Source organism: Aphidius gifuensis, linkage group LG4, assembly GCF_014905175.1.
Source record: "Aphidius gifuensis isolate YNYX2018 linkage group LG4, ASM1490517v1, whole genome shotgun sequence".
Lineage (NCBI taxonomy): Eukaryota > Metazoa > Arthropoda > Insecta > Hymenoptera > Braconidae > Aphidius > Aphidius gifuensis.
In genome coordinates, this window is record NC_057791.1 from 12,559,181 (window position 1) to 12,703,359 (window position 144,179).

The 144,179-nt window shown below is 28.0% G+C and overlaps 2 protein-coding genes across 2 annotated transcripts; one reads left to right on the forward strand and one right to left on the reverse strand.

Annotated features, from left to right (window-relative positions):
* The first annotated feature begins 423 nt into the window (after nt 1-423).
* Nucleotides 424-100,027, forward strand: LOC122855094 (protein trachealess). Its single transcript, XM_044156251.1, is given in 14 exon segments — nt 424-1,265; nt 12,030-12,062; nt 17,476-17,523; nt 22,278-22,307; nt 80,721-80,959; nt 89,692-89,768; nt 89,886-89,975; nt 94,407-94,602; nt 95,360-95,481; nt 95,754-95,947; nt 96,030-96,136; nt 96,698-96,845; nt 96,924-97,048; nt 97,673-100,027. Coding segments are annotated over 14 exon segments (3,003 nt in total). The 5' UTR covers nt 424-975; the 3' UTR covers nt 98,977-100,027.
* Nucleotides 100,028-137,904: 37,877 nt separating this feature from the next.
* LOC122853864 (venom serine protease 34-like) lies at nt 137,905-141,793 on the reverse strand. The gene is made up of 8 exons (XM_044154275.1): nt 141,787-141,793; nt 141,181-141,401; nt 140,897-141,109; nt 140,620-140,812; nt 140,348-140,527; nt 140,084-140,235; nt 139,548-139,710; nt 137,905-137,930 (listed from the first exon to the last, which is right to left on the reverse strand). Exons 1-8 carry the CDS (start codon nt 141,791-141,793, stop codon nt 137,905-137,907), a joined length of 1,155 nt encoding a protein of 384 aa, XP_044010210.1.
* Between the last annotated feature and the right edge of the window lie 2,386 nt (nt 141,794-144,179).

The following is a 144,179-nucleotide window of genomic DNA, read 5'->3' on the forward strand; positions in this document are numbered from 1 at the left end:
GGCTCTCGTCTCACCAACTAAGCCAAACCCAGACTCCGCCCTCCCAAAGCTTTCCCCTCATTTCCTCATTCCCTCAATTCCTTCATGCTTTTCATCTTTTTCTTTACTCATTACTGATCATCATCTAGCACCCTTAGTCCTCAGAATATCACCTGAATATGCCTTCGACATCTTTGGCACTTCTTTTCCATCATTTCGCTTCTTAACTTCCTTGATAAAAAAAATAAATAAAAATAAAGGTAAAAAATTATTCCTCATCATAATAATACCACTATCAAACTATCGTGACCATGTATATATAACCCAACCTCCTGATAAACTTCCCCACCCTTTGGTCACGTCTCACGTTACCCCACCATCACCATCACCATCATCACTACCACCACCAGCATCAACGCACTATTCTCTCAAGCAACTCTCAACTCTTTACATCTAACTTCCAGACATAACATTCGTGCATCGCACCCGTTACAGTTGACAGGTTGCTATTGCCCCAGTTTATCAATTTCATATCGTTCCAAATATTTAAAATAATTGAATCAAACAAAGCAAGAAAAAAAAAAAAAATGACTTAAATATTCATAACAGTTGATCGGATCTTAATCCAGTTCAACATAATAAGCAAGTGATGTGTATGAAAAAAGTGTGAGAGAACCTAGATTTTTTTGTTGTTTTCATTTTATATTATTGTGATGATAGTGTTGATAAATAGTGTGATAGTTTAGTAAATTAAATTCAATATCATTCCAGTGATTATTTCTTCAAGAAAGTGTTTAAAGTGTATATATTGTATATAGATTGCGAGAAATTAATTGAAATATAAAAGAAAAAAAAGGGGAAGGGTAGAAGTAAGGGTGGTTGATTTTCAATTAAAAAAAATAAGGTTTTATAAAAATAAAAGAATATTGATGATTTGTTTGTTGGTTTGATTTTTATTCAAATTGAGGAATAAATAGTACAAGTGTGGAGTGGTTGATGCACCGTGGCAGCGGGGTCACGGGCGGCGGTGGTGGTGGTGCCGCAGCGGCCGCCGCCGCCGGACGTGGCCTCGAGCTAGATCATCCACCAGCAATGACAACTGGACCTACAGGTTTTCACTGGGGTGCTATGATTGCTGGTCATCATGCTGCGGCTGCCGCTGCTGGTATGATGCAACCACCATTGTCATCTGGTAATGATTATGGTCTAACAAGTGCTCATCATGGTGCTGCTCATCCAACAATGCCAATGGATCTTCATGTACCACAAGGATTTCCGTGTTACAGGTTTTTACATTTTTCTTTTTCTTTTAATTTACATTTTAATTTGTTGAAATTTAAATCAAATGTTAAATGCAGATTGTTTCTTTTTCTTTAATTCTAAATAAATCTATAAACAATTTATGTATTCAATAAAAAATAAATAAAAAAATAGTAATAATAAGATTGACATGGAAAAGAAATGGAAAAAAAAATAAATGGAGATTAGTTTAGGACAAAGACATGGATCACATTTTTTTTTTTTTTCCACCAACAAAAAAATAAATAAATAAAAAAATCCCATTATAATTCTTAGCTCGTCCGAATTATTAGCATTCCACTATCAATTATCCACGAGTTGACACGTGTTCTAGTCTTTCAACGTGACCCAAACTTCACACATAATATTTTTCACTGTACATACATGCTCAAGCTATATAAAATATATCATTTGAAAAATACCAACATATTTTAATTAGTTCCTATAAATATTGATATATTCATTTTGCTTTTACTCAACAAATTGATGTTTTTTCTTCTTTTAACAATATTTTTAATTTTTAAATGTATATTATATACAAGTATAGAAATACTATACATTATTTTTATTAATTTGACTTTAAAGGTTTTCAAAAGTAGAAAATGACAATATTATTATTATTTTTTTTTTTATGAACCGATATAAAAATACCACTTGTTGCTGGTCAGATGTGCAATTTGAGCATATTGTACATAAGTAAGTTCATCACTCAATCCTCAACAATCTTCTTACAAATCCTAATAGAGAGACGACAATTGCTGCAAGCAATGAAATACTCTTCATGCCTGGAACAACGGTTTACCCGTCAAAATAATAAGTATATATTTTAAGAAAATTTATTTTTTTCATAATAACAATAATAAGGGCAAAAGTTTTCTATTTATTAATTTTTTTATCATTTTTATATTTTTAATTTGTATATTAAAAAAAAAATAAAATAAATATAGACTTTTATAATAGCATTGAAAATAAATTGCCCATAATTCGCCTTGAGGCGAATTTTTTTAAACTCAGGTTGATAAAAAATAAAAGAATATGATGCACCCGAAAGTACTTGGGCACACGGTAGTCGTAAAATTTTGATCGGTATTCGCGTAATCGTTACGAAGAAGCATCGGTTTCTTTTTTTTTTTTTTTTTTTATTACTTGAGCACACTTTTTCGAATAATCACTAAAAGATCTGTGCCCATCAAGAAACTGATTATAATATTAAATATATTTTATTTATGAAAAAAAGGGATGTTAATATTTGATGAATGAAAATAAGGTTGACAATAAGTGCAGACTGGTTGAACACCCGGTATAAGTATGTATCATGCGTTAAAATTTATACATGCAATGAATAAAAGAGAGAGATAGAGAGAAAAAGATACGAAGGGCTCGCGGAGAATCGAGAGGGTTATTGAATGATGGCCCAGCCGACTACTAATGGGGCCGGACGCGCGCTGTTGTAAGAGATCAGTAAGAAGCGTGCAAGAGACAGAGAACAAAAATAAACATATAAATGGAAAAAAAAAATTAAATAAATAAATAAATAAATAAATAAAAAAATAAGAAACATAACAAAAGAAAAAGATATAGTCTCTCGTCGACAGCGGCGGATCAAGGTCCTCGCTGGGGTGTACATCCCATCAGTTGGACAAAGTCGGACGACGCGCGACTGATGTGAGTTAAGGGACACAAGACGCATTCTTCCGTCGTTTTGTTGAACTTGCTTATTTGTTTTTTTTATTTTTGATAAACAACTCTTTATTTGATTCTGCACTTATATTCCTTTTAAAATCACTATAATAAAAGAAAAAAAATTTTAATTTTTTTTTTTTTTTACGTTTTTAGTTCATTGATTAAATGACATAAGTTAATTGTATATAATTTAATTCTACATTAATCATAGAAAATATCACAGTCAGTTTCGTTAGAAACTTGATTTCAATCAATGTACATATAAAATTGTTAAAATTTTAATAAAAATTTTGAAAATATTGTTTTTCTGTTAGAATGGATCAAAATATAAATTATTTTTTCATTTTTTCTTCGGTCTTTCAATTTTTTGTAATTAATTTTATTTATTTTTTGACTTTTAAATTAGAGCATTACTTATTAAAATTAAAAAAAAATATACATATATAATTAAAAGTTTGATAAGTCTAGATATTCTGTGTACATAAGAGTTCTTTAACCCACAATGAAGCTCTAATGAAAAGTTGATTTTTTTTATGTATAATATTATTAATAAGTAAAAAAGTAAAATTACTTTATATTTAAGAGAAAAAAATATTGAAAAAAGTCAGGGTATCTGTGGTCATCCGAAACACAAAAAAAATTGACTACCAAATCTGAAGGTTTTGATGAGGTCGAGTTGACGCGTCCCACCCCATATATATATATGTATATATATATATATATATATATATTTTTTTTTTTTTTCTTTTCATTTGGTTTGCTCTTGTATTTATCTGTGTTTGTGGATGTGTATTCGTCGATATAGTATTTCGACTGATAAATAACTCGCAAGCGTTTTTATCGAAGACACCGGGCTCCAGGTTAGTCCTTGCAGAACCCCCCTGACACGCCGACTCACAAAGTAACCTCGCACGGTTGTACTCTTTTCTCCTTAACTCTTTTTTTCTTTCGTTTCTCTCTCTCTCTCTCTCTCTCTCTCTCTCTCTCTCTCTCTCTCTCTCGTTCTCTATTTATTTTTATATTTTTTATTTCGTGTTCTTCTTCAGGATTATGTCGAAGGATTGAAGCGGGTGCACACGGTTTATGGTGGGGCCCCCGGTAGGCCGGTAGTTGGATTGCCTTCGGACTTTTTCTCGGCTATCGGAGAGTGGATCGCACCGCGATCCCCTGGACTGCAATCAGAATTGATTATAGCCTGCCGAAACTTTAGGCTGCCCGAAGTATTATATACATATAGCTTGCCCGAAATACACACTCATTTCTCCCTCTTATTTTCTCATAGCTAACTTTTTAACTTAAGATAACTTTTTTTTTTTTTTTCAATTTTATATTATTTCTTATTTTTTATTTAGTAAAAATTAATTTTTCAAATTTTGTTTTATCTTTACTTGTTTAAAAATTAAGCTTTAATTATTTGACACAATGAAAGTCAATTGATTGTTGTTAGTTATGCTTGAAAAAAAAATAAACAAGCTGAATGGATGAATACAGAATAATTAAAAAAAATTAATTTTCTTTTTGGTATTAATTTTTTTGTCTTGTTTTTTTTTTTTTTTTTATAATCGGTTATTGGAATTTTTGTGGATGAATTTTGTATTGTTTGTGTGAAAGTTTTCGAGGCTTGACGAATCTATTCTCACCCAGATGGAATACAAAGGGGAACACGATCAAGTAAAAGAGGTGAGCGCATCTCAATTGATTTTGCAAGGGATCCAACGATTCGTTTCGATATCCCGAATGAGTTTGGGGTATCTGTTTTGCTTTTTATTTATTCATTTTTTTTATTTATTTATATATATATATATTTTATATCATCTCTCCTTTCAATTCTGTCGGCACGCGCGATCTGATCGCGAAAACCTCAACTCTGGTTTTTTTGAACTCTTCGAGCTTCTACTTATATTCGTTGAATGAATTTCTATATGTTACAAAGAAAATACAAATTTAGTTTCTTTTAACTGATGATGAAACACACAAAATTCATTTTTATTTCTTTCTTTTTTTTTTTTTTTTATTTGCTTTAAATTATTTTATACTAGTATACAAGCTTGTACGAATTTGAACGAAAAAATATCTCACATTTTATTACATCATTGACTTTTTTCTTATATTGGAAATGACTAAAATTAAAATTTTATATGTATACATAAATTACTTATTTCGATATGAGTGTAACATTTTTTTTTTTTTTTATGTTTTCTAAATACGAATTGCTACCTGAAGTTTATACTATTATTTTTTTTGTGGCTACTTTTCATAAATCTATGTCTATACGACTTAACACCGACGTTCTGGTCAGTGGCTTCAAATAAAAACATAAGAAAAATATTCTATAAAATACACTAAAGGATATATAAGGAATCTATTAAATAAACGTGCCAATTTTTTTTATACGTGTATGTTGAATTTATTTGCTGCGTGAAATATAAATTATTTTTCACAAAAAAAAAATTTTTTTCAATAAAAGAGAAAATAAATTAACAATTAAAAATGGATAAAAACCAACAAATTGAAAGACATCAATGACAAAAAAAAACGAAAAATAATTCAAGAAAAAATTTATTCGAGATTTCATCAACTAAATGGATATTAATTGTCCACAAAAGTTTAAAAAAAAATCAGATACAGTCACTACCAAGGGACAAATCCATTTTAAAGACTCTCGACAGTCTCAAGTGTCGTGATTCTTTATTAAGATCGAGAGGATATATATAACAAAATAAAAAAAAAAATCCTTCATTCGACTATATAAAAGCCCTTTACAGCTTACGGTTTATAAGGTATCACAAGCTGCTTTCCTCCCAACATGTTTAAAACTCTCTAAAAAAAAAGAGAGAACATAGTAAAAAAAAGCTCAAGACTCCAAGGGGGTGAGTTACAAGAAGTAGAGTTTCATTTCTTCTTGGAACAAATGGCTCGCGAGTTATCGCCCCGCGACTGCTACCCTACCCATTTAAAAAATGTAAATTCGTTAATGCGAACAGTCGTATAGAAGTCGACATTGGCCAAGGGTGCGAGAAAAGGATGTATTTTAAGAAAAAAAAAAAAAAAAGTTCAGCGAGTGTGCTGTTGATGGGGAAATTGAGAAAATACGGGGGTGAAAATTTGTTCAAACTCGTACGTTTTTTTTTTTTCTCGACATCACCCTATTACCTGGAACTATTATCCAATACAAAAAAAAAATCAAATAAAATATGCAAAGTTACGCTTCACTGACAGAGGGTTCGAATGAGGATCTTAAAAAAAAAAAAAAAAAAAATTGATTTTATTTTTATTATTACATTTTTTAAAATATATATTTTTATAATGTCATATCTCTTGTCTGTATTTTATGTAATTTACTGTGACACACCTTCAGGCTCAATGAAAGAAAAAAAAATTATGTTTTAGATGAATCCGCAAAACATATGTTCATGTAATCATTCACACTTTGAATAAGTTGGTTTACTTTATACTTTATATTCGTCAATACGTTAAAGAGGTTTTTTGGGAGGGGTGGTTTTACGAATCTATACATATTTAATGAAGCTGCATGGCAGTTGTAAAGAGACAAGAACCCCTATCTTCATAAAACCATTGCCTATGGATACTTTTATTCAAATCTCATCCACCGAAGAATCTTACTTTTCGTCATTTTTTTTTCTCTTTCATTTTATCTTTTTTTTTTTTTTTTTTTGAGAACTATATGGGGAAAGAGACCTTATCAAAGAAAAATATACATCGAGTACTTCTGTGGCATGCATATTTATTTATTTTCTCATAAATAAATATATATCAATCTTGGATAAATAATATGGTAAATTTTTAAAATTTATAAAACACGAATTTAAAATTGGTGACTAAAAAAAAAATTAAATTGGAGACCAATAAAAATTTTAATTTATACGAGAGTTGAGGGGGCTGATAATTATAGTGGTTTGTCTTAGATGAGGTGGTGAAAGAAAGTGAAAAGTCTCAAGAGACACAGAGGTATAAAAAGTAAAATTGTTGTGACAAAAAAGAGATAGAAAAAGAAAAGACTTTTAGTGGCTTTGGCTTGTCGTTTGAATCGACTTTGATAAGGTTAACTGATGTTAGGAGGGTCGTTGTTAGGTCAAGTGGCAGTGTAGGCGTTTAACATTTCATTCTTGTCACTCTGTAAACTCATCGCGATTAAATTCTAGAATGGTACTTAATTTTTTCATTTCATTCAAAAAAATATGATATAAAATTTTTTTTTTTAATGTTTTACACTAAATTTTTAAGTGTTATTATATTTATATGTTTATATAGTTTAATTACGATGGACAATATATAATTGAAAAATATTCGGTTAATGATATCAAATCAATTCCTATAATTGACAAATATAGCTTTAAATTGTTTTGATATATATTTTTCTGAAGGATTCAAATATATTTAATACTATAACTATGTAAGTGATCAGATATCTTCAAAACTGAAAATGATTCCAAACGCTTTTTTATAATCAGTATAAACTATTGTTAAAAAAATTGATTCAATAATATTAATTACTTGATGATTAACTATATATACTTGTTATTGAATAGAAAAGACTTGTATATAGAAAAATGAGTTAAAAGTTTTTTCGAGTATACTATCTTTATAAGTTCAAGTTTGTCATCTAAAAAATTAAAATAAAACAAATAATATTTCAATTCTTGAAATTATCATATTATAATCTATGATTCTATTATTTAATAAATGTAAACACATATTTAGTTTTTATTTGATGAATTTTAATTGTTATTACATTAGTTTACAAAAAAAAAAAAATTAATTTCCATTTTTTTTTTTTATGAACAAGTGAATTCAAATAATTTTCGAATATAAAAACTAACAGCGTGTATTTATCTAAAAACCTTCAGGCTCTCGTCACATTTTAGACGTGTAAATTTCCATTTTTTTTTCCTTCATTTTTTGTATGTATCCTTATATATAAGGTATACCACTTTTGTTCCGCTGAAGTAAAGAAAAAAAACGAAAAAAAATCATAACTTTTTTACCCGCTATTGATTATCGATGTAATTTTCATGGTATTTTACAGAGATTGTACGACGTTGATTCGATAAAAATTACAAGATATAAGAGAAAGACGGTAAAGGGTGAAGAAGGGGATACTGAAGAGCCGCGTCGAACGCGGTAGCCCGAAGCTAATCGGTTCGAGGTTGGTCGATTCGTATCGTCAATGTTTTTTACTTCGTTCTACCTTCTGTCTCTTCAGCCAATTCTTGACTAAAAATGCTCCCAAAAAACTGTACAATACCTATATAAATAATTGATATATATATTATTAATTGAAAAAATATAAAATGTTATAAATAACTTTCTATTAATTTGATGTAAATATAAATAAATTACAATTATAACTGTTCAATTTTAGAATAATTTATTCGTACAAATTTTGTATATTTAAATACATCAATATATTCGTATTTTTTTTCACTGATATCAGAATATGTCAAGTGTTATTTCAAAGAAAAAAAATCTATAATGATAGTGTGACTTGGAATAAAAAAATTTGAAAAAAAAAATTCAAAGTAAGATAAATGCAGGTAAAGAATTTGAAAAAAAAACCAAGGGGGTGTTACTGACGTGATGTGTTTCGTAAAAACACGAGATTTCAATTAAAGAGACAAAGTTTAGTAATGAGGTGGATATGAGTGGGGGGATTTATTGAGCATGCGTCGTTGATACTTGTAAGTCTCTTGTGGCGTCGCTTTGTCTCTTTAAACACTATCTATGCGTGTTTAATTTTTGTATTCGTGTATTTTTTTTTATCATGGAAAAATGTCCTCATTTGCATCTGTTTGAAAATATACATGATAAATGTGTTTTAACAAATTCTTTCATTAACAAAATAATTTGAAAATTCTAATATATACATTTTTTTTTTCTTATTGAGTTACAAAATAAAATTTTGTTCTTTAAATATAATTTAACTGGATGATTTATATAGTTTCATATTGTACATTTCGAGAGAAATCAATAAAATAAAATAAATAAAAATAAAAATAAAAAAAAAAACAAACTTTTCTTTGATGAAAAATAAATTAAAACTCGTTTCAGTGTGTGTATGAAAGCAAGACAAGAATTGTTGAATGCCATTTAAGGAACTGTCTCACCTCGGATTTATGCGCGTTCACTGGTCGAATGACATTCTCATCATCGTTTTGTATCAACGTATTCTCAGGAATCATCTTTCTTCTCATCATCGTTTTTCAACACTTTTATCTCAACTCAACATATCGATATTTGCTCATCAATTTTAATTTTATTTGTTTCGGATACCTAATTAATTTTTTACTTATAAAAATAAATACTCGACATATAATAAATCGTCGATCCTTTTTTAACTTTTAATCATCAAGTTTGATATTTTTTTTGCAAATTATTATTTTATTTATTTTACAAACTTTTACAAATATTTCCGAGAAACAAAATATATTTTCTAAAATAGAAGTTTTGATGATGTAGTTTTTTTTTTGATGAAGATCAATGATCGTATGGCTTGAAGTTTTAAAAACTTGAAAAGTATCAAGCTGAGGACCCCTTGCTGAAGAAAAACAATCGAATAGACTTTTTGTGATCATCATTAAATTCATTAAACCAACAATAAAGATCTGAACAAAATTTTTTTTATTTTTTTGCTTTATTTTTATTCAGTATCTATAATGCTTTAGTATTTAACTTATAATAAGACAATATTCTGAAGAATTTATCAGTATTATCAAGAATATATTTTTTTTTCACTTCTTTCTTTCTTCTCTTTGAGTTGGTGACTTATATAGTTTGTTGTTCTTACAGTCGATGATGACGAACAATTGGCTATTAATGCACTCAAATCATCAACATCTCGATTATTTGGCCTTGACTGTGGTGTTGAATAATAAAGATAGAATTAAATTAATAATAAATATAAAGGTATAATCAATAAATATTTACCACCTTGTATTTTTTCATACTCTCAATACTTTTTTCGAACTTTTTCAGGCCTCAAGACTTTTTCCGTATACATTTTAAGTGCACTTAAAATTTTCATCCCGGGGAAGAAGGATCATTTTATTTTCGAACTTTGATTAGAATTTTTTAACTTTTATAAAAAACAAAAATAAAATATAATTATTTTGATTTGCAATTTGCTTCAATTCAAATATATAAATTTTTGAAAATCGGTATGAAATTGAGAATTGAGGTAGAGATATATAAAATATATTTATCTAGATAAAGGGACATAAGGCAAGCTTGGACATTTGGTACACCCGGTGTTCATATCCTACAAACTTTAACTTTACAGTATATAGATATCTTCATGGGTAACATGTGTGGTAAATTTTAGTATCTTGTATGTGGCTTTTGAAACGTGCTCAAACATATTTTTTTTAAATAATCACATCAACATGTACATTACAATATGCATACTAACTCATCGACCTTAATAAAAATAATAATAATTACAAATAAAAAAAAAAAAAAAATGATGTTGAATTAAAATAAAATTATTATAAGGCTGTATACAAATGAGTTGTAATATAACGTTCTAAGTATTGAGAATAATGGGCTATTTTGTAGGATCATTGTGCGTGCAATGAGCTATCAAAAAGATTATTTGTTTGGAATAAGGGGGGTGTAAATGTGGAGGGATAAAAAGCACCTTCAATTTTTATCCTTCAATTAAAGTAGTTAAAGTACAAAAAAAATGAAACACAAAAACAACTAGCAATAAACTGCTAACTTTTTTGCCTCTGACTCTAGGACCAATGTATCACGTGACTAGCTTGACTTAAAAAAATAACTAAAAGTTTTTTGATTGCAATATATAACATTTTATAGTCATACCGTAAACTTTTTCACGATGCACAAATGCATACCAGTATCGAAGATTATATGCACAATTCAAAATTTGGTGTTAAAAAATAGAAAAAAATTAGTGTTAATGAGTCTAGAATTAAATGAACGCAAAAATAAAATGTAAAGCATTTTTATGAGCATAAAAAAGACTTTCTCATACTTTCAGTAAATAACGTAGATTAATATAAATTGTTATAATTATTACTATTGTAACAGTTATTAGTATGACAATCAAACAAAACATTTTCCAATGATATCAAAAGTACGAAGAGTTTACCAAACAAATATACTAACAAAGTTAATATCTATATATGGATATAAAGATGTCCAAATATCACTCTAATTATAGTTGAGCATTAAATCAATGTTCTATACTTTGAGCAACCCTCTTTGAGCCATTTCAACGCATCCTCGCGGTAATAAACCTTCACCCACACATTTATAACTTCTATGAACGTGTTTCTTCAATATATATAAGTAGGTTTATAACCACTACGTATATATCACCCTCCAGTTAGTCTCTACTGGAACCACTGGAATGTGATCTTTCCAGTAATATTTGGCTTTAAATCATGTACTGATGACAGACCCTCTAAATTACTTGAGATTCACTCATTTTTACAATTGCATTCTGTCACGTTTTTTACATAATATATAATAAACAAGTTTTTCATTTTAATTTAAAAAATTATGTGTTGAAATTTATATATAAATTCAAATTTAATAGTTATTATTTTTTTTTAATTAATTAATAAATAGCATGAATGATTAGAACAATTTTCAACTAAGAAGCAAAAAATCTTGACATATAAATGCAGATACACAAAAAAAGAAAAAAAAGGTTGTATATATTATATGTATGAATAGAAAAAAATGTGGTGAAATATTCAAGTGCAAGATTAGCCATGGTCGGACAATTTACGATAGACGATTTTATTCATTGCCCAGTGCTTTCATGTAAAAGCTTTTTCCTGTAAGCCACTGTGACATGAGCTGCTTTTGAGAACAACCGCACTGCCATAAGAATATATTTTTGAGGTTATGCACCCTCCGCACCATGAAACATTATCCATATATATAATATTATATATATTTTTTTATTTTATATATAATAATATCGTTGTGCTATTAGTCATTTTTTTTTATCTTGACAAATTTATGTTATCATTGTTATATAAATTTTAATAAATTTATTAATAAATTTTTTGTTGTTGCAGATATCGAGAAGATGCCCTCTGCTGGACTGACAGGTAAATAAAATCATAGTTTTTTTTGAGACTAAGAAAAGTTTATTTCGTTAATATAGTTCATATAATAGAAATGATTTTCGCACGAGTATGGTGAAAATATTTTTTCGTATTACTAAAAATTTAAAATCATACGATTAATAAATGGAAAAATAACACAAGGGATCCCTGAAAACATTTTTTTTCAGAAATTTCTCTGACTGGACAATTACTGATAAATTGGACTAGCTCCGAAAAAATATTTCCACTAGGTGATGCTAACCATTATGCACTTATGACAAATTGTATTTTCTGATATAATTACCTGCATTTATAATGAAAAGTGTACACTTGTGAATTTAGTAATTATATATCGTGAAAATTTCAATGAATATAGTAAATTAACGACAAATAAATTTGAAAAAAATGATATTTTCTTGGAGTTTTTCGAGTAATAATTCGTTTAGTTTATATACATATACAAAATATATTTACAAAATAAATATGGGTATACAATTATCTCCCCCCCCCCCTCCCCGGACCCTCTTCTTTCATTCTATTTCTCTCAAAAGAATTCATATAATGGTGTCTCAAAGAAATGACAATGATTAAGAAATTCTTTGGATAATTTGCTTCTCGTTGGGTGCGAGTGCATTACTGCATGTCTGATGAGTCGACGTCCGCACCTATATACTTGCACTTCCCTTTTTTTTTAACCATTATTTATAAAATAACATCTTTGTATGAATGACAAAAAAAAACTACAAAAATCTAAAGTATAAAACAAAAGAAAAAAAAAACGATTCTAAAATAAATATTAAAATATTTTGAATAACACAAGAAAAAATTGAAAAATATATCAGGAATTTTTAAAAAATGAAACGATATTTTTGCTTTATACATCAATTTTTAATGAGTATAAAGTAAATGATAAATTTGCTTGTTTATCAATTTAAATCGCGTGATAGACGTACAATAGGCATATACATATATATATAGATAAATTCATAATATGAATGAATGAATGGAACAGCGAACGAAGAGTAGACGAATAAAGCTCAAGCCACCGGTTGAATGAGACAGTGTTGAATAACCGAATCAGCAAAATATAAAAAGCTATATCTATATATATCACACAGTGAATGTATAGTCAGTCATCTTCCTTTCCGCTATTTTCAAAAATTTCAATAACCATGATTATTGAAATTTTTTCAGTACACTGATATCAAATATAAAATCAAAAAGTTCAATAATTATAAATATATATATACATTATAGAAATTTTCATACAATCTATACAAGAAAAACTGATGGGAAAAAAATATATACACATATATATATACAGGATGAAGCGTAAATGGCGAACACTGAGTATACTACGAGATTGTACGTGAAATTTTAAATAGTAAATGTTTTTACAGTTTGGGTCTACGACGCTTTGTGACTGAGTTATTAACGTTTTAAGTTGACCAATGAGAATCGAGCGTCGATAATTATTATCATTATGGCGTCTGAACCCACGTGTGTGTTTACGCGCCATGGATTAAATTGTTTTTGTTTTTTTAATTAATTCAAAATTCGAACGCCAGATAGAGCTAAATCATAAATTCGCTGGATGAATGCGCAGCTGCATACTCACACACACAGCACTCACATTAATTATGACAAAATAATCACTTATAATTTAAAATCACATTTATATTTTTGATCACATTATGTGATTTATTTTTTGATCACATTTTAATTTAAAATACTTTTATATTTTTTTGATCACATTATGTGATTATTCTATCAATGTGATCAATAAATAAATCACATAATGTGATCAAAAAATATAAATGTGATTTTAAATTAGAAAAGATCATATTTTGATCATTATGTGATTTATTTATTGATCACATTGATAGAATAATCACAATAATGATCAAAAAATATAAAATATTGATTAAAATAATGATCAAAAATATAAATAATGATCAAAATATAAAGTGACAAATACAAATAAGTATGCGGTGTGCATTCAACAAAACCATTTATCTATCAACGGGCGGCCATTATTAAAAACAAAACAATTTATCCATGGCGTAAGCACACGTAATTCAGGCTGCCAACGAACATGGTCGTCGCTATTCGGGCACAAAAGCGTCGTAATTACTTAAAAGCTTCGTACTGCGTAGTATCAATAATTCACCATCCCCTTTCATCCCATATAAAAAAGTTATTGTTTAAAAAAAAACAAAAATAAGAGGATATGGTACGAAGAAACATAGTATTTGAGTCACGAAGTTGAGTGTTAAGAGGGGACTGATTTATGGGGCGTTATGAGGAGCCATAAACAGCATCAGTGCAGTGTTGGACGCAGAACGCGAGCCCCAGTTTAGCAAAGAGTCGGAAGTTGCGTTATTAACGTTGACTTTAGTCTTCATACAATATCCATTTTCCCTTATCTTAAAAATAACGAAAAACAACGTTTTTTTTTTCTTTCATTATCATGATAAACAAATATAAAAACAATTTTTTTTAATCATATGATTAAATATTGCAATAAAATATAAATAAACTATCAAAAAAAAGAAATCATTCAAATATAAAATAAAAACAATTATAAATAAAAAATAAGAAAGATAAAATATTTACAATCGGTTTGAACAAAGGGTTCCCTTTGGGTTTGTATATATATATATATATATATTTTTTTAATAAGATACATCCATGGATCAGCAGGTGATGTGACATGTCTTCTCCTGTCCAAGAATTATGTCATAAAAATATCCCCCATGACGATCGGCCTCCGCGGTATATACGGCGATAATGTCGGCTTTATAATTTTAATTGACAAATAATTTTTTATCTCCCAGGGTGATGAGCATCCCCACAAATAGCTTCAACATTTTCTCTTTCTTTTCACTATATATATATATATATATATTTGTTTATTTATTTATCTCTCTTGCTCTTGTCGCGTCACGTTTGATCAAGCCTTAGGCTTATACACCACATTGACCAGACATATCATATATACAATCCTTACTCACTGATACTTGCTCGATGTAAAATGCTGCTTTTCCGAAAATGGCAGTGGAATGAAGGACAAGTATTATATATACTTTGGTTTCAGTAACTTAAATGCCTTGCATCAAATGAATACGTGGTACCATTCAATTTTGTGTAAGATATTTTTACCCTCATAAACATGTACACCCATATCGCAAAAAATAAACAAACATTTTATTTTTTAACTAAAACTTTTTTTTTTTATTGCACAGTAGTTCAGAAATAAATTATTTATATTTTGAATTAAAATTGATGATGACTGGATTGACAGTTTCCCTACATCACGTTGCAACTCAAATTTTCTTGCAATTGGAAAATATATATAAATTATATTTAAATCATATTAAAAGTAAGTATAAATTACATTGATATTTTGGCTTACGTATTTTAAATATATTTTCTATTTTTTATTTAAATATTTGAAAAATGTCGTATACAGAAAAAAAAAATAAACAATATAAAAATTCCAAGTGTGTATATATAAATATATAAAATATATAAAATATATTTAAAATTTGTAAGCCAAAATTTTAATGTAATTTATATAATTTCATGAATTTATTATTTCTACTTGGGTTTGAAAAAATAAATATCCTGAGACGGTAAAATAATTAAATAAAAATTAAAATAATAGTAATTTTTCCTCTTTGTTTTTTTCTTTTTTTACCAAAAATTAAAATATAATTTTTTTGACAGTGAATATCAGATCGTCAAAACAAATAATAATAATAACAATAAAATCGTGACAAAATAATGACGATGATGATCGACAGTTCAACTGTCCTCATAGAGGGTGGTGAGGAGAAAAAGGGTGAGGATAAATGACCAAGTATATAATATGTGAGATGAGATGTTTATAAAAAATGGCTATGCTTCAAGTCTATACTTCGAAATGACTAAAAAAAACTAAAGAATTTATCTGGTATAGACGCGCGACGGACTCGATTAATCGGTACTGGAACTTTGATGAAGAATTGAGATCAGGAAAAAGTTTTTAAGAACAACTGACAAAAGGAATAAGAGTGAGAGAGAAATATTTACATGGAAAAAATATTTTATTTTATATTTATAGTTTTTTTTTTTTTTTTAAATTTTATTCTCTTTTAGTCATCCTTCATTCCACTCTCTTTTGCACGACTGCAATTAGTACCAACGGATTGATTATTAATCCATGTGTCTTTCACGTAATGCAATACTCTTATTTTTTAAAATTTTTTTTATCTATATAGATTTTTTTTACAGATGATTTTATTTATTCCTCCCTCGTGTATATTATCAACTAAATAACAGCAGATAACTTTTTTTTTTTTTGTATATTAAATTATTTTTTTTTAATTGAATTTATTTCACTTTTTATATAAGTATAAGTTTTTTTTCTATAACTTTTTTCCCGCGGAATTTAAAGTCTGATATGGTTACTTTGATTAAAACTGGTATTAACTCTCGAGTTATTAAAAAAATATTTAATAATAATTATATTATTTTTATTTTTCTAATAAATGTCATATATAAATGAAATATTTGATTATACAACAAGTAAAAATAAAATAAAACTTTAGCAGTTTATGAAAATCAGATAAGTGAAGTAATCTATATAGTATTGATATTACTATATGCGGAAAAGTTGTGTGGCGTGACAAGAGAGAGGACATTTTTATTGTCACCATGGGGTTAAGTCAAGAGGGGTAGGTTGGACGACATCTAAGCTAAATGAAGATGGAGCATCCCTTGTGGGCCTTGTGTTTCTTTCAAGAGGGAGAAGAATAAAAAAAAAAAACAAAAAAGATGAAAATATATAGAGTTTGAAACGCGCGCAGTTTGACGATCAAACAACCCCTCCACAATGCGTATATGGCAAGGTTTGCGGGTACTAAGAGGGGTTGAATCATGAGGGTTGGTTAGAGTCAGCGGTTGGGCCACGAGGCGACCACGCGACAACACTCAATGACATTTGTCTGGCAAACGCGATGAAAAAAACATCATGATAAAACTGAAAATTAAAAATATTTTCACAATAAAAAAATTTAATTTTTAAAAATTATTTTTATTTTCATAAATTTTTATTTATTTACTTATTTATTTTAAAAAATTGTTGATACATATTATAAGCTGAGTGACCTGAGTAAAATTGCTCTCTGTATATAAATATACATACATATTTTTTTTTGAATGATTATTTGTTTATTTATTTATTAAGTGAAATATCAAAGTGAAAAATTACAATCAAATAAAATTAGATATCTAAAATGAACATAGACGTGGAGAGTTACAGCAGAATGTGGCAAACTACCGCGAATTTATACAACTCATACAATCCACATCCCGCAATTATGCAGCTACATCAGGCGAGCAATAACGAATTTCATTCGTGGTATAATTCTAGGAAACCACCTATGGACGACGTGGGCAATCCAACATCCGTCAACGCTCGGTGAGTCATTTATCATAAAATAAAATGCAAAAAAAAAAAAACAAACTAATGTATCATTTATTGAAATACGTTGTAAGTATTGTCTATCTATAGTATATTTTTTAAATTTTATTTATCAAAAAGCATATATTATTGAGTATATTATTTATCGATAGAAAATTATCTCTATTAGTAAAATTTATGAGAAATAAAACAAAAAAAGTAATTTTACAAATTACCAAGCCATCAAAAAATTAATGAAAATAAATTATATTGAAAATAAAAATAAAAATTGTAATCGTTTTTGTATTCGATATAACGCATCGGTGAGATCGTAATCGACGTTTATGCGGCCAAGATGAGACTCGAACGAGAATCGGGGCAATAAGGATCACCAAGTAAAGCGGTTCATCGAAGTATATATATAGAAGCCACTACGATCCTATCTCTTATATTCAACAGCGATCGTCATCTTTCTTTTTTTATTTTTATTATATATACGTTTTTTTTTTCTTTTTATTTCGCAGCTTCTCTATTCTTCGCATTTTTCGACTCTTTTCGATGGTCAGGAACATCAGCTTCAGTAACTGATCTCAAAGTCGTAACAATTGAACCCGTAATAGAATCACATTTATTCTTATTACCCGAAGAGGTCAACCAATGAACAAAAAAAAAAAAAGACCCTTGGCCTTTTTCTCATCACCTTTTGTTTTTCGATAGGTCTTTTTTTTCTATTTTTTTTTTCAGACACTTATTTTATGATAGTCTTTACGTTTTGTATAAAAACCACCGTATTATCGAAATAATATTATTTTCGATTGCAAATAATTTTTTTTTTTTGATCCCATAACGATTTGTGTATTGATAAGGAATATTTTTTTTTACTTGTGTATAAAAATATTATGAAGTTCAATTTTTTTTCGTTTTTAAATATAAATAAAAAATATATTCGGTAGAGACTATATATGCTAATCAGTGCGAATTAAATCATTACATCGTCTTTCTCATTCAGACCGGTCTTGATGTATATATAAAAATTTTAATATCTAATACATCCAGACCTGAAAACAACACCCGTAATTTCAACCAAACCAAAAACTTTTATCGTACGATAAATTATTTTTTTTAATTTATTTTTTTTTAAATTGACCTACAATAATTTGACGAAATCAGTAATTGATCCCAATAATACTTAAAAAAATTTAAATGACCAAATGAATAATTTTTTTTTATTCTATAAAAAACGTAAAGAATATAGAAATTTCAACTGATTTTTATTTATGAATCATTTTTTTTTTTTTTTTTTTTTTTTTTTTATATACAAAATAATTGGATTTTTTTGTTTGTTGAAAATAAATCTGACTTTTACCGATTTAAAAATCAAATACTACTGCATGCAGCCCCCTGGTGATATTTTGGACGCTACAAATCATTATATTTGTAAAATAAAAATTTATATAAATATATATCATCAACAAATAAAAAGGATTAAAATAAACAATATTCTGAATAACTGTGTTATTTATTTATGATTAATAATTTATGATAAAATAATTTATACGTTGTCGTTGATATATTAACTAACTTTATCATACTTTTAGATGATTTAATATTAAACTAAATATATTATCATCATAATCATTTATGAAGTATGATATAAATTTTTTTTTTCAAATTATTTTACTCGGAAATAAGATTTTGTAAATAAAACATGCTTTTGGTTAAATAATTTTTTTTTTTAATTTTTAATAAATGATTTATCAGTTGTAAAAAAATTTATAAATAAAATGAAAGTTGTATCAAATGAATATGTATATATTGAGATAGTCAATACTCTGTATTTTTGGGACTGAAAATGATAAGACTTGTCTTCGCCTCAGGGAAAGAACACGTGCCACGTTTAAATTTATATCTGAGCTGTTGGTCAGAATTCCTAACGAGCATCAGGTATATATATAAGTAACATATATCCAGTATATATTACTACACCTCTAGGCTGTCTTAGGTCCAGTTAAGTGTAGAGTCGTCATCATGTCATCGTGACACGTGACTTCACATATCATTACTTATCATTTATACCCAAAAATATATATCCATAAAAATAATAATTCAAATATTCCAAGTAGAAAAAGTATATATAGAATAAAAAAACATAAAATTAATTTTTCCCACATAATCTTGAATACATATATATATATATGTTTATTTATAACTAGAATATATAGAATGATTTTATAGTTATTTTATTAAAACATGTATGAAGCGTTAACTTTGGACAATTTTAGGAAGACTTAATCAGAAACGTATTAGGTACGTATTTTAGATAATAGATATAAAACGTTTTCAAATTACAGAAACAATTTAGAGTCTATACTCATCTGAATCGTTTTTGAGACTTGGTTCTTCAAACACAATATCACTTTCCAAAAAAAGTTTATGAAAACATTTTTTTTTAGTTACCAATAAATCAAAAACTTTAAATGGGTTTTACAAACATTTTAAATACATTTCCATGAAACGTTATGACAAAAATGTATTATACATTAATTTCTTACCGCATCTTTGTTGATCCGATAACGGAGAATACTTTGATGTTATCAAATGTATTGCTTTGAATACTAATTATTAATTATTAAAAAAAATTGAAAAGTAAAATATCGTTGGTGTTTTTTTCACGGTAATTAATTAAAAATTTTTTATATTAATAAAATTTAAGAAAACAGGACTTAAAAATGTTAAGACTATATATTATTCACTAGATATGCGTATAAGCAGTAGGAAATAAAAAGTTTCTCCATATATATTTTGATTATACATGTATATAATGTATACTTTTTGATTTGGGAAAATAAAATGAATAAATGTAAAACAGATTAGAATAACAAAAATGATTTGCATAAATTACTTCAAATTGTTGAAACATAATCATTTTATTGTTAATAACGTGGCGAAAATGTTTAATTACATCAAGACAGTCTAGCCCAGTTGGGTTATTGTTTAAGAACGCCAAATCTAATACTTACATAAAGTGCTTTCAATTCAGAAGGCATACACAAATATTTTTCTTTTTTTTTATTGAATTAGAAATCATAAATCTTTCTAATTTAAACATTGAAATTTTCATTGCCCACTATTTGCTCTTTCAAATAAATAAAGATGTTGTTTATTTTAGATGAGTCTCAAAATGACAGTTATGTCTAATGAACACTGACGGACCTTCCACCACATATATTAACAACACTGATAAAACATTCAATTACGGCCGCGGGAAATTAAATTAACTTTATGTGTCACATAAATTCTTTGGTATATTATTTTTATTTTATTTATCTATTTAAAACGTACACGTAAGAGTGGTAGTAAACATTTTTTTTTTAATTTATAAATTTTTAATAAAAACTTCTACTGAACAATAATAAAAAAAAAAAGTTCAATTATTGCTTGTTATACTGAATATTGTTGTCCAATAATATGAAGTTTTTAACGGGAATAAAAAAATATTTCAATCGGAAATCGGAAAAAAGAGATGTTAAATTTATTTGTTATCTTTGTACGTACGTGCGTGTGATGGCAAAATATAATTTAGAGACATCAGAAGTTAACAACGAGATAAAAACTAAAAAAAAAAAAAAACGTTTTTATCTCTTTCTTCTTAATTAGTGTGAAAGATTCGTAAAAATATGTTTTTATTTATTTTTTCGATTTGTGTATTTTATATTCTATACTATATATAGGTATATATTATATAAACACTACAAACCTTCCATGAACGTCTGTTGCTGTGATGGAATTTAAAATTTTTTACAATACATTCTTTTCGATATGAAAAAAAAAAAAAAAAAATGATCTATTCTGTTACTACCATCATTCGATCACGATTCCAGACTAATGAAAATACCCATTTTATATATCGTACTAACTCGGCGTTTGTCACAAGGTGTTTTATCCCCATCAGTATTTCAACAAGAAAAATAAATATTTTTCATAAACACACGAACAAACTGGAATTTTATTTTCAAAATAATTTCAACATAATTTTATTTATTTATTTTTTAGTTTCAAATTTTTATAAAACTATATCATCTTGATGTATTGGTATATATATATATATATATTTAATTTTATTTTTTAAGAATTTTAAAAATTATTCCACTAGTGTGTACAAAAATGCGTTTGAAATTTAATTTTTTTTTTTTAAATATCAGCAAGCTCAATTTTCGAACCCATGTGAATTTTTTTTTATTTTTTTCTTAAACATAATATACGACGAGAGAGAAAATAATATTTATATTATATATTTTTTGTTTCTATCTTTCTCATACGCCAAATTGCTTATTAGACTTTGGAAAAGTTGATTCGCGAGAGGGCATTATGCCCCTTGGATGAAATTAGGCCTATCCCGACCTCAAGTCTTCCCCTCCTCCAACATTTTATAACTACCTTGATGCTATAGCAAAACAAAACTGCATGGTCGTTGTTCGCCAAATCCCATCAAATTATTCCCACAATTTTTTTATTATTATATAAAAATTTCTTATTTTTTTTTCATTCATTTTTTTATTATCTTTTATTATTATTATTAATGTTATTACTATTATTATTATTATTATTATTATTATTATTATTATTATTATCATGATTATTATTTTATTTTTTTAAAAGATGAAATTAAAAATAGTAGTAGTTATATAGATGTATATTTAGATGCTTTATGTTTCATTAATGGAATTATTTGTATATTAAATTTGACATACGTTAAATATTGTCTGTTGCAGATTTGAAGACAGACACCAGGTTTTTGAAAGGTAGGCCGATAAATATAATCTGCGTATGAATAAATAAAATGAAAAACGAAAAAATATTTTTAAAAAAGCACACGTGACGAAATTTAAACTTTTCAATACTTCGGTGGATTAAGAATAGTAAAAATAATAATATGAAGTGTCTAAATCTATTAGACAAAAAGATAGGTATATATCTGTACATGTTTTTCCATAGACAAATTCGTTCCCGTGGGTCCACCAACGTAATCTAATTTTTTTAAAATAAATATAAAATTTAATTTGAAAAAATAAAAATAAATATATAAATTCAATAATATTATTTGAAAGAAATTTTTTTAAAATGACAAGTAATTTTTTTTTTATTCATTCATATTTTTTCTCTTATTTTAATGAAAATTATTTTGATTAAAAAAAAATTGAATAAAAACAATTATAAATGTAAAGGTGACTTGATATAGGGAATCGAAGATGAGTATATAAAGAATCGTGGTTTAAAAAGAAAAAAAAAAAGAAAAAAGATAAAGTTTGGGTTGCATCCAAAAGTAATTATTGCGCCACACGTCGATTAACTTTTTGTCGGGGGTCCCACACGGTCTTGGGTCCTCACAATATATCCATGTGCAGCTACTCTATGATTTTGCTTGGTGGGAGGAGTGCGTATCGCAAAAATTATAGTAACATTTGGTATCTTAAGACCGAAGACCGAAGAGAGGATCAAATGCGTGTATATAAAATCAACCAGTATATTTTTGTTCTTATATATTATTCCGACTGTTTTTTTTTTATTTTTATTTTCGTTCATCGTATTTTTCTTTACATTGTACACAGTAAAAAAAAGTTGGTAATTCGTTTGTAATTTGTAGACTTTAGTCGTTTGTCAAATTTTTGTTTGTTAATTTAACAAAAAAAAATTTGTAAAATCTTTTGACAAGTTTTATTTGTTAATTTTACAAACAAAAAATTTGTAAAATATTTTTACACACTCCGTTTGTTAATTTTACAAACTCTGTTTGTTAATTTTACAAACTCTGTTTGTTAATTTTACAAACTCTGGTTGTTAATTTTACAAATTTTTTTGTGTTAAATTGGCTCGAAGCATATATAAATGAAGATTTAATGTAAAAATAAGTAGAATATTTGAAAAAATAATAAAATTTACGTATCAAAAAATATTATATAAATGAATAGACATTTATTTTTTTGCTTGCACAAAAAAAAAAAAATTTAACAAAAAGTATTTGTAAAATTAACAAACAGCTGTTTGTAAATTTCATTTTACAAACAAAAATTTGTAAAATTAACAAACAGTTATTTGTAGACCTAATTTAACAAATAAAATGTTTGTTAAATTAACAAACGTTTTGTTGGTGGACCTAAATTAACAAACTGAATTTGTTAATTTTACCAACTATTTTTTACTGTGTACACTGTATTATGAAAATATTTTATTTCTCGAATCTTTATTTTTAGGATCCATCAGATTTATCTAACAACCCAGGTAGGATCCCACAAGGGTGAACGGCCGTGCCAGGCTTGTTACAAGCTTGTGTTTCCTAGCCTTGGTGGACTAGAATGTGCCTAGCTTGGCACAGAGAATTTTTCCAGTCATTGCACAAGACTTGTTAATCTAGGCTTGTACCAAGCATGTGTCGATTGTTATTTCCAAGCCTCACACAAGGTTAAAAATTCCAAGCTCGTGTCAAGCTTGTATTTACAGTCATTGCACAAGGCTTGTTATTCCAGGCTTGTACCAAGCCTGTGACAATCGTTAATTCCAAGCCTCACACAAGGTTAAAAATTCCAAGCTCGTGTCAAGCTTGTATTTACAGTCATTGCACAAGACTTGTTAGTCCACGCTTGTACTAAGCCTGTGTCAATCGGTAATTCCAAGCCTTAAACAAGGTTGAAATTTCCAAGATTGTGTCGAGCCCGAGGCACAAGCCTATTGGCACAAGGCTGAAATACGAGTCTCGACATGAGGCTGGGACACGAGCCTTGGCACAAGGCTTGTCATCAAGCTTGTAACATAGGCACATTTCTAATCACTTAACAACCTTGGCACAAGCTTGCAGCACAAGCTAGACACAAGCATGTGAGCCTTGTGCACAAGCTTGTGCCAGGCCTGGCACAATCGTTTACTCTTACGTGGGAATTAAAAAATTATTCAGCCAAAATCTAATTGTAATTCATATATATTCACTTCTAATATATGGCTTATATGTTTTTTAATTGTGATCCCTTGGGACCCTCAAATAACAATTATTTACAATTAGATTTTTCAAAATAAATGTTATCACAATAAAAATTATTATAATTAAAGCCGAATGGTAAAATAATAACTTGGCGTAAAAAAAATTGCTGTCGAGTCAACCGAAAGGAAGAATTATATTTTTTTTTATATCAATAATATCGCAGCAGGACTTGTGTACATGCCATCGAAAGACTCACTCACATTCCTTTATAATGTACCATAATTACCTATAAATATTAATCAACCTGTAATTGTAATTCCAATTGCACATACTGCAATTTAAAATTTAATAAAAATGTAATTCTATGATTTATTTTTCTGTAAACACGATTGATTTATATGAAATATCTATTTATATGTTTATATATTTAATTTTTAAATTTTTCCAAAAATTAAACATTGTTCGAATGTACATTTTACTTGAAACTTTTCATTCGTATTTCAATTTATATTTATTCAATTTATATATTTAAAAAATATTTTCAGATATTTAAAACCTTTTGGTTACAGTATAAAAAAACAAGTATTTTTTTTTATTAAGGGGGATGAGACAAGGGGGACTCTAAACTCGTTTGTAATGTGTCTCTTAAACAGAACCATTACCACAAAACAAAAGAAGAACAACCCTGTATCATCGATTTAATCTCGATCGCACTTAACGAGTCTTGGAACCGATCAAACATTTTGTTGTTTATTGATCTCGTTTTGCAACATAATTATGTATTTTTTCAAATAAATATTATTGATTTCAAAAGAAAAATAAAAAAAGTATAAATAAATGAAATAAAATGGTAAATATAAAAAAAATGTAAAAATAAATAAGGAAAAGTGATGAAAAAGTTAAGGCCTTTCATCACGACATTGATGCATGTCAAAAACTTGAATGAATAGAAGTTCCACATGGCATTCCAAAATCACTGAAAGAAAAGAAAAAACGTATTTTAAATCGGTGCGTTAAGGATGAATTTTTCAACGAATTCAGAACATAAAAGCATTCCAACTCTCTCGTTCCAATGTGATTCTATCGAGTTCCTTTTATATTTTATTCTATATAACCTTATATACATATATAAATATCCAATATACAAAAAAATAAAAAAATGTATACATATATACATTACAGACATTTGTGAATTAGCATTTTTAGAAGTTTTTAATTTAAGACACAATAATAGCCAACACTTATTCATATTTTTCACGCTTATAATGATAATTTTAAATAATCATATAAAATTTATTTTAATTTTTTAAATAAATTATTTTTAAAGATCAAATAAATTTTCTAATGCTGTTAAATTAAAAAAAATAATAATAACGAGTTGATACAGGAAATTAATTTGTATTAAATTATATATCTACCAATTGTAAATTAAACTTTCTTTTTTTCTCAGTGGATGAATTGAGAAAAGGGAGGCTTGATAGATTTATTCATGCCAATATTGTCGGCTTATCGTATCTCGAATTCGTGGTTCAACCTGATCCCTACCATGACTTGAAAAAAAAAAAAAAAAAAAAAAAGAAACCACATTTTATCATACAAAATATACACTAAATTTTTATTTCTATATACACGCTTCATCATATAAGGAAAAAAAACAATTCATATAAATTTTAAATAAAAAAGTACACAATGAATATATAGAAATGTGATTTACTGAATCGATATTCAAAGTAAATATTACAGGAGATGATGATATTAACGCCTCAGGAGTATAACAAAAATATTTATATGACAAGAATTGTTGACTTCTTTTAATTCTAACCTAAGGCTGTCACAAGTTTTAGTCAATTTCCTGAGCTAAGATAAAATACATCAACTTGAAAGGAAAAAAATTATTTTAAATTAAAAAAAATATCTACATCAATATTAAAACATTTTTTCATATTTTTCAAAAGATATATGCTATTATATATTTAATGTGATTCGAAAATAATATTTTTCTTGACCAAGAGAAGGGTCCTTGACCCTTCATTTTTTTCCCGAAAAATGAAAAATGTTTAAAATCAAAATGAGAAAAACAGTGATAGGCCAATACATTTTAAATGCGTTCCGGCGCATTTGTGAAAAAAAAGAAGGCCTGCAATATTTTTTTTTTTAATTTTTTTTTTCTTTTTAGAAAAGGGGATGAGTGTGTATTAGGGGTTGAATGCTCAGACGCTTCCCCAGTCAGTCTCAATATGCCTCCGTTATTTATTGTCAGATTTATGGAATAAGCGAGTATGGTACAACTCAAGAAAATCACCCTTCTTTATACCAAAAAATTGTGTGTCTCAAAAAAAAAATATCATGGTGTCTATGCTTTAGATTCATTATTAATGTCCCCAAAAAAATACGAGGATATATATCCTTATTTGTCTATACATTTGTTTTTTATTTTTTTAACATTTTGTAAATTTTCTGATTATCAGTATACAGACGGGACCCTATCATACAATTGTATCTTTGCTTTAAAACTGTATTTTTTATTTTTTAATGAAAACATATGGGACAGGAGGCCTCAAAAATCTAACCCCTTTTAGATTTGTTCGTCAACTTTGTTTTCTGGTTCGATATAATGTCAGAAAAGCCCCGGTTTTTTTCGAATATTACGTAGGTGGGACGCTTCGCGTCACCTACGTATTGAATTTGTCTACCAAAAATTAAAAAACGCTCTCATTTCCAAAGTAATTGTCAGAAACACTTCGTGTTAAAACCAAAAGAAGCGTATTTTCAATCTCTTTAATTTGTATATTCTCGATTTTTTCTCAAATAATTATTAGAGTTGCCATTGCCAAAAATGTTAAAAACCTTTTTTTTTTTTTTTTAAATATCAAATAACTTTTTATCTGTAAGCGTGATCGATTTGCACCGACTAATTAAAAGTTTCCTTTTATTTTGATTTTTCAATCACCGCTATTTTGAAAACGATATCTTTAAAACTCACGGAGTTATTAGAATTCTAATAGACAAATTTGATGTGGCTGTTTTTTTCCCGATTTACATTGGAACCCATGGTAGAAATATAAATATATGGTAGTATATTTCTACCATGTTGGAACCCAACAAAATCATGTTTTGTGGAGATTCGACGCGCAGTGTTGGCAGCGCTGCTTCGTCTCACTCACACAGTTGAACATATGTTTATAATAAAATTTCGTAGTGTTGTGACTAAACAACGACGTTTTATTTGAAAAAAAAAAAAAATTACACTAATTAATAATTGCACATAACCCACCGGAGTATTGGAAATTTTAATTTTCGTTATATATAATTTTTCTTTTTTTGATTTTTAGTTTTTAAAATGATCGAAATTTGAGAAAACTTATGAAAGTCACGAGATGAATTATCTTTATAAATGATATATCATGAGAGAAACTATGTCAATAAAAAAGTCGATAACTCGATTATTTTTGAGTTGATGTCAAATTTTTGTATATTTTTAAAAATGATTCAAAAGAGTGATAGGAGAGTCTTCTGACATTACCCTGAATAAGACAATAAATTGATAGTAGTGTAGATATAAGAGTTCTGGACCACAGAAAACGATTTTATAAAATTGCCAAAATGAAAGTTGGCGAAAGGACTGAGCAGATCTTGGAAGAACTGAGAGAGACTAAGAAATTTATTAACGATTTTATAAAACTAAGTTCTGGACCACGGAAAACCGCGAGGGCGTGCACCGGTTGGGTCGGTGAAAATTAAATTAATTGGAGATTCAATATTGTAATTTTTGGAAAGGAAGGATGAATGTTAGAATGATAGTGGGGAATGTTAGAGAGGACATATTTGAATTTCGAAGTGGTCACTATTTATCTTTAAATTGCCGCAATAAAAAGTGTTCAGAAGGAGATTTGAACTTGAGACTTCTGAGTGTGAACCAAGCGCACTTTCCCCAGGACCCTCAGTTACATTACTTACCACCCACCCATCCCACGCACAATCGTCAATCTCGCGGTTTTCTGTGGTCCAGAACTTTCGAAACTATACAACTATTGATGATCAAATTTAAGAGGTTATGATATCCCATATATTTACATTTGATCAATAAAAACGTGTTCATTTTAAATGAAATTTATCTTGTTTGCTGTATACTATTAGCTGGAAATTGCAAAATTTTCGTATCAATCCGATGTTTAAAATGGTTTTGTGTTTATTTAACTTATCTATTAAATTAACACAAAGAAAATATGTAAATGAAAGAATGTTAAAAAAAAATATGATATATATACTATATATTATAAATTAGATACTATAGCTACAGCATTTGATGTTATTAATTCTAGAATGTTAAAATAAATTTAGAAATTTCATTTTTTTCATTTCTTACACTAAGCTTCCAACTGTGCATATATATATCAAATATATAATGATCAAATTTATAAACATCAATATACATAACTTTACACTGTCACCTTTTTCTTCAATTTCCTTAAATTGTGATTAGGTTTAAGGGAACGGAAATCAGCTACACTAATCTGCATCGGAAGATTGCTCTGAGAATTGACACATGGGAATTTGATTTTTGAATTTGCTTCTTATTCACAATCTCATCTTGAAATGAATTGAGGCGACTAACCCCTCTTGGCTATTTTCCTTAGCTACACCTTCGCGCCACAAGACATGGAACTCGATGCATACATTAAGACTATTTTAATGAGTACACTTAATCCCAGTACAATCAAACTTTAATAAAACAACTTTGTTATTTATTATGTATATATTTATACATTTTGATATAAATTTAATACAGAAATATTTAATAAATTAATTTACTCTAAATATAATTATCTCCCCTTACCATCCTCATTCAAATCATTTTGAAATTTAAATAAAAATAATTATTCCATTTTATTTTCTTTAATTTTAAAACGTATGCATGTCATTAGTCATTATTATTCACAATGACATTAAAAAAAAAAACATTTAAAAAATAAATAAAAAATTAACAAAACAATGTGACGAGAAAGAATGAAAAACAATAAACAAAGAGTCACGTTGAAAACTTGAGGAGTGAATTAATTTTCGGTAGCTCTTGGTTTCGACGTGAGAAATAGCCAAGACAAATGCGGAAGAAAATAAAAGGTTTTGGCAAAAGGGGCATGGAAGACAACAGTTGTATATACTACAGTACAAGAAGGCATTCCAACCTTGCTTTTTTTTTTTTTTAATTTTATTTTCTTATTTTTACTCTGGTTTTCCATATTTTTTTTTTGTTTTTTTATATAGACTATTTCATGCTATTGATAATGACATACGCTACATATATAGATATGCTAATATATATATGGAAATACAAAAAAAAAATTTTTGTCTTTCGAATATTTTGCTTTATTGTCAATACATGCTGTAAAATGATATTCAACTTTATTTATATTGTAATAATTTTTATCAATAATTGTTTAAAAATGAGATAAAAATTGTTGTAATTTTTTATTTTGAATAAATTATCAAAAAGACGATGGCATATGTAATATTCAGGTCAATTAATTAATGTTCTTTATCGGTTTAAAACATCAGGTTTGATAATTAAACGAGTAATTATAGAATCTTGAGGCGTGGCACTTTGCTTTAGTTCGGTCCAGAGTAGAGGCAACCAAAAGATTATCGCACGTTTGAACATAAATATGAAGTCCAGGCGTGAACTAAAAACACCCACACCTTTTCTATACTCACCCTTAAATACTTATTTCACCCTCTTTCCCCATCATATCCGTTTATTTAATGCAACATTTTTAATTACTCCTCGACAACGCTTGGAATTTTTTTCCACTTTTTTTCCATCGCATTTTATTGTGAATGAACTTTTTTTTTATTTTTTTTCCTATCTTTACACCACTAAAAAAAAACACGCCTTTTATTTTTATTTTTACATCTCAAGGGTGTGTGTTAATTAAACTCAAGAAAATTTAACACTCAAAAGACCCTTCAACAAAATACAATAATCCTTGCTGAGTGTTGTAAAAAAAAATTTTTTTCTATATCAGACGAGATATTGTGTTCTTTTTTTTTCTAATGAAAAACTGTGCTGCTTGACTAAATACATTAGTGTACAGATATATGTTAATTAAATATCAAAATAACTGAAGTTTGATCACAAAAAAAAACTAATATTATATTGTTGGCAATAAAACTAATTAGAAAATCAATTTTCGATTAATGGCCTGATTGACTTTTACACAACTTTAACTTTTTTTTTTTTTATTATATTATAAACTTTAGCTTTGATAGAATAAATTTTAAGTGAAAAATGCGCGCTGAAATTTAATGATATATATATCATTGTCTTATATTGATTCTTTGTTATACTGTTTGCAGTTTTCAAAATTGTAAAATCATTGGCTTAACTGTTCTCATATTTGGAATATGTAGCGTTTTATTCTATATCGTTATTGCTGGGGTGAGATAATATTTTCTTTTATATGAAAAGTTATTATTTACTTAAGTTTTTCAGTAGATAGGTATTTGATTGTAGGTTATTTTGTCAAGGGTATATTTGCGGGAGTTAAAGAAATTTTTTTAATATATAATTTGGTAATAGAGACAACTTTCCATCATTCAGTCAAAAACGAATAATAAATATATAGGTATATACGTTATGAATTTGTGGATGGTGAGCAAAGCAGTCTTGCCAATCTGCCGTTCTCATGAAATTTGCATACATAACCTATTAAGCAGCTCTTTTCATTTCCTCCCGTTTACGACAGTTTAGTTAGAATAATGCTTTACCAGATTGCTATGCGAACGAGTTTACCCTTTTCTGATTAATGATCAAAAATATATATCATCGAAAATATAAATAGCCTTGTATGTACTTACTGTGTATAAATAATTCTAAACATAATTTTATCATTTATAAAAGGTTATGTTTTTTTAGATATACATTGGATAATTTTATCTTCTTCTTTGAATTAATTTGGTGAATTTTTTAATTCACAATTTCATGATCTTTATCAAATTTTTTATTTATTTATTTTTTGAATAATTTTATCCACTAATTTTTTTTATTTATTAATATTTAAATAATCAAATTATAATTAGTTAATTAATATTTTGATTATATCAAAATATACATAACAAAATAAATATTTATAATAACAATATTATTTTACATAATTTCATTAAAGTCAAATTTTTTGCAACGAGGGAATTTATCTATACAGCATAATAAGGGTCGTATGATAAAATTTGCGAATAACAAGAAAGACTGTTTCTCCTTGTCTTGATAAAATTAGCACTTGGTAAATTATCCAGTGTCTTTGCGTGACTAATAATTTGCATATTAAATAATCAATGAATCTCATTCTTTGACATTTAAATTTAACAATTATTCAATCTGTTGTATTAAATGAAAAAAAAAGAAAAAAAAAATCAAATAAAGATCAAATAAAAATAATAGATAAAAACCATATTGAAAGAAACAGAAAAAATAAATAAATAAATTAAATAAGTAATTTATTTGTCATTTTTTTGTGCTGAGAAAAATCATATTATAATAATAATTCAGTTATTGTCCAGTTGAACGACATGATCTGGTTGTTTTTCCCCAACCACTATAATATCTATATATTTAAACACAACTGATGCATCGAGGGGTGAAATATAAGCCGGACCCTGTGTGTCGTTATGCAAAAAAGATGGTCAGTTTGATATAATCCAGGACTATCCAAATGACCCAACAAAAGGTCACCACATTCCGGACATCTTGTTTGACCATTATATACCATCAACCGTACACCATCAGACCCACATTGTTGAATGGTTTTTTTTTTATATCTATTTATTTATTTATTTATATTTTTTTTCAAAGCCTGTTTGATGCTTGGTGTTATTGAAAACAATAATATTCCACGTGTCTACATAGTTACACGAAATTTATTTGGGCAATAAAAATGACAGGGGAATATATTTATATACTCAATATACACATGTATTATATGAAAGATCATATACTATAATAAACCTTCTCATCATCAAAAATGACCCATATTTCGTCTTTATCTTTTTTTCCATGGTCATAGTTAAACTTTTTTTTTTTTTTTCAATTTATAAATTTTTTTAATGAAAACGTCATTCTTCCAAATTTTGAAAGTTGATTTTCTAGAGGGGCTATATCCCAGGTAGGATCCCACAAGGGTGAACGGCCGTGCCAGGCTTGTTACAAGCTTGTGTTTCCTAGCCTTGGTGGACTAGAATGTGCCTAGCTTGGCACAGAGAATTTTTCCAGTCATTGCACAAGACTTGTTAATCTAGGCTTGTACCAAGCATGTGTCGATTGTTATTTCCAAGCCTCACACAAGGTTAAAAATTCCAAGCTCGTGTCAAGCTTGTATTTACAGTCATTGCACAAGGCTTGTTATTCCAGGCTTGTACCAAGCCTGTGACAATCGTTAATTCCAAGCCTCACACAAGGTTAAAAATTCCAAGCTCGTGTCAAGCTTGTATTTACAGTCATTGCACAAGACTTGTTATTCCAGGCTTGTACCAAGCCTGTGACAATCGTTAATTCCAAGGCTTACACAAGGTTAAAAATTCCAAGCTCGTATCAAGCTTGTATTTACAGTCATTGCACAAGACTTGCTAGTCCAGGCTTGTACCAAGCCTGTGTCAATCGGTAATTCCAAGCCTTAAACAAGGTTGAAATTTCCCAGATTGTGTCGAGCCTGTATTTATAGTCATTGCACAAGACTTGTTAGTCCAGGCTTGTAACAAGCATGTGTCAATCGTTAATTTCAAGCTTCACACAAGGTTAAAAATTCCAAGCTCGTGTCAAGCCTGTATTTACAGTCATTGCACAAGACTTGTTAGTCCAGGCTTGTACCAAGCCTGTGTTAATCGTTAGTCCCAAGCCTCACACAAGATTAAAAATTTCAAGGTTGTGTCAAGCCTGTTTTTCCAGTCACTAGACAAGCCTTGTTAATCCAGGCTAGACACAAGACTGTCCCCTTGATTTTTCCCGCCCTCACACGAGCCTCGTAATACAGCCTTGTTTCAAGCTGGTGCCCATTGTTTCACCAAGCCTGACACGAGACTTGACTTATGCATATATTTAACTCAAAAAAAAAAAATTATAGTAATTAGATATATAAATTTAATATAAATTTCAAATAAAAATTATCAGGCTTTGACTATTGTGTGAGGCATTCGCGAGGACTGTGTGTTTAGTCTCAATAGAATTTATTTATATAAAAAATTTTGACGACCACTTTTATCAATACCCCGATGGTCGACATGATAGTGCATTGGACTTCCACGTGAGAGGCCCTGGATCGATCCCGCGTCGCGTCCCTAGTTTTTCGTTTAATTATTATCGTTTAATAGAATTGTCTGAATTAAAAAATAACAATGTCGGAATTATTAAATTAACAATAATAATAGATTAACCATAATAATTTATTTATATTTTTTTTTAAATTGTTTTTGGAAGCTTGAGTCAAGCCCGAGGCACAAGCCTTGGCACAAGGCTGGAATACGAGTCTTGACACGAGGCTGGGACACGAGCCTTGGCACAAGGCTTGTCATCAAGCTTGTAACATAGGCACATTTCCAATCACTTAACAACCTTGGCACAAGCTTGTAGCACAAGCTAGACACAAGCATGTGAGCCTTGTGCACAAGCTTGTGCCAGGCCTGGTACAATCGTTTACTCCTACATGGGTATACATTTACGTGTAGTCATAATTTCAATTTGCTTCGTAGTCAAGGTGTAGTATCTTGTAGGAGGGTGTAGTTAATTAATGTGGCCATTCGTAGTTTTATGAAATATATGATTGTGAAGTAGTTCGTAGTGACACGTAGTAATATTCAATGCTCTATGTGCTTCCAAAAGATTTAAATCAATGATTTATAATAAATGATTTATATTAAATGATGATGAATAATCACGATGTCTATAGACATATTATTTTTAACATAATATGTTACAATAATCGTTTTGATTTGATAATAATAATCGAATTTTTCAAAATGTAGTCACTGACCCGTGTGGAAATTTCGCTCCGATTCAGATCCAGGTCGGATCCGGTTTACCTGATTACATATCCGAATCGGATCAGGCCGGCTAGGCTTCGGATCCGGTTACAATAAGGACGCCGTGTCTAAATCGGATATCAAATTATGTATCCGAAATTACATTTAAATCGAATCCGATTTTACATCCAAACCGGACCCGATTTTACATCCAAACCGGATCCGAATTTTGTTTTAAAAAAATGTTGATTTAAAAAAAAAAAATATATGCTTTTTTTTAATTATTTTTTTTAACAATCATTAATTAAATATAATTCTATCTTAAACAATTCAACCTAAACTAAACTAAGATGCCGGATTTTGCGGAGATCGATCTCTGGGCTATTCTGTTCAAAGTCGGCAACTCTATCCGAATGACCACGGCGGTGTACATGGAATCGATGAAATCAAAAGTCCTTTACAAGCGTAGAAAGTTATTTAAAAACTACAATAGAAAAATTTGATATGATTAATACTACACGGAGAGAATTTTCCTTTTATATTTAAGGGAATTTCCCGAAATGGTCAGACGTAACAACCTTCACGAAATTTTTACGGGAGTTTCCTTAAATATTCTTGTGATTTCATGAATATTTTTGATAACATTGAAGTAAAATATTCGGTTTTTTATAAATACGGTAATTTCCCTGAATTATTCCGGGACAAACTGAACTTGTAATCGTTATTACCGAATTTTTTAATGCAAAAGAACAAACTTTATTATAAAGAATTCTCTGAATTGTTCTGATCGATACATGCATGACCTTCAAAATTAAAAAAAACAACATTTTTTTATATTCGCGGGAGATTTACCTGCGAGTTTTTACGTGATATTCCCGTAATTTTTTGAGTGACTCTGCCGTAAATATTTATCGTATGGATGTTCTCAAAAAATTACGGGAATTACATGTAAAAAATCCGTGAATTCTCCTGCAATTATAAAAATAATAGTATTAGTTATTTATATATATATTTTTTTTTATAAATTATTAAAATATATTCCGGGGTTAATGAAACAAATAAAATTTATATGTCGGCCAGGTGTCGGTTGATTCTTGGATTGCCATGATTATAATGTAAATTCAAGTAGAACAAATTTTTCTCATCTCTAATTGGTGCTGCTATGGTTAAGTAAGTAAGGCTTTGGAATTACAACCAGAAGATACCGCGTTCAAGTCCTGGTGATATCAATTATTTATAGTGTAGTTTTTTCAGTCAAATAAATTGTCAATTATATAAATAAAAAAATTAAATATTCTTCAAACAATTAAAAAAAATTTTTTTTTTTATAAAATTATTAAATTTTTGGAAGTCTTGGCCGAGTATTATTCAAAAAAAAAATATATATATATTATGGGGGCATTCATGAAAGTTTTCTGTGATTGCGCTTTAAATTTTCGGTGAAATTCCCGTAAAAATAAATTTTTATTTTCTTTCACTGTCTGTTGATGTTTCAAAGGAGACTCCCGTAAAATTTACGTGATCCAAACGTAAATATAAAAGGAATGTCGATAGGCTCCACTCGATCGTTATATTCCCGAAATTATTCAAGTTTTCCTCACTTAATTATAAAGGGAAAATTCTCTCCGTGATATATATATGCAACAATGTATTTAATATTATCAAAAAATAAAATGACATTCTGAAATTAATTTTTTTCTTTTTTTTTTCAAAAACTTCTAAGTTGGATCCGTTTTAAATCAGGGAAACCGGAACCGGTTAGCCTTAGCCAAACCTGACTGAACCCGGAGATAACTTTGAATAAAAAAATAAAGTCCGATTAAAGTCCGGCAATCCGGATCCGATTTGGATCAGGAAAGAGTAAGGAAAACTGGATCCGGCTAGCCTTAGCCAAACCTGACTGAACCCGGAGATAACTTTGAAAAAAAAAAATAAAGTCTATCGATGATCGGATGTGATTTTTTGCTTTCATAAATTACATCAGCTGAAAAAAACTTAAATTAGAATTTGCGACGTAAATTTGACGTAAAAATAAAATATAAGTTGTTAAATTGTCCCTTGTCATTTTGTTTTAGAATTAAAATTAAAATTAAATCCAAAAAATATTTTTCCTGATAATATTCTGGTCAGAATCTGTTCAGGAAACCTTATTCAGGATACGTTCAGGTTTCCTGTTCCTTTCCTGAACAGGAAAACTGAATAAAAAAAATTAATTTATTTGATAAATTTTTCCTGATAGTATCCTGGTCAGAATCTGTTCAGGAAACCTTATTCAGGATACGTCAAGGTTTCCTGTTCTTTTCCTGAACAGGATTGGATAAGGTTACCTGACTTAAGGAAATCGTAAGGTGTCTTGACCAGGTTCGGGTCAGGAATGAGTCAGGTTCCCTGAATAAGGAATCCTGATCCGTTTCTGATCAGGGTTTGAGGTCAAATAGGGCATCCTGAAAATTTTTCCACTCGGGTTAGCCATAACGGATCCGAAAAGGTTCAGGAAACCCGGATCCGGATTACCTTAGCCATACTGGATCCGATTCGGATCAGGATCCGGCCAAGCCGGATTCAATTTCCACTCGGGGACTTGAAAAACATGTATGGTAGATACATATAGACTACATAATGTAGTGAAGTGTAGTCATTGTAATCAGGTATGAAGTGTAGCAGGTGGAGTATCGGTGTTTTTTAACTAAATTTAGTAATTAATAGTCATGTTGTCACAAAATTTGGCAATTAATAGCTTTTCTGGTTTTCTATTTTCATTTAAGTAAAAATTTTACGTTTACTTTTGCATTCACATTCTGAAAATTAAATAAATGCACTGAGAAAAATTTAAACCATTTTAGTTTCCAAGGCTGTATATGAAAAAAATGATTATTATACCACGAAAAAAAATTAAAGCTATAGAGGGTCGAAAAAAAAAAACAATTATATGCAAGGCACACTAGATTTCATTGAAACATAATCACGTTTGATTAGAACAATAAGTTTTTGGAAATAAAAAATTATATGTATAAAAAAATACTAAAGTTAATAGTACTACTGAAAAAATTGTTTTCTGAATAGAAAAAAAAAATGCTAAAAAAGAAAAAACCCTTGAAGCGCGAAAAAACTTTTAGTTCTTTGAGCCAACGATAAAACAACTTGGAATCCTTTGCGGTTTTATGCATATTGCATTGAGAAAAGTTTGAATAGAATTTTTCTGAATTGAAGTAAATTACCTAGTTTGAGATAGATCCCTATAATTTAGAAAAAAATAACTACGTATAGTAGCAGTTTATTGTAAAGATATATCATATATGCTATAATGATATAGAAAAATGATCACTGATCGTTGATCAGTTATATATAGGGACTTTGAAAATGAGAGATTCAATTATACACATTGCTTATATGTATATAAGAGTACCTTCAATTTAAAAATTTTCTATCTCAACATATTTTTTATCCATATATGAATCAAATTTTTCTTGGTATATTTATATACAATTTTTAGTCTAAAAACTTATCGAATAAATGTAACTAAGACAAGAAAAATCGAACGAGTACATTGGTCTGGCCGGTTTTGGATGAATCATTTATCGTATATAGGCAACATAAACTGAAAGCTATTTCTATTCCCACCCCAAATTTTATATATCCCGCACTCTCCTGTATACCCTATCAACATTGAAACGCATAAACGCGCTAGAGTCCCAAGCATCAGTACTGTGAAATAACATTTATTTTATATATATATTTATGTATAGATATATAACATTCACTGGTCAGTTTTATGCTAGCGCAGTAGAAATTGATCAAACTTCGTTTTGCGGCCACTCAGGGAGCAATAAGAGACCATGGGTTTTACTAAAACACTCTTGCCCCTTAACATTTTAACCAATTCTACCCTAAAAGTAGTATTTTTCTATATATCTCAAAGGGCTCGTGCCACTATTTTTACGTATAAGCTTTTTTTCCCCCTTCTTTTATTAACAAAAAATTCGAAAACAATATAATTATCATATGACATTAGTCTTGATAATTGTTTGTAAAATTTCTAGAATCATATATATTAATAACAAACTTATTTTCATTATATATAAAATAAAAGACATTAATTATTTTTATTGTTTTTTTTTTTTTGAGAAAACCAAGTTGACTATTATGAAGAGGGTTTTTAAGTAATTGATCATAGATGCACCAATCATCATCATGCGGGTTTCTCGTATCCATATATTTTATTTTCCTCTACGCAAACAAAAAAAATTCACATCAGACTTTATTAAAGATTCAGCACTCTCACCATGTGCCAGTGAGACTCGTAAAAAAAAAAATATATATATATATATATAGGTATATTCTCTAATTTGTTGAAGGGACCCAAAGTAAAAATCGTAAAAACTTTTTTTTTACGTCACATATAATACTACTGTGCATGTGTACTTTTTTTTGTATAGTTTTTCATTTTTATTAGTATAAAATGAATATGTAATTCATTTTATATTATTATTATTATTATTATTATTATTATTATTATATACTATTATTTTGTATTGGAAGGAGTTAATCATGTCTGGATGTTTTTATTGATACATTACATGAATAACAAGATTAAAAATAAATTTTACAAAATTTAAAAAGTGAAATATATTATTCGATAAAAAACATTGTTTAGTTGGTAGTAGGCGAATAGTTCATCAACAATTAAGTTGTGAGTTGAATAATCGTTTTTAAGCTTTTTATATCAAAAGAAGTCATAACTTAAAAAATTATACATATAAAAGGCTTGTTGAGTTGTAACTCAGTTTTATTATTTGATACACCATACATTAAATTACGAAATATGAAAAAACCATCTCTCAATTACAACCTGAAACATTTTATCTTGCTTGGAAAATATAAACTACCGCAAGTCAAAAATAATAATTAATAATTAATATAATAAATATACTGTTGTATAATTTTATTATTAAAACATTATATTGTTGTTTTTAACTTCAAACTATTTATCGATTATATTATTGATTAAATAATACATATGTATACTTGGAATTTATTTTATATTTTGTATATCTGATGTTAATGCAGGAGAAAAATAAAGTTATTTTAATTACTTTGTATATAATGATAAAAAATAAAAAAACAGAAACGTGTGACTTTTGATGTATAAGTTCGAACGTAAAATTATGAATAATTTTCCAAAAGAAACGTTGCGTTTTATTTGTTTTTTTTTTAAATTTTGTAGTGGTCAGACAGTGTCCGAAAATGGTTATTGGTGTGTATATATGTGGTGGCTGTATAACAACTAGCACATAATGCGAACATCCGACCTTTGAACGGAGCGCTAAATCAACACCCAACCGATCTGAACCCACGTGAGGAGGACTCAAGCAATTATTTGCCTCTAGATTTATGAGTGTGCGAAAGAAACTAAGAGAAGTGAAATAAAGGAAAAGTGTCTGGGATATGGTTGTTAATATGTATGCAGAATTTTAACATTATCTTGTGCTGCGATTCATTTTTTTATTTTTATTTTTTCATTTTTTAAAATCACTTTGCTCATCGTAATTACACACTTGCCCGTCACCTGTATATATTCAACGATTATTTATTATAATTTTTTCATTATTATCAACAGCTTAAACGGAGATACAAAGTTTCATTTTTTTTTTTGTTTTTATTTTGTTTATTACAACTGAAATAATTTAATTTTTTAATTTTTTATAAAGTGAATTAAATTTTTCATTTTTTTTTTGTTGAGGTTTTTATACGTATATATATATATATTTTACTTGTTGACATGAGGATGGAAAAAGACAAAGTAAAAAAAAAGAAAAAAAAGGTAAAAAAAAAAAAACATAAGATCAAAAAGTAAACGATACCGCGTTTCGCGAAAACCTCGGTAAGAACACCAAAAGACATGCCTTCTATCGAGGTTTGCCCGACGCCAAAAGAAATGAAAAGACTGAAAATTTGCTTTTCGATTGAATTTAAGATCTGATCAATATTTATATCCTATTTTTTTTTTTCCCTTATTCCTGGGTCTCAGTGAGAAGAAGCCAGTAAAAAAATGAATATGAAAAAAAAACGAGGTTTTAAATGAAAAAAAAAATAACGTGATAAAATTGCACTGATAGGAAAAAAAAAAAAAAATAAATGAATATATATCAATTATAGAGGGTTTGATAAAACTATCATTGCATTGCTTTTTAATTTTCTGCATAATCAAGTGATCACTAAATATATAGTCGACTGAATATGCAAAAATAATTTTAGTTAATAATAAATAATTGTTTTTTTAAATTAACTGAAGCAAAAAAAATAATAAAATCTTATTTTGAAAATAATAAAAATGAAGAAAATGTAATTTCAAATTTTGAGTTATTTCATCAAAATAATATAAATTTTTTTTCGTCATTTTGACATTGAATAAAAATTTTTCCAGCATGCAAAGTATCATATTTCAAAAAAAAAATAAAAAAAACAATTCTCTATCGTGTGTCTACATCAGTCGCTGTCTTCCAAAATTCATATATTTCTCATCCTTTTATTTTTTATTTATTTTTTTTTTTTCTGGTCTTTTATTTACTGTACATATTCTGCTCTACCTACTTTATTTTTTTTTTTTATATTTTTTATTTTTTACTCCAGAGTATAACGAACTCACAGAGACTCACAGCAACTCACAAAGTTGATGCATCCACATGCGGCTTTTTAGCTGGTATCTTGTTCGTTTATTCCTCCTGTTTTTCGTTATCCCCCGGGGCGTGTTTCTACCGCTGTTTGTCGTCGACAAAAGCAACCATCATAAAGGATCATGAGGAGATAACTTACAGAAAATCTAGTAACTCTATCTATGAGTACTAGTTATAACATCATGCCTTAACATGTTGCCTTAATGTTTTACAAGTACAACTCATGCTTTCACGATAAACTTATGTACATATTTTTTTTCACTTTTTTAATTATAATTGTAATTCATGTTCAATGCCAAGTTAAAAAAATCGATTCAAATCATATGAAAAGCAATATATTAAAAAATACTTGAATTATATATAAATAATGAATATAAATTACATTTGAACATAATTTAAAGCACATTTTATATTTTTCATGTATAATTATCATTAATATTTTTAAAATATCCCATAAGTTGGTATACAAAAATTAAATTGTAATTTTAAATTAATTACTTACTGTATATATTTGATTTTAATATAATTCAATTTTTTTTTTTCTAATGTAATTTAAATTTATTTTCAATGCTAATTATAATTTTAATCAATGATTTTACAATTCTTATATAAATAATTTGCAAAATAATATTTATTGATAATTTTTGAAATATCAATAGAACTTTTTTTCATCTTTATATCAATTGTGGGTTGACTACAGAGACAAAAACAAAACGTATTTAATAATAAAAATATTTTATAGTCATATATGCATACATCCCTTACGTTATTTGTTATTTAAAAAAAAGTTTAAGCTCAATATATGGTTTCATAAAGTTACAAATGTGCGGGTAGTTTACGTCTCTATATGGAGACTTATAAAGAAAAATATATATTTACAATTGCTATGTGTTTCAATATTATAAATTCTGCGGTTACGAAATAATAGCATATACTGGGAGTAGATATATAAAACGTGATAGAACACACTTTATTGTGCTTGTTTTTTTTTTTCTTACCTTCATATAAAAAATTAATTTTTTCCTGAAAAAAAAAAATTTGCTATAGTTTAAATTGAAAGATTCGTTTTAGGTGACGTGTAAATGCAACACTTATGTGAATAAAAAAAAATATCTTTTACGAATCTAAACTACCTTTTTCATCATTATTATCATCATCAGCCTCGAATCCTTTTTATTCCTCGCTCTTTTTTAGATTTTTTGCCGCGTTCTCAAGTTACTTCCTAGGATTTGTGCGTAGTACTTTATTTTTTTAAACATATATATCTTTATACATCCCTTCTCCTTTATAATCATCAGCCGCATATACATACAAAACTGTCATTTATGCATTTCGCACTTTGTCGACAAAATTCACAGAATTTTTTTTTTTTTTTCAGAAAAATAATTGTAAATAAAGGAAAAAAAAATTAATAATAGTCTCGGGCATATTTTTTTCGAGGTTAACAAATATTTTAAAAAAATTTCGATTTTATAGCAAACTCGATTTACTATATACATACAGTAGTAAAGTAAAAAAAAAAAAAGAATAATTTTTGGTTGTATACAGTTGTATATGGGTTAAAAAACGATGAAAAAAAAAAGAACTATATATATAAATATAAATCTTTTGTTTTTTGAATCAACAATAAATTATAAAAATAACTAAATTGTTTAAAAAAAAAAAAAAGATCGAGATAATTTCTATGATATATTTCTTGTATGAAAAAAATAAAAAACTTTAAATGTAATCATAATTTTTTACTGCCTTGCGAAAGTGTAACATGTTATAAAACTTTGATGATGACTGACTAACGAATTAGATGTTATTGTTGTTGATGTTATTACGCCAATGACATTTGTATAACACTATACAAACAACAAAAATAAAATAAACGACTTCCATCAAACTCCAGAAAAAAAAGAAGAAAAAAAAATGACTCGTCAGAATACGCGATTCCAGATATACTTCTGGAGATAAAAATAAAAGTGCATATAGACTAAGTCCCAGGTTTAACTCCATCGGTAGTTACAACAAAAAACTTAAAAATACACACATATACACAGTCACAACGACAAAAAAAATTTCAGATTCATACAGTAAAAATATACATATATCTATATAAAGACCGAATGAATTTCACATCTTCAGAAAACACAGCGGGTATATTACAGAAAAAAAAAAAAAAAGAAAAATTCAACTTTGTGACGAGTTGTAAGACTTGAAATTTTTATTTACTTCAGTAAATATAATCGTGGGAATAGAAAGCAACACATAAGTAAAATATATAAATGTTTTACTTCATCAAGAAAATTGAATTAGCACCCGGAAATTTAAACCCTCAAAAAAATTAATAAATAAAATATATATTTTTCCTTTATTTATAAACATTATGTAACCCTAACATTTCAAGATAGTAATAATAAATTAATTGTGTGATATTTTCAGTAATCACGGTTTGTCTACAATCAAATACTCAATCAAAATAATTTTTTATGGTTACCAGAAGTGTTTTAAATAATTATACAATAATTCTCAATGGTTTCCTTAGAACATACATTCATCTAAATAATTTTTAAAATTTAATTCCGAATTTTTAAAAAAATTTCCATGTTTTCACTTTGCTTCTTGCCAGCTTCTCATCACCTTTATCTTTTTACCCTCTGACGTCACAATGACGTCAAATATAACGAAAAAAATTTGTAGTCCACGATGACCTTACTTTTGTTTTTTAAAAACCTCTGAGTACATTAAAGTATTCCTCAGAGGAAAGTTACAGTGGCTGTAGTAACTTTTTTTTTAAATTATTTTAAAAATATTTTCTCTATATAAATTAATCGTAATGTATCTGTTTATGAACAACATTAAGCGAAAGATAGGGAGAAAAAAAAGGGGTAAAAGAAAATTAAAATGATTATATACCAAATATAAGGAAATAAATTTTTCAATTTACGATGTCAAAAGTTACGAATGATTTAACACGTTTGAACGATTATTAAAAATATAGTGAAATATACAAGTTTAAAGAAATTAACCTAATGCATAATGTTTTTTTATATGTTTATGTAGATATGAGTTATAATGGTTTGAGTTCATGATGGAAGATTAAGTGAGCCCTATTTTAAAACACCGTTGAATATATATTCTGAAGCATTTAGAAAGATCATATACATTATGAAATTGAGGGCAAGAGTATATTATTAATTGTAAAACAATGTTCATAAATCATTGAAAGACTGTAAATTTACACCATCGAGATTTATACACCATAATATTTTCAATTATCGTTTGAAGTTGTTTAGTCACGAGAATAATCATCTTGTTATTGTTGTTAAATTATGTATGAAGTTAAATATTTTGTGATTTTAAATGAATGAATATATAAAGGATGAAAATTTTTGTGAATGAGCTTTTTACAAGTCATTAAAAATTTTAGTGTGTACACACGTATTAACATTAGGAGTTTTGGAATGAGGATTTAACTGGTAACCCAGAATGTTAAAGTCGTTGAGAAAATGTTGAAAATCTTTCCCTGTCTCTTTGTGTTATCATATATACTTTTGGTCTAAATTTCAAGCACTAAGTTCTCACTAATGTTACTTGTTTTAACTTGTCCTAATGCGTTAAGCCAAAAATTACTTTTGTTATATATAATATCAAAATATTATGCCATCAAGATATTAGAATAAAAATTAAATAACAAAAAAAAAATTTCTATACAGAAAAAAATATTCAGCAATGATAAATTTGAAAAAAAAAAAAAAAAAAATTCAATTTTAAAAGTTTTATATTTGTGATTGAAAATTATTATTTTTTTGCATCAAACTTGAGTGCAGTTTTTAAGTGAACATTTTATTCAACTCAACTGTTCTTCTATATGGAAGTACAGGAAATGTCCAATTTGCATTTAGTCGAGACACTATATACTCAATAAAATATAATTCAGCCTGTTTTGAACTTTTTAATTCACAACTGCTTAAATCGCAATGGAATAATATTCATTAAACTAGAAAAGAATAAATCTCTTAAATAATTTAGAGAGCTCATTAATTCTTTTTCATGTATAGAAAATATATTTATACAAAAAAAAAAAAAAAAATTTAAGTTCACTGATAATAAATACCCGACAATTAATTCGTGATTAATTCACTCAGAAAATTTCTACATATATATTTATTTATTTATTTATTTATTTATTTATTTATTTATTTATTTATTAGGCCCAGAAGTATGTAAAATACCAATATTGGGCTCAGGTTAAAATTGCATGAGCAATTTAGCACAATATACAATAAAATTTACATAATAGTTATGAATTAAAATTAATATGATATATAAAATTAATATGATATAGTACATTGCAAAGTTCTCTTTGAATTTTTCATACTTAAATTAATTAAACCTTGAAGATGGCATAACACAGTCAACAATCAACTTCGGTGATGTATTTTTAAATGACATGATAATATTGAAAAGCGAGGTGTTTCTAGACACACGATTAGTTACGTTTAACATACTATTTAGGGGTGAAATTAATTTACAATCATTATTATTTTTTAAATAAAAAGGAGAGACCTTTCGGAGTTGAGTGGCTAGAGTATTGAATCTGACATCAGAAATGAGGTCAGGACAATCAATCTGGCCATATAACAATTTAGTGAAAAAGGCGATTAACAAAGCATCGCGACGTATTGATGTAGGTACCATGTCAGTCATACTATTAAGGGCAAGATCATCACAACCTTGCATTGGTTTAATGCCTTTAGTTTTAAACAACAAGTATTTTAAAAATTTTCTATGTACTCTATTGATTAGATTATAGTCTGCAGACATGTAAAATCCACCAACCATTGTTGAGGCAACATTTGGATTATGTGATTCTACCATGGTCCATAGTAAACTCTGTTGATAAAACAACGAAAAAAATTTCATAACAAATGAATTGATTACTTATAGTTTTAAATAAACTATCAATAATTTATAAATGGGCAATATATATAGCATAGATAATTTATAATTGAAAAGAAACTGAAGAAAAAAGTAATGTTTCAAAATTGAAATAAATTCAATAACAAATAATTCTTTCATTACATATTTTTGGATGATTTTAACTGATTTTAATTGTTATTGAGGAAGTGAATTTTCTGTATATAGAAAAAAAAACAATTTTTATTAGATATATCTATAATAATAATATCAATGAAAATTTTCAGCACAAGACTAATGATTAATAACAATAAAACATTTTTGCCACTCATTATTATCGATAATTATAAAAAATTATATTTTAATAAATAATACACGAACAATAATAATTTGTATTATATAGTTCATGATCTCAATTTTTTTTTCCTGTGAAAAAAATATATTTAAAATTTATACATATATGTATATATGGATTGACCCATTTAATCTATATAAATTTCTTCTACTTGAGCCAATTTATCAATGTCGATATGGTAAATATAAGTATATGAAAGAAAAAGAATTGATTAAATCGCATTTAAAAAAAAAAAAACGATTTTCTACCGCAACTCTAATGTGTGGCTGTTCAGTAAGATCGATAGTAATAGGCAATCTGAACGCGCTGCTGAAGCAGTTAATATATCATCATAATTTTATCAAAAGATCCAAATTTAATTGAAATATTACATTCTCAATAATTTTTTCTTTTCATTATACTTTGTACAATAATAAGAAAAAAAAAAAAAAAATGAAAAGCAAGAAAATTTAAAATATAGAGTTTGTGACAAAAGACAGATGTCAAAAAATAAGAAACGATACAAAAGGGAAGTTACAAGTATAACATTGCGAGTCACCGAAGAAAAAGTGACACGATGAGTCTCATGGGAGTGATTCGGTAATGAAGCCACCCTACACAACAGTATACCTAAAAATATATACACCATATTCCTTGTTGGGACGCATTCTTTTCCCTCATCTACCCTATCAGGTAAACCTCCGCATTACCGAATTATATTTTTTTTTTGCAGGAAACTTGAAAAAAATAAAAATGAAAAACATAACCATCATGTTTTTTTGAAGTTTTATTATTTTTTTATAGAAAAAAGTTTTTTAAATTAAATCCATCAAGGAAATTATGATATAAAACACAATAATTTTATCAAAAGTACTTTTAAATTCAATAAAACAATTAGAAAAATATTTTAAGCACAGAGAAATAAATGTGAGGTATCAGATTATGCCAAGATGAGCCGCCCCTGTAATCAAAATTGAAGGTTATTTTCTCACCGGTCCGATAATGTTAAAGCGCTCATAACCTCATACTAGGATCATCACCATTTCAAAATTTATACATTGAAACTATTATAATATATATATATATACATTATATATATGTATATTATTTATTTTTTTTTTTTTATAGTTATACCTCTTAACTCATCGACATTGTACATTTCTCTTAACCCTATCACACGCATATTTCTCTTTCATCATTGAAAATAAAACCTCGGATAATATGAAATGAAAAAAACAACAAAAACAAAAAAAATTTTGTATATTTATCTCAGACAACTTTTGTAGGTACAAAACAACGCCGTCATTCTCTTTGCAACTGTGCAATATAAGAGCCAGAAATATAATATGTAGGTATATGTATAAATAAGTCTGCTGAGAATTATATATGATGGACACTCACGAGTAATTCCCTTTAATAATTGAAATAAACTCAAGCCTTTTTACCAAGCATATCATATACACAATATTACTGATGATATGCGGTTTACTTTTTTATCTTATTTTTTTATTACTTATAATTTAAATTTATGTGAATTTTCGATATAGTTTATTACAATTATTGAGGTCATTTATATTTAGCAAAATAAAATAATATAAACAAAACTGAAAAAGATAATTAAAAAAATGTAATATGCCCCAAGCCCTCTGTCACGTAGGTAAAGGATGAAAGCGTGCAGAACTATTATCCTTGCAAGGATAACGGTCTCATAGCAGAGTAGTCAAGAGTTTTCTCGAGATGAAATTCTAAATTGTTGATAAATTAATTAACTGATGAATTTAAAATTTTTAATTAATACATATATAAAAAAATTATTTTTTAAAATTGCCACACTGAAAAAACGATGGCGTTGTTGCAGTGGTATACGTAGTATATATGGCGCAGCAAAGGAACTAAGGTCCGTTGCAACACGTCACCAATATAGTTTTATAATAGACTTTACAGTCGTACCTTTATCTATGGTGGCCGGGCTCTAAAAGATTTTATAAATTAATAATTTATTTTACAAGGAACCAACAAATTACTGACGCCCAGATAGGAAATGACGACGGGGACAAACCTGGAACAAGCCTGTTCGTCAGGCTCTGAGGCTTGTGTCGAGCCTCGGTGAGTCCTGGAATGTTCCCTATAGCGAAAACATATATGTTTTCGCTGGTGTTAGGTTTGTATCCCAGGCTTATACCTGAGCCGGAATTTTGAGTTTGGCACCTTTATTTCATTTAGTAACTCTATAATATTTTGAAATTGCTACGGATTTCTGAGCCAATTCCGAAATAATCCGGAGAAATCTTTCCACCAGTGCGATTTGTCATTTAGTACTGTATTGTGCTAAAAACTTCACGGAAAAAAATTTTTAGCTGTAGCCACGAGGCATTGGATAGTTAAAAAAGGATAGTTAATACAAGAAAATAGATATAGTTGATTTAATAATCAGGCCCGATATATTAAAAAGACAATCGGTTAGTTATTCCAGCCGGCTGGATAGCTAGCGTGGCTAACCAGCTCGTCAGGTTCGACATAATCTTAATGTCAACAGCTGTTGTGTTCATAACTTCTCTTTATTGACAGATATGCACCAAATTATTATTAACAATGACTAATCCATATAGTTATTAAAAATTTAGCATAAGATTTTGTATTCAAGTTGGCGTTTATTTGGTGCATCAAATTTAGTATAAAATTAATCAGATAATAATTTTAAAAATTAGTAAATGTACGTGTAAATTTTATACAAAATGTACACGAAACATGTTGGAAATTTCTGTTTATTTTTAACAGTGTACTTATAGTTATGCATATATACGCAATCCTAAATAGCTACTACAGCGGTACCGCAGCTTGTCAGGCTTTGGTACCACAGCTATCCAAAGTGCCTAATGTAACGAGTAGGAACGCTGTTTTCACAAGAATAGTAACCTGTCAAATGTGGATTGCAAAAAATAACAATCCTCTGCAAACTATCCAAAGGTTAGTTAGCCGTGGATAGGAGAGACAGCTATCTAGCTCGTTGCTGCGCAGCTAAAAATTTTTAAATTAATTTTAAAAACTTTAATTTTTAAAAACTTAGAAAAAATAACGAAGTTCCCCCGCCGGGAATCGAACCCGGGTCTTTTGCTTTCCGGGCAAACGCCTTGACCACTAGACCACAGGGCTTCTTACTTTTTCTAAGTTTCATCAAATTAACTCCGACGTCCTTCTATGCGTCAATTCATTTTTTGAAAAAAACCAGAAACTTAGAAAAAATAACGAAGTTCCCCCGCCGGGAATCGAACCCGGGTCTTTTGCTTTCCGGGCAAACGCCTTGACCACTAGACCACAGGGCTTCTTATTTTTTTTCTAAGTTTCATCAAGTTAACTCCGACGTCCTTCTATGCGTCAATTCATTTTTTGAAAAAAAACCAGAAACTTAGAAAAAATAATTTTTTACAGTGTTGATTAAATTAAAACCACTCATTTTAATATGCATCAAAAATTACACATAGTTCTTAATTGTTATAATCAAAATTTTTATTCTGATATAAAATATTTTCAGGGTACAATCAAGTAATTTTACATTTAAAAAAATTTTTTTCTAAAATATAGACATTTATAGTTCCAGCCAAAACACGATTTTTCTCATTGTGACTGAAATGATTAAAAATATCTAAAATATTCGCGATATGGTCAATTACATTCCGTTTATTTTGTCAAATTTAATAATACACATGCACAGTCAAACAATTAAAGTCATTTATTTACATATCACCTGGACCAACTAGCCTGATATGTCTGTCCAGTACAAATACTTGGCCAATGATTGGTAACCAATCATCAGCTATCTGAAAATTAGCCAAGGCTTGGCCTATGCATTGTTGCCAGTCATTGGCCATCTAAGAGTCAGCCAAGGCTCGGCTATGCATGGATCAAAACCATGAATTGGCAATACATGAATGGGCCAGTCGTTTACCAATGATGAACCATGAATGGTCCATGCCTGGCTGCTAATCATTGAGTGCCATTGATGGGCCTATGCATGGCCGTGTTGTGAGTCTTGGCGATTCCTACACGGGATCAGAGAAGTTGGAAGAATGGTAGAGAAAGATTGGAAAAATATTTCCTCCATTTCTCTGACCATCGGCCATTTCCAAAACGTGAAAAAAAATGGAGAAAAGGCGGAAAAATATTTCCACGAGGGATAGTATGGTTATATATCATGATAATATATAACGTACCATACTCACTCCATGAAGTGAGAGGCTATTCATTGGTGTAGTCATGGTGTCACTCTGAATGTAGTCATGGTGTAGTATCGTGTAGGAAAGGTGTAGTTATGTAGTACTTTTTTATGTAGTAATTTTTTGACGACAACTTTTGTAGTTATTTTATGTAGTTATTCGTAGTTTTATGTAGTATGGTGTAGTATTTCATAGTATATATGTAGTCATTCGTAGTATTACCGAAAAAATAATAATAAAGAAAAATGAAAAAAGAAATTGAGATCACAGTTCAAGAAATAAAATATTATTTTTAAGTGCCATTAAAAAAAAAAAAAAAAAAAAAAAAAATATTTCTAATGAAAATTATTAAAATATATACAATCAAAAGAAAAAATATATATTGAAAGTTTATTAACTGTATCGACGAAGAAAATAAATACATTCCAATACATTTAATTCTATCATTATAACGCCTCATAAATAATCCCATCATATTATAATAATAATATTAATGATAATAATAATAATTATTATTATTCGATAATGATAGTATTAATAATATTAATAAAAATATCAATAATAATAATAATAATAATAATAATAAGAAAAATGTAGTAAACAGTGTAGTTATTGCAGTAAATGGTGTAGTCATTGTAGTGTTGTAGTATCATCATATTTTGTTGGTGTAGTCAAGGTGTAGTTATTGTAGTTATTATAAGGTGTATACTGAAAGAATTTTTCATCAAATTTTACATGATTACACTTTTAAAGTGTACCCAAATGCAAAGCCCGCAATTATTACTTATTTATCTGGGATAATATGAATGATTTATTAATGAATTTCACGTTGTAATATCATAAAAATGACTATGTTTGAGATTTGAAGTATTTTCCAGTATTTATTATTTAGTTTTGTAGAAATTTGTACGTGAAACCCTGCTTTTTTCACGTTGTATTCCAAATTATTCACGTTTGAAGCGTTAATATTCACTATGTTGACATATAGAAGATTAAACCAGTTTAATTTTACTGAGTACCACGTAAATTAGCTAAGAAATTGAGGTTGCCAAAGAATTATATTTTTAGCAACATTATTTCCTTAAAAAATAATTCTTTGGCAACCTTAATTCTTTAGCTACATTCTTTCCTTAGCTACTGCTTTTCCTTGGACATTTGTTTTTTTAAAAAATGAATTTACATGTATTTTATTTATAAAAGAAATAAAAATGTCCAAGGAAAAGAAGTAGCTAAGGAAAAAATGTAGCTAAGGAATTGAGGTTGCCAAAGAATTATATTTTAAGCAACATTATTTCCTTAAAACATAATTCTTTGGCAACCTTAATTCCTTAGCTACTGCTTTTCCTTGGACATTTGTATTTTTAAAAAATATATTTACATGTATTTTATTTATAAAAGAAATATAAATGTCCAAGAAAAAGCAGTAGCTAAGGAAAGAATGTAGCTAAGGAATTGAGGTTGCCAAAAAATTATATTTTTAGCAACATTATTTCCTTCAAACATAATTTTTTGGCAACCTACTAAATGAAAACTGTCATCCTTTTCTTGGACACTTGCCGAAAAAAGTTTAAATAAACTAATTTGATTCCGATATTTTAATTTTTGAAATGTTTAATATTTTTATTCATATTAATTTTTTAATGTTAATTTTATCAGTTAGAAAATTCATTTCCGTGTTCAATAAAGGTCATCCTTCATGAGGATGAAACGTTTTTACGTTTAACAATGACGCGCGATGGCTTAGGGGATATAGGGCACTGGCTTTTAAAAGATAGGTTTAGATAGAGACGTAGGTTCGATTCCCGGTTAGGACACGTATCAACAAAAAAAAAAAAAAAAAATACACAACAGATTTATCCTGTATAAACAAAATATTATTCTTTTTTTTTTTTGTCGATTAAAAAAATTTATTTTCACTCTGTAACCCCGTATTAAATCTAATGTTATATTCTAACCAAAACAAATCAAATTTATTGAAATCAAATTTATTACTGAAAGACCCAGTAAAAATACAGAAATATAATATCAAAAAAAAATAAATCACAAATTTATTTTCACTCTGTGCCTTGTAAATATTACTCTGAAACAACACGAAAATAAATTCACAATTTGCTGTCATTTCACGTGAAGTTAACTTTATAACAGAGTAATATTTGACTTGTATGCATTTGGGTACACTTTAGCGGTGTAACAGAGTGATTATAAAATGATTTATTCGGTATAATTTAATGAAAAATTCTTTCAGATAGTAGGTGTAGTATTTGTCTTTTTTGACTACATTATGTAGTCATGGTGTCACTAAATCCGGCCGTGAATAGCCCCTCGCCATGAACCACCTTTTCGGTGAGTTGTGGTGGAAAAACTGGCTCATCTTAAGGAGGTTATGCACAAATTCATTGCGGGTGTTGCGGGGCGCTTCTGACGTCACAGACAAAACTGAAATCTGGCTACACTGTAAAAAAATAAAGTTAAAAGCGCCTGCGCCCCGTATACAATATATGGGATTGCGGGTATATGTGTGTGTGTTTGAACATGCCATACGTTGCCACATCTAATTTTTGTAAAGTTTATAATTAATTTCTCATTAATTGACCGATCAACATATGAAAATTTTTCGCGCAATTAATAAAACTCGGTTTCTAGTATATTTGTGATTTTTTTCAAGACTTTTTCATTATTTTTTCTATCCGAAAAAAATGGTTGAAATCTCCATAAGAGCCAATGTTAAATATTATTTTCAATAATTAATTACAAAAAATTTAACCGATCAACATAAGAAAATAATTATACCGTTGTATTTAGAATGAAAAGATCTACTTGTGTACAAAAATTCAGAACATTCTCATTAAAAAAAAAAAAAAAGAGTAATTTCTGCATAACCTCCTTAATGCCAATCCTCATTGCATTTCTTTAAAACTGAGGTTTAGGGATCGTAGCATTTATTTAAATCGGCATTATTTTGAAAAGAAGTATTGGATGAAGCTAAACAACCCCAGAAAGCGTCAAATCAGAAAAATATTTTTGTTAATTTATAAATTAAGAATGACACGAGTGGAAAAATTTTCAGGATGCCCTATTTGACCTCAAACCCTGATCAGAAACGGATCAGGATTCCTTATTCAGGGAACCTGACTCATTCCTGACCCGAACCTGGTCAGGACACCTTACGATTTCCTTAAGTCAGGTAACCTTATCCAATCCTGTTCAGGAAAAGAACAGGAAACCTGAACGTATCCTGAATAAGGTTTCCTGAACAGATTCTGACCAGGATACTATCAGGGAAAATTTATCAAATAAATTAATTTTTTTTATTCAGTTTTCCTGTTCAGGAAAGGAACAGGAAACCTGAACGTATCCTGAATAAGGTTTCCGGAACAGATTCTGACCAGTATATTATCAGGAAAAATTTATCAAATAATTTAATTTTTTTTATTCAGTATTCCTGTTCAGGAAAGGAACAGGAAAACCTGAACGTATCCTGAATAAGGTTTCCTGAACAGATTCTGACCAGGATATTATCAGGAAAAATTTATCGAACAATTTAATTTTTTTTATTCAGTTTTCCTGTTCAGATTTAATTTTAATTTTAATTCTAAAACAAAATGACAAGGGACAATTTAACAACTTATATTTTATTTTTACGTCAAATTTACGTCGCAAATTCTAATTTAAGTTTTTTTTAACTGATGTAATTTATGAAAGCAAAAAATCACATCCGATCATCGATAGACGGCATGGCCGCGCGTGTTAAGGCCCGTAGTTGTAATCTGAACGATCCGAGTTCGCGTCCCGTTAGTGGTTAGGTAATTTAAGTTATGTTAGGTATATAAAATCTTATCATTCAACCTGTTTCATCATTAACATTGCTATAGTAAATTAGTTAGCCGATTTACAAAACATCAAATAATAAAAATTAATTTTTTTTTAGAATTACTTGATCCGTTTCAGATCAGGAATCCTGTTCCATTCTTGATCAGGTATCCTGGTCAGGTTTCCTGATCCGATTCTGATCAGAATCCTAAAAAAAAGCGTTACATTCTGATCCGTTCCTGAACAGGATTCCTGGTTATATTCTAGTCAGGAATCCTGATCCATTCCTGTTCAGGTAACCTGGCTCTAACCCTACAATCTGGCCAGGTTTCCTGATCCGGTTCTGATCAGAATCCTAAAAAAGAGCGTTACATTCTGATCCGTTCCTGAACAGGATTCCTGATCCGGTTCTGATTTGAAATCAGGTTCCCTGATCCGGTTCTGATCAGAACCTTAACTAAATTTCCACTAGCATGGGGCTTATTATATATTATACCAGAAGTAATTTTTTTTAAATATACATTAAAATTATTTTCCTTAGATTAATATTTATAAAATGAAAAAAAATAATTATATAATGATACAGTACCATGGTGAAGGTGATTTTATTTGACGATCGACATAATTGCAATTTGTATTTATCATGACTCATGAGTATTGAGGCTGTTTTCATCTTCAGTAATTTCACTACTTATATTACAAAGAGCAAAAAAAAAAGAATAACATAAATAATAAATCATTGAGTCAGTTTTTTTTTTTTTTTTTGATTTTAAGAAATATCAAAATTATACCAACTGAAGATTCATCTAAATCAAAAAATTAAAATAAATACTGCATCACATATTTTTTTCATTTTTATTTAACAATAATTAATATTGGGTTATAGTCATACAGAATCAATAATTGGGTAGTTTAATTATTCATTTATTACATCTCTCACATTGATAATTTCGTTGAGAATAATTTTATGGAAACTGTTACTTTCCATCATTCTTTCGTACTTTTTTATAGATTTTTTAAAAATATTTTTTCATTTATATATCAATATGCATTTCATGATTTCCATTTTAATTTTTACATTATAAGTATTCAACATGTACAAAGCTTTATTTACATTAAATAAATACGAAATTATTTATATTGCATATATAAAGCATATTTCAAGTGAAAAAAATAATCTTAAACTATATAGTTTGGTAAATTATTACCATTATTAAAAGTCAATATAAATTATATTAAATATGTATATTTGAATTAGATTTTTGAAAATTCAAAATAGATATTAATTATATATATAAATTGTGAAAATATTTTATATGACCACATCAATGAAAATGAGTGGGAGAGTGATGGGAGTTTTATAAATTTTTACAAAAAAAGTGGGAGGTAATGCAGTAGTTTGTAAAGAAGTAGTGGCGGTATCGATACAGTAACCAGTTGAAAAAAAAAGTAAATACGTGACGCGAGTCCAAGTACAGAAAGTTTTAGCAAATTTGACAGAAACCAATATATATATATATATTTTAGGGTGATATAGTGAGTGTACGATAGTACGGTTATACCACCAATATGCTAGCCTCTATACATCAAGCAAGGGTGGGTCCGACAAACTGGGGAAACCTGACCAGAAATATGATGTCATTTATATGGTAATACATTGGAATCCATGTCATTTAGATACTTTGATGATTAATAACCTCAACAAAACAACGCACCAGCTGGTGTCACTTTTCAAGTTTTTTCACATTTTTTTTATTTGTCAAAATAAAAAATAAAATACAAAACAACGTAAACTCTTTGAACACAATTTGTACAATTTTTTTCATTTTATCTTGACTTTTTTATTGTTATATCTGATGTTGGAGAAAATGAAATTTTGAATTTTAGTTTTTTGAGTCAGTTGTATATGAAACAAAATACTATATACCATGTTAGTCCTACCCCTTTTTGACGACACAAGAACGTCGACGTCTCACATCGCATCACGTCGCAGTCGCGTCTCATTCATTGGTATTCCGTTCACGTGACGCCCTCCGCGCCACTTTGCAAAAAAATGTGAACTTAATAAGAAAATCCTCAAGAACTCGAGAGCTTTTGTTAGATGGCTTTTTTTTTCTTTCATCTTTACGGACTTTTTAAACAACTCATCATTTACTCTTTTTTTTTATGGTTTTTTATCTTTTTGAAAATTTTTTATTTAACACCTTTTAATATATTACCGTTTGTTTTGTAATAATTTATTTATTTTCCAGTTAAAATATAATAAATATGCGGTTCCCAAAAAGTTAAAAAAATTTTGTTGGGCCATGCTACTTTTTATTTTTTCTTATTCTTAAAATACCGCACCCTAGTAACTCCCCTGCGGTGTCACGGAGGAGACGTCAAACAAAGCCTATCCGCACTCAATTAGGGCGATTACGTGACTCTCTTAATTCACATCAACGCTCATGGTTATTCTTTTGACAATTCAACCAGCGATAAAATTCGTCAGTGAAATTAAATTAATTGTCCATGATAAATCATAAGCTACAAGAAAATAATTATTATGTCGAATATTAGATAACGAAACAATGTAAATTTTTAATTTCTATTGTTATTTATTTTTTTACATAAATTTAACACAAATTAAAAGTTATTCTTGTTTATTTAAACGTTCAAAAGACTGATTTGTAGCCATCTGGTGGCGGTACAATCATACGCAGTATGTATGTTTGGTCGGTAACAAAGAATAAGATTTTATCCACGATTTCAATTCGAACTAAACAAAGACGAACTCTAGCAATTGTTTTCATTGTTAAAAAAATGAACAATAAAACAAAAAAATTGCAAGTTATTCTTATAACTAAATTTACATATTCATATTAATTATTTTTGTTTTTAACAAAATTGACTATCAAGCTGAGTATTTTAGCATTACGAACTTTATATAGTCGTCGATATTAATTTTTAAAGAATTACCAGTAATAAAATTTGTCAATTATTGAAATTATTCAAAGTGAAAATTTAAAAAAAAACAAATAGAAACTCTGTCGGTAGTCAATGTATGACGATTAAATAATTCTATTCAAGTATCAAGCAGTGATGAGCTGTAAAATTTTCGTATAAATACCGGAAGCAATCATGCATTCAATCAACGATTTCTTTGTTGAAGGGAGACACGTTCCCTGTATGGAATCATGTTCACTGTTAATTTTTTTTTTATTTCTTTATATCACTTTTTTTTTTTTTTTTACTTTTTTCCACGCCCATACCTTCCACAATTGCCACTGTTAATCATTTATTCCATTTTTGTCTTATTCATAAATATTTAACTATCAAGTTGTGGAAAATTTATATTGACACAAAAAATAATCAGTATATAAAAATATATCAGAAAAAAATTAGATAAGTAAAACATATGGGGTGCGTTATAGTTTTATAATTGAAAGATGACTTGTCCCGTTGTGAAATAAAGGCGGAATATCAAGATATAAATATAGATATATATACATATAATAAGCGATGAGCACGATGTGTTGGTACAGAAACGCACGTGCTAAGAAGGTGGATCACGTCCGGTTGCTTCCATTCATGATCGTTTTCATTCATAACTGGCAAAGAGTGGGTATATATGTAGGTAAAGGACCCCGGGGTCTCACCTGCGTGTGCACCCATTGCCGTTTCATGGCACGAACACCCTATACTCGTGCGTGATTATGTCTTATATATTACATGTTATGATGAATCATAATTTATACTTTTGTAGCCTACAGTGGTCCAGTCATTAAATTTGATTTCTCTATTATTTTTTAAAAATTTTATATTCATTATATTTTATAATTAAAAATACCGTTAATCACGATGTAAAATATTTACTGTATATGTCAATGATTATTTTCATAATGTATATAGGCGTCATTAACTATACAGCTACAAGGTGATGAAAGTTAATGTACCTCAAGATCATTTTTTTTTTTTTTTTTTTTCATAATTACTCAAAGTAACGACACTTTGAGTGTGTGTCGAGAGTCAATTCAACAGTAAACAGTTTAGTAGTAGTCTCAAGAACACATTTGTCACTTGAGTCATCTCCGCGTCTCAAGTGTTTCTCCCCTTTTTCTTGTAAAAAATACTTGTATACATAATTTTTTTTTTCTTCATTTTCTTATATTTTCTGTCATTCTTGGAATTATACACTGATGAACAATGAATGAAAAATACTAGAGCATTTATTAGATAAATTCAGTACATGCACTGAGAAAATTAGACCATGTTTGGATAAAAAAATTTGGAGAGGAAGAAACTGTTCTGTATAGTTAATAGTATTCTTCTTCATGGTGATCGTTTTTCCCAAATTCTAGAAAACTTTCATAAGCTGTAAGTAATTCTCATTATAATTTAAGGAATTTTTATCAGCACTAACGGCTCAAAATTTTCTTAGTGTAGATGCAAAAGTATAATGTAGAATACGTTTGTTTTTTATCTCGTTGAAGATGTTAACTTCAATTATACTCATTTCAATAAGCCACATACTCAAATAAAACTTTTGATAACAAGAGAATATAAAAAATTTGAAAAATATCTTATATAAACGTGTTAGTGTAATAGGAAAAAGCATACGAGTCGTATTAAAGTGAATGAAATCGATAAAACTTTTCCACTCAGCTACTGTCGTGTATAGTATCTATACGTGATACCATGAAATGAGTTTTTTCACGATTCCCGAGGTGAATAAGTTTTAAGATGAATAACAGAAAAACCAAGTTAAAAATAATAAACAAATGGAAATTAAACAAAAGATTAAAAATAGTATGATGAATATTTTTCAGAAAATCGAAAGCCCTTAACTATCAAATGATATATTACAGAGAAATTTTTTTTGTTTTTGCGACTGAATTTATATGAATTCATATATATTTTTCACTAACAATTATAAAAATATTTGAATATTTTTTTTCATTTAAGTTTATATAAATTAAAAGTTTATTTGTTATAATCGAAAGTGGATTTATGGATGGTATATTATATATATCAGTGTATGTTGGCATGGGAAAATTCGTGTCCGATAAGGGTGTATGAATATTATAAAAAAAAAAACTATTAATCATTTTTTATCGATTATTTTTATAAATTTTACTTCTATTATTTTATTTTATCAGCAAGAAGTTTTTTTTTTAAAACAAAATTCCTACTAAAATGAACGAAATTTTTTTTTTTTACATTATATTGTAAAGAAAAACATTTAAGTAGCTTAAAAACAAGAAAGTCTGTTTACATTTAGGCATTATAACTTATAAAATATGAATAAATTTAGCTTACTCTCTATGTGCATGCAACTAAAGTTGTTGACAAAATATGTGGGCATCATTTTTGTATTTCGAAAACGAATATGTTTTCTATATACATATATGTTTTAAACATGGAGCTTCAGCTATAGACAAATTTTTCCAATCAATTTGCATGCTATTCCGAAATTGGCCACAAAAGCAAAACATTCTGATTTTATTTTTTTGTCAATATGACCTCGTTCGTCAATAAATAATTTTCATTCATTCTTATAATAAACTTCTCGTTTAGGTTCCTTCCAATTTGAAAATGCCTAAATGTAAACAGACTTTCTTGTTTTTAAGCTACTTAAATAATTTTCTTTACAATATAATGTAAAAAAAAAAAAATTCGTTTATTTTAGTAGGAATTTTGTTTTTTAAAAAAAACTTTTTGCTGATAAAATAAAATAATAGAAGTAAAATTTATAAAAATAATCGATAAAAAATGATTAATAGTTTTTTTTTTTATAATATTCATACACCCTTATCGGACACGAGTTTTCCCATGCCAACATACACTGATATATATAATATACCATCCATAAATCCACTTTCGATTATGGTATCTAATAGAAGTATTATGCAACATGATTGCTGGCTTTAAGTTACCGATCTTGTGACCGTCATCAGAATGTCATCCTTCTCAGTATAACATACATACATTAAACGAATATCCACCTAATTTCATCGTCTAATGACATTTCCGATAATTCAGCCTCAATTTAGCTTTTCTTTTTCTACTTGTTTTTTTTTTTTTTTTTTGTCACTAAGCTCATTGCCGACTAAATAAAGCCACCATTACACCTAATTCACAAAAATAATCCCTCTAAAATTACTTTCTTATAAACATAATATTTTTATATATGTATATAATACATATTTTATCAAATCTATATACACAAAGAGCAAAAAAAAAAAAAAAACGCTTATATGATGAGCAAGTTTAAACTGAGATTAGGGATATACCCACAACTATATATTGTTTAAAATTATTAAGTCAGTTAAATTAGCCCTTATTGAGATTAAATCAGTATACTGTTATACATTAAGCCCCTCTTTCAAGCTAACCATCAGTTATATTTTCCAAGCCCCTTTACTAAATTTTTGATGTAAATCAGAGTTACACGACTTACAACTTACGACCTCTGTATGAGTATATCTGTATCTATAATAATAACAAGTAACTACATAGAAAGAAAGGTATGACAAAAATTAATGAAAAAGTTGTTAACAACTGTTGTGCTTTACAAAGTAATAAGATGTTTTGTGTTATTTTTGTGTTAAGAGAAATTATATTAATACAGAAATTCCTATGATTTGAGCAAAAATTATTGTGCTGCCTTTAAAAATTAATAAAGTTCCAATGTATTTTTTAAAAGACTTATCTGCTCTTGCTTGAATACTACCAGATGTTGAAAATTTATTAACACAATTGTGTCTTAAGACATAAATCTTGAGAGACCAATTTAATTGAGTCAGGTATTTTAAGAGAAGTATTATTCATTAATCATATGAGATTAAAGTAACAAAAATAAAAAAATAAAATTTAAGATGGCAAATCCTTAAATTAAACGGTAACGCTATTGGTACCGAATACGGGGGAATTTACGGGGACATTTATACAGGTTACTGAAAAGGAAAAAGTATTATTTATAGAAGTATTATTTTTAAAAGTATATACATGTATATACAATGTATATTATTTGTAGAAGTAAAAATTAATATTCTAATAATGAGGCCAGGAATCTTTATTGAAAATGAAAATAGGTTTTTTGTGGAAAAAGAAATACGTTTAGTTTACAGAAAAAGATCTCGTTGAACAGCTTATCATATAAAACATTGTGTTGTTGTCATTGTAATGTTATGGAATGCATCAAATTTACTTTCGTAAGACTATGTAATATTTTAACCATCTCCAATAAAATTTAATTGAAACGATCTAATGAAATTATGAGATGACATATAGCGTTAAATGTTTACTCATCGATTGTTGTATCCAACAAAATGTAGCTGCGACATTATCTGGCTAGTGAAAGCCATGATAATGAAATAATTTTACGTACACTCAGAGAAGGATATGTTAATTGTTAACATATCCTTCTCTGAGTATATGATGAACCAGTGTTCACCATTATTTAGAACAATTTAAATTATCGAAATATAGTTGTAAAAAAAAACCGTCATAAATTTGATCAAATATGTTAATATTTATATGAATATTAACTTCTTAAGAAATATACCAATTGTGACGAAGAAAATGTGACGATAAAATGACAAAAAAAAAAAGTTATGGTCATAAACGGTATTTTTTGTTGTGACCTGACACAAAAAAAAATGACCGTCATTTACATCCCTAATTGTTATATAAAAATTGTCTAGTGTGTTGTACAATTATAACAATTATAACAATACGTATAACAAAATTTGAATATATAATAATACTATTCTCTCCGTGTGCAATAGAAAATGATATTTAAAAAAAGAAAAATCCATTAAACTACTGGAGAATTTCTAAGTCGATTACATCCAAGAATATTTTTTTACTAGAGTTTTTAGAATAAACTGATGGTGTGATATTGGATGATTTTTTTGGGTGAAAAATTCGAAGGGTCAGTTTCGTTGATCATTCATGTGTAACGGTATTTGAATGGGGTAAATTGAGAAGATGCTATGGCACGCTCGGGTGCTTCTTAGTTGAAGGCTAGAGGAGAAAGGGGTTGACTGCCAAAAAGGCTTCCTTTAGGGATACACTTTACTCCAAGACATCCAAAACGGAAAAGAGAAAAGAAAAGCAATATTTTTTTTCTGGCTCATGACACCTCATTTTCTAATATCTTTTTATCGTATCTCAGTAATATATATTATTTTTTTATTATATTCATACGTTTTCATTGAGTGAAAAGTATTATCAAAGCGCTATAAGTTTTGTATTTTTTATTGAACATTTTTTTGTTTTTTACAAGTTATATAATAAGTTATACTTTTAAACTATTGTATATGTAAACAAATTTTATAAATTTTTTTGAGTATATATATATAAGGTGGAATTAACGAAAGCTTATTTTGGACAATAATAATAATAATAATAATAATAGCACAATAGTTTTTGTTGAATACACACACCAACACAGTTCTTACAATCCGGAAAATAACAAAACCCACTTTACTTTTATTATTATAATTTTCATATTTGAACTTGAACATAATTTCACTGTGTGCACCATGGTACAATTATTTTTATTGAGTTTTCTCAATAATTTTTATCGTATACTTCTTGAGTGTTAACATAAACAATTCTGTTCATATTTGTTTTTTCCATGTTTAATTTATAATTCTGCCATTAATCATTTGCTAAATGTGCGCACAAAAAATTAGGATCAAAATCCAATAGGGTCTAATAAATAATAGAATAAAAAACCAATTGAAATAATCTAATGCTATTTGTAAAAAAAAAAATATGAAATAAGTTATATCGTTGAGATAAACGTGGCTGAGATTATATCATGATCTGTCTCATCAGCATATAGAGTGCATCTTGAAGTGACGGAGATGATACAGAAGAAAAGAAAATAAATAAATAAATAAAATAAGGGATGAAAAGTGGTAGAAAAATGGTATGGATGAAGCGTCGTATGAAACGCGTAAGATCATCAGTCAGACTGAAAGTCAGCTTGGTCCAAAGGTATTTGTGTGTATATGTGTTCAATGTCCGTTCTGTACGGGTCTGATATGCCTGATGTGTTTGATGTTCACCCGCCGGCCAATAACACCCTGACTCAATTTTTTTTTAACCCCCTAAAAGTCACGGAGCATTCCTTCCCCTTACGTCACATAAGTCCAAAGTCAGAATGTGAAAAATGATCGTTTCTAGATTGCCCGCTTACATGATAAATAAATGTTTCAAAGTTTATTGTCCGCGGAATATACCTCATACATATGGGCAAAAATGTTATATGTACAGATTTTTTTTGTTTCTTTTTTTTTATTTTTTCTTTTTCTATTTTTTTTTTTTATTTTTACGAAATATATGCTTAGATCCTATTCTAATGTTGCCCTGATTTATCCAACTTGTCTATGGATTGTTAAACTGATGGCAAATTTGATTTGTACGATTTATTTAAAGAGAAACAAAATAGAAGAAAAGCAATATAGTTTTTCTTTTTTTTTTTTTTTCTTGGTTAAAAGTAAGATGTCCCGTAGTGAAAGTGTATAATAGACGCACACTGATGGCTTATCGATGAATTGGGAAGTCAGGCGAAAGATTGGAGAAAATAAAAAAAAAGAAAAAAGAAATGGAGAAAAATCAAAAGGTGTGACTAGTTTATTGCTGTATCGATGAATCTCACGGACAATACCCCAATCGGTCCAAAAATCTCGATCTTCCTTTTTTTTTTTTTTTTTTCATTTTTTGGAAACAACGTCAATACAACATATTTATTGGAATGTTTATATTGATTTTTGAACATCCAATATTGGCTCTAATTTATGGTACCAAATTTTTTCGATTGAAATTTTAAATATAAATAATTATCCCGGGAGAAAATGCTATTGCATTTTGAAATATGTTTTATAGCATGGTTACATATATATATATATTTATATATAAGCCTGCAGTAATTAATTTATATTTTCCAAATATATAATTCGAATATGTGTCATTAATACAAGTTAGAAAACATGTTCTATATACATTGTTTTTATCTTAATTATGATGCTGTTGTTTTTTATTTTTTTTTTGTTGGGCACAAGTAAAGGTAGCTTATTTATTTTTTAGTAGATAAAAATGTTTCGATTTGAAATGTTTTTCCAATTTTTTTCCATGTATATATGTATTTTGACACGTATGTCAACTATCATGTTTACAAGTTAATACTAAAAGTTTATAAATCTATTTAAATTATACATAGAATTTCCTTTCAGGTTGAATTTAATAATAATAAAAAAAAAATTAATGTAATCATAAAAAACATAATTTAAAAAAACAAAAGATTGAAAGATTGAACAATGTTAAATAAACTTGTAAAGATATCTTGGATGAAGAACACAGGTACCAAAATATATTACAGGACATCCTATCCCGTTAATCGAAATAACCTCAACTTGTAAAAATAATAAATAAATCTCAAAAAAAAAAAAAAAATAAATAAATGTATGGTCTTTTTCCAGAAGGCTAGAGCCACAAGGACAAGATCAGAACTGGAGATTTTCTCAACATCGAGGGGATCCTTATAGTTTCATAATGTTAAAACTTGAATCGCGTAATTGTATACCCACTAAACACATTGTCTTACATCGAAAACAAACTGTGATATACGTTGTCGATTGACATCTTCCATTTCTTTATTCTTTTTTTTCTTTTCTTTTTTCAAAGAACAGCTTGGGAGAAAAAGAAAATTAAAGAGAAAAGTCAATAAATTTATATGCTGTTTATAAAAGTATATATTTGTATGTGTGTGTCCTTAAAATCAAGACAAATGAGAACACCAATGTTATCGCAAAAAAAAATCTCTAATACAATTTTATTTGAGTTTTCAATCTTCTATTTTTAATTTTAATTTTTATTTGATTATTCTTTAATTTTGTAGTTTGTTTTTTGAATACGCTTTGAGTGTAATGTTTATATATGCAAAAGTTTTGTAATATTCATTGATTTATTTTTACGTAGATATTTTTCAAAAAAAAATAATTAATTATTTGTATATTATGATTAAACTGTCTGCAATAAAATTAAATTTTGCTACTGAAGAGTACCGGATGCGACACAGAAAGTGACAGAGAGTGAGAGAGGTAATATGATAAATTTATATATGTATAAATAAATATATATATATGTATAGAGCGAGAGAGGCTTCTTCAAGTCTATATACATACATATATCCAACACATAAACCCTGTGAGCATTAGCATGCGTCCCGCGAGTCTACATATTTTGGAGAGTTCCGCGAGTTGAATACCAATATTACGCTTTGACATTCCAATAAAATGCGGCCGATTTGTTTACGAGCATGTCCATCGTACACTAACAGACAAGTCTATATATATGTGCGTATATACATTCATTCCTTTAAATGTTAATTTGAACAAATATATTCAAGAGTCTATTCAATTGTTCATTTTCAACAATGCCTACATTCAAATTAATCTAACTTAGCCAACAAAATCAAGTTATATCCCAAGTGGCAAATATTATATAAATCGATTCACCCGATATATACAAAAAATTGAAACTATACTTGTATTGGATTATTGACCAACAAATATTCACTTAACGACTTTCCAGATATTCAAAAACAAAAATTAAGAACAAAGTTTATTTTCCAGATCAGTATTTACGTGAAAAAGAAATATTATAATTCGTGTATTGCTTAGAATAATGAAGTACATACTGTGGTAAATTATTTTTTTCTAATTAAAGCTTTGTGATTTTATCAGCATATAAATAATGATGAATTTGTAATTTGGTTAAAACTCAAAAAAAAAAAAAAAACAATAGAAGTTACAAGTGTTGTTGATTTAAATACGAAAAGACACTATTATATGCTTGATGGATTATCAAGAAAAAATAAAGAGCTTCTATATATACATTTTTTCAACTTATAACTCTTCTTTCAACTTACTAAACTCTTTCATTAATTTTCGGTAAATTTTTTTTATAAATTTAATCAAAATCTATACATTTTTTTACTCATTCGAATTTTTTAAACTTTTGCAATAAGTATATAGCAATAGCAATAAAATCAAACTGAATTTCAAAGACCCTTGTACCTTATTTCTCCCACGGGACGAACCCATTTTCCTTCTTTAACCTCTATACTTCTCTATATAAAAATCACTAGTAGCCAAAAAAAGCCATTATTTTTCATTTGTTTTAAGAATTTAAAATATAAAACGAATAAAAATATTAAATTTATTTGCAACACAAATATATTATATCAAAACAATAAAAATTTACATACATAAAATTAAATTAATTTACCAAAATTGTTGGGAATAAATCTACCCAAACTGTAGATGCTTGGGAATGACATTAGACAGCCTGAGATAAAATTAACCACGTATATATACAATTATAAATAAAACCAAAATAAAGAAAGATAGATATATGTATATATATATAAGAGAGGGTAAAATACAAAATAAAAGGAATAAATTTTAGAAATAGTATGGTGTATATTGAATCATCACGCGGGTAATGAAATTTGCCGTAACCCGATCCTGTATGTAAATTCATGAATGATGGTTGTATACCGTAATACTCTCAACAAAAGTATATATCCAAGTCGCGATATAATTGTATATATATAGAAGACCCTATGGTTTTGATTGTAGAAGAACAGGGAATGAATGATTGAGGGTTGTTTCAGTGCGCGAAACAATGTTTAACCCTGGGGCAAAAAATATATTGTTATTTTAAATAGGTATTATTCGATTTTAAAGTTCGATGAATGAGTGTCTTGGTGAAGAAATTGCGAGTATATTTGTGCGCACGGGCCAAAAAAAAAAAAAAACTTTTTACTATATATATATATATATATATAGAAAAATATCTATGCAGGGGGATTTGATTGCTTGGATATAGGGTCGAGACCCGTTATTTTGTTGCGTCCCTATGTCAAGACCCCTATTTTCTGCCCATGAGCTTCTTTTCTAGAGAAAAATATTTCTACACTAACTCACACGTCTTTTTTTTTTTTTTTTTTTTTTCTCGCAGGTTTGGTATTGACACGTGACTATATTGTACTGCTAATGGTCATCATGGTTTTTTATATAATAAATAAAATTTAAATACTGATTTGGAAATATTTTACTCTATTTTTATTTATTAAATTAAAAAATTAATGAAATTATCTTTATACTATACGCATTTTATGACATAAGTCATTGTATAGTCAGAAATTAGTATACACTCGTAAATATTCATAAATCAAAAAATAAAATTTATCAAATCAATAGAAAAGTCAAACTTTTTGTTTTTTCATTCCTTTGATATCATTATTAACGTTGCATTTTTTTTTTTTCAATTTTCTTGTATCTTCATAAAAGTCAGTGTTAAATTTTTTATATTTTATTTTTATCATATATTTTTAACTGGATAGCCCATAAACTTAAAAATTCTACAGGATATTTTTTTTGATATTAATACTAACTATATATTGATATGAAAAAAATTAAAATTTTTATATCGTCTTTAATTCTGTTGATCTTTAAAAATGTTGTATCACAATTTATTATAGTTTCTTTGATTCTTTAAGATAAGGAATATGAGCTATATGATTTGTCATCGTCTTTATGAGTTGTCTATATATGTTTCTTTGCAGTTGATTAGTCTCCATTTACCATCGTCGCCCTCAATTCAACTCTGTATACGTTAGAGTTTAGTAGATTCTCCCTACTTTGAACACACAGCAAAACCGGATGCTAACGTTCGGGAACAACCCCTACGATCTTTTTGAGGCCAATCAACTAGCTATACACTAGGAATGCACATCTATACTTTGCAATTTTTTATTTTTTTTCCTTATTTCGATTGTCTGTGTATTACTGTAATCACATCCAAGCTAATATAACATTTCACAAAAATCAACATAGCAATTTTACTTCTTTTTTTTTTTTTATAAACGAGCCCACTCGGAATAAATTAATAAAAATAGAACAAACAAAAAACCATCAATAACAACATTGTGCAATTTTCTACAACTTTTTATAAGTTGTTTTATTGTTTTTTTTTTTTTTTTTCGTCACTCCAATTGGTGAATGCCTAATCGATCAGTATCGTTTATCACCCATATTGACGTCTGAATTCGACATCTATTGCATTCCTTTTTTTTTTTTTCATCATACATCAGGTGTTACGAATGACAAACTAATGTCACAAATTTTTTTCTCCTTATCCCTCTGAACAAATGAAAAAATGAAACATGTTAACGACTTGTAAGTTATTTTTTTTTTGTAGGAAATTATGCTCTGATAAAAAACAGATTAATAAAAAATACCACCCAAACACACTGTAATAATTCACGTGTAAATAGATAAATTATTGCTAAAAAAAAATAATGAAAATTTAATATTAAATCAGTTTAATAATCACTTTTATAATTATCGTCGAGGAAGCATAAAAAATTTGATAAATGATGTCATAGCTACTGCTTGGAAATGTATTTTATGGTTTCTTTATCTTCTCAAAACTGCCACCCTAATATTAAAATATATGTAGTGTTTCAACTCTAGTATCTTAAACTTTTTTTTCAACTTGACCCTTAATTCTCAATTATTGTTATTATCATTTTAGTTTTTTTTTTTTTTTCAACTATCTATACATTTTGTAATACAGTAAAAGACTTGAATTCAATTTAAATTACTCTCTCATTGCCTCCTCCCCTTACTTTTTCAAATATCAGAGGGTAACTGCCATCACCCAATCGAGGTTTTCTTTTTTCAACGATTTTTTTTTCCTTTCAACTTTCTTTTATTTCCCAAACTGTTCGATTCCCCCAACTGAATAACAATTCTCGTTAACCTTCTCTGCATCTTACCCTCTACCTTACTTTTATACCCTTCGTCAAATAACTAAGTTACATGCACACTCACACACACATGAATCGTCCGAAAATTTATTATGTTACTCCTAAATATTTCCAAAAAAAACAAATATAAAATATACCCTTTTTTTGTATATTATTTTGAATAGTCAAGTTCAATATACAGGGTGTCAGAATTTCGATTTTCGAATATCGAAATAGGCCTAGGAAGCTTATACATATATACAAATAAGTACTGAATATTTAAAATATATCCTTCATAGAAACATGAATAGCTTTTTCTCTGTCAGGTACGTATTTCTAGAATGTTAACATAGATAATAATTTCATAAATATACCCTAAAAATTGAAAAAAAATATTCTTTTGCAATAAAATTATGTTCAAACCCCTTTAATTTCTAAGCTTTGAATTTTATCATAAAAAGTAACCTCATAGAATAGTATACATATATACATATTACATATACATATACCAAATAGTCTTATAGCTGCCTGTCGTACACTTTCAACTGTATTTTGGTAATAAAATTATACAAGAGTGATAAGCTGACTCAAGTCTTAACCTTACCACTTCTTTCTTTCAGCAGTAATTGGAACACTGGCATCTGATTGGATGACTCAAACCTGTAATAATTCGCTAAAATCTAGATCTAACGGTTGCATATACAATGTATATAAATGTATATATATAAATTTATTTGAAAAAGTTATTCTCCAATGTATTTATAATCATATTCATATGTATACACATTAAAAATTTAATGGTAGTTTTGTAGAATATATATCACGTATTATACAAAATAGTATAAAATCTAGTCGAAATCTCAGTTGAAATTGCATTATGAGTTTTCCCAAACTACCAAACACGTAAATGTTTGGATTAGACTACTGAGAAACTGAAAACAGTTTATTAGTAGCACGTGGTTTGTACCATACAGGTGGAATGAATTTATATAAATAAGTACAATCTATCTGTTAATATATGTACACACATATACAAACCTTAAATTTAATAATGCATGTGTTGTTGAACAGGAGATAGAGATAGAGATAGAAAGTGAAAAATATGTAGGGAGGAAAAGAGAAAGAGAGGGTATAAGATAGGAGCTAGTAAAGTTGTCTCTGGTTATTGTGGCAAGTTAAGGGTTAAAATACTAGAGGGTTAAAGCATTCAAAATTACCACCCTAAGGCATACCATCACCATTCACAAACCACCACTGGACCAATTAACTTTCAATTAGAGAACAGAGATAACTTCTTATCGCTGTGTCGTTGTGAAGATGGATTTTATGGGTAAAGCCCTTCTTTACCCAGCCAGTTTACGACATTTATGGTACATGGCACCTTGATGCATGGCTATCTACTTTAATACAAAACGTAAATGTCCGATAATCATCATGTATAAAGTTTTAACAGATTTATAACATTAACTTTTAATCAGTAAAAACTAACCATAGATAAAATCTTTTTAAATAATTTTTTTATATAAAAAATATTTTTCAAAGTTTTGTTTTTATAAATATATATATATAAAAATATATATATTTGTAAACGTAAATTTTGTTTTGTTAGTTTGCATTTGATGCATATGCATGTGCAGAATGTAAGAAGTAAAGGAGGATGTTATATACACTTGGCATTCATCCCCCGATGCGAAGGAATCCTTATTGTATCGTTGCACGTGAGTGTAATTCACAAATTTATAAACTACCTCGTGTCTGGTTATATTTTACATTATGTCGTATAGACTATACAACTTAATCTATAGTGTATTTTATTCATTAAAGTTCACAAGAAAAAAATTAACATATACCATATAATGCTTTATATATATTTACTTTATTTATTTATTTTTTTTTTAAAGATTTTGCATATATATGCTGAAGTTGACATTCATATAGATTATATTTGAAAAAAATATTTAAATTATATTAAATATGAATATAAATTACTTTTTTAGATTCAAGCATACAAATTTTGAATATATTTTTAAAATTATATAATTTGTATATTTTTTATATTTTCAAAATAATTTTAAATGCAATATATATTTATTCTTATAATAATTCAAATATGTTTCAAATATTATTTATAATTATACTTTCAGAATAATTTAAATATATTTTTTCCACTTGAGTGGAAAAATTTAATGTTTATACTTATCAAAACGTTTTAAACTTAATTATATATAAACTACTTTTTTAAAAATGAATCTTTTGATTATTTATATATATATAAATTTCAGAAAGCCAATTAAAGTCTAGCTAATTTCCTAGGCATAGAATAACTTAACTCGTATATGTGCAATACAGTTAGTTAATGCTTGCTCTAGGCAAAAGATCTACATTAAGATTGATTCAGAATAAAGATAACAACATATATACACTTGGTGCTTTTATTCTCATCCCCCTTTTATATGTATACATAGTGAAAAGGAATTTAGATATTTTTGGGGTTATATTCATACTATTCTAAAGATTTCTTACCCCCTTTATTCATTAATCCACCCTCTTATCGTCTCGTCATCATCCACAAATAAAAAAAGTATTTGATTTTAAATTTTCAACTGACAACTTGTTGATTCTTTGAAATTACTTAAATTGAAATGTATACTATTATTTTTTATTATTATTATTATTAGAAAATCATTATGCAATTGCGAAACTTTTACGATAAAAAACAACTAAATTTATTGAATATAAATACATCAATTATATAAGCATTTGATAAAATAATGAATTTAAAATTTAAAAATAAATAAATAATTTACAAATGCGATGACCAACATTTAAAATCATTTGATATTCAAATAACGATTGAATATAAAATGAAAAAAAACGAACAAATATACACATACGTTAAGAATTTTATCAAATATATTTTCTTTTCAAAGTATCTATTAGTACATTTGAAAAAAAAAAATATATATCCAAATGTTAATTCAAAATAATTTTTTTTTTTTTTAATTTACTTTAATATCTTCATTAAGGCAATAAAATAGGAAAATGCAATCGTCTAAAATAAGATTACGATGAAAAAAAAACTTATATATATCAACCAAAACCCAGACAGATAAAAGAAGGGGTTATAAGAAGGTGGGAGGATGAAAAAAAAAAAAAAAAAAAGGCTTTGGTGTTTACAAAGTCTAAACCTAGACAAGTTGAAACTCATATGATATAAAAGTAGGCGTATCCAAATATATACAAGTATATAAGCAAAACTGGAAACAAACCACATGTCCACATTGCTTGATATTTAATACAATTCAAGTTTGTTATCCACCAATAGTTGATTTTTCAGTAACATTCACCTCAATTCTGATTGGTTGCTTGTTGTAGAGTAGGATGTTCTCTACAATGCGCACCACAACTAAACCACGCCTTAATTTTACGTATCTGGTTATCGCGCGTGTGCCTAAAGAAACATTCTGTACATTATCAGTAAATTTCCAACTTCTATATCAAACTATCTCCCTTGAACAGCCAACTCAGTATTGCAATTCATCTCTACTAGTGTGTTCCAACATATAAATTGCTTTTCACGTTATTTCCCCTACTCTGTTGTATTAGTTTTGTCAAACTCGTGTGGTGGAAGAGGCTCGTGATGTTACCAATATTTGTGGGGAAAATAAAATTTCTTCAGTCAAGTTTAACAATCACAACGAGTTGGGTGTTTGTGTCAATGATTTAATCATTATTTATAATAAATCAATAAATTGACAAGTTAATTTGTCAATAGTTAAATTTATTCATAATCAATATAAGACATGAAAAGTGTTGTGTATTTTATAACATCATTTAAAGTTACTAAAATTGTAACTTGACTGTTCAAAAATAAAATGAACAAAGTAATTAATATTATAAATAATATATTAATTATCAAAAATTATTTAATAATCTTTTAAATAAATTATAATATAGTGAAATACACAGTGATAAGTGAAATTTTTTAAGTTCAATTTTGGAAAGTTAATATATTTCCTAGTGATATGCTGCCTTATCAGGTAGCCATGGACTACGGGGGCTTTCAACGACAAAGTCCAGTTGGGGTTGGTGTTGCTGGTGTTGGTGTTGGTGCTGGTCACCAAGCACCACCAGGTGGACTTAACATCAACCCCGCATTCACCCACTCCTGGTTCGTACCGGCGGATCTTTGTGTCCCGTACAAACAGAATCAGAGTCCAATCCTCGAGCCAGGGCATGTTTTTTATCCTATACATATATATAAATTTGAAATTATTTATATCTATTAATATTATAATTTTCGCATGATTTTTCTTTTGATTAATTCATTTATGATCATGATGTGCACATAATGAAAAATGCAACGACCAAAAAACAAAAAAAAAAAAAAATAGAAATAATTTTCGAATATAGAAATATATACCCATTTATTTTCATCAATGAAATAATTTTGCTTTTATAAGTTCTTGAATATAATAGCTCTGAAAAAAAAAATTGAAATATAAGGCTAAAAAAAAATTAATTGATTACTAAATTAAATCATAACCCTCGTAGAAAATCGAAGGAGCTAATCCAGGTAACATGCGCATATATGTGTTTTGTAAGCATGTATGTGTTTTATAGGTTATACATGCATGTTACCTAGGTTATAAGTTAACCTGACGTCGATTTCTACCGTAGAAAAAGAATCAATTATAATCATCAATTAATTTTTTTTCCAGATTAGTCATAAATTATTTTTAAATTGAAAATAGAATATTTTACATAAATTCAAGAATTTAGTGGCTATTATTATTTATTAATTTCAAATTTTAAATAATTTTTCATTTTTAACTAGAAATATTTTTTTCAATTTACAAAAAAGAAACATAAATTTTCATATAATTTTTTCAATTCTAATATTTTCGTCCCTAATTTTTTATTTTCTGTCTTTTTTTTTGATGAATTTTTTTTATCATGGTTTTTTTGGTAATGAATTATACGATACATCTATAACATTATTTTTTTTGAATTGATATATTTAATCATGAAAGTTTCATTTTCTAGAAATTTTAATTTTCTCTCAATTTTTTTTTTTTTTTGTCAATGATTTAATATCTGCAGTGCTTTTTTTAGACTTTTTAAATATATTTTATTTTTATTGTCAGTGTTTGATACTTTGATGTATACTTAATTTGTTTTTTTATTATACAACTAAAATAATAATCAATTGTCGGAGAGTTTAATGCTATTCAGAGTCGCTATAATACACTATCTTTATATATGTTCATGCGTAATTAAATAACCAACATTATACATGCACAAAAACAAAATAAATTATAGATATACCCAGTAAAGTACCAAATAAATTTATTATATATATACTTTTGAATTTTCAGTAAGTTAACGCGTTTTTTTTTTTTTTTTGATAACTTATGTTTTGAGAAAAACTAGTGTGTTTTTATATATACACACACTGGATAATACATTTATTAATATAAATCTCTGTCAGAGATCTTTTGTCGCGCACTGTTAATGCTCGCAGGTGCCTATGGGCTTTATGAAAAGTATCCCTCTTTTTCATCAACATACAAAGTTTGGGTTTCTAGACTTGGGCCGCATGATCTTACAAATAGATATGAACTTCTTGATTCCATAAACACATAGTGAAACAGAAAAAAAAAACCTCATAATATCAACGACCAAAAAAAAATTGAAAAAAAAGAGACAGTGGCTCGTGCTGTAGATTTTCTAAGAATCAACCTGATGAAGGGAAAAAAATATATACGTATAAATTGTGAATGGAGTTAGTTTTGGCTTCTGACCTTTTTATCAAACAACTCAATCAAAATATTAATAGACTAAACACATAATAGTTGAGTAAAACGGAAATAAAAAACTTTATGTGACAAAATAATTTTTTTTATATTCAGATAGTTATCAAGAGTGTAGTAATAAAATGTTTCTGATAATGAAACAAACATATATGAAGGAATAATAAAGTGATCAGTTAGTTATATTGATATGAGAAGTAAAAGAGAAAAAAAAACATTTCGATGAAAACGCTTGAGAAAAAAAAAAAAATGTGATAGAAGATGTTGAAGGGGTCCCAGGGTTCATTCAATGCTTTGTCAGCATCAGCAATCCTCTGATCACATTGAGTTTACTGCTGTGGCGTGACGTCTACTCATCTGTGGACATCGTTGTTCAACAAGAATCCCTTATACCATGCCAAACACCGACTACCCATCACCATCCCCATTATCTACTCGGCGTGACAGAGCTCCCCTGGGAGTCACTCTGGACGACACTACTTTTACTTTACCCCCTTATTTTCAAGCAAGGACTATCATCCTGAGACGCATATCACAAATAACTTTTACAATTTTATTTTATCATAAACATAAATTCAACATTCATGTTTATTTTTCGCTTGATTATAATGCTTGTGTTGCAATACAAGAGAACATTTTTTTTCTCAGCATCAAGGGAAAGTGGTTGATTTGTTTTTGAAAAATAAAAAAAAAAAATTCCATTGAAGTAATTTACTTTGATCCAGGATTAAAAAAAAATGTATTATTTGTTCAACAATCAACAGGAATAAGCTCATATAATGATTTATTACTGAGAAAAAATTTTAGGAGGACTAGATTAAATATATTCTATAAATAATTTAATGTAAAAAAAATTTAGTAGATGCAACATTTTTTTTTCTTTGTTAATTTTTTGTTTACTAATTAGTAAATAAATAAATAAATAAATAAATTACAAGAAAACTTGAGTTTTAGGTTATTTTATTTTTACTCATAAAATTATTTCTTAAATTTATAGAAGTCAAATTAGTATTTTGAGAAAAATTTTTCTCATGTTAAAGGCAAAAAATCTTCAGTTGAAGTAATTTCGACTTATAGAAAACGTCCTGGAGTTTGATAAATAAAATTACTACTGCAAAAAAAAAATTATTTAGCATAACGTCAGAAAAATCCTGATCAAATATACATGAACTTCATATATATAGCTATTGGTTTAAAAATGAATTTTTCAGAAAGAAAATGACCTAAAAATTAAGCAATTATGCAACCCACAGAATTTTTTTTGAATTTATTGAAAAAAAAATAGAAGGTGAGACAAATTTTTCATCGTTTGAAAAGAACTTTTTCTGTATTTAGGAAGTTTTTATTTGAACATAGATATTTTCTATTGATAAATTTACCCTGGGTTATTGATAGTTTTTTTGCAATCTTTATTGAAATTATAAGATTATTTCCAGATATAGATATTTCTAAAATGGAAAAAACAGAAGATTTAGCTAGAATACAAAATTATCAAAACTATTAGTTTTAATAATTCTAATGAATTATTAGAAATTTTTTTTAATATATATACCATTCATAACAGTGAGTGACCATTCAGTGGTTCAGCTGATATGTTCCTTAAACTTTGATGGAGTCATAAGCTATGAATTTTAGTTATAACTATAAATATAATTCTATTAACTAAAAAAAATTGAACAATTATTTTAGACTTTTAAAACCTCATGAAGAAAAAATTAAAATAAATGTCTCTCAGGGAAATTAATATTCAATAGCATATAGTTGTAGAGTATGAACTTTAATTTTCCCTAGAAGTGATTATAGCATAAATATAAAATAACAATGGTATATTTTTTTTCAATATTATATAATTGCTTCATTATTATTCATAAGGCATTTTTTTTATATAGAAACTTATTCAATTATCTTTAAACACGATAGTAAAAAAAATTTAATCTTAATTATGATAAAAAATATATTTAAATATATAAATTTATATAAATTTTTCCTGTAGTGTCACTCAATTTAAAAAAAAAGAAAGAAAAAAATCATTTTATTCTAAAACTAACTCTTTTGTTAAAAAATTTAAAAAAAGAGCGGGAAAAAATTGAAACTTTAAAAAAATAAAAAACAGAATATCTTTGTTAAAACTATAGCCAGTTTCTTCGAAAGTTCTCACAGAGGTTATTCATTTGTTTTATACTACAAAAAAATCGGAAAGCTCATCACGTAGTGTTTGAGCCCTCCGTTATCTACGCGTCATCATGAAACGTCTAGTGTTATCCCCCACGTCACCAAATGCAGACCTCACAAACACACATGTATCAAAACTTGCTTAAAACACATATAAATATACATATGTATAATTTTTTATAAAATAATATTATAAAAATAATATTTGTGTTATAAAACACAAACGTCTTACAGCTGCCCTCTGTGATACTCATGATTTACCTTTGTTTTCATCTTTTCTTTAAAAACTGACCAAACTTCATATATAAATATAATTATCTCTAAATCTCATACTATAAAAAAAAAGCAGTTTTATGTGAATAGATCAACGACTTCCGTTTGTCACTAAAATTTAACATATTTATTTTTTTTTTATATTCAAGAATTATATTTTATTTAAAATTTAAAATTACTATAAATTATTATGACTATATAACTTTTGATAAAAAAACAAAACTAAAAAAAAAAAACTTGTTTCTTATCAAAAACGGAAATGAAAAAATTTACTGTATCGTATATATACGATGCTTATTTGATGCAAGTAATTTATTTATTTATTTTATTCTTTTCGTTTGGTTTGCACTTGGATAAGTCGAAAAAGAGGATAAAAAGTGAACCAAGGGGAAAAATTATGTTGAAACCGGAGTCGTAACATTAGGAGCATTGTATTGTAGCACGAGGCTATACGACTCCCTTGAGAACAACTGCGCATTTCTAGTAGTGGGGTATAGAAAAATTGAAGATAAAGGTGTGAGTATAGTGGTATAAAGTGTAGGGTGGTATACACCACAAGAAAAAAAAAAAGACCTCAAGAAGACTCGCCAAAAAAAGTCCAGTTCTTCGATTATAATATAACTGTATGTTTTTGTATATACATATACACATTTTATCACACAAATACATAAAAATGAAAAAAAAAAAATGTGCCCTTAGGTGCTTTTTGTAGCCCCTCGCGGACACGACTACTAAAACGTTTAATTGAATTAGAGTCACATCATAGGCTGCATTGTAATTGCTGGATATTTTCTTGTCCATTTTTTTTATTTTTTGTTTTTTTATTTGAATTGATCAATTTTTATGGACTATTTTTGCTTATTGGCAGTGATGACCCAGGATTGATGAGAAATAAAAATTATAAAATAAATAATTCGCACTATTCAAATTCAGAATTTTTAAAAAATTTTAATTTTGAAAACGTCATAACTTAAACAATTTTTTTTCAGTCATGAAAACTTTTATCTCAGTTCAATTTTACACCTGAATAAAATTTATGATATTCGAGGAATGTAAATAATACATATAGAAAAAAAAAAAAAATTAAGGATAGCTTGGGGATGAATAAAAAAAAAATATTTATGTAGGTACATGAAGTAGGTAAAACGAAGCGTAAAGAGAAGACCATCAACACTAACACTATCCTACAGTCAGCGGATTCAGGATAACCTTGTCATAGTCCTGCTGAATTATTGATGGCTGCCACTTTAGTCCAAGTCTTCTCTTTTTTATTTTTTTTTTCTTCACTATGGTATACATGTATATATATTTACACCCCACTTGGTATATTTTCATTGCAACACACTGGTCTGCTGGTATTTTTTTTTTTTTTATATTTTTCTTTTCGTTATACAAGTCTGTCCCCCCATGGGATACCACCGGCCTTTCACCCAATTTCAACCAATTTCTACGGAAAGTTCCTAGCTTAATTTTATTTTAACACGTCTATATGGATTCGTTGATTCTGGCAAGTGGAATACACTTGGGCTGGATATTTTCTTTCATCGTCTGACGAGGGATCATTGATTCATTTTTATTCTTTTTATTTTTTTTCTGCTTTTTTCGATTCTTCTTTTTTTTCAGTTAAATTTAATTTCTTTTCTGTTTTATTGCCGATCATTGCTTAGTAATTTGCTATATGTAATAAATAGCTGGATGTACATATATGGATAAAGTCCTAGTTCATTTTTAAAATGAATCATATAAAAATCACATGTGACGAAAATTATAATTAATAAAACTCCAGTGGAACGAGTGCAATTGTTATTTCGTATTTTTTTTTTGTTTTACTTTTTTTTTCATTACACTACAATTATTTATAAAAAATTATTATCCAAAGATGTCGAACGACTAGGCTGACTAGGTATGAATCACATCAACCGCGAAATTTCCTTTATTTGTTTCTCCTCTTATTATGTATAGGTATATACATACATATAATTTTTTTCACTTTTTTTTCTTTCTATATACAGAAGTATACTCTACTTCTTCGTGTACTTTTTAATGTCTCAAGATTTTTTAATAGATCCCAAGAAGCCATAAACAAACATCTCCCTCTCTCTACATATTCCAATTTATCTCCCATGGGTAACATTTCAATCTTCTGAATTCACGAATCTCAAAAGATCTAGTACTTTTTACGAATCAACAAATTCTTCTACATTCTTTTTTATTTATTTTTTTGTTTTAAAAAAAGAATAAAAAAATTTGAAACCACTGAAAATAACAAAGATACATTAAAAACATTTTAATCGGTCAATTTTCCGTAATTTTAACATTGAAGGGTTGAATAATATTTTCATCTTGAAAAGTCTCTCAAAGAATTATACTACTCTCATTATCCCATTGGGAGTATGTTAATACTGAAAGAGTCAAAAAGTCATTCAAAAGTATAGTGAGAGACAAATAAAAGAGTTTTATAAAACAGCTGTGAATTAAAATGTATTCAAGTATAAGTGTTATGTTGGTTTACCCTTTAACGACTATACAAAGCTGCACCCTTCTTTAAATATAAGTCTTATACTGTTGCTACATTAAAGACGATTTTTTACAGTCGTTAAACACTCGTTTACTCCAACTGTCTAATTTTGTATTGTTCAAAAAAAACAAATTTAACATTATCTTCAAACTTTAAATAAAAACTTGTTTCCAATGTTTTCAATGAAATTTATATGAAAAAACATTTTTTTATGATTTTTTTATGATTCACATAAATTTTTTCAACGATAAAAAATTTTTCAAGATTTTTTACAAGAATTAAAAATTTCGGTAAACGACCTATTTTTTTTTGAAAAAAAATTAGACACCATAAATTTATGTTTATAAAAGAGGGCTGCAACGTACTAAAACAGTTTTGCAATGAGGGCGGTGACGTTGCTTGCATTTACCTTTTCGTAAACACACTGTGGGGCTTGATAACACTGACTGAATAATGTATGCCATTATAACGTTTGTAGTTCAACACAGTATAACTCAATATATACCTGTATACATTGATGATGTGTTTAACCATAACCACGCCTATTATTCATACTGATGGGGGCTTTTGACTATGTTTAAATATAAAATTAACTTTGTCTATAATTTTTATAATTATAAAGAGAAAAATATATAATTATACAATAATTTATAAAACATATTATAGTGTATAATATATAAAGATTAATAATTGTATTGTTTATTTTTGATTACAGTTTACTTGAAATGAGAAAAGAAAAAAGTCGTGATGCAGCAAGATCACGTCGTGGAAAGGAAAATTTTGAATTTTACGAATTAGCTAAAATGTTACCATTACCAGCAGCAATAACATCTCAACTTGATAAAGCGTCTATCATAAGACTGACAATATCATATTTAAAATTACGTGATTTTTCCGGGCATGGTGATCCACCGTGGAACCGTGATATATCACCACCAAATAAAATTGCCAAAGGTAATTGACATATAACATATTTTTAAAGTAATAAAACTAATAAACTAATCATTTCTCGTTCATTTTATTATAATTATTTATACGATCAACAAGATAATTTTTTATTAAGTAAAAAATATAAGAATGAAAAAGAAAAAACGATATATACCAATAAATAAAAGCTTTATTTTGTTTTGTCTGGGAAAAAAATACAAAAAATTCCACTATAAATAAATAACAAAATGAAAATACATTTGTAGAATTGTCTACTCAGTATAAAAAAAAAAAAATTCTACCTTGTATTTTTGTTGCAATGGGGCAATTGCCTCTCGAGTGCTAGAGACACACAAAATGACGAACCCACACAAAACCCAGCACGTGTACCCGTCAATCTAACTTGTTCTTAAATTCGTTTATCCGTCATTTTTTTCTTTCTTATTTATACGCCTCACGTATTTTTTTTTTCCTCATCCATCCTTTTTGTTTTGGCACAGGGGTGGGTAATATATATATATTTGCCGTCAAAGATCCTGGCATATGACTTTAGCAGTCATCACGGTTAATTTCCCAAAAGATAAAATTGAATCTGTTGATGATTTTTTTCTGATGGATAGAGGTAATCAGCGCTAAGAAATTCAACATTGTAACATCTTCCCTTATTCACTATGTTTTTATATATATAAATGTTAATTTCCATACTCAAAAAGTCATCACGTGTCACGTATTACAAAAAAAAAATAGAGAAATTGATAAAAATATGATATTTATTTATTTGTAAATTTATTAATTGGAATATTTTCATATGAGTGCATAAATTCTAGAGAGTAGAGTTTTAACAAAGAAAAATTCAGAGGGTTGTTTGGGTTGGCAATGATAAAAGTCCAAGATAAGTTTGGATATTGTGTATAAATATACAGAGTCAAGTCCAGCCGATTGTAATTCGCGATACACTTATGACTCAAGTGACCAAAAAAGATTCATCAAGATACATAGTAATGGAAAATTCTCTCGGGCCAATAATCGAGCCACAAAAATAAATAAATTTCATATACCTATATATATTTTAATAGTATTTTTTTTTGTTTTTTCACATATTTAGTAAGATAGTGCAAATAAAAATATTTCACATATACGATAAAAGATTTAAGAAATTTTTTTTTTCTTCTTCATTTTGAAAATTAAGTATGTGAGTACTAATATTTACAGAGGGTCGTATTAAAGGGCTTAGGGACGTTGATTTTTTATCATTTCTGTATTCATTCAAGTTGGTTTTATTCACCGCCAATATACCCACATGTAAATCTAATCACGGTTGTCTTGGGAAGAGGCGTTGTGTAGTGCGTCGCTCGTTGTCAGACCACGCTGATGTAACTAAACTAACAAAATTGAGTTAAGTCACCCCCATCTACACGAATACGGACATACAACCCCCGTTAAATTTTCTACTTCCCTTTTACAATTTATATTTATCTAACTATACATATATACCTATTATATATATATATATATTTTATGGTTTTGTTTTTTTTTTATGATTATTATTATCTTTTGTCTTGAATTCTATATAGTAGCTATACTTGTAAACTAAACAATAAATTCTAGAAAACTAAAAAAAAAAGTGTATAACTACGTTAACTATCTTTTTTCAAATTGTTGAAAGAAAAAATAATTCATTAAAAAAGAGTTTCTGGAGAAAAAACTCTCTAAATTTTCTCATTAATTTTCCGGAAGTCTTAATTATGGAAGAAAATCCCGATAATTTTTTTTTACCTGGATTTATCCGTGAGTTTGATTTTTTTTTTTTTTTTTATGTGAAAAATCCAGAGAAATCCGAAGTGATCTACGATTTTTTCCGCAAAAAAAAAAGTTTCGTTTAACGGTGAATTACGGAAAGTTACGGAGAAAAAACATTTCTCCACGAAAAAGTAAAAGGGACAAGTAATTTATAAAACTATTTTTTTAAATTAAATATTTTATTACAACTTTTTAATTCAATTTTTTAATATACTCATGTGTATATTGTGTGAATTAAAATAAAATTCAATTTCATAAATTATATCGGAGAATATAAAATTGAAATTTTATTATTAAATGACTGTTGAAAATTCATCAATTAAATATGCATGCCAATGTAGCTTTTCTAATAGTTGTACGAGTAAAAGATAGGGTGAATGTTGAAAGAGAGTAACAAAATCAGTACCAAGAGAATCCAAGTCACCCTCGTTTCTGTCCATCATCACAATACCGCACAATCGTAGTACTTGCAAACCTAATGAAATACGAGGGGATTAACTAAACACACCTGACTAATTAAGCAGTGCTTAAACGGATCAACGTTACCAATACCCTAATCAACGTCTCATTATTTATTTCCCTATATTATTCATTATACAAATATAATATAAACCAACAATAAAAATTTTCCCTTTTATTTTTTAAGACCACAATAAATACAAATTGTTCAAAATTAATTTTCAAACATACACACACACACACACACACACATATGTATTTACAAACACACATATGTCTCAAAATTTAAATAAAAAAAATTCAAAAAAATATCACACAATTCGAACAATCAAATCAAAAGCTTTTGCAATGCCTTTCTCATATTGTCAAATTTAAAAAAATGTATAAAAAATTTCTATGGCTGTTTTTCTTTTTTTTTTCGCCCTCATTTTTATATATATTTTTTTTTTATTTCTGAAAAAAACTGCATAATAACGAATCCTTGTCATTTTTGTCACGGATTGGTGATGATGTGGTGGATATATATAAAAAGTATAGGGCGATCGCGATCGCGACAATATAGAGGGGCATAAAAAAAAAGTTATAGTGAGAGGAAAAATTGAGGAAATCGCGAGGCGAATGACAACATGGTTGGGACATATGCTGTGTTATATACGTCAGATTGGCAGTCTAGAACTGGCTTTGTATATATATAGTCTGAGGGGTGTAATGATGAAAGGGGATGTAAATGGGGGCTACTTGAAGGGTGTTTCGCATTTGATGGGCCATCAATGTAAACCAGTGTAGAAGTGAAGGGGTGAAATTCACAATTCTTTTTTTTTTATTTATTTTTTTACTGTTCTCCCTAATATTATATCTATACCACTTTGGTTTACATATTTTTTTATTGCACAAATCAGTGCATTAATGAGATGATAAACACCCAATTTCACTTGTCAATTTTTTCTTTAATTCGTGAATATATAAGTTATACAAATAAAAATTTTAAAATAAAAAAAGTTTTATATCAAAGTAATTTATTTTTAGTGATGCCGTGAGTCTCGTCTCGACTTTAAAAGATCGCCTCTCGCCTCGTCTCGTCTCTCGTGGCGAAAGAAAATTTGTCTCTCGTCAGCTAACTCTCGTCTCGTCTCGACTTTTCTCGGTCAATAATTTATTTTTGGTAGTTTTATTTACAATATAAATAATAGATCCATTACCCAGGTAGGAGTAAACGATTGTGCCAGGCCTGGCAAAAGCTTGTGCACAAAGCTCACATGCTTGTGTCTAGCTTGTGCTACAAGCTTGTGCCGAGGTTGTTAAGTGATTGGAAATGTGCCTATGTTACAAGCTTGATAACAAGCCTTGTGCCAAGGCTCGTGTCCCAGCCTCATGTCAAGACTCGTATCCCAGCCTTGTGCCAAGGCTTGTGTCTCGGGCTTGAGACAAGCTTCCAAAAACAATTTTAAAAAATATAAATAAATTATTATTGTTAATCTATTATCATTGTTAATTTATTAATTCCAACATTGTTATTTCTTAATCCAAACACAATTCTATTAAACGATAATAATTAAACGAAAAACTAGGGACGCGACGCGGGATCGATCCGGGGCCTCTCACGTGGAAGTCCAATGCACTATCATGTCGACCATCGGGGTATTGATGAAAGTGATCGTCAAAATTTTTTATATAAATAAATTCTATTGAGACTAAACACAGTCCTCGCGAATGCCTCACACAATAGTCAAAGCCTGATAATTTTTATTTGAAATTTATATTAAATTTATATATCTAATTACTATAATTTTTTTTTTTGAGTTAAATATATGCATAAGTCAAGCCTCGTGTCGGGCTTGGTGAAACAATGAGCACCAGCTTGAAACAAGGCTGTATTACGAGGCTCGTGTGAGGGCGGGAAAAATCAAGGGGACAGTCTTGTGTCGAGCCTGGATTAACAAGGCTTGTCTAGTGACTGGAAAAACAGGCTCGACACAATCTTGGAAATTTCAACCTTGTGTGAGGCTTGGAATTAACGATTGACACAGGCTTGGTACAAGTCTAGATTAACAAGTCTTGTGCAATGACTAGAAAAATTCTCTGTGTCAAGCTAGGCACATTTCAGTCCACCAAGGCTAGGAAACACAAGCTTGTAACAAGTCTGGCACGGTCATTTACCCTTGTGGGATCGTACCTGGGATACTTTGATTTTACTATAATTTTTTTTTTAATTTTTTAATACGAACTTTTTATGCTTAGATATTATTTGGTTATTTCGGTAATTTTTCTGCGAAAAACAAATACAATATGGAGAATAGATATATGTTATCTAGTGTACTATACACACTGAAAGAAATTTTAACTAAAAATTAAAACCCATGTTGAATAGAAATTATTATACTGCTTTGTAATTTTTGTTTTATTTCTGAGATTGGCCGCGAGAGATGATATTCTACAATAAAATTATGTAAAATGTCACACAATGTCAAAAAATTGTTATCTTACTTCAAGTCTCTGTACATCGTTATCTATTGCAGATAGACATGGGGTTGAGTGGAGTTAATTATTGAGAATTCAATTCTAAACAATTTATAAAGAATGACTTTTTTTGATTAATCTCTTAGATAATGAGTTATGAGTTAATTAAAATAAAGCACATACATGTTTTGTGGAAACGATAAAAAATATTATAAGTTCGAATAAAAAATACTGAACAATTTAATAAATATTCTAATATATATAATAAAATTTATCATGTACACCTGGTATAAAAGTTAGCATAGACCTAAATATTTTTTACTATATCGCTTTGTAAAAATTCTGGTTGTGGGGCGAAATAATACAAAGATGGCCGACTGATTGAACAAATGATTGAATTGTCATGTAATTTCAAGCATTTCTACAGCCTTATCTGTTGAAGCTAGGTATGGGGTTAGGCGAGGTTTATTGTTGGTAATTTATTTCTAAACAATTTATCAAGAATGAATTTTTTCTATTTATCAATTAGTTTTCGAGTTTTGAGCGTGTAAACAGAAAAGAAAAAATGTAGCCGGGAATTGATTGCCGTTCTCCGTGAATCTAGCACAAAAAATGTCCAACTTTTAAATAAAATTTATAATAAAATATAGTAAATTCTAAAACCGGTAGTGCGTAAATTCTCAATCTGCTAGAATTTACTTGGTGAGTATCGTGAATTTAGTTATTTTTTTTAAAGAAAAATTACAATAAAATTATGTAATTTTTATGGCTTAGTGTTGTATATAGTCAATGGCCAAATTTTTTATACATAACTTTATTGTAAAAATTCTTTATCAATATACGAATAATTCTTACAAATAATCGGAGGAACGCAGTTTTTACTATTCGCTTTGTAATTTTTTCTTATACGTTTGTAATTTTTAGTTAAAATTTCTCTCAGTGCATAAAACAAGAAGCAATATAATCAATATTATAATCAACATTGATGAAAAAAATCAAAAATTTATTATAATAGATTAAAAAAAATTATGAAAGCGTCTAAAGTATAATAACTGAACCAAAAAAAAATTTATTGAAAACAAGTAATATAAAACTGGTCAAAAATGGATTATAAGTAGATTGAAAATATATAAAAATTAAAAAAGATAAAAACATGAACTAAAATATTTATTTCTTGACATTTATGTTTATATGCATAGAATGTTTTATCTATTCTCTTTCACATTTCTACATTGTAAATCTTTTTGTTTTCTTTTTTTTTTTTTGCATTTAAACAAAATCACCCTCTCACAGAGTTATCACAATATTTTGATAAATACATACAACATGTTTTATGTGCTCTCTACACGCTCATAACTCACTGATATTTATTTTCCTCAACTGTTTAAGTCCTTGCTAAAGTAGCTGTCACCACAAAAAATAAATAAATACATAAAAAATAAAATAAAAACCCAAAAAACCTGCATGCGACCAGTTTGTAATATTTTGAAAAAAATCAATACCAATCAAAATATCCCTTGTCCATATTTTTATTTATTTTCATTCATAAATTTACCATCTTTTTTTTTTTTTTTATACCAGCATTACTTTGTATCTCTTGAAATTCTTCTTTCACAAATTGAAACATATTATATACATCCTAATAAAACAACATTCATATATAACTGCAATGAAAAAAAAAAAAACAAAAAATATAAATAAACTAAATTTTCATCTATATAGCAAAGGTACTGTTTATTACAAGGGAAAAAATTGTAATGAAATATAACGGTCAAAAAAAAGAGAGCATGGCCTGGATACATTGGTGGTCAAATAAGATAAACAATTCAAAACCATTATATATACAACATTCTATCGTATAAACTTAACAGAATAAATTACCGGAGAATGTTACAATTTTTTCTAAACGCAAATATAATTCATAAAAAATACCACGTTACTTTAGTAAAACAAAAGCGCAATTTTGATTTATATATTTAAAATTTAAATATTGAAAAAAAATATGAATTTTATTTGATAAGACATATAAGGCGTTTAAATTTGGGTACACTAATTTCAAACATACAGATTTAAGTTTATTGAATGACCATATGCATAGGAAATATAAAAACTATAAAATAAATATAAAACTTATTTATAATATATTTAAAAATTATGTTCCCAATTTTGAATGTAATTAATTCATTATATAAGCACAGCTCATGCTTTAATTGGGAATTAACAAAGATGTGTTTATTACTATATTTATATATACAAATCTTCACTCATAAAAAATTTTTTTTTTAATTATTAGCGATACAATTTTTTTCACTTACGCTTATTTGTTACTGAAACAAAAATAAATTATCATGAAAATATATTAATGCTCATAATATATTTGATAATAAAAATGTAATGAATTATTGTCGAAATATATGGTATATAATAATATATTGAATATCTTTTTGACACGTGCCACATGGTCCAGTTTTATGTAAAACATTTGATACCCTACATGTATTATTTTTTTTTTCTATTTTGTATGTATTAGCATTGATATTGAACTCTATTGACTCAGCCCCATATTATCATTAATACCCGGTGACAAAAATGACAGACATCATTCTTATTGTAGGCAGTTATTGCAAGTGCGTATAATATCTGTAAAATACCAGAAGGTATATTATCATCTCTTTATGAAGAAAAAAAATAAATAAATGAATAAATATTATAGAAAAATGAAATAAAACAAAATATAAAAATATGAAGGTGACGAAAGAGGGGTTGAACAGTGCCCCGTGGGGCTTATTGTCAAGACATACGTAAAATGACCCAGCTATACTAATAACATATATATATATATATATATAAATTTGGCCCTCTGATAGTCTTAATAGCTGACTACTATTCTACAACTTATACTACTGCATTTATTTTGAAAATATAATACTTTTAGTGTAACGTTATATATTTTAGTCTGGGCACTTTTGCACAAAGTGAAACATTTTATTGGTGGGTTTTGCTCCCATTGGGACACCAGCTTTGGATCCAATACTCATGGTGGCATCTTTTCTCTACTCTTGTTATTTTTATTGTTTTTTTTTCATTTATATATTTCTTTATTTTTTTTATCATTTCTCTCTCTCTCTCGCTCTGTATTATATTCTTGCTTCAATACTTATTACAAGTTATATATATTTTTTCATGTACGAAGATTAATCGTTCAGGATCATAAAGTCTTTCATGCCAGTCACGTATTGAGACTGGTATTATTTATTTTTGATATTTACGTTGTGAAAAAAAAATATATATATTTTTTATTACTAAAGTCATCTTTAATCAGTTGATTTTTATATAATTTTTTTTTTTAATATTTAAAAGTTAATAAATCATTAAAATTTATATAGATTCCTTTTAATTAAGTGAATTTTTTTTTCATTCTGTTGTTCATTGAATTTAAAAAAAAAAAAAAGTTTCTTTTTTCCGTCGGTCACAAATATTTTTTCACAAATATCTCTTGATACTATTTTTCTTTGACCACTATTTTCCATCATAATAATTTCTATTCTACCCCAAAAAGAAAAATAAAAGAATAAAATTGTTTATCAAAAAGGAAGGGTCAAGCTGATGAGCTCGCCTTCCTCCCCCAAAAAAAAAAAAAAAAAAAACTTGATTTTCTTTTTCACTAGTTCATCATCCCTCGATATTTTCAGATTAACCAGTCCAAAACTTTCAGTACTTTTATCCAAAAAAGAGAGAAAAACAGACTCTTTCATTAACCCAACGTAAATTATTCCCCCTATCCCTATCAAAAAAAATTATTATTACCATCAGTTAAGATGGTGTCCTACCATCTTGTTTGCCAAAAACTGAGGGATCTTTACAAAGCCCAACAAGCCTGCGGGGGTATAGTTTAACAAAGTCTGTATTTTTTCAAAAAAAAAAAAAAAAGGGGTAAATTTCATCAAATATGATTCATATATACATACACAATAGAATACTAAATTAATATTGAATACATTATTTGAATAACAATAATAATAAATTTATTTATTCAATTTAAGGTAAACGTGGAAGATTATCAACGAGTCCATTTGCTGAAGACATGTTTGAGCAGCACCAGGGTACCCACATTCTCCAGGTAACATTACCTTCTCTTTCTAAAAAAAAAAAAACCATTTGTACTTTTATATGTATGTAAATGAATCATTCTAATCAATTTTAATTTTTAATACATATTTATTTTTTGTTTTATTAGTCACTAGATGGTTTTGCAATGGCAGTAGCTGCTGATGGACGTTTTCTCTACATATCAGAAACCGTATCAATATACCTTGGTCTATCGCAGGTAAAATATATAGAATGTTATTTGAAAATATATACCTCGGTAAATTTTCAGTATGTTAAATTTTTTTTTGGCATTCGTACTTAAAAAAGACTACATTACACCCGTATTTTCATGTGTAAAGTTTTCAATATACACATTAATAAAAATAATGTGTAGTTTTTCATTTTACACATTGTTTTGACTGAAATAATGCGTAAAATGAAAAACTACACATTATTTTTTTAATTTTTAATGGGAAACCACCAACACAACTAAACATTGTATGACGGTGTGATTTTTTTTTTTTTTTATAAACTGGTGCAGCCCTGTGACGACTAAACATGCTGAACATAACTAAACATAACCATGGCTTTGTATACATTCTGTCTAAATATAAGTGACAGCTTGAGACAGTTTAACAACAAAATACAATCTTATTTCAACAAAAATTAATAATTAAAATATATCATATTAAAAAAAAAAATTAAATAAAATTGCAAAAACTGTTTTAATGAGTGATAATGTCATATGTGACAGTGAAACTAATGCCAAAAAAAATCAAAAGAGTTTATATATATAAAAAAGCATACATGGAATTTAAAAAAAAAAAAAAAAAAAACATTTAATAAATTGTTGAGATATATCAAAATAGATAGATATTTTATAAATGTAGGATACTATTATTTTTTTTTTTAGGAAATTTTAATTTCCTATTGTTTTCGCTTTTCTTCTGGACCCCCCCAACCATGGTAGACACCCCCCCTAAAAAATTTCCTAAGTCCTTAAATCTCAACCATGGTAGACACCCCCCCAAAAAATTTTCTAAGTCCCTTAATCTTAACCAATAAAATATATATAGAAAATATAAAGAAAAATATAGAAAAGTCACTGAATATGAAGAAAAAAAAGCTAAATATGGAAAAATATCAGTAAATATAAAGAAAAATATAGAAAAGTGACTGAATATAAAGAAAGAAACGATAAATATGGGAAAATATCAGTAAATATAAAGGAGAATATAGGAAAATATCAAAGAAAAATCGGTAAATATAAAGGAAAATATAGAAAAGTGACTGAATATAAAGAAAAAAACGATAAATAAGGGAACATATCAATTATGCCCCCCCCCCCCTTAACAAATTTCTAAGTCCCTTAATTAATCTAAACAAGATAAATATGGAAAATGAAGAAAAATATAGAAAAAAAAAGAATATATAAACGAATAAACGAAAATATAGAAAAATCACTGAATATAAAGAAAAATATGATATTTATAGGAAAATATTAGAAAAATATGAGTAAACAAAAAAGAAAAGTATAGCAAAATATCATGGAAAAATCATATTTAACAACAAGATTTTTCAACAAAAAGATTTTAAAAAAATTATTAATATGATAAATTATTAAATATTCAAGTTAAACAAAATATATACGATCACTGGAGGATTAGTGAGAAAAATTAATGAACAATACCCATCAATAAATAATAAAGAAATAATCATACCAGTAGAAGCTAATATAAAATTCGATGACGATAAGGAAAATGAAAATTACCAAAAATTAACTTCGAGATTAAAAAAATACGAGAAATTGTACATCTACCAATTAATTCATTTGCAGGCAAAATAATTTTAGCGAAAAAAAAAAAAAAGAAAACTATTCAATAATAATAATGACATTATTTAGATATCATCGCAATCATAATAGCAATAAATAAAGTGGAATTTATATATGCAATGTCAGGACGGTTATTAAAATAAAGAACAATAACATTAGCAGACGACAGTGATTATGAAGTAAAATAAAATTTAAATGAAAAAAAGTTTGATTAAACTAAACAAAGATAATAAATTTACCAAAGAAAATATATTTTAGATTGAACTAAATTTATGAAATGAAGAGGCAGAAAATTTCTAGAGAAAAAAGGGTGATGTGATAGCATTAAAGGAATTGAAAATAAATAAATATAAAAAAATTAAAAATATAACGACGACTTCAGCAACAACTAAAACGTTAAATCCTGATTCAACCGACAGAAAAAAGTAAATAAAATAAATACAATCGAACTCGACAATTTTGTAATAAATATTTAACATTGACAGGCTAAAATCATAGTACAACAAAATGAATAAAAACGGAGAGTTTATAAGGTTAGAAGAAAGCGATTCTGGACATAGAGATGACCCATTAGAAGGAACAAGCAAAATGAATGAAAATTAAATAAATTTTAGTTGTAACAATAATCATTGTAACGATAGAGAATGAAATAAATTTGTAGTCACGAATTTTAATATATATTAAAGAAGAAATTAAAATTCCCCCCGCAGGGAAGGCACAGTTGCTTCAGCAACTGTATGATCATTTTTTTATTGAGGCCATCTGATTTATTTGTTATTCTTATTTATTCAAAGCAATATTGTTATTTATTAATATCAATTTTATTTTTTGTATTCATGTTAATTTTATTTTTTGTGATCATATTAATTTTTTTTTGTTTAATCATATCATTTTGTTTATTTGAATCATATTAATTTTGTTTATTTAAATCATATTAATTTTGTTTGTTTAAAATATTAATTTTGTTCATTTAAATCATATTAATTTTTTTTTTTTTTTTAATCATATTAACTTTTTTTTTTTTAATTCTGACATCATCTCCACCGTCTCAGCAACGCTGCGCATGCGCCTCGCTTTGCCTCAAAATCGTGCGAGTATCATCAGCCTTACACCCTAGTAAAGCAATGTACTATTTTTTGGTCCCAACAGTTTGTTAGATAGCCTGTATGTATATAAGCTATATATGGGATTTACATGTTAAATTTTGTCAATATGACAGACTTCAGTAATTCAAAGTGACTAGTAAGTCCCAGTAGTCCAATTCAGAAGACAAAAAGTTTCAAATTAGAGTACTAAACGTTGATTAGAGGGTTATTAGAGATATTTGGGACTCATGTATAACTGTCTACCTGACATCGTGCTATAATTTGTAATTATTGCCCGATGAATTAAACTGCAGGTGCGCAGTTTTTTTAAATCGGAGTCATTACTTGACTTAATCAGTATCATTTCTAGAGAATTATATTGTGTCAGCACTACATATAATGGCAAAATTCACAAATTATTGGGCAGGTTTATTGAAATGGTTTGCTAAAATATAGATAAAAACATTATTTTTTCTATCCATCATTCATTTTTTCATAGAAGATCATATCTTTTTTTTCATCATCAATCGATTTTTAAAAAGTTATTTTATTTTTCTAAAAAAATGATGAAAATGAAGGATTGAGGTGAGGTCAAGAGAGCTTAAAGTTTGCACAGAGGGAATAAGAGGGAGTTGGATGGGATGGTAGTTGGCGGCCATACTGGTACGAAGCAACGAAACCCAGGGGCTGTGTCGACGGGTAAATAGGGTGAGGAGAAAGAGGAGCGAAAGAGGAAAGAAGGATCGTGGAATATTGAAGGTGGGGGTGGTAGCATGCCGCTCACGTAGACTCTGCACGGTGGCGTGTTCGCCATTCCTAATGCCTTTGGTAGAAAAGCTATATATATATAGTAGATAGTTGGAAGTTTGAGACGAGGAGGAAATGAGTCTGGATCTGGTCGATTTGGTATACACCAAGAGAGTAAAATATAAATGACAAAGTTCTTCACAATATATTTTCATCATATATGGAAAAAAAAAGGAAAAAAAATTATTTTAAAATAGACTTTATAGAATTTATCAGTAAAAAAGTTTTATAAATTATTAAAATCTGAATTTAAAAAAAGTATATATAGCAATGAGTAGAAAAATCAATACAAATATTGTATTTAGAAAAATAAACGAACAAAAGAAAAAAATATTAATATGAATACGGTTGTTAAATGATGGAAGTCATCAATAAAAAATAAAAATGGTAAATTATGGATAGTTTAAGGTATTTACCAAGAACGCGATTAAGGGGGGAAAGGGGAGAGGGAGTTGATTTCTTGGAAGACTATTCAGAAACGCGAGGACAATACCAAACGAAGTATAATGTCTATTCGTTCATGGTTAATTGTTACGCGTATCCACAACACGTACGAACTTCGATACCAAATCCATAAAATCCTTGATAACCATTTCCCCTTTCTCTTGTTTCGTCTTGTCTATATTCAACTAATTTATTCTGAAGATGTGACACAAAAGACGCCTTCGATTTGACTTACATATATATATAAGTATGTGTATACAAAATTAATCCGCATTTTACTTTGTTACACAATAAAATAAAACGAGTCAAGAATTTTGATATTAAACAATTTATAAGTTGATTTATTTTTCATAAGTCGTCAACATGACTTTCACATTGGTAAATATGTAAATTAAATTTAAAAATCAATATATTTAATAATTTACATGACCTCATTGAAAAAATTAATAAATATATATTTAAAATTTTATCGCTGAATTATTTGTTTTTTTTTTTTAAGGTTGAAATGACTGGATCAAGTGTATTTGACTACGTTCATCAGCAAGATCATGCGGAAGTTGCTGAACAACTTGGTCTTGGTTTAACATCATCATCTAATTCATCTTCTGGTCCTCACTCATCAAGTTCTGGTTTAGCATCCCCCAGTAGTGCTGCATCGGAAGAACATGGTTCCTCTTCGACAGCAAATCCAGATGGTAAACTTAAAAAGAAAAATTATTGATAAATATATATATGAATGAAGTGACTAACACAGAATTCGTGAGCAACATTGTCTTCAAATATTGTCAAGTAAAAATGTATGAAAAGGGGGTAAATATTCAAAGCACAAAGACCACGTCGGCAACGTGCTCAAGGTAACCAAAAGTAGATCAGGGTGTATCACGTGGCCGTAGAGTAAAAACGTCGGACGTGCAGGACGTGCCCGTTGGCATCACCACGTGGCAAAATGTCTTTCAAAGGGGTTGTTAAACTTTCCTCCCTATAGTTTTACACAATTTTTTTTTTTAATATCAAATCTTCGTATTGTAAATTCAATGTGGTTGTACACTACCAATGGTACTTCATGACCATCCAACTCTGTAATTCCTTTTTTTTTTTTTCAAATTAGAATTCTCATGATATCATACATGCCCACCTCAAATATATATATATATATATATCTGACGATTTTTCCAATTGTTATTCCACAACGACAGTCTTTTTTCTGGCACGTACTTTTTTCCCCGCTTCTCCATGCCCTTGACAATAATATTCCTTTAACACCATCACACGTCATATCGTTACTTTTCAATTGTGCCATATACCTATCTTTTTTTTTTTATTTTAGAATTTTTAATTCATAACTTTTTAGAATGAGCATAGGACAATGACCCTCATTAGCACCAACATAACGGTCATATGCAAATTTATTATCAATCATCTTGATTATCATTATTATTTTTCGTTTGATAGTTTCATCAGTAATGGCATTGACGTCTACCGGAACTTACAAAGGATATGACCGAGCATTTTGCGTAAGAATGAAATCAACATTGACCAAACGAGGATGTCATTTTAAGTCTTCCGGCTACAGAGTAAGTTTAATTATTATTTATTTATTTACTTATTTTGTATTTTAGTATTCTTTCCAAAACTAAAGATATAAGAATAGACAATTTATTTGTTCTCAATTAAATATATATAAGCTCGTTTATTCAGGGATTTTTGAAATTCTACGGTAAAGAATTGTTCGTTAGGGAAAGAAATATATATATGTATTTAGCCACACCCTATAGTTAGTCTTTCCTAAAGTCTTCATTAAACAAAATTACATAAATAAATATTTTAATTATTTTGATTGTTACAGGTTGTTTTGTTACTTTGTCGACTTAGACCACAATATCCATTTAGCCATGCTAGAAAATTATCACCACCATTGATGGGTATGGTTGGACTTGCAATTGCTTTACCACCACCAAGTGTACATGAAATACGTCTTGAGGCCGATATGTTTGTAACTAGAATTAATTTTGATTTTCGGATAGCACATTGTGAACCAAAGTAAGCAATTATCAATTATTTTATTTCAATTAATCATATTTATTTAAATAATAATAATTCTATTATTTTTTTATTTTTTTAGAGTATCTGAATTACTGGATTATACGGCTGATGAATTAACAGGTAAAAGTCTTTATGGACTTTGTCATGGTGAAGATGCAAATCGTCTTAGAAAATCTCACGTTGATCGTAAGTATATAAAAATATACAAAATATAAGATTTGAATGCAAGTTGATTATATATTCTGTTTGTAAATGTTTTGATTATAAAATTGTAACAATTTTGCGAGTTTTAAATTTTCTCAAGACAGCATTGACGTTTTCTTTTTACCCAAACTCTTTCTTTAGTTTTTTATTATTCTATTTCTGTCTCTTTACCATCACGATCCAAGCCATCCATAGGATTTTGTATTTGAAGTCACTTGGTATTCAGAAAACAACTTTGGCTTTGCCGGATGCGGCATCTCCAGCAAGTTGTTATATACTTTCGTCTTTGTCGTCTCCTTTTCCTTTACAATCTATCCACATTTCTCTTTGCTTTTATTTCTATGTTTTATATTACATATATATATAACTTACATATAACATAGATGTATACATGTATTTTTTGGAAAAGTGGGTGGTGACGTAGGGGTATTGGATAAAGTTGACTCCCTTTTTTACCTCCTTAATTTGCCACACCTATCTTTTCCAAATTTTCTACTAGAAATATACTATTTGTATTAATAAAAAAATTATTTTTCTTTGCAGTTATTCATAAGGGACAGGTGCTCACACATTACTATAGATTGATGAATAAAAGTGGAGGATATACATGGCTACAAACATGTGCAACTGTTGTTTGTAATTCTAAAAATGCTGAAGAACAAAATATTATCTGTGTTAATTATGTTATCAGGTATGAATTTGGAAAAAAGAAAAAATGATTTTAATTTTTCTAAGATAATTTTTTAATTACAAATAATCTTTTTTTTAGTGGAAGAGAATATGAAAATTTAATAATGGATTGTTGTCAACTTGACGATGATGTATCGGGAGTTAAACGTGAAGATGCAACGGGAAATGATCCAGAGAATGGATCTCCAGATGCTGACAGAGGAGGTAAATGTAATAATTTTTTTATTTTGTTTCCAAAAAATAAAAATAATACTGATATGAAGTTAGATAATTTTTTTTTCATCATTCAAATTTCTATGACACAGATTTCAGTTGATGGTTACACGTGTTAAACAAATCGGTAGTAACTAGAATTGTAACAAACATTATAAACTCTATTACCAAAAAAAATTCTTGCTTTGACACGCTCTCTGAAATTTTTTAGTTCACCAATAGAATAAAATTGTATAAAATAGACTGTATTATTGTGTTTGTAATGTGCCATGAAGTAACGGAATTTAGAAAAAAAAAACCTGCTTTAGTAAAAAAGTAGAAAAATAAGTAATAAATAAAGAAAAAAAAAAAAAGAAAAATGAAACTAGAATTAAATTTAAGGCTTTGCCACTTGAAAAATGACAAAAAAACTTAAATTTTTTTTTTAAAAAGTACAATTGTAGATGGGCATTGTTATTTAAAATAAAATTAACATATTTGAAAAAAAGTCATAAACTATATAAACTTGCACTTGATGCGCCTAATTCGATACGTAAATTTTTCAAATTTAAATATAATACATTTTTTTTAAAAGTATTAAAAAGTTTTTAAATTTCTTTCGTATTTTATTTTCAGAAGGTAAAAGCAGTGGTGGATCAACGAGTCAGCACCCAGAAAATCCTCATCAATCAGCTCCAGATGATCGTGAAGAATCACGTAATTCTGAAGGTGAAACACATGGTGGTCATCATCATGATAATGTTGCTCAATTACAACAAGAGCCTCAACCAGCTGTAACAAATATACCAAGTTTAACTGTTAAATCATTAGCAAGACACAAAAGAAAGTTTTCACCAACTGATGATTCATCATCTGGTGATGATGACGAGGATGATGATGATGATACAATAAAAACATCACGTAACCATACGCAAAGTCCAGCATCATCAAATCACTCCATACAAAATGATAATGTACAAGTATTAGGAATATCAACAAGTCCAAAACGACCAAGAACTGATATAACACATGATGATATATCTGGTAGTACATCTGTCAAAGATTTAGAGCAAGCAATGTCAAAACATTTACCAACCACAGAATCACCAACACTTCACACCAAGAACTGAGTTATACGTGCAAATGTTCATGGTATAACGTCAAGTTCTAATAATAGAACAAACAGTAATGGGTATTATTCAGAAACACCACAAGGACCATTACCAACACCACCAGGCTCTGAAGAATCATCAACGTATGGTGAACATCAATTTTTACTTGGACACAATCAAAAATTATCAACTAATGGACCAGAAGCATTTACAAATTTAGTTTCATCATATACTTCAGCTAGTGGTTATGCTATTGATTATCATTCAGCAATGACACCACCATCATCAGTATCACCAAGAGATAAACAACAACATCAACAACAGCAGCAACAACAACAACACCAACAACAACATCAACAACAACAACAACAACAACAGCATCAACAACAGTTACAACAACAACAACATCAAAATCACCAACATCAACAACAGCAGCAGCAGCATCATCATCATCATCAACAACAACAACAACAACAACAACAACAGCAGCAACAACAGCAGCAACAACAACAACAACAACAACAGCAGCAGCAGCAACAGCAACAACAATTACACTCATCAACTGTCGTTAGTCCTTATGAAAATTCAGTTTATGGTGATCCAGTATTGAGACATCAATATGAACCAGCTCAACCATTACCACTTAAACCTCAAGTATATTCACCAAGCGTTCATCCAAGTGCTCTTGATGCTGCAGCTGTATATGCATCAGCAAGTCTTGGTGAACAACCACAATTTTTTCATCATCCAGCTGCTGGTCCTGGCTTTCACTTGTATCATCCAACCAATAAAACAACAACATCTGGATGGTATTCATCAGCTTCCTAATAGCAATTATATTATGAAAATATGCCGTGTACTTAAACATGCATTAAAAAAATCCAAAGTCTGTTTATCTTTGATATAATTTGATAAAATAAAAACAAGAAAATATGAAGAATAATAATTTTGAAGTGCATATCAACGACTGCTGTGACTGGTTTTTTTTTTTTTTATTGTTTTTTTTTTTTACGTTATGTTTTTATCAACAGAAAAATGTCTGATTTATGACTGATAAAAGAGAATTAAATTGTGAATTTTTAAAAAATTGTTAAAAACTAGTTTTTAAATATTAATTATGTTTTTTGTTTAATGTATTTTTTAAATTTTGGAAATGGAAAAGAACTTTTTTTGTAAAATCGTTTTTATATTTAATTGTTGATATTCGTTTACTTGTTTGTTTGTATCTGTAAATGATAAAGATACATTCTCTTTATTTTAAGAACGATTAATTGATTAATACATAATTTGGTAGATAAGAAAAAATTTGGTTTTAGATTAAATTTTTTTTCCCTAATTGAGATCAGTCAGAATATTGTAAATATTGTATCATAATTGTATCATTATTCTTCTAATAATTATTATGCAATCCTTCTCCTGAAGATATTTCGTAAAATGGAATTTACAAAAAATTCCGCATAAATAAAATGATAAATTAATAAAATAATAGTAATAGTGATAAAAATATGAAAAACTAAAATGCATATTGTCACCTTAATTTCTACTCCAAGCATATGAAAAAATTATTTGATGAGTATATATCATGATATATGCTTGTGTACTTTAATTACTAGGTAGTCGATTTTAAATTAATTTTGTTACAATAAGAATATTAATTATTACAAAAACTAGAACAAATGTTCATTAAAAATAACTTTTTTGTTGTTTTTCCAATGGTATATTTGAATGACGAAATAAATCATTAAAAAAAAAAAACAAGTCTAAAAAATTTTAATTGTGAAACAAAAATAAACAAAAAAATAATTAGAAATGCAATGAAAAATGGGTGCGAGGCTTGCGATTAATATTGTACTGTGTAAATATAAATAAACTAATTTTAACGTCATTATTTTTTCTGTGGTTTAATTATTTCGAAAGGCTCTTTATTAACAATACAAAAAATGAACTCGTAACGTACCTCATGATTTCCTGCTACCTTTAAAAAAAACTATTTTACTCTCAAATAATACATGAATGTTTCGCAAATTAAAACTCATTGCTAAGTCAAACCATATCGTTCGATCAATAATATAGTTAAGCAGATAACTATCTCTCACTGTATCTGAAAACTAACTAAGCAATAGCTTATTTAGAGTTGTCTTCTTGATTTCTTTTATTATGAATTGTGCACATCATGATAAAGACTTCAAGATAAAAAACTCTTGTACATTTTCATGACTCACTGAGTGGGTACCAAAATAATTATTCACAGCTTAGAGTGATTCGTGTGACATCTAGTAACAGAGTTCGAAACAATCTGAACATTCAACTTGTCAGACACTTAATAGATATATTTATATAAATGGTTTAAATGAGAAATATTGAGGTTAGAAGAAACTTAACGCACGGATATTTTGTTGTTAACAATAACTTGCCAAAACACTAGATATATCAGACATTAAATATGCACATAATTTTTTAATACGAAAAAAAGAATAACACTAAATTCATCAGGCACTAAATATATATATATATATTAGGGTGTTTTTTTTTTTTTCGATATTTTTTTTTCTCTTCACCCATCTTTATACAAGTTCATACAACTCTGAATCATGCCCAGAAAAAATTTGAACTCAATTGAAAAATATTTAGAGGTGGTTCAGGAGTCATTTGTTTTTTCCATTTGATTAACATGGGGTTAATACACTTCATTCACTATTTTGATCATGGAGGCTTTAATTTTCGACCGTTCAAGTTCACGTTGGTCTCATTTGATAGAGTATTAAATTCTATAGCATATAATATTCATAGTTTTGATCATTTACAATTAAAAAAAATAGTGAAATAATGCTTCAAAAAGGTAGTATTTAAAATTTTTTTGAAAAACAAAATTGTAAATGATCAAAACTATGAATATTATATGCTATAAAATTCAATACTCTATAAAATAAGACCAACGCGAAATATTTTTCAATTGCTTTCAAATTTTTTCTGGGCATGATTTAGAGCTGTATAAACTTGTATGAAGATGGGTGAAGAGAAAAAAAAATATCGAAAAAAAAAAAAACACCCTAATATATATACATGGACATACAATTTATCATTAAGGATAGCTGGGCTAAATACTGAATTTGTTAGAGATTCCACATATATACCGTCATGGCACCAGTACTCGGACGGTAGAGGCGTAATTAAAACTATTTAAACTATAAAAAATATATTTAAAAAAAAAAAAAAAAAATCATTATTATTTTTAAATTCTTTATATAAATACCTTTCATTAAAAAAAAAAAACTTGTATAAATTATAAATTCAATGAAAATTTAATTAATTGAAAAATTTTTCAATTTCCTCAGTATCCGGACAAGTAAAATATATGAGAACCAGTTGTTGCACACGTTAGGTACCAGTTTCTAGACGGGCAAAAAAATATCAACGTCAAACAAATTTAGGTTATGTTTGGTAATGTTGTCAGTTTTACTAGTTGTTATTATAGTGTCAGGATACTTGTCCCAGATAAAATTTGATGAAACTGAAGGACCCTAATAGTCGGACTTTATTATTTATATTTATAAAATTATGATCAAAAAATTTTTTTTATCTAGTCGGAAAATTCAAACATTTTCACGGAAATTGATATCAAACACTAAAATTAATTATATTTGATAGACGCATAAATTGATGGTTTAATTAGTAGCAATCACTTGACGACGACTACTCACAGTGCCCTCTGAAGCCGTTTCAGTATCACATAATTCTATTCTACCTTTAATATTTATTTAAAAATGTTTCTATTATTTATAAAAAAAAAAAACCGTCTGTTTAAGCGTACGTGGAATCCATAAAATCAAAAGTCCTTTACAAGTGTAGAAAGTTATTTCAAAATTACAATAGAAAAACTTGATATGATTAATACTATAAATGCAACAATGTATTTATTATTATTAAAAAATAAAATGACATTCTGAAATTAATGTTTTTTTTTTTCAAATACTTCTAAGTTGGATCCGTTTCAAATCAGGGAAACCGGATCCGGCTTACCTTAGCCAAACCTGACTGAACCCGGAGATAACTTCGAAAAAAAAAAATAAGGTCCGATTAAAGTCCGGCAATCTGGATCCGATTCGGATCAGGAAAGAGTAAGGAAAGCCGGATCCGGATTACCTTAGCCACCCGGGAAAAAATATTGTACGTGGAATTGTATATAATAACATATAATTGCATATTATTGTATACTATCGTATATAATTGTATGTTATTTTATACAATTCCATATGTAAAATAAGATTCGATAACATACGTTCACATATGATTGTAGTATTTAATAATAAATAACATATAACTGTATATGGCTTTATTTTCATACAGATTCATACGTGCGTACACGGAGAGAAATCCGCAGCAAATAATGCTGTAGAGTATCAAACAAATTTTACTGTAGTCTACTTGAAATTGAGAAGTTGCGTGGGGAGGCCACCAGGATCGACTAGAATTTCCTACTACACTACAGTAATTTTAATCAAAACAAAACAAAAAAACGTCACAAAAAATTAAATAAAACCTTATTATTTAAACATCAGAATAAAAATGTAATGTGTTTATTAATTTTAAAAAAATAAACCATTTTATAACTTTCATGTGTGTCACCGTATTTTAATTTAAATTCATGAATAAAATAAAAACAATAAACTTTTTTAGAAGAGGTTAGGAACATACTTGATTTCCAATAAATATTCGTGTCATCTGGCGGGAAAACCTGCTGTTCACTACAGTAATTTCTGGCATAAAGTATACCATTAACTCGAGACTTCCAAAAATTCCGGTAGACTACAGTAAAAAATTTAGATGAAATATACTAATAATCATTATAATAAGTGGGAATTAGTCGCTTTAATGACGTCAGCTATGATTTTTACGATACCACTACAGTAATATTTGGTGCGGATTTCTCTCCGTGTATTATTATATGCAATTGTATGTGATAATATACGATTATACCTATATGGAAACATAAAATTTCATATGACTCTAGTTTTTTGCAAGACCTTATGTCCATATTATTGCATGTTTTAATATACAATTGAATATGATAACATGTAATTTTATATGACTCTGGTTTTATGCAATATTTTATGTCAATGTTATTGTATGATATAACATATAATGTTAAGTAGTATCATATAATTATATATGACTAGTATTACGCAAAATGTTATGTCGATGTTATTGTATATTATTATATACAACTATAAACGATAACATATCATTACATATGACTCTGGTTCTATGCAAAATCTCATGTCCGTGTTGTTGTATGGTATAATATACAATTGTATATAATTCCGTATAATTATATATAACTCTTGTTTTTATGCAATATCTTATGTCAATGTTATTGTATGTTATAACATATAATGAGAAGTAGCAACATATAATGTTATATAACTGGTTTTATACAAAATCTTATCACTATGTAATTGTGTGTTATAATCCACAATTGTATATAATGCGATATAATTGCATATAACTCTGGTTTTATGCTACATTTTATGTCGATGTTATTGTATGTTATAACATATAATTCTAAGTAGTATCATATGATTTGATATGACAGCTTTTATACAAAATCTTATGTCGATATTATTGCATATTAAATTATACAATAATATACAATAACATATAATTACATATGATTCTAATTCAATGTAAAATCTCATGTCAATGTTATTGTATGATATATCATATAATTAGAAGTAACAACATATAATTTTATATAAATGGTTTTATGGAAAATCTTATAACTATGTAATTGTATGTTATAATACATAATTGTTTATAATGCGATATAATTGCATATTACTCTGGTTTCATGCAATATCTTATGTCGATATTATTATATAATAAATTATACAATAATATACAATAACATATAATTACATATGATTCTAATTTTAGGAAAAATCTCATGTCAATGTTATTGTATGTTATAACATATAATTAAAAGTAACAACATATAATTTTAAATAAATGGTTTTATGGAAAATCTTATCACTATGTAATTGTATGTTATAATATACAATTGTATTCAATGCTATATAATTGTATATTACTCTGGTTTTATGCAATATCTTATGTCAATGTTATTGTATGTTATAACATATAATTCTGAATAGTATCATATGATTTTATATGACTGATTTTATGCAAAATCTTATATTGATATTATTGTATATTAAATTATACAATAGTATACAATAACATATAATTACATATGATTCTAATTTTAGGAAAAATCTCATGTCAATGGTATTGTATGTTATAACATATAATTCTGAATAGTATCATATGATTTTATATGACTGATTTTATGCAAAATCTTATATTGATATTATTGTATATTAAATTATACAATAGTATACAATAACATATAATTACATATGATTCTAATTTTAGGAAAAATCTCATGTCAATGGTATTGTATGTTATAACATTTTATTATATATAATAATATATAATTTTATATTATTCTGGTTTTCAGGTGGAGTCCTTAATGTATATTATTGTTTGATATTTTATAATATCGTATATTTATATATGATAATATATATTCATATAATTTTATTTCATTTCTATTCAAGATCATACATCCGTTTTAATACATGTATAATACGAAATGTGATTATATGCAATAATATCAACTTGTCTTAAATAATAAATAAACATCAAAACTTTATTTTATTTTTTCAAGACTTTATTTTGTAGAATAGAAGCAATGTTAGTATGACTTAAGACGTAAAAAGATATTTTAAAATTTTTTCAATTAAAAAAGAAATTATTTATTGTTATCACAAATTTAATTTATCTCGGCCAACTTGTTCTATAAGTTTACAAAAAACACTTTGAGATTATATGCGTTCGATAGCCGCGTGGGTAAAGATGTGCGTTTAGTAATTAGAGCATTAAAGGTTCGAGTCCCGGTAAAGGCAACAAAAATAGATTTAGGTTTTTTCCATGATAGGTAGCAAATACGAGACAATAGATTTATAAAAATGTAATAACAATAAATAATATAATTTTTTTTTTAATTAAAAAAATTTTTGTATATAATCATATTCCGGGAAAAAATATTGTATGTTATAACATATAATTGTATGCGATTATGATTGTATACAATAATACGTTAAAATTGAGTGCATGTTATTGTATGTTATAATTGACCCGATAGTTTCGCATGTTATTGCATACAATTGTATATCATTGTATGGATACAATTGTATGCAATAACATGCGAAACTATCGGGTCAATTATAACATACAATAACATGCACTCAATTTTAACATGTTATTGTATACAATCATAATCGCATACAATTATATGTTATTATATACAATTCCACGTACAATATTTTTTCCCGGGCATACTGGATCCGATTCGGATCAGGATCCGGCCAAGCCGGATTCCATTTCCACTCGGGGAGTGCTTTGCTCTTAAAAAATTAACAGCTCTCTGGTGAAAATAATTTGACGGATTATGTCATAATATGAGATAATATGCCATAAAATGACAGGAAAATTAGGGCATATTATGACATAATCTGACATCTTCTGTCATTTTTGTTTCTCAGAATTTGTCGGAAAATGCCGGAAATTCTAAAGTTATTTGGCATATCTATGGCATATTATGTCATAATCTGCCAACTTTTTATGGCATGTCATGCCATAATAGGACATAATTCGCCAACTTTTTATAGCATTTTATGGCATCCGCAGAATTCCTGACATTTATTGAACATAATTATTTACGTATTTTTCATTTTCACTCCTGGTGAAAATATTTCTCCGAATTTCTCCGCGATTACTCCGAATTTCTCCGCGATTACTCCGAATTTCTCCTAAATTGACCCATGCGGAGAAATGAGTGGAAAAATTTCTCTTCGTCGTTGATTTTAAAAAAAATTTCTCAGCAGTAAATTTTTTTTTCACACGGTTGAAGAAATGATATACCTGAGGTACTTGGTCTATAAAACTCCCGTGATCGTTTCATTAAATTGATAAATGTGGGGAAATGAGTAAAAAAATTTCCCCCCGTCGTTGATTTCGGAAGAATTTCTCTGCGGTAAAATTTTTTTCTACACACCTTTCTCCGCGTATTATTATCGCGGAGAAATATTTCCGAACGTTTTTCCACCCAAGTCGATTCGGAAAAAATTCGTAGAAAACAACGACGTAATCAAGGAAAAAACATGATTTTCTAAAGAAATTATTATCAAAACGATTTCGCTAACATCCAAAAAATATGACAGAATATGCCATTTTCTGGGAAATGAATTTGGTCGGAATATGGCATATGCTGACATAATTCTTGAATGCCAGAATATGCCATTTTCTGGCAAATGAATTTTGTCGGAATAAATTCTCAGGAAATAACCAAAAAACGGTTTAATCTGGAGAAAGCCGGAGTAATGTCAGAAAAAGATTTCCACCAGGGAAGGCAATAAGTCAATATTTGTGCTGTCACAGCGCTTTGTTACCTCGTCTTCGTTATAATAGATTTTTGCTTAAAAAAATCCGAAAAAGGTCTACCTTAAAAAATATTTCTCTGTTACCACAAATTGAGAGTAAATTTGTGCATTATTCTTGGTTTGTTGTTGTAGCGATATAGATAGCTACACAGTATAGGTATGCCGTATAAGTATAGTGCCGCCATCTACTAATGTATGATTGTGTGCGTGTAAATGTGTGTGGAGAGAGCATCGGAGAGAGAGCCGTCTGGATGGAGACTCACTTGGTTTTGTGCCGGTGCGCAATAAACTCACCACCAAATAAAGTAGCCCACAACACATATCAAATTTCCCAGTATTCAAAATTAATATTCAATAAAAGTTCAAACTGTTTTCAACAATTGATTTGTGTTTACACAAATCAATATCATACTGAAGAATAATTGTAAATTAAACAATATTCATAAATTGTGTAATCTGGAGAGTTCCACGTACCATCACTTGGAAAAGCCATTACATACAACGTTGGTGTCATTTGGCCATATATACAGTGTAAATCAAGGACGGAGTCCTGTACGTGGTGAATTCCACCGCAATTGCACACTAATATCACCAATTTCATCATCTTTGGACTAAAGGCTATATCAATATCAAAAACATCATCATCTGTAATTACAAGTATAAACCAACATCATCAGCTGTACACATAACTTGGCCTGATAAGCCAAAGTTTCTATCATCATCATCATCATCAAGAATTTTTCAGGTTTTAAAAAACAATAATTCTGTATGGGTATGTGTGTGTGTGTGTGTGTGAATGAGATAGGGTAAATCGTATCATGAATAAACCTTATTAATTTGATATTTAAAAAATAAATTTGTGTATAATATTCTGTTTGACCTCAATCATCATTTCAGGTTTTATTTTAATTTATCGTCAACTTGAAATTAAATTAATATTTTCTTTTTTATTTCGAATATTTTGCACGTAAAATTTGAATTTATTTGAAAATTAAAAAATTACAAATTCCAAATTTTACATTTTTTTATTTGCTGAACATGTAGTCAGCATTTTTAGAATTATTAATCTCATTCAAGGACAGCTGATGAATAAAATTTATTCGTCAGCTGAAAAACAAAAAACATCTTGAGTACTTGCATTGAAGCTTTTGACACCACCAAGTTTATGCAATCTGAGACTGAAAAAAATGACCACCTTCTGATGAAATCAATTCATCAGCTGAAACAACCGTTGAAATTTTGTATGCAACAAATAAATAATTTTTTTCGTATATTTCATTCAAATAATATTTATCTAATATATGTATATATTTTTTTTTCACATCTAATTTTTCGATTCATTAATAAAAAAAAAAGTAACGATACTTAAAATAAAATAAATAAATAAAAAAAAAATTAATTAATTAATAATAAATTAGTATATTTCGTTACAAGTGCCCACTCAGAGAGTGTGCTCTCAACGAATTCGGAGGGGCAAGCACGAGCCTTGGCGAGTGTTTCCCCTCCAAATGAGTTGTGAGCGGGCTCTCTGATTGGGCACATGTAACGAACCATATTTTATGTTACTAGGGACAGTGGTAATAATGTGTGAATTTCTAAAAAGCGCACTACCCCTCTTACGCTTTGGAAATTCACACATTATTACCACTGCCCTTGTAACATAAAATGATTTAGAATTTAGAATTTAGAATTAATAAATTGCTGAATTGTATATTTTATAACTACAAGAACTAGGTTTTTTTATCAAAATTTTTTATTCCTTCTCTTTTCTCAGCTGATGATCCAATTCTATGAGCAAGTTGACTTTTTTCTTGATGCTACTGCTGAGGTTGCCGGTTCCTCTTTCCACCAACTTTGCTAAATTCTTGGCAGCAATGGGCTGATGTAGTGTCGGTTGCGTCTGCATCTGATGGATTTCCGAAATCAGATACACGACCAGCTGATGGTACATCTGTCTCAGGTAGTACTGGTGTTTCAGATTTAAATGCCGGCGATACTGGTGGTTTTCTCGGAATTGCTCCGCTTATCTCCGATTTTTCCCGGTCATTAATTTGATTCATTACGCTGTACTCCGATTTTCTCCGCATTTGAACAAAAAAAAAATTTTAATAAAAAAAAACCCCGAGTTCATGTAATTGTAATACATACAATTCAGCAATTTACAGATACAGATTAATATAAATTATTTATTAAATATACACTGTGAAAAATTATTTCTGATATTTAGAAATAAACTTCTTGGCAAAATACTTTTTGAAAAAAGAAATAAAATATTTAATAAAAATAATAATTGTTTTGTTAAAAGAAACGAAAAATCTTGAATTAAACAAAATTTGTTTATATTCATCAGACAACGTTTTGTAACAAACGATAGATGGTATGTGTCAAGAAAAAAACTTCTAAACGTCAACTATTGTTACTCCTTGACACTAACACTATGATGATTGTTATAATAGATAAGCTTCTTGTTTCAAACGTTAGAGGGACAGCAACAAGAAATAAACTGCTAAATTTTTGCTACTAGCTGTTTGATACAAACAGTATGAGGTTTTTTATTACAGACTAACTTTTTGTTTCAAACGATTGATGACTTTTGGCAAGAAATAAACTCTTAAAAATATGCCTCAATATGGCTTTGAAATAAAGAAATGGATTCTTCTTATATAAGGTATATCGTTTGAAACAAATCAACTTTAGTTTAATTCAAATAATTAAAAGTTTAATAATTTCTTAAATTAATTTAAAAAAAAATTATTTAAAAATAAATTTATTTTTGTTTATTATTTAATATTTATTTTTTATTATTCATTTTTTTTTTTATTTGTTGTTTGAAGTTAATTCTTTCACTTTGGCCGACGAAGTCCAGCTTCGAACTCACGATCCCCGAGTGAGAGGCGGATACCTTGACCGCTGCGCCACGACGACGCTCAAGTAAAGACGACGTTTTTTTCATCTATTTAAAAAGCTTATTAGACACAGATATATTTTTTTTTTTTTCATGCTACATTTCATATTTAAATACGGAAAAAAATACTTTTATTGTTTTTTTCAAAATTAATTTACAATTTTATTAAACTTTTAATTATTTGAATTAAACTAAAGTTGATTTGTTTCAAACGATATACCTTATATAAGAAGAATCCATTTCTTTATTTCAAAGCCATATTGAGGCATATTTTTAGGAGTTTATTTCTTGCCAAAAGTCATCAATCGTTTGAAACAAAAAGTTAGTCTGTAATAAAAAACCTCATAATGTTTGTATCAAACAGCTAGTAGCAAAAATTTAGCAGTTTATTTCTTGTTGATGTCCCTCTAACGTTTGAAACAAGAAGCTTATCTATCATAACAATCATCATAGTGTTAGTGTCAAGGAGTACCAATGGTTGACGTTTAGAAGTTTTTTTCTTGACACATACTATCTATCGTTTGTTACAAAACGTTGTCTGATGGATATAAACAAATTTTGTTTAATTCAAGATTTTTTGTTTCTTTTAACAAAACAATTATTATTTTTATTAAATATTTTATTTCTTTTTTCAAAAAGTATTTTGCCAAGAAGTTTATTCCTACCGTCAAGAAATATTCTTCTTTTTTTCATCAAAAAATTTTCTCAGTGTAATACCAAAGAAACTAGTAATAAAACTCACCCTCTTACAAAAACAACCTACTCACAATACTTCAATCATAAATCAAATTTCACGTTCATTCAATCCCGTACAGATGTATGTTACTTTTGTTATGAAAATCAAGATAACACTACAGAAAATAAGAAATTAATTGATTATAAAAATAATATAAAAAAACATAAAGAATTCTAATGATAAATTACAAGGAGCTTTATGCATTGAATTTGATTTTGGACAAAATTTGCCACTGCATAAAATCCTTGTATCAGAAAAATTTTAAAAACGACTGCTTTAGCTTCATTTTTTTAATATCAATGTATTTAATAATGACAAAAATAGTTATATGTATGTATTTATGGAGGGTAATTTTAAAAAAGGTGGAAACACCATATGCAATCATTTATATGATACGATAACCAAAGAATTATATTTAATTCTTCCCGTATACTAGGAAGGGTAAACTATGTTGAAAATTTATGAAAAAATAATGAGTTCTCTTTTTGACAGAAATGCAAATATTGGGCGATTCAAATGTAAATCTCACAAAATTAAGCCTAAATACTTTCCATAACGCCCAACAACACTACAACGGTCTGGTGAATTACTTCAGACTGAAAAAGGGAAGGCAACGCTTAATTATGATGATGGCAAAGAAGGCTCTGAAATGACAGTAAAGGTACTAATAATAAATAAACTAACAATAAAAATAATTGTGACAAAAAAAAATTTGGCCAAAAAATCTAAAAATATCAGAGGTCTGTCAATTACATATTGATGGAAAGAAGAACCACTGAAGCGTATTAAGATTTTTTCGATTACGTTTCTAATGAATTAGCTCCGGAACTGAAAAATTTGAAGGTACAAGCTTACATGGATTTCAAAGTCACCGTCCATAATTCTATGCGAAAATTTCACTATGATTTGTTTATTGTAGCACGCACATTTCGATTATTTACGGAAAAAATCCGGAAAAATTTTTTCCATCAGGGGGATCTTAAAGTTGTGTCTTTATTTATCCATAGCTTTAATTTAATTAAACGCTGTCATTAGTTCAACATATGACGCTAGAGGACTTGACTCCAAAAAAAATTACGAAGAATTGTTAAACAGTTCCATTGCGAGAGATCATGTTCAACATATAACACGTCCAGTCTAAGACCACTGAGAGCTGTCTGCAATGAATTATCAGGAACAGACGTGTGTCAAGCTGCTTCAGCGTAGCGATATTAGACACTTCCAAAAATGAAGTCCATTATAAAGAATACAAGAAAATCTGTGACGTATCCAAACATCCATGATTCATCAATAATACTTCTGTATTTCAGAATTTTTTTTTTCAGTGTAGCTGAAGAAAAAAATGCAGCTGTATATGACAGAATACTGATGTTATTACTGAAAAATTTGCTAATGTCACCGACTAATTGGGATCTTAATTTATATCAGTCTTGTGTACGATACTGGCCAAACTGTACACATAGAACTTGATATTCTTTTGCCAAGGTCGTTCGCAATGAGACAGCAAGGGTTAATATTGACATAATCAACGAAAATAATCAAATTGGTATTCCCAAATTGATATCCTTGACCTTGTTGCCGAGTGATATAATTGTACAAGAATTTATCATTGGGGGTTTGAACGAAATGAAATAACAATAACTTTTCAACCATTATTTGATTTTATTCAAAACATTTTTCTTGGCATAATTGGTCCTGAAACAATTAGTTGTTTAATAAATGGTGAACAACAAAAATTACAACTTGGTTTCTATGAAATATCTGATGAAAAATTGCCTGGTACCATATTAGGCATAAGCATGATTGATCCATCAGTATATCAGTACCTTGGTAAGAGTTATAAACAAACATTCAGATTCAATTAATATAAATTTTGTTGGATAATTGACCGTTTTTTAACACTTTTTTTCCTAGGATACATTGTTGAACTAACAGAAAATACAATGAAAAATATAAATAAAGCTGACGGAGGCAACTCTTTAATTGGTAACCTAAAAATCATTGAAATCAATTAATAGAAACAATTACAAGTGATCTGGCGTGGTCTTCCTAGTACAATGATGGTACTCAGAGCACTGGCAAAGCTCAGTGAGTTTTTAAAAAGTCCCTTCGTAGAAAAAATTTCTTCGTATTTTCTCCGGATTCCTATCGAGACTTTCGGAGATATTTTTCTGGATTTTCTCCGGGTTTTTTTGAGGATTTCCTCATTCATTTTTCCCATGTAAACTCATTTCTGTTTTTTTTTGTATATTGATTTTTTTTTATTTTTTTTCTTTATTTGGTTTTTTTAAGCAAAATTTCCGGCAATTTTTTTTCCATTTATGAACATTATAATTTTTTTTGTGTGGATTATTTGATTTTTTATATTATTATGATAAAAATGCACTGTTTATCAATTATGAGAGTTTGGAAAACAACCTTAATCTACACAAAAAAGATTATGATGTTGATGAATAAAAAATAAAAAATGATGTGGCTTTAATCCAACTTTTTTTTTTTTTTTTTATTTTAATTAGATTCCGAAATAACTAACAGATAGATCTTTCAAAAACCTACAAAATAAGTCCAATATAAGTTATTTTAGTAGAGAATTGTATGAGCTATTCCATGGTATGTAAAAAAAAAAATTAAAAGAAACTTCAATTTCCATTTTCTTTTCAATTTCCCAAGGTAGGAAGTGACGACGGGCACAAGCTTGGGACAAGCCTGAATACCCGGCTCTCGGGCCTGTGTCAGGCCTGAGACACAAGCCTGTGTCAAGTCTGGAATGTTCACGATGTATTTGCTGGTGTCGGACTAGTGTATCGGGCTTGACACCGGCTTGCAAAAAAAATTATAAAAAAAATATAAATGAACAATTATTATTAATTTATTAAGTTGACATTATTATTTTTTACGCAATACAATTTGAATTAACGATATTTATATGAACGAAAATAAACGGCGTAACGGGGGATCGATCCTAGGTCTCTCACGTGGAACTCCAATGCTCTATCAAGTCAACCACCGGGGTATTCATGAAAAAGTCAGTCAAAATTTTTTATATGAATGAATTTATTCGAGAGTCAATTCACAGTCCTTGTAAAAGCCTGGCACGATAGTCAAAACCTAATGATTGTTATTTAAAATTTCTATTTACAATTTATAGATCTGATTAGTATAATTTTTTTTCTTTTTAATTGAATATATGCACAAGTCAAGTCCCGTGTGAGGCTTGGTAAAACGGGCTTGACACAAATCAGTGTCTATGAAAATAAGGGTGAGACATCACTGCATTTACTAAATCAAAAGTGGTACTCTCCTAAAAGAAATGAGACAGATTCTATGACTGTACACATTGCTAAAGGGCAAGAGTTGGCCCACAAAATAAGAGAGCTTGGTGGAACTATCACTGAATCGATGATAATGACCAACATCTTACTCAGCCTGCCACTCGAACTTGAAAATTTTTGTACCTAATGGGAATCAACCGCAGCGTCTGAGCGCACTCTAACAAATCTTGCTGCCAGACTTGTAGTTGCAGAAGAACGACTAAATCGTCGTCGAGAAGATCAGACTGGTGAAGCACTTGTAGCCTGAAGACAAAACTATTCAAAAAATAATCAAACACCAGCTCCTCCTCACCAAAAAGAAAACAATAATGGTAGAAAACCATATTGAAATTATTGCAAAAAACCAGGACACTGGATTCAGGTATGTCAACCGAGAAATAAAAATAATACCAGAAGAAATCAAAGTGAATCAACATCAAGACAAAACGGTTCCAAATCTGATAAACCAACTGCTGGTGCATTCCTTCAAGAAGTGATCCTTGCAGCTGGACAACCTGATGACTTGAGGAACATGTGGTGTTGTGACACTGGTGCAACTAACCACATGTCTGGACGTCGAGATTGGTTTAACGAGCTGGTGGAGCTTCCACAAGCCATTCTCATTTGAGTGGGAGATGGAGCAATATTAAAAGCTAAGTATCATGGTCACTTAAATATCCTTGCTTACAATGGCCAAAAATGGCGAAGAAGATATCTACATAATGTACTTTATATTCCTAATCTAAAATATAATCTGTTTTCCATGAACTCAATTGCAGAGAAAGGCTTCAAAATCAGCTCCACTGATACTGGTATGGTGATAACAAAAGACAATGAGATAACAGCCATGGTGAAACCACAAAACAAACTGTACGTCATGAAGTTTAAGATGGTACCATCAACAAATTCACATTCAGCTGCTGGCCAAGCTTTGGTCAGTAATGAACAACATGTTGATTTGATGTCCTGGCATGAACGTCTTGCTCACCAAAACATCAACCAGGTTAAACAAATATTAAAATCTCATGGTACAAATCCTGGTAATCAACAGATTGAGTGTAGAGCCTGCATACTTGGTAAAATGCATCGAGTATCACATGAATCAAGTGGTACAAAAACAACCAAAATTGGTCAGCTCATTCACACTGATGTCTGTGGTGAAATACCTGATCCATCACTGAATAACTTAAGGTACTTCTTGCTTTTTAAAGACGACTACTCACATTATCGTCATGTCTCATTCCTAAAAGCAAAAAGCGAAGTATTCAACTGTTTCAAAAATTACCTGATCAGGGTTAAAAATGAAACAAACAAAGACATCAACATGGTACGCTCAGATAATGGCAAAGAGTTTATTAATCAACAGATGTCTGCAATCACTTTTGAAAAAGGAATAAAACATTAGAAAACACTTGCTTATACACCTGAACAAAATGGTAAGGTGGAAAGAGTCAATAGAACAATTGTCGAAGCAGCAAGAACAGTGCTTCATATCCATATTCTTCCCATGACTCTCTGGGTTGAAGCTGTGAATACAGTGGTCTATATCTTGAACAGAAGTGGTACAAGTTCAGTGGGAGATTAAATCCCATATGAACTATGGAACAATAGAAAACCAGATATCAACCACTTCAAGATATTTAGCACTGAAGTAATGGTACACATTCCAAAAGAAAAAAGAAAGAAATTGAATATCAAAGCAGAATCTGGTATCATGGTTGGTTACAGTGAGGATGTAAAAGGGTATCGTATTTGGTTTCCTGATAGGAACAAAATTGAAATTCATTGTGATGTTAAATTCTTAAAAACAGACAATGATGAGGTAGTTGTAAAATTTAATCCATTAGCTGCAACAGATGTTAATACTCAATATACTATAATAAATAATGGTATAAAAAGCGAAAATACTCAAACTACTCAGCCTCAAGATGCTGATACCAAAGCATCAGAAATTGATAAAGTTGATGACACAAGTAAAACAGAACCAACACCAACTAGCCAGCAAGAACTGATTGATGATGAATAGGGCAGGGAACTTGCCGTACGCGGGAGTGTAATATTGTTGCAATATTCCAAATTTAAAAATTTATTTGAATAAAAATTGACTGCGATTGATATGTTCATGTAGGTATATCGATATTAGTCGATACAAAAGAGAAAGTCGATTTATGGTTATAAATAAATATGTGTGGATCGACTTTTATCTGATTTTATTTTTTTTGTCTATGATGGGGTTGGGATATCCTCGTAATTTTTTTTTTCAATAAATTGTTTAAGATCTGAGCGAAATTGAAAAAAAAAATGGGGATTTTTAAAATAGTCAAAGGTAGAGGGTGATGCTATCAGAGTTGAGCTATCCTCGTTTTATTCGATTGATTAGAATAGAAGATAATTTAGGAAAAAAATTAAATTTTGGGTGGATTTTAACTGTTTTTATTTTTTTTGACTAGGATAGAGTTGAGCTATTCTCGTAATTTTTTTTTTATTCGATTGATTAGAATAGAAGATAATTTAGGAAAAAAATTGTGGATTTTCAGAATGGTCAAAGGGAGGAGGATAGCTCAACTCTATCATAGTTAAAAAAAATAAAAACAGTTAAAATCCACCCTCTACCCCCCTTTGACCATTCTAAAAATTCCCAATTTTTTTCCTAAATTATCTTCTATTCTAATCAATCGAATAAAAAAAAAATTACGAGGATAGCTCAACTCTATCATAGTTAAAAAAAATAAAAACAGTTAAAATCCACCCTCTACCCCCCTTTGACCATTCTAAAAATCCACAATTTTTTTCCTAAATTATCTTCTATTCTAATCAATCGAATAAAAAAAAAATTACGAGGATAGCTCAACTCTATCCTAGTCAAAAAAAATAAAAACAGTTAAAATCCACCCTCTACCCCCCTTGACCATTCTAAGAATTCCCAATTTTTTTCCTAAATTATCTTCTATTCCTAATCAATCGAATAAAAAAAAATTTACGAGGATAGCTCAACTCTATCATAGTTAAAAAAAATAAAAACAGTCAAAATCCACCCTCTACCCCCCTTTGACTATTTTAAAAATCCCCATTTTTTTTTTCAATTTCGCTCAGATCTTAAACAATTTATTGAAAAAAAAAATTACGAGGATATCCCAACCCCATCATAGACAAAAAAAATAAAATCAGATAAAAGTCGATCCACACATATTTATTTATAACCATAAATCGACTTTCTCTTTTGTATCGACTAATATCGATATACCTACATGAACATATCAATCGCAGTCAATTTTTATTCAAATAAATTTTTAAATTTGGAATATTGCAACAATATTACACTCCCGCGTACGGCAAGTTCCCTGCCCTAATGATGATTAACTCAGTTCTGACAGTAGAACGATTGACTCCACTGATGGTTGCAAATGCCAAGCTGTGGTGCGTCTTCATCCACCAGAAAAACTAGTAAACTGAGTCTCCTGTGATTCATGTCTTGACTGGTTTCATATGGAATGTGTTGGTGTCACTAAATCAATAAAAAGGCTACCTTATTGTTGTATAAAATGTGATCAGATCCAAGAAGACGACGAAGTAAAATTAAATCATGTTCTAATTTGTGAAGAACAAGTTAGAAGAAGAACTGATGCAAAAGAATGTACAGATGCAAAAGAATGGGAGAAGGCAATGCAAGAAAAGATGGATGCCTTAAATAAAAATGAAACTTGGATCCTGTTAAACAAACCAGAGAAAGCAAATGTGCTAAGCAATAGATGGGTGTTTGAAATTAAACAAAATGCTGATGGTTCCATTGAACGATATAAAGCTAGACTAGTGGTCAAAGGATGCCAACAAAAAACAGGCCTTGACTATGCTGAAACTTTTAATCCAGTGGTGAAATTTGACTCAATCAGAATAGTTCTCGCCATGGCTGCGGCTAAAGAAATGCACTCAAAACAATTCGACATAAAAACAGCATTTCTTCATGGTAAAAAAAATGAAGATGTATACATGGCACAGCCAGAAGGTTATAATGATAAAAGCAATCGAGTGTGCAAGCTGATGAGAAGCTTGTATGGTCTCAAACAAGCATCTAGATGCTGGAATCAAAATTTGTAAAATTAAAAGTCTTGAAAAATTAGACATGAGACCACTTGATGCTGATCCATGTGTCTTTCGATCATCAGGCAGTATAGATGACTGTATCATACTGGCCATATATGTTGATGATCGTCTAGTCATCTCCAAAAATAAGAACAAAATGAAATCCTTGCTATCAATCAACTTAAAAATCAATTTGAAATTAAAATAAATGATCTTAGTATGTTTTTAGGTATACAAATAGAGATGTCAAGATGGATCAATCTTGGCACATCAAACACTCTAGACGCAAAAGCTCATTCAACGGTTCAACATGACATCATGCCATCAAGTCAGCATACCAGCTGACAACTATCAATCACTGAGCATGCTGAATACCAGCGAAGATGGAGAACCACTTCCAGGTGTACCATATCAAGAGGCACTTAGCTCCTTATTATTCTTGTCAATGATAACTCGGCCTGATATTGTCTACTCAGTCAACTCAGTAAGTCAATATTGCTCGAACTATCAAAAGGCTCATTGGGAAGCTGTTAAGCGTATTTTAAAATACCTTAAGGGAACATTAGAATATGGTATAAAATTTTCATCTGGGAATAAATTAAAATTAGTTGGGTCTGCTGATGCTGATTATACTGGAGAAATCAATTCCAAAAAATCAACCTGAGGTTATATTTTAAAATTAGGTGATAGTCCAATAATTTGGAGTTCACGCAAACAATTGCTCTATCAACAGCTGAGGCTGAATTTGTTGCTGCTTGTACAGCTTCAACTAGTTTAATTTAGAGCAATAATTTAATTAAAGAACTTTTAAGAAAAAACTTAGACTCACCGCGATTAAATATTGATAATCAATCAGCCATTGCATGGACTAAAAATGGACAATTTGAATCAAAGTCCAAGCATATCGATATTAAATATAAATATATTTTTGAAGGGGTGAAACAACAAAAATTAACTCCTGAATACATTAATACTAATGAACAGCAAGCTGACATATTTACTAAAGCAATTGCAAAGAAAAGATTTGAAAAACTACGTAATTTAATTAGAGTAGTAAATTGTAATGAAGAACCTAACTCCGAAAATTCTTAATCTACCTTTGTTAAACCGTTCACGATAAACAAATGACTAAAATTAATTGTAATACTAAATTAATCGCAATGTAAACATTAAAGTGGGAGTGTTGGAAATGTTAATATCTTCATTACCATACATTTGTATAAACCTATATGCAACTACAATATATATTTTCAACAATTCTAGTGGCGACAATCAAAATTAATTTTTATAAGCAGCTTTGGCAAAAGAATTCTGCATCACAGCTATCAGCTGTTATTCCAACACAATCAATATGAGACCAACTGTCACACAGATCACACTGGATCCATAATTCATTGTCTTTTTCTTTTTCATTACAAATAATACAGGCAACATTATTTGATTTATCACCATCATCACCATCATCATCATCATTATCACAATATTTTTGTTGTTCTTATTTCTTTGAAGCTTTTGATTTATTTGCTTTTTTTAATCTCTTTGCTTCTTTTTCTTCCTCTTGTTTTTTTTAAATATTTTCTCTTTCTTCAACTTCTTGAATAAATTCATCATCAGTAATGATTGCTGCTTTTCCACCACGTCGTTTTTTTCTTGGTGAATTAGTTTGAATTCTGCTGAATCCAAAATTCTTAATTTCGTGTGGCTCCACAGCATATGGGCTATCTTTCCTCAAATGAGCTCTTAAAAATATTGATTTTGGTAAATCAATATCCATTTGATGAGCATGATCACTAGCCTGTGGCTGCTCTTCATTTGAGTTTAAATTAAAATTGGATCCATGTGCAACAGGTTCATCTTCATTTGAGATTAAATTAAAATTTGAGCTACTTGCAACAGCTTCAGGTTCATTATTTTTTTTATTCCTGCTGATTTGCCTATTGTCTTTCATTGACAATGAGCTCAACGAACTCACAGTTCTATCCAACTCATCAGGCAAGTTACTGGAATTGATTTTTGGTGTTGTTAAAGATGAATCTATTGTTGCTATTGTATTTGTTGTATTTGTTGAAGACATTGTTGCTGTTGTTGTATTTGTTGTATTTGTTGAAGACATTGATGCTGTTGTTGTATTTGTTGAATCTATTGTTGCTATTGTATTTGTTGTATTTGTTGAAGACATTGTTGCTGTTGTTGTATTTGTTGAAGACGTTGGTGCTGTTGTTGTATTTGTTGTTATTGTTAATGTTGAAGATGTGTTTGTTGCTGTTATTGTTGATGGTGTTGAAGATATGGGGCATTTTGATGGTCTTGATGGAGCAAAGTCAGTATCGTTGAAAACATTTCTATTAAATGGCCAAAGTTCAGTTTTCAAAAAGCCACTCTTAATGTTTGCTGGTGATGCTGCTCTCTGGAAGGCTGCAGAAAATAATGCTGGTATATTTTTTTCTGCTAAAAGCCTTCCAGGATTAGCTCGTCTCCAATCAGCAACCGCTCGCGAGTGGTATTTAGAAATCGGCTGCATTATTGCTACATCGAGTGGCTGAAGTCGATGAGTCGTGTGAGGTGGTAAACACGCCATGATGATGTGGTGGCTTTTGGCATATTTTAGAACAAGTGAGCTGCTTGTATGGCTCAAATGTCCATCCAGTACCAGCATCACTGGATCATTTTCGGTTGGTTGAACCTCATCAACAAACCATTCAAGCCATTGGTGGAATAATGACGGGTTTATCCACCCTGAATCACTGACCATTCCCCGAGCTCCAGCTGATGTACCATCCAGTAGTTCTCTCTTCATTCTCTTACGAGGAAAGATGAAGACTGAAGGCAAACAATCACCATTGGCTGAAACACAGCATTCGACAGTAATTGTTCTTCCTCTGTCGGATGCTGTTCTTTTGCCTACTTGTTTTTTGCCTTTTCTAGCTATAATTAAGCCCATTGTTTTTTCATTTACTGAAACACCTGTTTCATCAACATTATAGGTTCGAGAACGTGGAAAATTATAAACATTCATTTTTTCTTCATATAGATCATAAAAATTGTTGATAATTATTTTATTAAAAGCACGTGCTCGAGCTTCTGAAACGGCTTCAGGTTTTCTCAAGCTAATTTCTGGATGACGATTGAAAAATTTTTGAACCCAATCATAGCCTGCTCGACCACCTTGAAACACGTGTTCAATTTTATTTTTTTCAGCCAACTGGTACACCAACACTTGCAGCTCTCTCACTTCTAATCCATCAAGTTCTTCTTCTTTTTTTAATAAATACTCAACCAGCTCTTGTTCTTGATTCATGGTAAATATTAGGAGTTTACTTCCCATGACTAGAAATTAAAATAAAACAAAATAATAACTTATCAATATTTTATTTGTGTTGCTAAAAGAAAAAACAAAAATGAGTTAAAAAAATATACTTACTTTTCATGACAGCTAGTTGCATATCATTTGTTTGTTTGTAAATTTCTATTCGACGTCTTAGTGTTGTCCTAGGCACATAATATGAGTTTGCTGCAGTTTGTAATTTTTCACCATCGTTTATCACAGACAATATGGCTTTGGCCATTTGTTCCCTAATCCATGTTTGTCTATCTGTTTTTCTACGATAGATTTTCATTATGTTTTGATATTGTTTACTGTTGTTGTTATCTATTTATTACAGTTGTTATTTTTTTTTTGTTGTTATTTATTTATTGTTGTTTACTGTTGTTATTTATTTATTGTTGATGAATGTTGTGATTTATTCATAGTTGTTTACTATTGTTATTTATTTATTGTGAATTGCTGGTGTTGTTATTTATTTATTGTTAATTAATAATTTTCCTGTTGATTTATTGTTGATTTCTGTTGTTTTTTTTTATGGTTGTTTACATACTGACAAGCAATGGAAAACACAATTAAAAAAAAAAACGAAAAAAAACCGTACACATTAAGGTTGCTTCCCAGTCGCTTCACCGAACCAATGCCACTAAGGGCCCGTATATTAATGACGCTATTTTTTATTTCCGTGTTCTGAAATTTTTGTAGCGCCACTGATGAAAGAATTAAGTTCTTTAGTAGTATGTGTGTGCGCGGCAACACACTAGCAAACAAAGTTTACGTCGTACGCCAAAACCATGCTTGTGTTCATGTCAGTGTGCCACGCATCTAGCAAAGTTTTAATATTTTAAAGTTTTTTATTTTTTAAAATCCACGTCAGAAAAAATTCAAAATTTTTTATCGTATGTATCTTTGTAATCACTAAAATTTTGCAGTGAATGAAAGGTTTTTTAATAGACAACGATTATGCTAAAAATCAAAATGTGAGGTTCCTCCCTATCCTCATGTATAAAAGTTATCAACTTTGAGACTAATTATATTAAAAGATCCACGTCAAAAAAAATTGAAAAAAAATTACCAGATAGATAATTATTTCATTTACAAAATAAGCCAAAAAAAAAAAAATTCAATAGAAATTCAATTTCTGGGAAGCAACCTTAATTATTACTTTCTAGGTAAAAAATATTCAAAGTTTTCAATGCTTTCTTAATCTTTATTAATCGAGTATTATCTATATATTGTTTTTATATTTATCATGTGACAGCAGAATAACAACACTGAACGAGACGAAATAAATAAATAATCTGTCAACAACACACAGCCACATATAAATAGCATATACATACATAAACTATTCACCATACTAATATTGAACGTTCATAGCAATATCGTTTTAGACAACGATAATTTATTACGAAAAAATTTACAAAATTTTAAACTCATTTTTCATTATTGTATATTTGAAAATAATATAAAAAAATTACATATCACAAAGAATATCTTGAATTATTACCGCATTATTTTAATATACACTGAAAAAAAAAAATTCTAAAACCAAGAACAAAACTTCTGTGAAATAGAAGTTTTCTTCTTGCAAATAATTTTCTTGAATCATGAACAATCTGTTCTTGATTTGTGAAGAATATTTCTTATTTTGAGAAAAAAAAATTTCTTGAATCAAGACGTCTATGGACGCGAGATTTCTCATCGACGATTTTTTATTTCTCTTGTGTTACGCAACATCATAATAAAAAATTTAAATTATTGTTACGTACCAAGTTGAAAAATTAAAATTTAACTATGACATAACAAGAAAAAGAAAGAATATGTAAAATCAAAATTAAATAACCAAATAATCATAGAATAATTAAAATAAATCAACTTGGTATTTCACGTTAAAATTAAAAATCCTCTTATTTTGTTATTCCCTACAGGGTAACGGGTTAGGAGGGAATGTGTATGATTGTAGATGTACCTTGATGTAAGAATAATCCGAAACAATTGTTGTTGAGAGCGTGTCAATCTGGATGGTCGCCTGTTGTTGTTGATAGTTTCGAATAATCCAAACGTAAAATGAATTCAAATCACAGAAAACAACACCCCGGAGAAATGTCACAGTCAATAATGTTTTATATAGGATTGGGGGAGGTTAAATAACACAGGAAATAATAATTTATCACAAATATTAATTAATTTTAAATTCACTTGAAAAATGTTATTTATTCAAAACGTAAAAGTTCAATTGATTTTATTTAATTTTTATCAGATGTAATTGATTTAATTTTAATCTTAATTTTGAATTTTTAATTTAGTTTCAATGATTTGAATAGAACGAAAGTTGTCGCAAGAGTGAAGCTCCTTAAAAATTATAAATAATAATTCCCTTGAAAATTTAAATTAAAAAGTAGGGATGATCTTAGGTGGTAACATCTTTGACCAATCAAAATTGATGGTTCTCATGATAGTCAGCATTTAATTGTTGCTGAGATATTATTCTAAATAATTAATAAATTCAACGGATGTTAAATATCGAGTTGCTGATTTAAAAATGCAACTGTGGCTTGAGAAAATAAAATTTAAAATGAAAAATTATATTGAAAAGGTAAATAATATTTAAATAAAGAAAATGTCCATGATGCTAAAAGTGAAATATAATTATTAAAAATAAAAAGAAAAAATTTATGTGCTACTCGATATTGTTCTATATCCCTTGAATTTACCAAATATTATTTATTAATTAATTATTTTTAAATATAAAAATACCAGTACGTAACAATTCCCCCCAAAAAAAAGTCGTTGTCTGTCTGCAATACGACAGCAGCGAATAAAAAAGAAAAAGCAAATTCATCTATTATTGTTACATTTTGTTAACTTAAAATTCTAAACATTAAATCCCCAAAAAAAATTAAATTAATCCTAAAAAAAATTTCTATGTCTTAATCGAGACCTCTTACGGACGATCGACGGCTAGAATTACTCCGTGCGAGTCGAGCGTGACCTACTTTTTATTTTATTCAAGTTTCATTTCTGTGTGATATTGTTGATTCGTTCCTTCTTTTATCTTACCTTGAAAATTATTAATTTTTTGATTTATTGTTTAAAAAGGTATTGTTTTTATTTTATTTATCTATTGAAAATTTATTGATTGTTTATATTTTTTTATTTCTAAGGTTTTTCAGCGATGTAGAATGAAAATTTATTGTTATTATTTTTTTTTTTGTTTATATTTCATTTGTTATTATTATTTATTATTCTCATTTCAAATTGAATTATTTATTGGTATATCAGTCGCCCACACGGAATTAATTAGCCACCGACGCGTGCGTAAAAAATCCCTTACAAATTACTAAGCTAGAAATTTTATTATTAATTATTATAATATTTTTATTTGTTTTTTTTGTATTTTTTTTTGAAAATTTTTTAAAAATATTTTAGTAAAATTCTACTATTCGTTTTTTAGTAAATTTAATATTTTTTTTGCAGTAAATTTATTTTTTTTTTATAGTAAAATGTAACGATGAAATCCAATTTAATTTAAATATTATCATTTTTCCCTCAAAAGTAAAAAAAATTTCATTTAATTTTCCCAAAACTAAGTTCAATAATTAATTAATTTTCTCATAATAAAAAAATTTATATTCTTTGAAAAATAAAAAAATTAAAAAAATGTAAAAGAGTTTAGAATAATTATAAAATAAAACTTATTTTATTCCTCTTCTTCGATGTACTTCACGGTGACGTAGTCCAAGTCATCCGACGGTGAGAACGATGTCTTAGAGTTGCAATCTGTTACCACTGTAACCGACTTGCGTTGTCTCTCCAAAAGGTATATCATCCCATCCATTACTTCGACTGATAAATACAAGTCCTCAATCTTGATCACTTTTAGTTTTCTTGCCCAACAAACATATTTTAATAAAATCAATTCAGATACTCTTGTTTTCCCGATGTCAATTTCCTCCAGGTCGACGCACTCCTCCAATACACTGTCATCAACACTTGGTACATCATACATTGATAATTTACGTAATTTAGGCAATGTTGTTGCGACAATTATTGCCTCTTTTATTATGTCACTGTTAGCACTGATATTTAACACTCTCACTTGTCTCATCCTGTGTCCAATCATAAGTAATTGTTCTGATGTCAAACCACAAGAAACTGCAATTATTTCAGTCAAGTAATTACAGTTCACCATCGCTGAGATTAATTTATCTTGATTATGCAATATTGATAGTTTAATTTTTCTCAACCAACTTTTATTTGCTATTATTAATTTTTCACATTGTTTTTCGGTTAAATCCATGTCTCTTACAATTATTTTTTTTTTGAATAGTAATCCTTTACCCACTTCATACAAATCTTTATTAGCTGTGATAAAATCTATCATCTCGGAAAATGTTAAATAGGGACATATTTTAATAATAGAACCACAATCCAATTTACTATGGTTATTCATTTTTATTTGATTTGATTTTGCAAAAATTTAAATTGTATTTAAAACACAAAAGTAAAAAAAAACTTGAATTTATTTTTCTTAAATATATATAGAGTTTATTAGTAATCGACAAGTCAACACCTAAGTTGTGACTAATATTATTTTTTTTTTGTTGCCTTAGCAGCATCCGGTCGTTACAAAGTATTATTTTGCTTCTTTGTTTAACTCTTTCAATTTATTTGCTTTCTTTCTTTTAATTTGAGACATTATTTTTTTCTAAGAGATTAATATATGTATTATTTTAATTCTCTCTCTGCTCTGTGTGATGGTTCTCCTCCTTGACTAACGTGAACGCGTGCTGGCTTGATGAGTTCCCCTCAAACTCTTTTCTGATGCATGGTGACTGATATTGTTTTCTTCTTTTATTACTCTCTTTTTTTTATTTTCTGGCCGCTACCATTGAATTAGATGCAATATTGCGGCGTTGCCATTTATAACACAATAAAATCTTCAGCTCTCGATAATTCGTGACTCCCCACGAACTGCACTTTATTAATTATTTTAGGATTTAGGAAGATAAGGATTAGGATTGTTACCCTTTAATTTTTTATATATTTTTTTTTTAGAAGAAAAAAAAAATTTTATTATTAGATTTGAATTTATAAAAATAGTATTCGATTTTAATTCATTTTATTTTTATTATTATTAAAACAATTTTGTTGTTTAAAAAAAATTTAATTTATATTTTCGTTTTTACCATTACCCAAAAATTATTTTTTTGTTTATTTTCAATGTATTCATTTTAATTTTAGTATTTGTGTGTTTGTTTTGTGTAAAAAAAAATTATCAATTCATATATATATATGTATAAAATTTATTTTCAATTTTTTTTTTTTTTTTTTTTTTTTTTTAGGAATATTTTTCCCGATTATTAGTAATTTTTTGGTAATTATTTTTTTTTATATATTTTTTTTTATATCTATATTTCTTTCGTGTATTAATTATTAGCAATTTTTCCTTTAACAAATTTTTACCATGTTTATAATATTTTAGATTCGATTTTAATCTCGCCCTATCCGGTCTACGATCCCCCTTAAATTTTTCTACAATATTAATTTCTAATTTACCTTTGTCAATAACTTTATTTTTAAACTTCATTATGTCCGACTTTAATTTTTCATCATATGTTTTCATTAGGTCATCTTGGGACTCATTCGCTTTAATATCTAATTTCTTCAGACTCATATTATTTTTCATTTTATTCTTTTTATCATTTTCATTAATTTTATTTAAATCAATTTCATTTAACACATCATCGGTTTTTCCATACGGTTTAATTATTACACTCTCAATATTATTATTATCTTTGCAATTTATTTTTTTATCATTAACTTCAAAATTATTTTTATCATTATTTAAACTTTTTTTATCAACGTAATCATTATTAACATTTTTTTCGATTTTATTCGCGTGTACGCATATATTTTTATTATTTTTGACAGTAACTTCGTCATTTATTTCATTATTACTTAAACATCTAGTTTCATTATTTTTCGACACAAAATCGTCATTAAGATTATCATCAATAAAATCTTTGTCAATGTCAGACTCATTATTATATTCATCATTTAAATCATCATTATTTTTATTATCACTTAAATTATTAAACAAAAATATTTCGTCATTATCGCGGAAAATCTTTGTTTGATTACGTTCATTATTAGTTTCTTCAATAAATTTAATTTTTTCGTTAACTTCTTTTGCAATAGTAATATTTATATTTTGCGTAGCAATATTTAAATCTTTATTTTCATTTATTTCAATTTTATTATTATTATTCGATGAGTCTTCCGATACAGATATTTCATCTATAAAATTTATCCTTTTTATTTCATTAGTATTATCATTTTTATTTCCATTATTATCAAGTTTAGTATTAAATTTTACTTTTTCAGGTTGCACGATAGGTTCATAATAACTATCAACAGTATCTTTCGACGTTGATGGAATTGGATTAATTATATTATTATTATTTTCAAATTTATTTAATTTATTTTCAGTTTCAGTAATAGAATTATATATTTCATTTATGTCAGATTTTAAAATTAATTTGACTGTATTATTTGATCTGATTGAGGTATTGGCCATTTTTGTTTTCCTCCCTCTAGGTCCACCGGCCCATCCCCGTTTTTTTGAGCTTGGCGTTCAAGACATTTTCTCTGAGCATTTTGTAATTTAAAACAATGATTCATATCATGATTTGGTCTTTGGCAAAAACCACAAACTAAATTATTATTTGTTTTATTATAATCTTTTTCATCTTGATTAATATCATATAACATAAACCCATTATCATTATAAACATTTTTATTTAAATTTTTATTATTAATTGGATCATTTATTTGCGCATAAGAATTATTAAAATCATAAAAATCATAATTATTGTTGTAAGATTTTTGTAAATAATCATTTGTTGAATTTTCATATGAATTATAGTATGGCATATTATTAATATTATTATTATTGTTTTCGACTGGATTCGAACTAAAGATCTCGGGTGGATTTACATTTGAATTTTTTTTTTGCGTAATTAAATTAATATTCTGACTTAAAACGATGGGTTCGTTTAGTTCATTATCGTTATTAAAATTATTATTATTATTTCCTGAAAAATTATTATTATATCTTTGATTTGAAAAATTATAAGAAAAATTATTATTTGGTTCCGCGAATACTTCCGACGGGTTCTCGATTTTATTTGCTTGCATGGTTTTAATTTCTTTTAATTTTCTAAGCTTTAAACTGTCAATATATTCATTATAAATTTTTTTAGTAATATTCCACACTTTCAAAAAATCTGTAGTAGCTATATTTTTACATTCAACTCTCAAACATATTTCAGGCAATAATCCTTTAATAGATTGGCGTATAGTTTTTTCCTCAATTTTAGATTTACTCATTGTTCCAAAACCATCATTATCATCCTCATTACAATCGATTAAATCATTATATAATTTTAGTACTCTACTTCCATACTCATCCACATTCTCATTGTCATTCATTAATACGATAGATAATTCATTCCAAACTGACTCGAAACTTTTTCCCGTGTATGTAACTGTACGGAGCAATCTTTCTAGCTCGTCAAGAGATGAAAATTCTGTGTTAGCAATTAGACTGATTTTAGGATCTGTAATTTTATTTTTGATTGAAAGCATAAAAGCTTTTGTCCATTGTGGATCCAAAAGTTCCAAAGCTGAACGGCAACTACTAATAAATCCTCGAATAGAATTTGTTTTTCCGTCATAATTAGGAATTACGTCAAGAGCGTCCCGTAAAGAACATTTACTGACCGTAATTATCTCGCCTGGCTCTACTGAATTTATTTCCGATTTTTTATGATTAATTAAAGAATATAATGGTTCATTTAACTGTGAATTTGGACGTTCTGTTTTAAAAGTAGAATTTACTTGTGTATCATTGTTATCATTAAAAAAATGTGGGTTGCAATTGTCTCTACTTTGTTGATTAAGATGTTTAGTAAATAAAATAAGACAGTCCTCTTTAATTTGAAAATCTCTTTTCAAGGTCTCAATCTCACATTGCAGCTGATTAATTGTCTCACTCAAAACATTTTCTCTCAATTTGTCATCATATGGTTATATGTTTCACTTGTCATTCTCTAATCTCAAGTTGCTGGCGACACTCATTCTTTTCCTCATTCAAAGTACTGTTTCTATCTTTTAAAATTTTATTTTCCTGAATTAATTCAATCACTCTCTTTTTTTCCACACACCATTTCTTTGTTAAATTTAAATTTTCCTTATATAAAATATCATTATTAGAAATTAAACGATCAGACGCGATTTTCAATTTACCAGTTATATTCACCATTTGATCTCCACATTCTACATGTTGTTTTAATTTTTCAATAGTTTCTTTAGTATTTGAATATTCGATCCCATCAATATTTTTTTCTAAATCGACCTCCCCAAGGGTAGGAATAATTTGAACAAAATCATTTGCACATATTTGTAATTCAGTAATTAACGTTTTTATATTTTCCGCATCTACTTTTCTCCCCAGCATTGCTTCAGCGTGTAGGTCTATTTCTTCATAAATATGAGAGAAAGGCGATCCCGCCCCCGACCGATATGATGACATTTTCGCTAAGAATTATTTCCGACGGACAAAAGAAATGATAGAAAAAAAAAAAATTTTCAATTCAATAAAATGTTTAAAAAAAAATTAATGCACATAAAATTTAACGCAATTAAATATAAAATTCAAGTTTGTTTGTTCATGTAAAAAGTAAAAATATAAAAGATCCATATTTATATTGATAAAAAAAAATAGTGACTCCTGCGACGAAGTAAAAAAAAAATTTAATAAATTTTATAGATATATATATGAATATTTTTATTTTCTTTATGTAAAAAAAAATTATGTAAGTGTATAGTGTACCCCAAAATATTTTATACCTCAAAAAAAAATTTAATCCGCACTGAGTTTAAAAATCTACGTTACACATTACTAATATCCCACTTCTGACACCAATTTTGTTACGTACCAAGTTGAAAAATTAAAATTTAACTATGACATAACAAGAAAAAGAAAGAATATGTAAAATCAAAATTAAATAACCAAATAATCATAGAATAATTAAAATAAATCAACTTGGTATTTCACGTTAAAATTAAAAATCCTCTTATTTTGTTATTCCCTACAGGGTAACGGGTTAGGAGGGAATGTGTATGATTGTAGATGTACCTTGATGTAAGAATAATCCGAAACAATTGTTGTTGAGAGCGTGTCAATCTGGATGATCGCCTGTTGTTGTTGATAGTTTCGAATAATCCAAACGTAAAATGAATTCAAATCACAGAAAACAACACCCCGGAGAAATGTCACAGTCAATAATGTTTTATATAGGATTGGGGGAGGTTAAATAACACAGGAAATAATAATTTATCACAAATATTAATTAATTTTAAATTCACTTGAAAAATGTTATTTATTCAAAACGTAAAAGTTCAATTGATTTTATTTAATTTTTATCAGATGTAATTGATTTAATTTTAATCTTAATTTTGAATTTTTAATTTAGTTTCAATGATTTGAATAGAACGAAAGTTGTCGCAAGAGTGAAGCTCCTTAAAAATTATAAATAATAATTCCCTTGAAAATTTAAATTAAAAAGTAGGGATGATCTTAGGTGGTAACATCTTTGACCAATCAAAATTGATGGTTCTCATGATAGTCAGCATTTAATTGTTGCTGAGATATTATTCTAAATAATTAATAAATTCAACGGATGTTAAATATCGAGTTGCTGATTTAAAAATGCAACTGTGGCTTGAGAAAATAAAATTTAAAATGAAAAATTATATTGAAAAGGTAAATAATATTTAAATAAAGAAAATGTCCATGATGCTAAAAGTGAAATATAATTATTAAAAATAAAAAGAAAAAATTTATGTGCTACTCGATATTGTTCTATATCCCTTGAATTTACCAAATATTATTTATTAATTAATTATTTTTAAATATAAAAATACCAGTACGTAACATTATTTATTAATTTTTTTTTCATCCGATAATATAAAAAAAATTAACGTAAATAAAACAAACATTCGATAAAAAATTATTATTTTTATTTTATTATTATTATTATTTTTGTTTTTCTTATAAAAAAAAAAAAAAAAAAAAATGTATATCAGAGCAACATCAAAAAAAAACCAAATAGGAATAAATTACAATAATTAAATATTTTTTTTATTTATTCAATTATTCAATCCTTTTTTTTTCTTGTTCCAAAACAATAGTGTCTTGAAGCAAGAAACTTTTTGTCATAATCCAAGAAGGATACTTCTAAAATCATAACATACCCACGTAGAAAAATTATATCTGAAATATATCCCAATTATATCTCAATTTCGACAGATATGGAGGAGATATAAAAAAGATATCGAATATATCTAAATAATATATATTATATATTATTTTTATATTCCTGGTAGAAAAAATTATTCATATATACATGTAAAGTCGGAAAATATAAATAACGAAATTATAAACTAACGAAAAAATATGGAATATATATATATTTTATAAATTTTTTTTTAGATTTTATAATAACCGATTTTATATGTTTTTCTATTTGGATATATATATCATAATCTATATAAAAAAAATTAGCGTGTTGCGAGTACGCGCGGGGGAAGTGAAACTTCTTTCAGAGTAGTTTTATGTCACGCTGAATATTAATAATAATAATAATAATAATAATATTAATCCTGACAATAATATTCGAATATAAATATTATTAGTTAATAATAATTATTAGTATTTATATTTCGAATATTATTATTATAAATTTTATTATTTATATCGTCACATTAATGGAAGAAGGGCGTAAGTGCCATTTTTAGGAATTTTTTTTTTCTAAAAGAAAAAGGGCGTGAGTGCGAATTTATAAATTTTCAGGCTTTGCATCTAATTTTGAGGCTTAAAGAAAAAATAAAAGTGCGTATGTTCAGGGACTTACGCCTTTTTTCCATTCTCAAAATCATTTTTAATAAAAGATGAAGATTTGTAATTATTTTTATGTTTTTCGTATTGATAATAAATTATGTATAATTATCAGTAAACAATCAATAATTTAAAAAATCCTGCCATTAAATAAATTTCAAATAAAATTGAAAATATGCCTTTCATCTTTTATCAAAAATTATTTTGATAACGGGAAAAAAGGCGTAAATCCTTGGACATACGCCCTTTATCCTTTATCAAAGGTTGTTACGCCCATTTTCCCTTTTTTTTTAAGTATTAAAATTAGATGAATAACCCGAAAATTTATAAATTTGCACTTACGCCCTTTTTCCTTTAAAATTGACGTTTTTGGCACTTCATTCTTTAATGCGACAATATAATTGATACCATCGATATTATTACTAATATTATATTGATATTATTGTTAACATAATATTATTGGAGTTATTATTATTTATATCAATATTATTCATATATAACCATAGTATAAATAAAATAATAATTTCAAAAATATCATCGATAATAATAATATCAATATAATATTAGTAATAATAACAATAATATTATCGATTTATAATAATATCAGTGATATTAATAATATAAATAATAACATTGACAATAACATTCATATATAAATATTGATAATTATTAGTATTTATATTCAAAATATTATTATTATAGATATTATTATTAATATCAATACTATTGTGAATAATTGGTAATATTATCAAAATTATTGTTGATATAATTATCATTTATATATATTTATAATCATTCTATTGTTATTATAATAATGATTCTTTAAACCCGCGAGATAACTATTGCTTGATACGTTCAAATGAATTTTTTTAAAAAATCAATTATTTAAGTATTAAACTCAGTTGAACTGTTTAATAATATTTAAATAAATAAACAAACAAAAAGTCGCACACGCATACACACATAGCAGCTGACGCTCCGAGTTTATACGCTATATATAGTGCATGTATAATGCTTGCCGGTATAGCAGAGAGTATAGTAGAAAGTATACGGGAGAGTAAACGCGAGAATAAACGCCAGAGTAAACGCCAGAGTAAACGCCAGAATATACGCCAGAGTATACGCGAGCGCGTAACGCTAGCAGGGCCTCGAATTTTTTTGCTACCCTCCGTAAAGAAGTTTCACTTCAAAAAGATATGCAATATATATAGCATAGATCTGCAGAATATAAAAAAGAGATATAAAATATATATATACTATAAATATATTTAAATTCAATATTTTTTTAAACAATAAATTTAACATTTTTTTAAACAATAAATTCAACATTTATTTAAACAAAAATTTAGACATTTGTTTGAACATTAAATTCAACATTTTTTTAATGTTTAAATAAATGTTGAATTTATTATTTAAAAAAAATGTTAAATTTATTGTTTAAAAAAATGTTAAATTGAATAATTGATTAATTTTTTCTACCAGGAATATAAAAATAATATATAATATATATTATTTAGATATATTCGATATCTTTCTTATATCTCCTCCATATCTGTCGAAATTGAGATATAATTGAGATATAATTGAGATATATTTCAGATATAATTTTTCTATAGATGTTCTTGGATTATGATAATATTGCCTTGCAGCAAGAAGCTTTTTGTCATAATCCAAGAAGGATACTTCTAAAATCATAACATAAATGTTCTTAGATTATGACAATATTGCCTTGCAATGTTTCACTTTCCTCGCGCGTACTCGCAACACGCATAATTTATTTTTTTAATACGGCACTTCCAATAACTTCCGATAAAATGCTCGTAGAGACTTCATACACTCAGAAAAGGATATGTTAACAGTTAACATACCAATATGTTTACATTAAACATACAAAAGTTTAATGTTAAGATATATATATTAACAATAAACATAGATATCTTAACTGTTAACATACGTATCTTTACGCGGCCAAATATTTTGATGCGCCAGTCTACTTCTTGGAATCTTTTTTTTTTGACATTATACTGTGATACTGTTCTAATTGTAATATAATATAATATGTACTCGTGTTGTCATAAATTTATTTAAATTTAGTTTTTTTGTAAATTCATTCTTAATTTTACATTAAATTTTCATATTTACATACGTAAATGTCCTCAGCTATCAACCTAACCTTTAAATTGTGTCAATTACAGATATCTTAATAGTTAACATACGCATATTAACTATTAAGATACGTATGTTTAATGTTAATATATATATCTTCGATGTAAACTTATCAGCCACCACCCATTTAAACATGGCATATGTTAACATTAAACAGGATATGTTAACTGTTAACATATCCTTCTCTGAGTGTATTAGGCACAAATTCAGCGTCATTTAAAACTTAATCACGCTCTAATAGATCTAACTCGTTATTAATTTTATGTTACAAGGGCAGTGGGAATAATGTGTGAATTTCCAAAGCGTAAGAGGGGTAGTGCGTTTTTTTGGAAATTCACACATTATTACCACTGTCCCTAGTAACATAAAATATAGTTCGTTACATGTGCCCAATCGGAGAGCCCGCTCACAACTCATTTAGAGGGAAAACACTCGCCAAGGCTCGTGCTTGCTCCTCCAAATTCGTTGAGAGCACACTCTCTGCCTGGGCACTTGGCAGTAACGAAATATACTATTATGTTACAAGGGCAGTGGGAATAATGTGTGAATTTCCAAAGCGTAAGAGGGGTAGTGCGCTTTTTAGAAATTCACACATTATTACTACTGTCCCTAGTAACATAAAATATGGTTCGTTACATGTGCCCAATCAGAGAGCCCACTTACAACTCATTTGGAGGGGAAACACACGCCAAAGCTCGTGCTTGCCCCTCCAAATTCGTTGAGAGCACACTCTCTGAGTGGGCACTTGTAACGAAATATACTATTTTTTTCTAAGTAAAATACATTGAAATCGAAAAATGAAAAAAAATAAATCTTTATTTTTTTTTTTTTCCTCAAAAACTATAAATCATAGAAAAATAATTTTATATACAGGTGATGAGTATTTGAAAGACGTATCTTTCGAGCCCTACATGAAGTCGCTGCAATTATTTTATCGAGAGTTATCGATCAAGTAACGTTACACTAACCAAGTAATAACAACGGGAACCTCGATAACTCTTAATAGAATTGTCTTAGTGTTTTTGTATATAGCTCAAGAAATGCGTCTTTTGAATACCATGAAATTTTTTATAAAATTATTTCCTTTAGAATCATAGTTCTCAGGAGAAAAAAAAAAATTGTTCTTCTCGATTTTTAGTTTAGTTTAAAAAAAAAGGATATTTAATTTTAAAAAAATTTTGCGAGTGGGTACAAGGTATCATAAAGACACTTTCTGGAGGCTTAACATAGCCTTGCTACGATGATGCTATTCAGAGATATCGTGTAATATCGTGTAAAAATCGCCTAGTGAAAAAACAATAAATTTGATAACTCTCGATAGGATCATCGGAGAGACTTCATTCTAGGCTTAAAAAAAGCGTCTTCAAAAACTCTAGAGCCGCGTTGGAAAATTATTTTTCTAGGCATAATTGTTTTTGACAAAAAAAATTAAAAAATGAAACGAAAATTTTTTTTTTTTTTTTCTCAAAAACTATTTTGCCTGGAAAGATATTTTTCCAACGTGGCCCTAGAGTTTTTGTAAACGCTTTTTTCAAGTCGGAAATAAAGTCTCAACAATGATCCTATCGAGAGTTATCGAATTTATAATTTTTGCAATATGTAGTTTTTACCCGATATCGTCTCAATAACATAATCCCAGGGAGGTTATGTTAGGCCTACAAGAAGCGTCTTTTCAATACCTTTCCCCCACTTTTAAAATTACTTTTGAATTATTTATACTTTTTAGTGAAAAAAAAAAAACTAAAAATCGAAAAAAACGGTGTTTTTTTTTTTTCTCGAAAACTATGATTCCTAAAAAAATAATTTTTCAAAAAAACATATAGTATTCGAAAGACGCATTTTTAACCTATATATGAAAACTCTACGACAATTCTGTCAAGAGTTACCGAGCTGGCCATTTTTAAGAATCCCTTAAAATTGCCTTAAAATCGTCGTTATTGCATCCATTCCTGCTCAAACATATTTTTTATGACCCTATTCTTATACAGCTGAATCTCTGGCAGAAAAAACATACTATGATTGATAGCCTACCTTCAATAGTTTTCACTCCATAATTTTTCGAATGATGAAATAAATCATCTAAATTTAAGTTTTCGTAAGTTTTCTTAAAAAAAAAAAAAATAATGGAGAGATGTTTTTCATCACGTGTGATATTGTTCTCAGAAACGCATCTTTTGAGCTCTAAACGAACTCTCTAGGACAATTAATTTATAAGTTATACTGTTTTTTTTTTTTTTTTGCCGATGATTTCAATACTGCGGCTAAGCCTTATGGCTCCTAGCCTCCGTAATTTTTCAATTATATTTCAATGAATAATCTTTTCGTCATCGTCTGTTTGTTTTGTCCACGATATTTCTATTGAATAATATTTTGTAACATTTTTATGGATATTGGTTTTATATATGATACTGATGTTTTGTGTGAGATAAATAACAATGATCAATGAGATAACTCGAAGGTGCTAAGCAACTATTATACTTATCAGAGAAAATTGAAATCTTTATTGTCAACAAAAACTTTACATTTAATATGTTAAATACTATACATATTCACAAGTATACATATAAATATAATGATGTATTATATATACAATTATACAGGATGGGGGGTAGGGGGGTATACCGTAAGTCGCGAACAGTAGGTATACTACGAGATTGTATGTGAAATTTCAAATAGTAAATGATTTTAAATTTTGGGTCTACGACGCTTTGTGCCTGATTTTTTAACGTTTCAAGTTGACCAATCAGGACCGAGCATCGAAAATTATTATCATTATGGCGTCTGAATCCACGTGTGTGTGTTTACGCGCCATGGATTAAATTGTTTTTTTAATTAATTCAAAATTCGAACGCAAGATGTAGCTAAATCATAAATTCGCTGGATGAATGCGCAGCTGCAAACTTACACACACAGCACTTACACTAATCATGACAAAATAATCATTTTTAATTTAAAATCACATTTATATTTTTGATCACATTATGTGATTTATTTTTTTGATCACATTTTTATTTAAAACACTTTTATATTTTTTTGATCACATTATGTGATTATTCTATCAATGTGATCAATGAATAAATCACATAATGTGATGAAAAAATAAAATCATTTCTAATTTGAAATCACAATTATATTTTTGTTCACATTATGTGATTTATTTTTTTGATCACATTTTAATTTAATACACTTTTATATTTTTTTTAACACATTATGTGATTATTCTATCAATGTGATCAATGAATAAATCACATAATGTGATGAAAAAGTATAATCATTTCTAATTTGAAATCACATTTATATTTTTGATCACATTATGTGATTTATTTATTCATCACATTGATAGAATAATCACATAATGTGATCAAAAAAATATAAAAATGTTTTAAATTAAAATGTGATCAATAAATAAATCACATAATGTGATCAAAAATATAAATGTGATTTTAAATTAAAAATGTTAATTTTGTCATGATTAGTGTGAGTGCTGTGTGTGTGAGTTTGCAGCTGCGCATTCATGTGCACACACACACGTGGATTCAGACGCCATAATGATAATAATTTTCGATGCTCGGTTCTGATTGGTCAACTTGAAACGTTAAAAAATCAGGCACAAAGCGTCGTAGACCCAAAATTAAAAAACATTTACTATTTGAAATTTCACGTATAATCTCGTAGTATACCTACTGTTTGCAACTTCCGGTACATCCAGTATATAATATTATTCATATTTATTAATATTTATGTGTATAAGTCAAACATTATTCTCAAACTATTCAGCATCACAGTACTCATATCCTGAAATAAAAAAATAACAAAATGATAATTTATTTAAACTGAAATAAAATATATATATGGGGCATTCCACGTGAATTCAGACGGTCGTGACCCTGACCCTTTCCGACTTCGTTCATTTTTTTTTTTCACCTTTTTTTCAGCTCGAAAACAACGCCTATTTTTTTCGGATTTTTTGGACATTTTCTCGACTCTGTTATGTCCGAAGTACCCGTAATAATTGTATTTTATTTCGTATTAATTATTTGATCCTAACCTCACGGTCAATAGATCAGGTCCACAGCGTAGAAGGAGAAGACTTAGGGCAAGAGAAGAAAATATAAATGTTGTTGATAATAGTTTTTTTTACAATAACGATTAACTATATTTATTTAACAATGTGATTTGACGATACAATAGTTGACAGTAAATATTACAATTGTAGTGTTTAATCCTAATGCGTTTTATAAAAGTGTTCGTTGCAAAAGTTGCGTAGACTTTAATTACAATAAGTCTTATATTTGATCGTGGCTATAGAGATTCTAAGTTAGAAAACCTAACTAAAATATTATGGCAACTACATTTTTGTGATTCGGTTCCCGGTCCCTAACGACAACTGACTTGTCTTATTTTTTCAGGGTGTATTTATACTCGTATTTTCCCGACCTTAAATGTATCACTATCTGCGGGTATTGCGTTGGTCTATCATAGATGTAATCTAATCTGTCGCGTCTAGCTCCAAGTTTTTATTACTGGTAAAATAGTTTGGGCAAAGTCCTTTTAGTTCAACGATCATTTTATTATTTTTATCAGTGCATTCAGCTGTGTATTCTTGGGTCTTATCGTGTATTTATATTTTAGTTTGGACTTTGATGAATCTAATATCTCGTGAGAGAAGAATGTCTTATAACATTATTTAAGTTGATAATTTATGTTTTGTATTACTTTATATTTCACTAATTTATGACACGCTGGGATGTAACGCAACTCTTAAAAAAATAAAAAAACACCCAAAATCGAAAAAAAATCAATTCCGACATTTTTCAAAATTCTGATTTTTTTTCCTGAATTCTTAAGCTCATAAAATGAACCTAGCCAAAATTTCAGAGTGGGATCTCAATTGGAACAAAAAACTCAATAAAAAAAGCGTTTACTTCTGGTGACTTTTGCCATTTTCATACTTATATTTTTTTTCCGAAAAGGTAAAATAATGAAAAAATAATACTCAGAATACACTCACGCTCTCTTGTAACTCAGGGGACATCATAATAATTATTCATAATGATGTACGTAATGTATTACTTTAATTTATTTGTAAAAACTGAAAAAAAAAAATTAACTTCCAAAAAAAAATTTCATAAAGTTCCAATTGAGATCCCACTCCGAAATTTCGGCTCGCTTCATTTTTCGAGCTTAAGAATTCAGGAAAAAAAAATCAGAATTTAAAAAAATGTCAGAGTTGATTTTTTTTCGATTTTGGGTGGTTTTTTTTTTTTTAAGGGTCGAACAAATGTCTAAAAAAATCTGAAAACAAAATAAGCGTCGTTTTCGAGCTGGAAAAAAGAAATGAACGAAATCGGGAGGGTTCAGGAATTCACGTGGAATGCCCCATATACATTTATATAGATAAAAATAAATCACCTCGTAGAGGTCTTTGATCCCAAATGAAATCTATAAATGATCCAACTCGAGTGTTTACTCCGGGACTTGCACCTCCACAATCAGTGCCAGAACTTATTATTCCAACAAGAACGAGTCTTTTTGTTGTAGGGTTTTTCCACATAACTGGACCTCCACTGTCCATCTAAAAATCAAAAATATTTAATTTAGAAAATTCGAACAACATTAAAACACGTTTGCTGCGAGCACTGTAAGCATTGACCAACATGAATTGACTCCAAGACATGCGTTAATCACGGTACCTTGGATCTGATTAACTGATTATATCTTTTAAATGACTCAACAATGTATTATGAGTCAAATATTTGTATGATATTTATGTTTTTTGAAATTACTTAAAACATCTAGTAAGATCACTGGCACGTAGTTTATCTAATAATAATTCATCGTGATATTACAATTAGACTTTCATTTTAGATAAAGCTTAATGCGCTTAAAGTGCCGTAATTTAATTATTTTAAAAAATTATCAATTAAAAATCTATCTATTTAGCTGACCTGACAAGAATCCCTGTTTCTTGCATAAGTGCACATTTGTGTATACTGAATTTGAGGAAAACTATCAGTACACTCTTTATTCGTTAGCACACTGACTTCTGTACTTTGTAAAACACTTGATGGAGCATTTGCAAATGAAGTTGTTCCCCAGCCTGATAAATAAAAATATAATAAAACAAATGAATGAATAATAACTATATATGAAAAAAGAATTATTCAAAGTATAAAAATAACGCAACTCGCCTAATAAGTTTACGTAGTCACCAGCAAATGAATCTTGGTAATGCTGAAATGGCAGACATACTGGTCCAACAAATTGATTGAATTCTATCAAACCATCTATTGTAATGACAGCAATATCATTAATTTCTTTGCTAGGATCATAATTTGGATGTTCGTCCCATCTTTCAATTTTATAAACCTTTGTCGCATTGGATTCATTTTCTGAAAAAAAATATCAGAAAAGCCAAGTTGATTGTTGAATAATGTTTACAAAAAAATATATATATAAATATATTTATAATCATAAATAGTACCAGAGTTTGTATTGTGTTCACCAACTACTACAAAAAAATCTGATATGTTTTGATTGTAAAGACAGTGAGCAGCTGTAACTACTTGAACATTATTTATAATTGTAGCTCCACAAATTATTTCTTTTCTTTGAACAAGACCAGCGACCATCGGATACTCATTTACTCCAGTCTCTTTTCCACCTACAATTCTTGACTGAATTAATTGTATTTTTTTTTTTTTTTAATATTACAAATATATGAATTGAGTAAAAGACTAATAAATGTTTTTGATATTTACAGGATTTTGTAAGCCACATTGACAGTCATTTTTGTTATCAGCAATAATTTCACATAAAAATTTTCCACCTTTAGATGACTTTGCTAAATTCATGTTCACAACAATTTGATTATTTTCAGCAAAAGTGATAGTGAAATTACCATAACCACAATATTTATGAGCTGCATTATCATCGATTTTCACAGACAGTGCATCCAAATTACACTTTTGACTCTGTAAAATCAGTTTTTAGTTGCATTACTATAAAAATTTAAAAAATAAATATTTCGAACTGATTGTTTTACCTCTTGCATATCAACTGTACATTTCATTGTTGAGGTGCTATCACTTTGAAAAGTCCATCGACATTTTGAATATGGTGTACCAGATTCGAAAGCTGGATAACTGGGATTGTATATATAATACGTTCGACCAGATTCGACTGATTGTTGATAATCACAGTTGCTATACTGAGCATCACTAATGTCAATGAAACCCAGAAACAAAGTAAACGGTGCTAATATTTCTGGAAAACAAATAAATATAGAATTTTAATTACATACTAATACAATTAATTATTTGCCAACATATAGAATGCCTAACGATTAAAAATACATATCTTGATGAGATTCATTTATACATTAAATTTATAAAATTATTAATATCTACCAAAATGATAATAACATATAAAAGTTATCAATATTAAAAATAACAAAAGTTTTTTTTTATTTGAATAAACAATTATGATTTTTAATCTTTAAATTGATATAACTCAGATAATTTTATGCATATAAATACGTTATATGATCTATTTTTATTTTCGTTTAGATTGAAAAAGAAAAAAAACTTGTAGACAGTTTATTTTTCTGATAACATAAGAAAAAACAAAAATTTTTTTTCTAATGACTTACTTAACATATTGCTATTAGTATTTGTTGATACTAAAGAAATTAATAACTTTGTATGAAGCACTTTTCTAGGATATAATGTATTTTTTATACTTAGTTAATTTTTTTTTTCTTTTTCTTATCGCAACACCTGCATTGACTGGTTAATTGCATGTGATAGGACATATGATATCAAATATAATTTCATTCGGCGTACACAATTGTGTTCTTTATTTTGTTCAATAAATGAATGTTTTCATTGGAAGCGAAGACATCCTTGAAACTTCGTGCACGATAAGCACCTGTGTTGGCAAAGCTCGGCGATCGAAGAAAAATTATTATTATTATCATTATCATTACGATTAACAACGTATATCATAGTAAATTGTATGTTAGTACCAAAGCCAGGATGTTCGTCAGTGAAACTGGTCAGCTGACCAACTTGATCGAAATACCTAAATTTAATTTAATTAAAACACTTTTTCTTTTACGGAGGTCCCACCATAGTATTGTTTTCACTATTAGTTTCATGAATACCGCTCATAGCTTCTATAATAATTAAGCTAGATTATTCATATTAAGCTTAAATTAAAGATCTTGACGAGCTCTAGAGCCTCTGATAAAATTAAAATTTTTCGGGTAATTATTGAGCTTACAAATGACGAAAGAAAAATGTAACAAAATCTTTGAAGCGAAATATTAAGAAAACTAAGGAAAAATCATGGATGCAAAAATTTCACAGATATCAGTAAATGATGAAATAAAGATAATTAAACAAAGTTTATGTTACGTACCAAGTTGAAAAATTAAAATTTAACTATGAAATAACAAAAAAAAAGAAAGAATGTTTAAAGCCAAAATTTAATAAGTAAATAATCATAGAATAATTATAATAAATCAACTTGGTATTTCACGTTATAATTAAAAATCCTCTTATTTTGTTATTCCCTACAGGGTAACGGGTTAGGAAAGAATGTGTATGATTGTAGATGTACCTTGATGTAAGAATAATCCGAAACAATTGTTGAGAGCGTGCACGGAAAAAAATTTATAGTTTTTATTACTATACTTATAGTAAATTCGGACAGCGACAAAAGTATGGTTGAATTTACTATACCGTATAGTAATAAAAACTATAAATACAATTTTGGTTACTATACCAGTATAGTAAGTATTACTATACTGGTATAGTATATACATAAAAAAATGTTAAAAAGTACAGTTACTATTACTATACTGTATCGTAAATATTACCATACTGTATGGTAAATATTATTGTACTGTATTGTAATCATTATTATACTGGTACAGTTCTTTATTTATATGAATAAATTTATTTAATAAAAAAGAAAACTTTTACCAAATAAATTATTTGAATAAGTTGCTTAAAGAAAAAAAAAAAATAAATTTAAGGCAAGACATTCAAAAATATTTAATAAAATTTAAATTTATTTATAATAAAAAATAAAAAAAAACTATAACGGATAATTACTCGAATTTGTAGTTTTTTTTTTTTTTCTTCAATTTTCTTAGTTTTATTTATAATTTATCTCAATTTATTATTTGATTACGTAAAAAATTACAAGTGAATTTAGAATTCCGTGTCTCAAAAATTCAACAATATTATTTCATATAAAAACACTTTGTAAATAGGAGAAATTGTTCAAGTGGGCTGAATTAAATTGCAATAAAATATATTGGTCACATCGTAGTTTTGAAAGACATCGACTGAGTGATCATGACACTGATCAACATATTGAAAATACAAATAGCCATATGTAAAATCTGTTTCAATAAAAAATTCATCAATATAAATACTGATAAATTAGAAGAGGAAGGAAATGCCATATATGGTCTGGATATATATCGAAATATAATCATAAATATATACAGATATAAAGATATATATATCAATATATATTTTAGTTTATATTCATTTTCGCCACATTTGTATATACTCATAAATATATTTAAAGAACTATATGTTTTGTGTACATGTTTATATATATAGTTTACCATATATTTTTAAATAGTATGTGTTTAATATATATTCAAATATACACAAAAATCATATAAACCATGTATATAAACACTGAATATATATTGAACATATAAAATACATATAAAAGAGATACATCTGTGAAACATAGTAATTACACATATAAATTTTATTATTATCATCTTTATTATTATTATTATCAGAAGATTCAGTGCATTTTTTTTTTTCACATTAAATTAATAGTTTTTTATTATTTATTGATTAAAAATTATTTTAAATGAAAACAAAACAGATATTATATTGCTTAAATCGATAAAGACCATAAACTTTTAACATAAATAAAATAAAAAATCGTATTACAAATTTTAAACAAAGATGTGTTTAAAACAAAAATGTTATACTGCTGAAATAGATTCTA

Excerpts from the sequence above, each read along its gene's own strand:
- LOC122853864 (XM_044154275.1), bottom strand. Across the intron at positions 141,110-141,180 it reads GTACAGTTGATATGCAAGAG|AGTCAAAAGTGTAATTTGGA; the intron begins GTAAAACAATCA and ends CTGATTTTACAG. Across the intron at positions 137,931-139,547 it reads GGATCAAAGACCTCTACGAG|GATATGAGTACTGTGATGCT; the intron begins GTGATTTATTTT and ends TTTTTATTTCAG.